This window comes from Agelaius tricolor, unplaced genomic scaffold, assembly GCF_023055355.1.
Source record: "Agelaius tricolor isolate 1412-34295 unplaced genomic scaffold, bAgeTri1.0.p SCAF_4, whole genome shotgun sequence".
NCBI lineage: Eukaryota > Metazoa > Chordata > Aves > Passeriformes > Icteridae > Agelaius > Agelaius tricolor.
In genome coordinates this window covers 2,768,662-2,889,598 of record NW_027269264.1, presented here as the reverse complement: position 1 = coordinate 2,889,598, position 120,937 = coordinate 2,768,662, and the positions used below count along the sequence as shown (strand labels likewise).

General features: G+C 39.1%; 1 protein-coding gene across 5 annotated transcripts; it reads left to right on the top strand.

Annotated features, from left to right (window-relative positions):
• The first annotated feature begins 28,249 nt into the window (after positions 1-28,249).
• SNCAIP (synuclein alpha interacting protein) lies at positions 28,250-116,513 on the top strand. 5 transcript variants are annotated; one of them, XM_071424380.1, is made up of 13 exons: positions 28,250-28,519; positions 29,727-29,843; positions 64,229-64,331; positions 74,112-74,184; positions 84,509-85,371; positions 87,035-87,214; positions 88,655-88,768; positions 94,165-94,290; positions 99,590-99,759; positions 106,258-106,350; positions 108,788-109,856; positions 111,672-111,739; positions 115,945-116,513. In XM_071424380.1, exons 3-13 carry the CDS (start codon positions 64,275-64,277, stop codon positions 116,027-116,029), a joined length of 2,898 nt encoding a protein of 965 aa, XP_071280481.1. In that variant the 5' UTR covers positions 28,250-28,519; positions 29,727-29,843; positions 64,229-64,274; the 3' UTR covers positions 116,030-116,513. The 5 variants fall into 5 exon arrangements, with proteins under 5 accessions (XP_071280481.1, XP_071280480.1, XP_071280484.1 ...); XM_071424381.1 differs by lacking the exon at positions 28,250-28,519 and adding an exon at positions 28,840-28,979; XM_071424379.1 differs by lacking the exon at positions 29,727-29,843.
• Positions 116,514-120,937: the final 4,424 nt, after the last annotated feature.

Below are 120,937 nucleotides of genomic sequence, written 5' to 3'. Positions count from 1 at the left end.
CTAGTATTTGGAAGCTGGAATGAGCTGTTGGCTTGTACAGAAGTTTGTCACATATTAGGAAGGATCTGAAGAAGGTCTGCGGGCTTGATGTTGAGTACAGGACAAGTACAATGTCAGGCAGCGTAGTATTTCTAAGACTGAAGAGAGCTTCTACCCAGTAGAGTTCCAGCAATTATATGTAGGTGCTATGAATGTATTGAGGGTTTTTTATTAGGACTAAGCAAAAAATTCTGTAGTCTAATTAGATCTATAGTTTGATTTTTTCCCTGAATGTGATCCTCTCAAATATTAGTAGTCTGCTATTCTAAGGGAAAACTTGTCTATGGAGAAGGGGAGTTGGTAACCAAGTCCCAAGGTCCTTATTCAGTGACTACAGACTAACTTCCTAGTCTAGGGGGCACACTAAATGTCAGTGTATTCTAGGCAAGCCCAGGAGTTTCACAGCACACCAGAAAGGAAAGATCAGGGAGGACAACTCTGACCCTTACAGTTCCAGCAATCCAGCCCAAAATAAATGGAAAGATAAACACAGTCATTTGAAGTCAAAGTTTAATAAAACACAGCCCTTTTTCTGGTTTTTTTCTGTTTCTTGAGAGTGTCCTTAATCCAGTTTATAGCCTCCATCTGTCTCTATTATCCACAGTTTCAGTCTGCATTTTTTTCATGCCAAAAACCTGTTTACAACACCTCTCTTTGTAGATGGTTGTTTTGCTTGCGACTTAATTGGTTCATTTATGACTTTTGTATTCTCTTTTCAAATTTATTTTCATCATGTGTTTTCATTCATTCATATAAAATCATGTAATAAAATTCTATACATTAAAATTACTCTGATATAGGTAATTAGTTTCAAACAGCCTCATGAAGTAGCTATTCTTTTGTCATCCAAAAGCTGCAGTATCATCCTAGTAAAATGAACCAGCCCTTGCAGAACCACGTAGAGATATTTTTTATGGATAAAATCAACATGAAGATATGTCAAAGTATCACTCCTCTCATAAGTGAAAACGGTTATGAAAACCCAGCATAGCTGGTATTGGGAGTGGCAGTTTCCAATGCAAGCAAGATGTTTGTCATGAATAAAGAGCAGGAAAAGGATACCAACTGTTGAGAGCAGAGTTACAGTACATACCCAGTGCTTTTCCACATTGTGGTAATACAGATGTTTCTGATCTGTTCTGCTTTGGTCAGTGAGGAGGTTTTTGTCTTTCTGAGAGGACAAGCTGCAACTGAAGCTGTCCAACCATGCTGCCATGCTACAGTCTGCAGCACTGCATTTAAACGTCCAGCTAAGTTCAACTCGCCAGGTTCTGATCTTGATGACATTCTATCCATGATGATCCAAATAGGCTAACACATTCTATTTGCAGACAGATTTTGCAGCATGTGTGATGTCTCTTGCTCTGAGCTGCACATGGCTGAACTGCCTAAGAAAAACCCCAGCTATTTCCACTCATGTTGTATTTCTCAGAGTGTCTCACTCAAAGTCTAAGAGAAATAGAGGGTTAGAATCCTTTGATGAATGCCAAACATACGTGTGAAGCATGTTTTTCAATTTCATGTTTTCCAAGAAAAACTTGATTAAACAGCCATAAATCCTCTGACCTGGAAGTGGAAAGAATAAAGCTAACATGCAGGTGAAAATCAAGCATTTTTAGGGTTGGGTATTTTGCTTGTTTTAGGGAGTTGTTTGTCCTTGTTCAATAGCATAGTGGTCAAGGGACCAAAATCTGTTTAGGAGTAAAAGTAAAGGGCCAAACCACAACCTTAAGTTTGATTTTGAATTTTTAAAAGTATTTTTTCCACCTCATTTTTGATTTAATCCGAAAAATTTTTAGATTCAAAAATCCCCCAAATATTTTGTGGTCTTAGATTCAATTTCCATTGTTTCCTAAGATTTGTTTTTGTGGAAGAAAGAATACGATTTTCACAGAATGTATGACACTTTAATTGCAAAGTCTCATATGCAGCAATTTTCTACTAGTTCCCATTCTCATGACTTTTCTAAATCTACAGAGAGAAAAGGTGTTCAGGAAGCACTGTGCTTGCTGCAAACCTGTCACCAGCTTGGGCTATCACTCACATCTACACCAAGGATGCTGCATCATCTTGTAGATGAACTGCATTGCATAAAACAGGACATAAAACAGGATGGCTGCACTGACACAGCTGACTACAGCTGGGAACTGATACAGTCTCACCGTAGCAGACACGGCCCTCTACAGTATCTGTACAACAACAGAAGTGACTAAAACAGTCAGCATAGAAGATATATAAATTATTCTATTTAAAAAGGTTCAAATACTTATTGTTGCCCTGTCTTTGTAGTAGATGCCACATTGTAGCAAAACAGCCCCCCTATTCAATATCTCAAATATATTTTTGTCCTGTCTTGTAAACAGGTACTTTCACATGTGGTAGGAGTGACCAAACATGGACCTTAAAAATGGATTTACTTGTATTTTAACAAAAACCAGCTTGTATAGTTAGTTTTCTGATAAGGGGTTTGGGGATTAGTGAGAAGTAGTCTGTTGGAACTGTAAGCACATTAACACTGATAGGTTTTTTAAATTTTTTTTTCTGTGACGCTCTTTGTTCATTCAATTTTTAAATTATTGGCAACCTCACATCTGCAAGAGACACTTGAGAAACAGTGTGCTTGCTTGTGTGCTTGTGAAGCAATGAAGCCCAGCAGGTGGCAATATAAGCACTTCTGCTAATTTGAAATCGTTGAACTCTTGTAATCCAATAGCATTATGATTTAGTCTTTCATAGGTCTGACTTGCATGGAAAACAAGCTTCAACACTGAAGGTGATTCTATTCACTGAAATAATGCAAATTCCACGTGTGAGCGTCTGGCATTCTTTCCATTTCTGGATCCTTCTTGCGTCTTTGGAATTTACCAAGTACTGTTCCATTCGTCTCAGATTCAACAGTGTCATGTAGCTGTGACCAGATTACATCTAGAAACACACCTCAGATATTTTATTTCTGTATGTTGAAAGAATGAGCTCTGACCAGAAATTTCTCCTAAAGTGCTGTTCTAAGCAGGTTTTACATATGAGTCAACATGAAGTACATATTCTCATATGGTTAAGGTTTCAAAAGGTTTGCTCTATCTGCAATTAATCAGCTTCCTTCAAAACCATGACCTCCTTCTGCAGTATGACTTCAAGATCATGTCTCCTGGTGGCTAACACTGATTTCCAACTCTTCTTGTACATAAATGTACTGTTTAAAGAGGAGTGAAATTACTTGAGATTGGACTAGAATGTTTTACTTCTAAAAAGACTCAAACACAGACTTTATGTGCAAAGGCATGTGAAGGGCACAAATGATATACTGAAAGATGTTTATAGCCATAAACTACTCTCTTGAAGTGTGCTGATTATCTGTGTAAGCATAGAGAAATATATTGAGAAAATGAGTTTTAGTGGACATCCAGTTCTCTTCCAGGCTTCTGGGGACTGATGTAACTGGAGAGTTCCCCAGGGTGAAGCTAAGAACCAAGAGTGCTGGAGAGCCACTAGGAACTCCACAGGGATTGCTAAGGCATCTGACAGCCTTTAAGAAAAGTAGTACTTTGCACTAGCACTGCACCTTCTCTTCAGGCCTCTCTAAGTGCCTTAAAACCAGCCATTAGTTCAGGCTTAGAGCCTTTGCCAGGCAAGGCTCATTACCACCACTCTACAGCTGATGAAACTGATTGCTGGAGTGCAACATTACAGCTCAGCCCTGTTTTCCTCTGCCCACTCTAACCTCCAAGAAATGGTTCACTCTTAACCTGACTCAATAGTTTACTAGGAACTTGAAGCTTGCTGGAAGCCTGATCTTCTGAACTGTAGCAGACAATGTAGAAGCTAAAATTAATATTTAATGTTGCAAACCAGTTCTAGAAGAAGTCAGATGCAGATAGACCAATATGACCATCTAAAATCTTTGGCATTTTCTGTAATGCTGATGAGAAACAAGTCTTTGCAAATGCATTCCCAAGCAGGGATTATGGAGAACAGAACTGGTTGCTTCTGCTCATAGCAGTACTGTTGCTTGAAAAATCTGTTGAGCAACCTGCTCAATCCCAGGTCTTTTATTCTTCATTAATATTGATCTAATAACTGCTACTCACACTTCTGTTACATGTCTGGAGTGAAAGATGCACACACTAGAGACCAGCAATGTGTGAAGGACAGTTCACTCCCAGCATTCCTCCTGACTCCCAGAGGCCCTGCTCGAGAAGGAATCCTTCAGTAACTTCTCAAAGCACCCTGTGCCAGGATCCTTATGCCCTATGAGAGCAATTCAGAGGATGCTATAAACACACTCATCTGGCATGCTGCACAGTATTTTCTTAATATTTAGGAACTTAGCTTTCTGGTATATTATTTGCACTTTGGGCTCTAATTATGTTTTTGGTTTTTTTGCTCTTTTGTTTTCAAAAAATAATAAAATAAGTAAATTTTTAAAAGGAAAAAATAAGGACATAAACCTTTCAAAATATGCTCTCTCAGGCCCTGTCACAGTCCTAGTCACACACACAAGGGGCTCAGGGGAGATCACTGTCTGCCTTCTAACCAGGCTGTACCTCAAGAGGACTCATGATTTTCAAGTTAAGATTTTTTCCCAGAGGCAACAACAGGAACATCAGCAGGTTGCTTCTGCTGGCTGTGACAGGAGCTGAAGCACTGTCAGTGAGAGAGATGAAGACCATTTCCTCTCCAAGTCAGACTGTCTGACAGACTCCCATAAGAAGGGACCACAGTCTGACAAGCAAGTCCCAGCGCTGTGTCACAGTGCTGCTTGTGGTCTGTGACTCCCTAGCCTTGGGGCACAGCCTTCAGACACAGACCCATGTGGAAAAAAAGCACCAGGACTGTGGCACACCATCACCATCTGGGCTTGATGAAAACAACTCAGAGGCAAGGCGACCTGTTAAGCATTGGGCACTGGCACCCCCTCTCCCCAGATATTGAACATTACATGGCGCCCCGTGCCTGGGAGGAGGCATCTTGCCTGACATGCTTCGACCTGGGGAAAGAGATGTGGGAGGTGGCTGGGAGAAGGAGCACATTTGGGAGTTGCTGGGTGGAACATGGGAACTGTCAGCAGCTTCCAGCCCTTTCCCACATCACTCCTCCCTGCTGTGTACCACCCACAGGCTGCATAGAGGAGCTCATTGGCTTAGTGGCAGCTTCCCATGCCCAGAATTGCCACCACGGTGTCACCCCCCTCACTGAGTAATGCACATGGTGACAGAAGTGATTCCATTGCCTGCTGGTCTCCCTGACAGCCCTGCCAGGTGTCCACAGTCTGCTGCAGACCTGGCACACGTGGGAGAGTCACAGTGACCTGTCACAAAGGACTGGATGAACATCTCTAAGAGATTTGGATTCCCAAGTTTTGAAATATATTGAAGGATTATAATGGTCCTTAGGTTACTTTTCCTACCAAGGGGAAGTACACATCATGCTCATCAGTGGAGTGTCAAGAGGGCTCAAGTCTCTTGCTGCCCAAGCTACATTCGTTTAAAAACCTGGGTGTCAAAAATAAAAGACATACTAGTCATGAAGGTGAAAGGCGAGCCTTTTGGATTCTAGCATTTTATTTTCTTGAAGCCCTTCTGTTTCATCTCTTTTTTTCCCCTCTCTCCTATTTAATTTATTGTCTATATATCTGAACATGTCTATATTATCCTGCTTTAAGTTTCAGCAGATATACTTTACATGTTGCCAAATCTGGTGGGTAGAATTTCATTGTGTATATCTGCATATGCCACAGACTCAAAATTTCTGTGGATCAGAAACTTGATGGAATATCATATTTTGGAGAGAAAAAAAAAAAAAAAAAAAGAAACTGAAGCCTGAACTTTGGTCTTGTTTATATCAGAGAATGTAGTGAAATTGTTTTTGATTTCTATGCATGTAATTGAGACCAGACTTTGGCTGAAGCCATGTATTTTGTCAAAGGCAGAAGACCACGGTCACCTTTGGGATATTGATTAATTATAACCACCAGGCTGTCTTTCCGGTGCAGGTGGTGCATTGTTATATCATGTGTTTTTTCTCCCTGAGTATCTAACTTACTAGATCTGCAGACTTTCCAGCCTTTATGAAGTGTTTTGTAACAAGGAAGAAATTAATGGTCAAAATCAGCAATGAGCCACAGAAGTCAAATCTAGACTGGATCATTGTAAGAGCTGTGGCTGGGCTGGAAGGTATGGTTATAAGGTTTCATCTAATCACTGTGGAGAAGTGATGGATTGGGGAAGGTGTTAGGCATCTGCCAATGCCTGCAGGTGCTCAGCACCCACCTAGGTAGGGTCCAGTGTGAGTGCACACAAGTGTAAAAAGAAATGGGACTATTCCCCACACGTGCATGTAGGATTACAGAGAACAGCAGGAATAGCGTTTACAGAATCCTCCTGACCTTGAATTCACCTCATCCTTTTTCAGTACATAAACTACTGTAAATATCAGATGTGACATACTGCAGCTTGATGCAAGCCAGTACAAAATTGCATTTAAAGAAGTACCTCCTCCTTTAGCAACTGGGTAGAATCAAAGATGACCCAATTTCAGCTGTTTCTTACATGCACCAGATATTTACTTCTACAAGGTCTCAGTTGCTACTAGAAACACAGCACATTTTCTGCAGCAATGACAAAGAGAAAAGGCTTGCATTGTACAGAAGAGTACAGATTTTTATCCTGGTAATATAATACACCTAAATACCTACAGAAAATCCCAAGCTGAGTATTATTTTAAAGAGTGGTAAAAGCTACATTTAAAAGACAGCCTTCCTAATTTCTGCCCCATTTCCTTACTGATGAGAGGAGTGGAAGATGGGGTTCCTGTTGTGTATTAGAACAGGGTAGGGCCAGTGAAGGTCCCCACAGATGCTGCTTCCAAGAATATAGACTCAGATTTCTTAAAATGCTGAGCATGTACAAAGAGAACCCCTGAACCTGGTTGTGGAGAGGACCATGCTAGATCCTGGATGATTATCTTCATTGAAGAAATAACTGCTAGCTGGTATGTTAGCAGTGATTCCCAACAATCCCTCTGTATTCCCTTCCTCTGCAGTATCTCAGGATGCCAGGAGGAGCAGCTGCAGCTCCTGGAGGTGGATGTGTTAACCAACTCTACTTCTGAGATCCAATCCAGTTTTCAACGGCAAGAATGGCCAGCCTCTGTCTCCGTGCCAGGGTCTCCCATAGGGAGATGATGTTTCCCTTGCTCACCAGGTGTCTGAAGAACTAACACCCTCCTTGATCTGCTGCATCAACCACTACCTCAGTTTCAGCTGGGTTTCTTTCCTCACCAGGCTCTGTCAGGAACAATCTCCAGCAGTGACTCTCCATGTGTTCTTGTGATGGCCCAGCCTGGGAATAGAGCTTTTAGGTCAGGCTGAGGGGTGGAGACAAAAGAAAGGGCTATAAAATCTGAAAGTGATTTCATAAGATGCATCCTTTTCCTCCAGAAGAATTAACTATATGTGACTTAATCAGTACAAAAAACATTTGAAAACAAAACCTATCATCTAATGTGGAGAGGAATACTTCTAACTCAACTCATCAGAAGCATTCCTGAAGAAAATCACAGCTAAAAATGTAAGGGGCAATGTCAGGGTTTTACAAGTGATAACCAGTTAAATATTTTACAAAGGATCAACTGAGAGGGAGACCGGATATTAAGAAGCTGAATGATGGGTTAGCTTTTGCCAAACACTTGTCTTTTATCTTTGTTTATATCACAAGCTCTGAATTCCAATCTCTGTATCTATAAATTGTTCTAGGAACAATAATAAAAAAGTGCAAGTACTGTGCATCACTAATGTAATTAATGCCTGACAGGTATATGGAAAAATTAACACTAAATACTTTGAAATTCATGCAAGTATTATTTTCTGTTCTCTATCGCAGGCCTGAAAAATATTTAAATTTTTTAGTTGTACAATTTTTTAAAAAATATTTATTTTTATTAGTTACTAAATATTTAAAGAGAAGAACAACCAACTTCCAGAATTTATAGTTATATCTCTACAAACAAGCCAATATACAATGGTAGTGTGCCTCTGTGTGTCTGTGGAAAAAAATTAGGCAAAGAACAGGAAGAACAAAAGACTACTTCAGAAGTGATCTAAGGAGATGAAATACATATGGAAGACTTTTTTGTTTCAGCATATCCAAGGCTGTTTGTTCTATAGCTAATTTACTGGATTTTCACAAAGTGTGAAATTAGTTCACAATTCTGGGTGCAATGCAAATATGTCATTGTTTAAAAGTTGATTTAGAGTACCAGGAAACACCACAGGGATGGATTTTATCAAAAAACGGGCTGGGCAAACCTGGCAAGTTGAAAGGCATCAGTAGCCAAAAGATTATCATTCCCTGGTGGTTTCATTTTTACCATACCAGCTCCATTTTATTTTTGCTCTGTTGGAACACGAGCCAAATCCTGTTGCTGGAAGAGGATACTCTGCTTTAAAAACGAGGACAAAATCTTGTGACGAGCAGCAAAAGACTATTTGCTGATGTCTGGAGCACTCCAGAGGGTCTGATCTCAGCTCTATCACTACTATGCCATGCACAGCCATGGAGTGCTTCAGTTTCCAAGTGGGATACTGCTACTTAGCTTTCCCAGGGATGTTGTTTCTCTGTCTCAGGCATGCACTTCAATGAGGGGATTGCAGAAGTTCAGTTTACAGTGCTGCTGTTGTTAGTCACAAAGCATAACAAACTAAAGACTAACTGCTTTCTTGTGCCACTGAAATGACCTTTTCCTTTCTTTAGGGCCTTGGATTTTATCTTTTTGTCTGCTGTGCCTTTGTGTAAATTTGGGTAAAGTCTTTGTAGCAAGAAGGTCCTAAAGCTAAAATCCTGACCCTGAAGCCAAAGCCAAAAAATTGCAATTGATTTTGGTGCAGACAAAAGATTCTGGGACATTTACCTGACATAGTTCTTTAAATGAGTTGAAGTATATTAATTGGTTATGCTCTGAATGGTAGAATTTTCTGTCTTTTTATCAGAGAAGTAGCCATTATTTTCTTCTGTGGCAGAGAGTTGCAAAACAGTTTTGGCTCATTGAACACACACACACAAAAAAAAAATTATGATGTGTTAGCAATAAATGTGTTGCTTAAGTGAAGCAACTCTAGATTTTCAAAACAATACCCATAATCTGGGTGGTTTTGAAAATTCTGCTTTTTCCTGTAGATCCAAATTTCTTACCATATCTTTTCAACCTTTTTAAAAATTGCTGTAGTTATCTGACCTCTAAAAGACAATTTATTTAGATTGATGGATGGCTTGCTGTAATTTTTTTTAATCTAAGTGGTTGATAATAATAAGTTAATAATTCATTCCTTTGAGCCATGATTTCAAATTTTAGCAGCATAAATTCACCTATACTTTTCACATCAAATCAAATCAAATCAAATTTCATGCTTTTTTCTTTATTAGAAAATGATGAGTTCCATTAATTATTCTCTGGCCTTTTATGCCAGAGGTTTTTCAGTGCCTTTGATCATTCTTCATTTCTTCTCTTTATTGCCTAATGTATTTAGTGTACATCAGTTTTCTCTCCTTCATGGCAAAGGAATAAAACTGGTGATGCTGCGCAGTTATAATCCCTTAAGTGCTTTGTAGGAAAACACAAAAAAAGGAGTCACTGATGTGTGAAGTAAATGTAAAGTACTGGTCTGTATAGAAATTGTTTTGTGGCACAATAAGATGCTTCAAAAAGAACATTCTTAAAAGGCAAAACAAGAAAAGAGGTGGTGAAAGATTATCTCACCATTCTCCTAATGCACAAGTGCTCCACATAACTCATGCCAGCCTTTAAAATGGAGCTCTGATTTTATCCTTTTTATTGGGTTTTTTTATATTCCTAATTTGCCAGTGCATATAGGAACTGCTTTCATTAAAGGTTAGGAAAAGAAAAGATGCTTTTTCTTTTCTTTTTGTGCTTATACAGTGTTTACACTGTCTTGGAATGTTTCTCCAAAGCATACTTGTTCCAAAGGATAATGGCATTAGGCCCTTCCCTCGGTGAAGTAGGCAAACTAATCAACATCATTTTTCTAGAAAGCAGCATCAACAAAAATAAAAATACAAACATCATGTGGAAAGTACCAGATTTCACTGTTCAGTCCTCTTGACCAAATCTTCCTTCTGATTTGAATTTATGCCCACTGAGACCTCAGTTCTGCAGTCCTCTCCATGTGTTCCCATACCAACCCACCAGCAAACATCTCCACAGCAGAAGTCACAACATCCTTTTTCTCTATATGTGGTATTGTTTACCTACACTAAAGTGTCACATTTTAAACAGCTAATTTACAGTGTATGAATAAAAGGTTTTGTAATTGCGACTAATGTCTGCATGTTGAAAACTTTCAATAAGAATGATATCAAAAATAATTCACAGAAATAAATTAAGGGTTTTTTCACCTCGACTTTGAAAGCAGTTCCAATACTGCTAGATGAGAATTTACATTATTGCTATGACCTTCATTAAGCTACAAAACATAGGCAGGTGCCTTTTTCCCAGCTACTGGCTTCTCCTTGAGAAGCAATGCCATTTTCTGTGAACAGAATCTGCTTACTGCATAAGACAGTAAAACCTGTCCTGCAGCTTCTGTGTATAAAAGTACTGACACAAAATACCTCTAAAGCTGCTATAGCTTATTAAAAAATTCTAGTCCAAAATATTAGTCAAGACTTGATCATCAGAGCCTGTATACGCCTAAAATAAATAAAACTAAAAAGAGGACAAATATATATTGAGTTTTCTTGCAGTAAAACAAGCAAACAAAAACACCTTCATACTGGGCATTTAATATTTCAGAGCCTGTTTCATGCTTAAAACCAAATCAGGGCACGCGAAAACTCACACTTGTCAGAAACAATGTACTTTCATTTTGGAGTACTTTTAAAAAATAATAAAACAGGAAAAGATATGACAGGCTGAGCAAGCTGACAGCAACCCTTTTTCATGGCAATTCAGTTATGAGAAAATATACAAGACTTGCCAATTCGAGATTCAGTCACATTGCCTTCCTTTGGGGACGTTAACAGTTCCTTTAGTGTATTCCAGTCACCATGCAATCCAATACCTGGGAAGTCTAGAAATGGGCTTGTGAACTGTTTTGTTTTAAAGTCTTCCACTTTGTATAATGAACAAAATAGTTCTTGGAAGACACAAGTTTTTCCTCCCAAGAGAATGTCAAAGGCATTCATCGATGCAAAGAGCATCTGCAACCTCCTCCACAAAAAATAAAAAGCACTTCATGCAACATGAATAATCTCTCTTAGAAGTAGAGGAACTTTCTTGTTTGTCTAAACCTTTCTGAAGTGACCTGAAATTCAAATCTATTTGCAGCCTGAATAGTGTCAAGCTGAGCATGTCAATAATTTCAGGATGAGCTCTATCATATTTGATGGAAAAGGATAGTACTGCTCACTTAATGCCACACCATTTAGATTGTGACACTGCAACCACTGATGAAATCTTCAAAATTTGGCCTACTAGTCATTAACATCAGCAGGATGCTGGATGTTCATCAGCAGGACAGCAAACCTTGGAAATGGGGAGTGAACAAAGGGTAGAAAAATACTTAGCTTTTTTTTGCCTTCTGATTTTGCATGAACTCAGACACAGTTGAAAATGTCTGTTTTTTCTTTTTAATTTTTATTATCAAATATACACTGACCAGATAAAGTGGATGTTTAAAATATTAAGGTCTGACTTGTCTTTCATTTCCTGAGGCCAGTGCTTCAGTAGGTCTGACATAAGAGCCAGAACATCAGCTTAGCGCTTCTTTCTCTCAACACAAAGGAAAATATTTAGGGTCTTGATTAAGGCCTGCCTGCCAGCCAGGCCCATCTGGGATGCTGAATCACACCACGATTAGTGGGACAGCTGAAAGCCTTGGTGACAGACACAGAGCACAGCACAGAGCTTCTGGACAAGGCAGGAGCCAGAGCATCAGAAAGAGCTGCGCTGTGGATCCTGAGCCCTGATTAAGCTGGTGGGCCCAAGGAGCAGCTCCCACCCTTCCCTCCCTGCCAGTAACAACAGCATCTGACAGAGCCAGAGAAGCCAGAACAAGTAATCCTTGTGGCCTCCTGTACCTCGTTTTGGGAAGTAAGGGTTCTCAGGGCAAAGGAATGTCTCGGTGTACTGGCAGGAATTTGTTGCTGTTGTTGCGTGCTTCCCATACATCTGATAAAAAGGGTAATTGATGTAGTTTTTCCTTAATTTTGAACACTGCACATACAGTAGAAAAAGACAACTCTTACTGTCCTTGTACACCTTCCAAAATCCAAAAAGATCAGTTAAATCCATAGGAAGCAAACCCTCTGCCATTGACACTTGCCTGCAGTTTCTTTGAACCTGATACATTTGGATCTGACACATCTGTGGAGCCATTAGCAGTGAGTGCCTTTTATGAGACACTGCCTCTGATATTTTTATCATACTCCCCAGACATTATATCATGAGAGCGCTCTCAGTGTGGGGCTCTGATACAGTATGACGTGAAGTTTTTCCATAATGTAGCTGAAACTGTCACAAGAAATAGCTTAGCATGGGTGGTACGTGAGGGCATGCAGCTTGTGTGCTGGGAGTTGTTTAAAGTAGTGAAAAACATAATTTTGTAGTAAGAACCAAGGAACTTAGTCTGCATTTCTTTTATTGTTGCCAATGGCTGCTTCTTTTATCCAAAGAGATTAAAATATGCTCTTAAGTGCCTGCAAAGCCCTGGAATGTGTGGTTTACAGCAGTATTAAGAACTGACCTATAATTACAAATAGACATGGCACTAGTAATTTATTTGGTAAGCTTCTGAAAAGCTGACTGTTTCATTCCTTCTTACACATTGAATTTAGGTTCTACAAAAGCAGGCAAAGCAGTAGGTCATGGTTTTCCCCCACGTTCCCTTTCTCCAGGAACTCAAACAAAGCATGTTATTTCTGGATGTAGTCTGGGTCTGAATGGTTTTTTTTCCTTCAGAATCCATGGCACCAAAGCATCCATGGCTTTGAGTAACCCAAGCTGAAGCTGGTCAGTTGTTTCTTATATGATACTCTTGGTGACAGGGGCTGTCTACTTTATAATGATGGTCTCTGCAGATAAAGCAAGAGGTCAAAAAGGAGACTTTCCAGTGATTGGGAATAGCTTATGGACACCACCTGGCTGTATAAACCCTATTGTAGAAAGCTTTGCCACCTTTGCAAGCATCAAAGTCCAGGCACTCATTGCTTTCTCTGTGCCAAGTGAAAAGACTTTGGCAGAGACTAGTCAGCAGAAAATGGAGGCCTTTGTCCTTACAGTTCACTTGATATACTTGTTGTGTCACTCATGTAAGACTGAAATGCACCAGTCACCTATGACCAGAGGAGTAGCCCTAAAAATATGGCTTAAAGAGTGAAACTGTGAATTCTGTCTTACATAGATGAACTAGCAATTGATTTTGTGGCTATTGTCCTAAGTCAGCTCTTCAATTTTTCAAAAGAAATCAGATTTTTGGTACTATACTGGACATTAGGAAATGACGTTATATTCATCTTGTGCGTTGACCTACTTACTTAAGCAATGACATAGTCTGAACTGGAATACCTGAAATTAAGTATTACAGAAATAGAAGAAAACTAAGCTAACAGTGCAGCCCTGTGTCAAGAAAGAATAATTTGAGAATTCCATGTTTAAGTGTTAAATAAGAATTCTTAACATCACTCCTAAATAATGAAATTATTTCAGGATCAACATTTTGGAAAGAGTCAGCAATAGCTGGATCAGTTGCTTGCTCTTAGGCTTTTCTGCCACTTCCTTCTTCATGGTCCTCATAATTAATGAAATTATATTAGCTGAAACTCTGACTCCTTTAAAATAATTTTGCTTTTAACATAAAAAAATATCTTTAATGAATATTATGACAGGAAACACAGTAGTCAAACTGCATGATATGTTTTAAATATTGTTCGCTGTAAAGTAAGTGTTGTGATGCTGTACACTAAAGAAGAATCTTCTAATGGTAGATGTCCCTAAAGCTTGCTGGAAGAGTGTCTTCCTTCACAGGTGCAAGTCCCACTGCCTGTTCCCACCTGGAAGTGACCTCAGTAGTGACAGTCAAATGCTGTAATTCAGTAGGACCTGCTGAGAGTTTTGCTGAAGGGCAAACGTGCTACACCAGGCCCACTGCAATGCCAAGGCATTGTAGCTTCAGCCAGCCAATAGCAGCCTCTCACACAGGCATGCTCTCAGAGTCACACTCAGAAACTGACCTCTTATTTTGCATTTCTTTCGATATATTTAGGAAATTCCGACTTATTCCACCACAGATTTTTTCCCATGTATGTTTTTTTAATAGGAAACTAACAGCAACAAAAAAGAGTTCAATTTGATGGTTATTTGTTATAAATAAATAATGGAGAGTATCCAGCAGCAGCAGAAGACAAACTTCATCATCTTTTCTTCATGGATATAAAGGAGGTAGCATGACAATCTTTACAGGAAAAAATCACATTAAATTTAGAGTTGTAAATGGGGAAGTAACACAAGAGATTTAATTTAAAAAGAAAGCTTGTTGTCAAAGACTCCTAGAAGACAAAATATTTTGGCTCTGATATATGGAAGAGCTTTACTCATTCCAGTTACAGGCATTAAGCAGAGCGGTGGCAGAAAAAGAGAATAAATCTCCATGCCTCAGTCAAGACTTATTCCCCATGCCAAACGGTAGCACAGAAAGAGCAATGTGGATATTTTTATCTCCATACTGTCCAACCTTGATTTGAGTTCTTCTATAATGCATTTCTAATTTGGTATCTTTTCCTTCATTTTGCTGCCCATTTTGCCTGTGGCCTGCTTACTTTGGCTAGTTACCCCTTCAGTCTTCTCCACCATCCTGTGCACAGAGTCCTTCTTCTCTAGTCTAAAATAATATACTTGTTACTGCTTTCTCCATGGATTTCTCACTTTGAATCAAATTTCACCAAGAATATAGTGAAAGATATGAGTGACTTTTTGGAAAATGTTGCTGGATATTTATAATTTCAGAAAAGATGAATGCAAAGGACAGGTGAACTTTCCATGGTATTTTCATGGTGGTTTTGTTTTCCTGAGGTAGACCAGTTTGCTGTGATTGTTACAGCTGACCAGAAAGTACGAAAATTCTGTGCTTGCAATCCCTTAATGCGCTGAGGTGTATCAATGTTTCAGGAGGGAAGCTGGAAGAGCAAGTAAGAATCTTCCTTTTGCTGTTTGTAGTCACCCCCAGTAACAACATGTGCAATGCACACCAACCATTAGGGCATTTAGGGTCTCCAAATTTTCAGCTCATCATAGAGTACAGGTGCTTGCATTTGCTCTTCTAATGTAAAAGCAAAAATCATTGCAGTAAAGAGAAGACTGGTCTCATGTATTGTCCTTTATTTACCACAAAGATTCCTTTTTAAAGCAAATGAATGTACTTGCATGTTCAAACATGAGCTGGTAGGTCTAACTCCTGCCCTACTTTTTAGACTGCTAATCTCCTTGACTGAAAATCTTACGTGATAAACTTTTCATGAATTAGACTTCAAGGATTATGACTGAGAAAAACACTGACTTATAAAGGTGTTCTTTCATGCATAAGGAGAAAGGTTTACCCAGCTTAATCCTCTCTTTGCACAGCTTATACTATTACCATGGCATGGGTCCCTAATACTTCTGTAGCTAAAAATCAGTCAGCATTTCTCCAACACTCACCTCATTGAACAGCACCCACCTATTCCTTTATGTCCTCTTAAATTTCATAAGGATATGTGTTTTAAATAATTTGCCTTGGCTAAACATGGCCCACCCATAGGTATTTATACCTTTAGTTTTCTGGGATGGTATGCTGCTTTATGTAGATTGAAAATATGCCCTAATGTCACAAACATGAAAAAAATAAAACCAAAACCAAACCAACCACAAAACCAAAACCAAAGCCACCACAAAAAACAAAAACAAAAACAAAAAAAACCCAGTGGTGATGAACTTATTTCTTGGTTTTTAATAATGACACATTGGTAGAATAAGTAAGTCTGCATTCCCATCAACTATCTGCATTTTTTTGTCATTAACTATCTGCATTTTTATGTCTTCCACATAATTTCCTCCATAAATTTAAAGGAAAATAAACAAGCCTAGGCTTATTCCACTCTGAAATAAAGCACTGTTTTTAAGACTATCTGGATAGCAGAATTGAGAGACCTGATACTACCAGAGTAACCTGAAATCTAACCCCATTACTACAAACCTGAATGTATCTTATTGTAAACAGTGGCAAAAGCTTAATTTCAGAACTATAGAACTTTATCAAATAAAACACTTTTTTTTTAGCAGGTTTTGCACACACTGAATCCCTCAAAAAAAACTTTATGGGTCTGTTTCACAGGATATGCAAAAAGCAAGCACAGATTAAGGGCCAAATGAGTTGACTTTTGCAATATGGAAACATGACATCTTTCAAAATCCTGACCCCAGGAAGCCAGTGGAAATTTTGTTGTTTTTTTTTTTTCTTTTTACTAGAGCCAGAATTACATACTGTGTTACATCCTTCAACACTTCAACAAATTACTTTGAATCCTGTATGTCTTCTTAAAATATATTATATGAGAGAGAGAAGCATGCTAAAAAGGATTATTTTAACTTAGTTAAGCCACTCCTCTTAATCATGGATTTACTGACAGTGTGCTGTTTACTCTGAAGAGCTATGTCAAAACAACAAAACAAAACAAGAACTAGCAACATAATATTACTAGTGAGAATTATTTGAGACATTGAATTGCTACTTTACATTGCAGAAGTTGGAGCTGTTACTGTATGTTTCACCCATCAAAAAAAAAAAAAAAAAAGAAATCATTATTCCATTATCTTAAAGCACAAAAAATATTCCAACAGGGCAAAGTAAAATTCTCCAACTGGCAGATGGCAGATGAAGAGAACTCAAAGAGGATATCTCTTATTTCTGTATAACATTTTTCCTTAAAAAATAGTGAGGTCTCTGTAGCCAATAACTTTGAGTACAAACCTTCATCCACTCAGCTAGCGGGAGAGTTTTTCAGTGTATCATGATGTTCACAATATATGTAATACCTTCTTATTTCTGACTCCTTATTTTGGAAATCTAGTTGGACTCTAACTCTGATATACAGTGCTTTCTAATGAATGTGAATATCTAAGCATATAATGAATTTGTCTTGGCTCTCATTGATGGAGTAGTTGATGGAATAATTGAAGTTGGTTAGAAGTTAAATTAATTCTTCTGCAGGATGCCCACCAAACACACTATGCTTCCCTAGCACATTTAGTCTCAGCCATTCTGCAATCAGAATGAAGTAGAAACTCAGCTCTAAGTGGCTTGTCTACGTTGTCATTTCTTGCCAGAGTGTTTGTGATTCTGACCGTGATGGGAAATGCAGGATAAATATGGAGTGAAAGTATGGAAAGGCAGGATTCCATAAATTATACATCAAAATGAAAGGAGCTAAAGTAGGAGAAGGAGATACAAGATGAGTGATAAATAGATCATGTCTATTAGGAAAATTATCAGGGAAATCAAGCGTGGCAAATAAATTTTTGTTTCATTTCAACAGCAACTATCTGCATGGTTATGTTGGGTCAGATGAGGTTATTCTGCTCATTATCTTTTTCCTGATAATAGTCTTATTGAGGTAGGGTTTTTTTAAGTTATTTATTCCATACAGGAGAATGACACAAACTAGAAAAAAAGAAGAAAATAATGCTAACAGAAGGGATATGTCAAGTCAAGAATACTAAATCTAAAATAGCAGCTGGCTGAGACAGTGTTTGGCAACGAGAAAATCAATGCCAGAGATAGGCATCTCACTGCTGGGTCAGGATTATTTCATACTCAACTGCATGAAATATTTTACCATTTCCTTTAAGTCAATAAGGCATTGAAAAATCATCCATCAATGCAGGAACATCTGCTATTTCTATGCAATGTCACAGCAGAAAATTGAGAAAAATCTGACACTGGCAACAGTTTTGGATTTTTGTGTAAAGAAGCATGTGGAAGAATTCTTCTGCTTGAGGTGAGGGGCAGCCTCACCTCGAGTGCTGGGGGCAGTTTTGGGTGCCACAACACAAAAAAGACATTGAGCTGTTAGAGAGGGTCCAAAGGAGGCCATGAGGATGGTGAAGGGCCTTGGGGTGAAGCCGTGTGAGGAGTGGCTGAGGTCCCTTGGTCTGTTCAGCCTGGAGGAGACTGAGGGGAGACCTCAATCCAGTTCTGCAGTTCCCCCATGAGCGGAAGCAGAGAGGCAGGCACTGATCTTCTTCTCTGTGGTGACAGTGACAGGATTCAGGAGAATGGCATGAAACTCTGTCAGGGGAGGTTTAGATTTGATATCAGGGAAAGGTTCTTCACCCAGAGGGTGGCTGGGCACTGGAACAGGCTCCTGAGGGAAGTGGTCATAGCACTAACCTGACAGAGTTTAAGAGGGTTTGGACAATGCTCTTAGGCACATGGTGTGGTTTTGGGGGTTATCCTGTGCAGGCCTAGCAGCTGGACTTGACTATCCTTATGGACTCCTTTCAACTCATGGTACTCTATAATTCTGTGAATACATTTTATAATTACTCCATATGGCCTGAAATTCCTTAAACGAATTTCTGTTGCAGTTAACACTGCTCTGACCTATTTTCTCTCTGAATCTGCTGACTGTGTTCCCAAACCCTCTTACATGCCGTAATCAAATTCTCACCCAGTCACACTGGACCGAGTAAAATCTTTTCTTAAATGTTTTGTATATTTCTAATTGTGCCTTCCTTTTCCTGCTTTCAGAAATCCTTCCATTTCTTGTTTTAACCTGTGTTTGGAAAAAAATGATGAAGTCAGCCTGTAATCTTGACAGGTGTTGAGAGTGCAAATTCTACAGCTTTTCTTAAATTGTGTGGCTTCAAATGTAGATGCGGGGTTTTGGCACACATCAGTGTCAGATCACAATTGCTTTCGTTTTGTTTATTTTATCCTTGAAGTTCACAAATCCTTTCTAGCTAAGTCACAGTTACCTCCATGATCTCCAGTGCTCAAACTTCCACTTACATTTTATTTTTGCTGATATCATCCTTAAGTGAAGAACTAACTTCACACCCTTAGGACCGGCTCTAAACTTTGCCTTTTCATGTTTCACTATTTAAAACAGACATCCAAAAGCAGCAGCTGGCAAAAAAAAAAACACCTTGGGATTTTTGCCTGGCCAGGAGACAGCCTGTTTTGGCTAATGGAGGATGACCCATGACCCTGTGACCCTTCAGGCTTCATTCATAACTGCAATGTACCATCCCTGGCCCGGGATAATCTCCCAAAGACTGAGGGATGTGATAGACTATTGCTGTACAAATTCTGATAGTGTGATAGACACTAGTGATAGTGATAGATAGAGCATCTGACTGAGTAGGATTCTGGGTTAAACTCTAATTTTTGGTGCAGATTGTCTGCAATTTGGTCTTGTCAATCACACAAAGCTGTGTGGGGGAAGGAGGGCTGAATAGTTTGGTCCTCATGTTGATCCAAGGCCAGCTCCCACACCATTCTAAGTGACCAAAAGGCATTTCTAAACTATGCCAGCTGATAGTAGCTCTGGAGGAAACATCTGCCAGGTTGGCATATCCCACTGCCAACCAAACATGCCAGCTTCCAGTTCTTGAACTGGGAGGACAAAATCTAAGGATCCACCTAGATGCTAATATAAGGCTTCCTTGGAAATTAGGAAATTCTGTTCTAGCAGATTATAAGTTTCAAACCCCTTGGTAATCCTCTCATATTGCTAAGAGTGTAGAAGAAAGAGATGATATGATTTCACATCTTCATTTTCCAAGCTCTCAAGAGGCTAAGTATTCTGGATTTTTTTCTCATTATGCAGGCACACCACAATAACAACCAGTATCTAGAACAATGGAGTTGTCACAAAGTGCAGAGGCTGGTACTTGCATGGTGGCCCATGAGCAGGGAACATGCTGCCAACAGAGATTTCAAATAAGCCTGTTTTCTTCTGGAGAAAAAAAAATTGGAACCTGTTTCTTTGCCATTGCAAATAACAATAATATATCAAGGAAAAAGACACAGAAGAAAGAGGAGGAGAAACAGAAACAGCTGGAGAAAGAGAAGAATAACACTAGTGTAGTACACAATACTAGTAGGACAAATACAAAGAGAATAGGAATACCATGCAAGATGTGTTATCATTGGCTACTACTATCCTCCTTATGACATATTGGAAGGAAGAAAAGAAAAGATCAGAGTTGGAATCTTCATGGGTGTAAATCAACATCATTCTTCTTTGCTTAGAAAAGTTATGACAATTTAGAACAGCTGTTATTTGGCCCATATTGTTTTTAGACTTTTTTTCTGGTCTTTTTTTTGTAAATCACAGCAGTGATCACGGGACAGAAGAGGGATTGACAATACGAACTGTGAATCCCATGGGGCATGACTGCTGTTTTGAGTTTTCAAAGTCTTTTGAATGCTTAATACAATGCTACTTGAATAACTAACAAAGTTTTCTTTGGCAAAAACCCTATTTGGTATAGAGCAACTAAATGATGCCTTCAAATGATAATTACCAAATTGTGGTATTGCTGATTCATAATTGCATGTGTGAGTGTTGGGAGAGGGAAAAGTTGATTCTGTGTTGAGAAGTTTTCTCCATGTGGGGAGAACTTGTATTCCAGGTTTAGAGAGTATCCTGAGTTTGGAGGGATTTAGTTTAGACTTCAGTTCTGCTTGTGCTTTGAAAATATGCCCTCTTCCTCATGAAGAACAATATGTTGTTTCTTTATTAGGTTTTGGTCTATTTTACCCACAGTCTTTATCTTCTTGTCAAGGGTATTTACAAAGAGTACCATAGTGCAATATGCTTTTATAATTGTGATTCTTTTATGAATTATTTATTGCAGAGAAATAATACTTACTAGCAACGGCAGAGTAGTACAGAAAAAAGAACATAAATAGTTTTCTCCTTAGTTCCCAATACTTGAAATAGGTATCTGTTAGATATCAAAGATGGCAAAGAGATAGGTAATTACAACAGTGGAAGAAAACAACAGTGGGACAGAACACAGAAGAGCCAAAGGAAAATTCTGTCTGAAATAAGCTTGTTTATAACTGCCTCTATACAAGGTAAGACAAGCAGGTTTTCCTGTGGTTCTGCCCTCTGCTCTGCTCTGGTGAGACTCCCTGGCATGCTGCATCCAGCTCTGGGGTCCCCAGCACATCAGCCTGTTGGAGTGAGTCCAGTGCAGGGGCCACCAAGTTGATCAGAGGGATGCAGCACCTCTCCCACATGGGAAGGCTGAGAGAATTGTGTTTGCTCAGCCTGAAGGGGAGAAGGCTTCAGGGTGACTGAATTGCAGAGCCTTCCCATACCTGAAGAGAGCCTAATGGAGAGGAATGTTTTCCAAGAACATGTATTGACAGGAGAAGGGATAATGGTTTCAGATTGAAAGAGAGCAGGTTTATTTTAGGTATGAAGAAAAAACTCTTTGCTGTGAGGGTGATGAGGCACTGGAACAGGTTGCTCAAAGCAGTTGTGGATGCCCTGTCCCTGGAAGTGCTCAAGACTGGGCTGGATGGTCCTGAGCAACATGGTCTAGTGGGAGGTGTCCCTGCCCATGGAAGAAACTAGAGGATCTTTGAGGTCCCTTCAAACCCAGTCCATTCTATGATTCTGTGATTGTACAGAAATCAGCCTGAAACCTGATTTCTAAACCTTAAAGCAGTCAGGTTAAGTCAGCTTGAAGATTAACAAGACACCTCCCCTTTTCCAGTAGGAATGTATAGTAATATATAAAAATCTTTAATTCTAAATGTTAATTATGGTAAAGGAAAGCAGAATTCTCCCATGTGTTTCTTTGTTCACAGAACTATTTCCAATCTTACAGATGGAAGCTCAGGCAGACAGGTGGTTTTAGTAAGCTCTAGTAAACACAGATTTGCCAAATAAGAAGTCGTGTGAATGGGAATTTTTATTCCTTATGTGAATATTAATGTTCTGAAGCATCTTGTCACCTGAGAAGGTGGAAACTCTCAACATCTGATCACAGCAATGATCAGATGCTACAGGTGACATGGTCTTCTTCCAGGACAAAGCAACACCTTTACTAAAGGTAGCTGTATCCTTGTATTGATGCTCGCACACAAAATCCCTGTACTCAACCATCTCTGTAAATGCCCACATTTTTTTGCTGTCATCTCTCTCCATATGTTGAAACTCTGTTACTATTTTTGCCCAAAATAGTGCCTTTGTTAATGAAAAACTTCTTCTGAGAGGTTAAGAAGGCGTCACAATGAGAGTGATCCATAATGGGAGTAGTGTGGCCACTGTTTGCACCTTTACTTTTTTAAGATCCAAAGCAGACCACTGTGTATTCTCATTTGTTGAGCTAACCCAGCAAAAGAACCCTCTCTTCTAAGTGAACTCAGAAGGATAAAGAACTGATATTTACTTTCCAAGGAATAATTTCAGGGCTAGTTTTAGCTGTCATTGTGTCAAGTTCTTTTCATGTAGGTAGACATGCAGATAGATGTGTGCGTCTGCGTGCAACTGCGTGTCTGCACGTGTTGCCTGAGATTCAGAAAGACAAGAGAACAGGAAGCAGCCACCTCTCCAACTGCTTAGAAACACTTTGTTTTCCTCTATGTCCCCGAGTTCCCTCCACAGAGAGTTATTGTAGAACTCTTCAACTCAGCAGAGAAGTAACAGGCCCCAATACACTGGTCAACCCCCAAAGTTGAAGCTTTTCTGCCCTAAGTTTATAATGGGAATTTGCCTTCCTTTTAGGCCTTTATTACAGTCAGCTGGTTTACAGATTGTTTTCTCTAGAGTGTTTTTTAATCATTATTTTAGCAATTACTTAAAGACTGTTTGAAATGTCTTGCTTTGATCTAATTCAGGAAATAGAATCTTCTGCCAAGGGATTGACAGTAAGCACAGATTTAAACTTTCTCAAAATAATGTTATTAATCGGGGCATCTTCAAAACAGTCAAATCAGTAGTGGTGTACTGGTTAAAGCTATAAAGTTTTTTATTAATTCACAGGGTTGCTGTGACCGGAATTCACTTCTGGCTCTTACAATAAGTTTATGGCGGTACAGATTTTGCTTGAGGCTCAAGTGAAACATAATATTTGGTCTTAATCCAAGTTAATGTGTTCCCCAGTCAGGATTTCCTCTAATGACTCATTCATACCCCTAATGAATTGAAAAGGATATGTGTAAATTGACATTGAACCTAAACTCCAAGGCTTTTGACTTTTTCTCTTATCTCTGGATTGGCACCATACAACATCTTTATATTCTAGTCACATTAAAAAAAAAAAAAACCAACTCTTTTTCCTTGTTTTTCTTGCCTAATGAGGTCACATCACAGAATGTGTGTCATATATAGAGGATGGGAGAAAACTGGAGTGTAATTCTGGACAGGCAACCCTATGTATTCCCAGTACAAAACAGTAGCCAAGTAATCCCACAAAGCTCTAATGCTGTAAGATAATGCAAAAACCGGTCGGGTTCAGCTGCTTTGTGGGATCTGCTTCTGTGCATGCTCTCATCCTCTGAAGACTGCAAATTCACCCACCCCTTAAACAGGAGCATTCCCCTAGCAAGTGATCTGACTTCAGCATGGGAGGGAGAAGGAGCTACACCAGGGCAGTTAAGGAGCAGACATGTAATCCCTTGCTACAAATTCTGTCTTGCCTTGTGGCAACTTGCTAATGTGACCATATTCAAAGGTGGTCTTGGTACATAAAGCAGAGGAATAATGAAAGAAAAAAAAAGAGAAAAATTTATTATTATCTGTAATTTGTTGTGAGGTTCACACTTAGAAGCTTTCCAATTTGCCAAAATTAATTTTCAAAATGAAAATCTGTGACGTCAAATATTCACAAATTCAAAGCTGTGGGCTTGTATTACTGTCAAAATATCAGGGAAGTTTTAAGAAATCCTTTATAATCTGTCCAAAAAATTTTTGGAAGGGGGCTTGAAAACATACTGTAAATACACAGATGTTGTGGTAAGAAAACCTATAAGAATGGACAGCTTCCTATTTATATTGGGCAAAGTCAGAATCTCAAAACTCAAACAAGCTGAATGAGAAGATGAACAAAATATACATAATTTAACAGTGAAGCTAATGATATATTACAACAACATTGTTAGGAGTAAAGTAATCAAGATTAGATCACTTTCTGAAAAACATTCTCTAGTTCAACCAGGAATTGTGGGGCTTTAGGCCAGAAATCATAGTAGCTGATTATGGTAATTGTCCCTGACCCTTTGATACAGTAATGCCATGTACTAGCTTTCCAACCATACAATGTTCAGTTCTTCTGCACAGCTGTGCCAAATGTGTGAGCAGGACCTTGGATGTCACATTGTGAAATTCTCTGTGTGATTTATCCAGCAGAATAGATCAAATAAATAAGCATTTAATAAAGTCCAGGCATGAGTCTCCTCTCCGCCCACGATGCTGCCAACTAAATGGCCTCTTAAGATTGCAGAAAATACTTTCTGCCCAATCCCAGAAATAAAGCTATATGCACTGAAAGACAGTTTTGAACTAATTATTTCTGGTTTTGTAAGCCTCTCTCTTCTTATGGATGAGGAACCAATCTGCATTCTTTTCAAGGCAAACTCTTGCTTTCTGAATTCTGCTGATGTGAGATTGGCCCACTGTGGGCTAACAGATCAGGTTCAGGCATTACAAGCACTGAAAACAATGCAAAAACACAACAGAAAAACAATTATTTTATTGCAGTCCTAGCCATGTAGTCTCAATTTTCCTTCAGATGTAGCAGTTCCATGAAGCTCAGATGGTCAACTTACTCATCAGCATATGTGTGTATGTGTTTGTCATAATCAAGGTGAAACAGTAAGTCATTACTTCTAGAAGTCTATGAAATATTGTCATCATTTTCTCTGCCTAAGAGAATTGTGCCTATACCATTATTTGCTATATTCCTATATGCTTCTAAGAATTAAAATGGGTTTTCCAAATTGAGCAAAATATTTTATGTATTTATGGCAGGGTAGACTGAAGGTGGGAAAAATTAAGAATGATGCTTTTAGAGAGTTAGATGCAAGGTTGACTTGATCCACGTCCTGTTTACATCCAATCAGAATCTGAAAGGTGAAACCAGGAGCAATTCACCTGGTTTGGACTCCTTTGAAATCAGTAGACAAATTTTGTCATGCTCCAAAAACGCTCTTACTGTTTCTCAAAGCTAAATGTGTTTTTAATATTTTTAATTTTTTTTTAGAGAACTTCTAAGTGCCCTGATGACTGCCTTGAATGACTGTGAGTCATCATGGTACATAATTTGACTGAACTAAAGCTTGTTCTTTGTTATTTCAGGAGATACTGAATTACTCTTACACTGTAATTGCTAGGTTTTGCTAATATGATACTGTTGGTGATGTTCCTTGGTGGAGATACTATACATCAGCAGTCCTAGGTCACCATGTGCCTGTATGTATTCATTACATAAAGTCCCTAAGGTTACCCACTGTTAAGAGTTACCTGTACTACACTGATTAGCCTTTTCCAGCCTTAATGCTCAGGAAAAAATGGCAATATACTGTATGTTCCTGGGCTCATCTCTTCTAGGCTTCTGCTGCCTCCTTTCTGTTCCTGCCTACCTTTTGCTTCACAAGACTGTTGCACATACTCAGGAGCAAATACAGAGACACTACCATTGGTCCTGCATAGGAATAGAAAAATCTCCTGCAGGAAATGTCTCCATGGGCTTTGTGCCTTAAGTATTATGTGGTTGTGTCTTCATGAGCAGTGTCAGCAAGAACCAACTTTTAAGTCTCAAACTCATTTATTAGAAGAATTTCAAAAGTAATGGAAGGTTTTGTCTTGTGTTTATTAAAGTCAATGTATGTGATCACTGATGGATGCTGTGATTGCTGCTAACTGCCATGGGCCCTTGATGTGGGTCACAGATCAGTCTGTTCTCTCGTGCATCCAGCCATACTCTGCAGCTGACACAAATACTGGCCCTGGCTTCACCGCGCCACTAAATGATCCTGCAGAGACATACTAGAAAAACAACAGGCAACATAGTTTTTAATCACTTTACTCCATTTGGAATAGGATTATCAATGACAAGCTTTTTACTGTTTCAGAAAATGTTTGTATCTGCACACACAGCAAGAAGAGAGCTAATATTCTGTGATTTTATTTTAGACAAAAAATAATGATGGGGTCATATAGCTGGCAGTAAAAATCCATCCTGAAGTTCTTACAAGAACTGAAGCTGTGTATCATAAGGATTTTTACAGTCATACAGTCTAATCAGCACTTCTTATTGAAACACTATTTTCAGCAATGATTTCAGAAGTACATACACAAACAGGGTTATCAGTACTAATTGAGACACTAATATATATATATACATATACTATATATGTATAATATATATACATATACAAAGACACTTGGCAAGCTTTTATCTTACAAATTGTATTTGCATATGAATGGTCTTTATAGATTCTAAATAAAAATAAGATTTTTTTTGGTTTTGTTTTTTCATCAACACTGTCAGGCGGGTCATACTCCTATATAACATTGTATTCTGGAGCTGACATGCATTCCTTTCAAACCATTTAATTATACACAGCTGACCAACATTCCTGGATAAAACCACCTAATCAAGTGCATTACAAATACCCCAAATGGTTACTAATCTCCATATATGTACAAGTGTGAAATGTGCAGTATCCAAATATCCTTTTCCTAAAAGTGAATTACATAAAAGCAGAAGACCTGTCCAAAGAACTCCCTTCTCCATGTTCAATATGCCCAGGTGGTTAAGATACTATTGCACCACGTAGTTGTCTTTGCACATAAGCACTAGAATCCATCACTGTAATTAATATTCAATTTGTTTTCTACACATCTTAAAAATGTAGTTTAAAAAGAAAGAAATATAACAGCTTTCCACTTCTGGGCAAGTATGTTAAATAAACTGAAAATGCGTAATGCTGCAGCTCAAGTAATGTATCATGGAGGGCTGTATTTCCTTTCATGTCCATGTTGCTGGGTTCAGATGACAAGCTTCTCAAGGTTGTTAGTCTAATGACTTTGTCTCAGGACTAAGCAGAACTAAAAGGAGGGGAGGAGGGGAGTTTAGGCACTTTCACTAGAAATCCCTACAGGAAGAGCAGAGACCTACTTAGCTGGAGACTAGAGCATTTTCCCCGTTTCCAGAGACAGTCGTCCAGAGCAGTGCTACGTGCTGACTGACGTGGGCATGCTTGTGGCAGTGCTGAGCGTGCTCCGCGGGCAGTAGTTTTCCACAATGCCAAACGAACATAAATTCACTTAAATTTCCTATATGCATCTCTCGGGCTTTTGCACTCCTCAGTCATTCGAGCAAATGAAATTTAAGATGCTCTGTGTTTGAAAGGTAAAAGCACACAAAAGCAGTGGAAGGTGGAAAGGTATATAAAGGGATACACTTTAAGACACAGGATGGAAAATGTGCCTATGAAAAGTAAGGGGGAAACAAACCAGGCTAAATTGCAAAGAGAAAAACCCAGCCAAAGGGTTCACTTTTCTGCTCTCCTCGCGCTGCCACCGGATGCCCGGGTGGCAGGGCGCTACCCGGGCTAACCTGCTTCGTGCACCCGCCACCCCTGCAGTGCCTGAGGGACAGCCGGCGGGTTTCTGCCCGGCTCATCAAGCACCTGCAGCAGCGGGGTGCAGAGGCACCTTTAGCAGCCCTGTCTGAGAAAACGCTGGTTTCTTGCCGAGGCAGGAGGGACCAGCTCGACGGGAAGGCGTGCAAGGATGCCACCGCCTCTGACCTCGTGAACCTGTGAACAAGAGTGAAGCAGCGAGGCTTTCCAGGTTTTATAGCAGATTAAAAAAAAAAAATCCACCCCAACCCCACGGAATTTTATTTTAAACAGATACGAGCGGATTGAACTCGGCATTTTCAGGCTCGAGCTCTGCATTTCCATTATTTTTAGCGCAGCGGCGTACCACGCGCTTCGCACTGGTCACGCCGGAGCAGCGTTTTCAGATGCCGCGGGACCCCCGGGGCGGCGGAGCGGCAGCTCCGGGGCAGCTCCGCGGCCGTGGGCCAGGCCCGCCGCTCCCGCCGCCTCAGCGCGGGGTCCCGCGCAGCCCCCGCCCCGCGCCGCCGGTCACGTGGCAGCGCCCCCCGCATTGTGACGCAGCAGGGCCGGGCGGAGCCGCCCCCTCCCCTCGCTGCCTCCGTCCCTCGCTCCCTCCTTCCCTCTCCCTCTCCTCCTCCTCCTCCTCTCGCTTCTCTGGCCGCTGCCCGGTGGCAGGGCAGGGGCGGAGGGCGGGGCGGCGGGAGCCGGGCCGCTGCCGGAGCGCTGCCTGCACCGGCGGGGAGTGGCGGGGGGCGGCAGCCGAGAGGCGGCACCTGGGTCCTTCCCCCGTCTCCATCACCCCGGCCGCCGTGGAACGGCCGCGGCCGAGCGGAGCGCAGGGGTGAGGTGAGCAGAGCGGAGCGGAGAGGAGCGGACGGGGGCTTTGTTGCCGCCGACGGCGCTGCCCCCGAGGCGGTGGGAGAGGGGGCGCGGAGCCGAGCCCGGGGTGCCCCGCGGGTGGCGCTGGAGGCGCTTCCCCCGCTGAGGCGTCCCCGGGGGCGCGGAGCGGGGCTGCCGGGCGGCGGGCGGGAGCGGGGGGCGAGCCCCGGCCCGGCCCCCGCCAGCCCGCCCCGGAGAAGTGCTTTCCGCATGAAATCAGGGCTGAACGCGGGGGGTTTCGCTGGGGCTGAGCACGTACGTGATGTCAGCCGCGCGAAGTGCCGCCGCGAAGCCCTGGTCGCGCAGTAACACTCGCCCCCGCCGCGGATCTGCCTCTGCTCTGCTCGGAGCCGGGCGTCCGGGCGGGCACCTCGCCGTCAGCACCCTCCTGTCCCGCCGGGCAAGCCGAAATCTGGAAGAAAATCAAGTAGGAGTTGCATGTTTGTAACTGTGGGGAAACAAATGCCAAGTTGTCTGGTAGAAACATGCTCCAAGGCTTATACTTGCTTGGGTCAGTCCAAAATCGTGTTTGTGCAGCAGCGGGGATCAAACCTTTTTCCTACCCGCATCAATGAGTGCTTTATGTGAGCAGATGTAGTTTATATAAAGAAGAGCTCGAGGATCAGGTTCCGATGGTACTGGATATATAAAGAAGATGGTTGGCTTAAAGCCACATCTCTTACAGAGATATTAATCAGTCACAACTGGTCCTCGGAAAGTCCCCTCACCCGAAAACCCAGCAAAAAACTGCTGGTGCCTGTGTTTTCCATGGAAAATCTTAGCATCTTAGCCTCCTTTTATACCTCAGCATTCCACCAGCAAAAGGAAGCTGAAAAAAATGTTAAAAAAATTCTGAAGCAAATCACTTGACTGTTGGACCCTTTTCTAGTATTTAATGGCTGAAGAAAGATATACAGTCATACCACTGGGAAATCAAAATAATTTTATATTTTGTGCAAGTAGCACTGATCCTGCAGCCAGAAATTACATTGAATGGTGTGCATGCATTTAGCCTTGTGTAACATGCTGTAGCAGACTTTTAATGGTGTCCTGCCCTTACTGAATTTAGGAGTTATGTGCACTGCATGTGCTTCCAGCAAGCCATAAAAAGCATGACCTGTTGCCTTACTACCACCCATAAACATGAGATTCTTCACCCTAAAATCCTCTGCAGCTCGCTCATGTGTGAGCTCATGGTTGGTGAACTTGGTAAACCACTTCAGTCTCCAGACTGCTAAGCCTGCAAATATGCCGTGTGGAATACTGGAGCCATATTTTGAAGATTTGGCAGGTAAGCTGAAAAACTGGTTCCGGGAGCAGGCTTGGGGGATTGCTCAAGAGGTAGTTCAGACACAATGAGAAGCACTTTTCATCTGAATGAAACAATTAGAATTTGACCTGTTCAGTAGTCAAAGAGACACTTGCCTCATCACTATAGGCAATTTGTGAAAAGGCCTGTAATGAAAAGGCTCCCTTTGTAAGGGGTATGTGGTATAAAGCTTGACTTGTGCAGACTGGCCATTTTGCTCAATACAGTCACACAGTCTTAAACTGGCAGTTCACTTACTTTTCAGGTGTTCGTGATTTCTGGTCTGTGTCATTGATTCAGTGGGCTGCAGAAATCACGTGTGTGACTTGCAGCTTGTAGAAAAAGTGAGTAAAAGAAAACTACACCAGAGTATTGGCCCAGTGTAGAGTTACCTCCAAATTCAAGGAGACTGGTTAAAAAAATCTCCTTCTTTTTTGAGCAAGCAGTCCAGTGCAGGCTACTCAAAATGCTTTTAAGTGTCATTTTGGAACAAGGAGCTGGATAGTCTTTTGGGTGAGGAAGTTCTGTAGAAGATAGTAGATTACATTAGCTCGAAGCTGCTTGTCTTAATATCTCATTCTGGAATGACAGCAACATGGAAAGTAAGTATGTCATGGGTTCTTTGGGGCCAGCTTCCAAGTTTACAAAGAGCTGCATGTAAAATTAGACTGCTTGGACAAGGTGACTGAAGGTACCCTTGAAGATTCAGTCCCTTTACGGAGTAGTGTGAATCAGTGATAAGTCACTTTTTTCATAATCACAAAACCATGATCCCAAATATTAGGTATTTTGTAACTGTTTCTTGACTGGGCATCAACAGAGCTTGAAAAACGATGAAGTGTTCCTCTGCTTCCCAATTGTCCATTTTTCCTGGCAGCTGAAATCTGTTCCCATGTGGACTCCATGGGTGTAAGAAGTGTTCATCCCACACACACCTGAGCTGGAATACCACCTGCATTGGCACAGCTCTCTTTCTCACAGTGTTCTTCCAGGATGTCTCAGACCTGTACCTAATTCCTCAGGCAGCTCTGTCCTTGGACACTTGTCTGATTAGAAGCAGGAAGGGGAAAGCATGACAGCCCCACTGCAGCTGCTGTAGCTTCTCTCCTCTGAGATGGAGACACACAAGTAGTGCTACCTCCACGTGCCGGATATGCCAGCAAGAAAGGGGGAGCAGCCAGCCACAGGCAGCCCCTTGGGGTGGCTCATCTGTCACAGACAGCAGCACAAAAGTCGTGTTGGCAGTGGTGCAGGGATGATGGTCCTGAAGTGGTGATGCTGCACACCTCATGAGCACAAAGACAGTAGTTCAGCAGCCTTTGTGGGATGCAGCAAGTTATCTCCCTCATCTGGTGTTTAAATGCTTCAGCTGACTAGATAAGGTGTGTAGCAGAGCTTTATCTGCACCCTTGTCTGTCTCTGATTGTGTTCGTGAAGTTCCAGAGGCAATCCATGAATCATGCCTAAGGAGGCAGGGAACAATTATTTTTTATTTCAATTTTAGAATAAACCTGCATTTCTTTTCAGGTAGATGTCACGAGGAGAATATTCTCATCCTTCCTTATGCAGCCATGATAATTAAAATTAATGCCAAGTAGAATAAAGAAAAGTTTATATTTTTGTGCTAGTCTGTAAGTAATCTATTTGCCAGTGCTTTACTCTGTGTTGCTTAGCAAATACAGTTTTTTTTTACAGTTGAAATCTATATGATCACTGTCAAAATGAAAAATATGTTAGAAAAAGTTGAGAAACATTGGATTGTGGAAGGGCAAATAGTAATTCTTTTCAGCTCTTGTCTGAATAGTACCATAACTAAACTAAACTGAAGGAAATGGTGCTTAGATAATTGGCAAGAGGACTTGGAATAGTGTTGTGTCTGAGCTCCCTATTTTTCTGGCAGATCTGTTGTTTCTCAAGGGAGGTAGAAAAGATAGGCTTACATGAAGCAGGTGCATAGTAAACACAAGGGAATTTCTCTTTAAATGCAAATGTGGTTCTACAATAGATTTATATGCACAGTGGAACCATTGGAAACAAGAAGATAGAACATATGCATCAGATACTTTATTGATTTAAGTCCCTAAGAGAGTTCTAAACGGAGGGGGAGAAATAATTAATTAATTTTTGTGGTAGAAATATTGTCTACTATTTACCTGTCTAAAGTGGAACTGTGATTTCATCTTCTACAATAAAGCAGCAAGTGATTCAGAGGTCTGAAGGTCTTAGAGTTATCAAAGAAAAGTACAGTTCAGCCGCCACAATTTGGCAATTGGGGAAATCCTTCATTAGGTGTGTTTTCTTGTGTGTTAAGGAGTGTTTACAAAAGCTTATTTTGAATACGAGTATGGCTGATTTGCACTTCATGAAGAATTACGAAGCAGCACTTGAAAGTGTATTTTTTCTGGTTAAAACATAGCATTGGTTTGTGAGATTTGCTGTAATCATTTCCTTTTTGGTTTAATTTCCTCCTCAGTTCTTGTTTGCAGTCAGACTGCTGGCATTATTTTTGTTTATACCAGATAAAAAAGCATTGTCTAACTTATCTTTTAAACTCAATACAGTGTACTACATGACCACTTTTATATATAAATCCTCCCCCCTCTTCCCCCTTCTGTTTTATTGTTACTGAATCAATCTGGAGCTTTCCTTTTAAAATGAAATTCTAATCAGGAACTTAGCACTTCCCTTCAACCCCCCCTATTTTAACCAACTTGTTTACATCTGTGACTAAAAATCAGGCTGTGCTGCATTAGCTTTCTTGGAGCAGGCTGCCCAGAGAGGTTGGGAAGTCTCCTTCCTGGACCAGCCTGGACATGATCCTGTGCAGCCTGCTGTGCGTGAGCCTGCTTTATCAGGGGATTGGATTCAATGATCTCCAGAGTTCTCTTCCAACCCCTGCCATTCTGTGAATCTGTGATGTGCATGACAGGGGCATGCATGAGATTGTGATTTGGAGCTGTGGATCTCTGTGGGTTATTCATCCATGTAGTTCTTTTGCAGGATCTTGCCATACTGACTAGCCTCTTTTTCTTATAGAATTAGGAAATACCTTTAACTGCTTATATGTGCATGTACATTCCTCATGTTCTCTTTAACTAAAATTCAGATGCAAATATTCTGCCTTTTGTATGCTATGCTGTCAGTTCCAGTTGAGTCACAGTAGTAAATTTATGAAGATCCCATGAGCTGCTTTTGTATGGGCTCAAGGTTTTGAATATTGAAGTTGTCAGCCTGTTGAGACACTTATTTGAATATATGTAAATGCTGTCTCCAAGATGCTTTTAAAAGCAAACAAAAAAAAAAAAAAAAAGGCCAAACAAAATGGAGCAAACTATATCTTGGAAATATACTGCACACAGAAGCAGAGGAGTGCTGGTAAGGTAAATGAGCTGTGTCATTTTCCCTGACCCACATTCTACTGTGCTAAGTATAAGTGTACTCATTTCTCCTCTTGTTACATGGAAAGAGTCTTCAGTTATGTGTCCAAATTATGTTAATGTCTAGGATATTACCATTTTGCAAACTCATATGCTGAGGTCTGGATAAAGCACAATATTTGTGGTTGTTGCTAGGACATGGCCAAAAATTTACCTTGAGTTACAGAATGGAATCACCAGGAAAGTGAGTTACACTTACATCATTAATTATTTGCTTCTCATTAACATTGAAACTCTGACAGGTTTGATGCTGTGACCACTTCCCTGGGTAAAGAACCTTCACCCTCTGTGTGAAGAACTTTTTCCTAATATCCAGTCTAAACTTCCCCTAACACAACTTCAAGCCATTTCCTTGGGCCCTGTCAGTGAGTAGAGATCAGTGCCTGCCCCTCCTCTTCCCCTCACAAGGAAGCTGTAACTGCAGTGGGGTCTCCCCTCAGTCTCCTCCAGGCTGAACAGACCAAGGGACCTCAGCCACTCCTCACACGGCTTCACCCCAAGGCCCTTCACCATCCTCGTGGCCCTCCTTTGGACACTCTCTAACAGCTCAATGTCTTTTTTGTGTTGTGGCACCCAAAACTGCCCCCAGCACTTGAGGTGAGGCTGTCCCAGAGCAGAGCAGAGAAGGACAATCCCCTCCCTTGCCTGGCTGGTGATGCTGTGCCTGATGCACCCCAGCATGTGGGCTGTTGCACTTTTGTTGACAAGAACTGGGAGCAGTTCTTAAAAATTCACATTTATAAGGCAGAGGAATTCTTCCATGTGCTTGATGCACCCCAGGATACGGTTGGGCCTTTTGAGTGCCAAAGCATACTGTTGACTCATAGTCAACTTGCTCTTGATCCAAACCACCAGATCCTCTTCCATGGGACCTTTAATTCTTTCTCCAGCCTCTCAGTCTGTCCTTACAGCCAGGAGTGCCCTGTCCCAGGTGCAGAACATGGCTCTTGCCCTTGTTATGCTTCATATGGATGGTGTTTGCCCAGCCTTATAATTTGTCAAGGTGTCTGCAGTGCATGTCTTCAATGGAGTCAGTAGATTCTCCCAGTTTAGTGGAATCTGCTGGAATGGCGCTGCCTGGTGACTGGAGGTTTTGCTGTCTTTGAGTGCTGAGATGCTCAGGTCTAGAAAACTAATTGCAGCACAACTGTGCATGTGCTCAGGGTTTCCACAAAGAGACAGGCAGCAGAATGTTTATCCCTGCACCCAAAACTTTATGTATTTTACTAGCTTGCTTCTTCCCATGGTAAATTGGCTTGTATGTAATCCCTGCTGCTGTGATCCAATTCCTCCCAGGTCTTTAATTGTCTGAGTCAATATTAGCTCTTGTGTGTCTGTATACTCTCCCAGTAAGGCAGCAAAATATGCAGAAAAACTGCATTCCTTCTTAACTTCTGGTTGTGATTTAGCAAAATGCACACGAAATCTCCTCAGAGTGAATCATTCACTCTGCAGTCAGTTTAAGAACATGCGTGGATCCCTTTGGTCACTTGCTGGACAAAAGATAGTAAGCCATCCTTGAGAGGATGTCATGATTTGTTTTTTGTATCCAGTGGAGGCTAGAGCCAGTGGAATAGTTGTAGTGTTGCTGCCATGCAGTTAACTGCTGTTGGAGGAGAGGAGTTCCTGAATTTGAAGGATCTTATTAGCTCTGGGTTTCTGCATCACAGTAAGTTCTGCCCTTGTTGGCAGCACTAATAGATAAAGGTATTAGTGTCTTGATGTTCTTCTGAAATTACTGTCCTTGAATCAGTAGGTAGCTAATGTGCCTGCTTGGGTTAAGGGTTCAGAACCCAGCGCTGGCACTGCTTTGGAATGGAGAGGAATGAGTGCTGTTTACATGTCACAAGGTTTCTGCCAGCTGCCTGTAGAGTGTGTGGTGTCTCTTCTGTAGACAGTAAAGCTGGGTGAATTGCTGTCCTTGAAGGTTCAGGTTAATCTGGCATGACTCTGTAAATCCCCACAGGAGAGGCCAACCAACACATGGTAAGGAGTATTAAGGGAAGTTCTCCACAATTCCAGCTAATGGAATTTAGCAAAATGGACACTCTCTCCAGCATATGTTCCTCATCAGGTCCCATATGCTTTACAGTATGCTTCCAGGCTTTTCTTTTTGCAAATGCAGTTTTTAGATGAATTTATCTACAGTAGCACTGTTTCTGGATGTGTCTACACTGCAATCGAGTAGTATGACTGCAGGACATGCAGACAGCTCTGTAATTGCTTTGATCAGTCTGTGATGTGAAGACATGCCAGCCTAGACTTAAGAGAGGGCTTTCCAAGCCTTCTGGACAGATTATTAAACCATGCTGAAGTCTGCTTTCATCTGTCTCCCCTGCTATTTTTAACTGTCCTCTCTAGATTTGCACTCTTGTGGATATGCCTACACGTGCTGACATAAACTCAGGACTGCCTGCCCACTTCATGCCTCCTGCAGCATCGCTGGAGGATGCTCTGCATCTGGGTGTGTATCCCTTATTCTTTGTACTGAGACAGTCTGGTTTTCTATGGAGTTTAACTGACTGTCTCACTATTTAATTCCCCTCTGTAAGGAATTATAGAAAGGGCAGAAGAGTGTCAGAGAGACTTCTGGCAAATTTCCACTCCAAAAGTTAATTTTATAGTCCCTATTCCAGATTTGATTGTTAAGTTCAGCCTTAAAGAACCATCATATCCAGGCCATACATTTTTGCAAGTGTTAAAATCCAGATGAGAGACCAGGTTAAAGGAGCTATGTTAGAAAGTGAGCATTTTAAAATGTTCTGTATCAAAACATTGAATCTAGAACACAATTATGGAGGGAAAAAAAAAGTGGAATTATATAAATGATAAGAAATATCAGCAATAACAGTAAGGTCACTATAATATATAAAACACAATCCAACTCTGTTAAAAGGATTTGGAATGTTTTTTAAAAAGAGAAGGACTGTCTATGTTTTTTCAACATTTCAAGGAAGATCCTTGCCCTGCTAGGAATTTCTTGTTTTGGTTTGTGAGGATTTTATTGTTGGCTGGGAATTTTTTTTTTAAAATTTATGTAGTGAGGGTTATTTTTGGTTTGTCAGATTAATTGTTAAGTTACTCCATCTGTTTGAAAATGAAATCAGAGAACCTTCTTATGAAGGTACTATATTGTATGAGTAAAGTTTGACAACAGGTATAGTCGTACATCAGATTTTAGTAATTTTTTAATGCAGAAATTGATTTTCTTTCTGCATTAAGAACCAATCAACCAATGAACCAAAAAAAACCCCAAAAACCTGATCTGTATCTAAGGATATAGTCTGAAAACATCTGTCAAGTGTCTAATTCTTGCACTGTGCACTTTCCGTGCTATTTAACAAAGATAAGGGAGAAAACATGGCTTAAAAATTAGATCATAAAAGAATTAGTTAGTGCAATTTTTTTTTCATGCCAAAAAAAATATTTCACATAAAATCAGTACTGTCAGACAAAGAGGAATACAAAATAGACTCTCGTTTGTTACTGTGACATGAGATATGCTGTAGAGGAGTAAGGTGAAACTGAGCTTTTCAGCCTGGTAGAATGCTACAGCTTACATGTCTGCCAAGAAAATATTTAGTTCCTAGATAAATGGTTAAACTGAAATAAATAAAATATTCTTTTATCTTTCATCAAACAATTCTTTAAAAGAAGTGTTTCTTACTCCTGTCCTTGACACCTTTCTAAGGGAAGAAGAACAGCCTTAGTTCACTGGATGCTGCACAAGAATGCAAGCTAAGCCTGGTTTCTGCCTCATGTGGTCTTGAATAAATTATCTGATTCTTTTCACTTATGAGAAGAAAATAATAGTAGAGAACTTCAAATTGACAGTAGCAACATCTTTTTGTAATATGGCAATCAAACAGTGCCTAATATTTTTGTTATGAAAAGAATAATTCTTTATGTTAAACAGCTCCAGCACCTTCAAGCTCTGAGGTTCAGAGTGTGGGACAGAGAATGGGACATGCACCCCTTCTCTGGACAACCCATTCCAATGCCTCCACCAGTCCCACAAATTAGGATTTGTTCCTAATACCCAAACTAAACTGGCTGTTTTTTAGTTTGAAACTATTGCCTCTGGTTTTATTTCCACAAATCATGGTATAAAATGCCTCTCCAACTTTGCTGTAGGCCTTCTTCAATGAGGTTTCCTCAGAGCCTTCTCCAAGCTGAACCATCCCAATTCTCTCAGGAGACATGTTCTATCCCTTTTATCATCTTCATGGCCCCTTCTGGGCTTGATACAGAAGGTCCATGTCCTTCCTGTGGTGGGACCCCAGAGCTGGACACTGCAATGGGGTCTCACCAGAGCAGAGCAGAGGGGCAGAATCCCCTCCCTCACCCTGCTGCCCACCCTGCTTTGGTTGCAGCCCAGGACACGTCTGGCTTTGTGGGCTGTGAGTGCCCATGGCTGGGTCATGTCCAGCCTCTCACCCACCAGCACCCCCAAGTCCTTCTCCTTGGGGCTGCTTTCAATCCCTTCATTCTCCAGCCTGGATTGATACTGGGAATTGCCCCAATCCAGGTGTAGCACCTTGTGCTTGATCTTGTTGGACCTCATCTCGAGCCCGTGTGCCCTCATCTTGAGCCTGTCCAGCTCCCTTTGGATGACACCCTACCCTTCAGAAGTGTCAGCTGTGCTGTCAGCTTGATGTCATCCTCAGCCTTGCTGAGGAAACAGTTTGTCACGGTGGCCAAGAGCTGGCACAGGTTTCTCAGAGGTGGTGGAGTCTCTCTCCATCCTTGGAGATACACGACAGCCACATGGATGCCGTCCTGGGCAGCAGGCTCTAGCTGAGGCATGGGCAAGGGTTTGGACTGGATGATCTCCAGAACTTTCCATCCTCATCTGTTTTGTGGTTCTGTGAAGCACTGTGAAAAGAAGAAACATTGTTATAATTAATACACAGGCTATTCCCTGTAGCCTTGTGTGTATCTGGTTCAGTGATGGTGGCTTTGCACGCAGCTAAGCACAACCCAAAATATGGCATGGCTGTAGCCAGGAAAGATGTGTGCTTTCTTATTTAGGTTCCATTTGTTGAGCCTTTTGGTGTCAGGTATATGGGGTAAGTGAACTGCAGTGAGAGCCACCTCCCACTTCTTGCAGGGATCAGTACAGTTTGGGGATGTGGACAGATACACAGGAACACCTGTGTGCTCCCATGCATCTTTCTGGCCTTTCTGCTGTGGTTTTTTGTGGCTTCCTGTAAGCCCCTTTGTTTCCAGCTCTGGATGGGGATAATAATGCTTTCTATCCTGTAATACTGGAAGACTGTGAATGAATTGAAGAGTGTTTGTGAAACACTTGGGCATTACTGATGAGTACCTATAAAAAAAGCTACAAGGATATCTTCTGCTTGCTATAGGGCTATGGCCATCTAAAATTTTAAATAAATTTAGACTAGTTAAATGCTGGATGGGGGAACACAGGAAATGAAAATGCACATCTGATATTTCTGAGTAGTTCGGGTGTGCTCTGTGTAAGGCAGATCACCTTTTGCAAAGCATTGAATTGGGATCCTTCAGTTAGTCCCTGCATCAAAATCAGTACAAGCAAGAAATGTGCTCATGCCTAAATTTTGTAACATTGTGGGTTTTGATGTAGTGAGTTAGTGAGGTTCATTTCTTTAACAAAGTTTCATTTTTTTTAAGTGAAGGGTTTTAGGAATCTCTGAAGATACTACAAAATTTCAGTTTAAAATAATAGTACTACTTCTAATTGGCATTTCTGCCCCCTCATCCCGCAGTTTATTACAGCACTAATAGCTGCACAGCTGAACACTAGTGCTGGTTGTATCTGCTGCCCATAACATTTTAAACAAATAATATTGGACAGCAGTATTCCACATAGAATAGCATTATATAGCTGCAGAGCTGCAGTTGCAGTCTATTTCTCAAATGAGAAAATAATGACAGTTTCAGAAGACAGCATTCTGGTTTCAGGGGCATAGATGTCTCTCAGGAATAATTTAGTTGTTTTTCATTGAATATTCCAATTTCCACCAAACTATAATGGAAATAAAATGTTCATTTTTGATGGTGCTTAAATTTACAGTAGTTTGCACTGTTTAATTTTTAAGAAGTTTTGCAAACAACATCATAGTCTATGTCTATGGAATAAAGTATGAAAAGCTCTACAGTTTCTCTATTGTCCTAATTTTAATTTTATCAAAATGAAAATATTTGTATAGATGTTAGTGGTCAAGTGTCATTTCTAAGTCAGAGGAAAGTTGATGTTCATAGTAGAAGTGATAATATTTTTTAAAATTATTTTCAATGCTTTTTTGCTTTAAAAGTAAATATAGTAAAAGTAAAACCTACAATACATGCATATAGTACTTGTCAAATTTATTTTATTCATCATGTAGTGTCAAATGAAAGTGGGCTGGTCTGAGTGACAAGGAGTGTGAGTTCTGAGTTTTTTCAGTTCAAAGTTTGTTTTTTTGAGTATGAGGTTTGGTTCTTTTGGTCCATGGGCACCATGTGCACAGATATATGCGCTGTGTGACATGCCCTGTGTAAGGCTGGCTCACATCCCAAATTGAAGTGTAATGCTGGTTACCCACTGTTGCCCCTCAGCCCTGACTGCTAATGGAATTCACCTTGTGTCAATGGAAAATTCAGCTTTGGAATTTGGAGTGTCAGAATTTGCTAGAGTGTAGCTCTTACATATTCTAGCCAGTTTCAGGGCATAAAGGATAGGATAGTGGAATTGACAGCCCAAAAATAAAAAAGAAGAAAATAAAAAAGGGTGTAGTTGGAAGACTGGAACCACAGGAAAGTGGTTGCAGAGAAAACAGGCCTCCCACAAGAGAGCAGGACAGTGCAGAGGCTTCACACAAATGGTGGATACACTTGGCATATTCTGACCCTTGAACAGAGAATCTACTTACGTAGGAGTTTTCTCTTGACTTTATAATTAAAGCTCACATGAAGCAAAAAATCATCATGGGACTGAATGCAGGATTTTAGCAGGGAAATGTAAATAAGGCAAGTTCTAAATTTCTAACTTCAAGCACAGCATTTGAATGTTGCAAACTTAAGAGCAGTGTTTGGCATTAATTCTTTTCCAGGATATTTCTAGAAATTATTTAGCAGGCCACTATGGGGCTACAAGGTGTTGAAATTCGACGGGACTATTATTGAATTTAGGCTGAGTAATTTAAATGGAACAAAGAAACATGCAAGGAAGTGCTTGAAAAATTCCTTTTACTCATCTGTGTAAAAATAATAATAATTAAAATTACTTCAAACCCTAACGTGACCTAACACATGCTTTCAACATTAAAAGTATATTAAACAAAGATATTTTCAATTGCTTGGTTTTATTGAAACAAAACTTATAAATTAAATGTGTTCTTCAGCAAAAAGAAAATGCAGCATAGGAAGATTTATGGGGATGATATACTGATTAAATTGGTTCCATATTTTTCTATGATCAGTACCTGAAGAAGATAAGGTGAATAAAGATGCAAAGTACTAAGGAGAGAAACTAAAGTCAGGATTTGTGTAGCAAAACTTAAGTATCAAAAAATATAATTTACTTTAAATTATTGTACTGAGCAAAAACTTCTGTAGGATTGCTGCCCCAGTGCTACTGCCCCCAGTGCTGCTGCCACTAATTCAGAGAAAGAAGAGAAACCTCAGTTTATGGTTTGAAACAAGAGTGCAGTGAGTCACATCTGCTTTATTAAAGATGTTGACACAGAATCCTCCACCTCCCCCTAAACCAAGGCATGATTTGGAAAGGCTGAGCTCTGCTATGCTTGATTTCATCCTAACATAAGTGCTGGAGCCTACATTAGCAGTGGTAGTTGCCATAAGCCCTATGTTGCTCTGTCTTACTTTGGGGCCAAGTATCTGGTTCCTTGTGGATGTGGTTACTAGGGTATATTATTTTTGGATTTTTACATAAGAACTAGGCTACCAAAAGAAGGCATATTTTTTATTTCTGTAGTTCATGAACTCACAACAGCCCTGCAGATGTTCAATATTCATTGCCTTTGCCAAAAGACTAGAAGTTGTGAGTGCTTTGACAGCACAGTACTTTTCAAATTGTACCTGGAGTAAAAAGTTGTTAAATCAAAATATCGTGGATGTTTTTATGTATCAGTTTCTTCTCAAGTTGATTTGGAACCATATTGAACCATTAATTTCTTGAATGTTCTGCTTAATTCTCCTCAAATGCACATCTCCAAAGTCTTGCTCAAGTAAGTATGAGGGCAGTGTACACACACATTTTCTTCTATGCTGTTTATTTACTTTAACATGTAAAAAGCAGTTACAGTATTGTAGTAAATGTCAGTAAAGTATTGTGCTGCTTTGAGTGGTTCTAGGTGACATATGTGCTTTACACTTTCAGCCACCATTTAGGATGGTTGAATTTTCATTTTTTCTGTGTATTTCCATGCAATACATGTTGTGATTGATGTCTTGAGAAGTTGCATACGGTATGTTACAAAGCCTGATAGGGATTGTAGAGATGCAGAGCAAGACATTATCAGTATTCACATAGTTAATTCCTTCTTATTTGATGATGTTACTGAAAGTTAGTTACAGGTCTGTGTTTTCTGTGTGTATGTTAGCAGTGTACTAGTTATGTAAAATAACTCAGGACACAGGTCAGCTGATTTCCCAGTCCTTTTTTAGCAGCTGCCTCCTGAATTTAAGAGCATAAGCACTGGCTTTATTGTGGAATGCAGTGTATTTGTCACTAATATTCTTTGAAATAATGAATAGAGCTGCAAATAATCTTGACATGAAGTAACACAGCATTTTATGTCTCTCAGTGTTCCAACTGACCATGACTTGATCCATGTAAGTCTTTGGTTCAGTCTCAAATCTAGGTTTAATGAAGGATTTACAGAAATGCTGAACAGCACTTGTACTTTCACATGATTGATGCAGTGTTCTATATGTATTTTACAGTTCTGCATTGTAAATTATTTGATGTTTAAGTATAAAAAACAGATGAAAACCTATAGCTTTAATATTATGTATGCAGAGAAGATGGATATATACACATGCTTACTCTCTGTACTTGTGATTGTTGAACCTCTGCATATTAAAATGTATTATTCATTTCTGCCAACAGTCATGAGTCAGTGGAAAATAATGGGCGCAATCATTTGAAAAATGCGCATTCACTATTTGCTTGTATTCATCTCAAAGTTCAGACTGCAGATGTGTAACCATTCATTTTACTGTTCTCAGTGATGCGTGTAAGCCTCCTGAGGATTCACATTTATGAACTTCCTGCATTGGCATTGGCAGAACAGAGAGGTAACATGAAATAAAATTTATTTCTGCCATAGAATTTAGTGATATAAGAGGCAGTTATTAAAAAGAATCAACACTCAACCTGATTTTGTTAGTTCAGCTGCTGAATTTCCACTAGTAAAGTAATAAATTCAATTTGCAGTGGACTTTTCCTAGTAATTGCAAACATTGTGTATACATTTTCTCCAGGGAGTCACACTTTGGAATAGTAGTGAGGTTTTTTTCCTGAAATTTTGCAGGAAGTAGAGAAAAAAGATGAATGTCTTTTAAGATTAGTGTGTAAAGAAAGCTTTTCTGGTCAGATTTCACTTCTAAAATGACTGAAGAACAGATTTGTTAAATTCCTGATGTTCTGCTCAATCATAATTTTCTATGGAAAATTATGTCATACATAATCTCCAGATCTGTATGTGAATGTATTATTTTAACCTGGGTTTGGTGTTAGCATTGAATTACCAGTACTCAAAACAAATGTATTTGAAGACTCTTTGGCTAGTTCTGCTTAAGAAAATATTTTTAAAGCTCAGAGGAAGTGCAATGAACTAGTTACTAGCTGCACAATTTATACTTGAGCCTTTGTACATTCAGTGCTACAAAATATATCAATGGCAGGTTTCCCAGTGTTGTGTATGTTCTGTTTTATTACTGGTTTCTCCAGATTCTGCTTTTGGTCTAATTTAACGTTATTCCTGGCTTGATAGGATATGTAATTTTTTCCCTTTGTTTCAGTTGCTTTTGTTTTGGTTTAGTCCACTCATTGATATGATATCCTTTATGGTTTTCACGATTCAAAAACAAAGGAAAAAGCCCTTTCATAGACCCTGACCGAACTGCTTTTTACATGTTGCTGCGATCTTGCAGTTTCAGAGGTTGTGTTGATTATGGGGTAGTACAGTGTGATAAATCATACATTCAGTCCTTTTTATGGAACCTCCATAAGAAAGTACTGCACTATCAATTCATTGCTGTAATATTGGCTCTTGAAACAGTTTTGAATTCAAATTTAGAAAGAAAAAAAAAAGCCTTTTTTTTCTTATTTTATTAATATTTTAAAACATGTTAAGGCTCATGGTTGTGATGGGGAAGAAAGCAAAACCAATATTTTAATTACGGGTATAGGATAATAAAATGTTCCCTAACTGAATTTTAGATCTCCAACTGCAACATGGAAAATACAAATTTCACCAGGACCAACAGAAATAAATATTCTTTTCCCATAAATGGAGTGGTTTAAACCAATCAGATCCTTGAAAAATTACAGCACTTGCAAAATATTTTAAAAATTTTAAAAATTACAATTTTCTAGACATGGGCTTGCAGAATGGCAAAGTAATATATAAATTGCTTTAAGAGAGATGGGTTTCATAAAATTGAGAATGTAAAAAAATCTCCAATGGTGGTGTTTACATCATTGTAATTCTGCAGAGCAAATGAAGTAATTCTCTTTCTTGCTTTGTAAACTAAATCTAGTGTACATTAAAAAAAGATTTAGTAATAATTGTTTTGCATCCCTCAAACCCTCTGGCATACTTTAAGGTTCCCTGTCCAGGTTGATGGAAGTGGTGATGGTTTGGAGTCAGCACAGCTGCTTATAGAACTTCTATATCATTCACTGGTGAAAGTGGAAGAGTAGTCAGTGCTTGCTCTTTTCTAGGCTCAAAGGGAGCTTTTCAAATATCTGAATTGGAAAGTACGTATATGTTACAAGTTCACTTAAGTTCATTTTTGGAGACTGGCTGATGTAGCAACTCTGGATTTCGGGTGGGTGATGAATCTTTTACATTAAGAGCAATTCCTGCTTTCTTCTTCAGTATAAATCTGAATTTTAGGTTCTGTGGTAGATTAGGTAGAGTGGGATATTCTGTAGAATTGCTTGTTATATTCAGTCCTGGTTTCTATATGTACAGAAGTATGCAGCAGTGTATTTTCTGTCCCAGTGAGACTCCCAGCTGATTCTGAAAGATCTTACTTATACCTGGCTTTCCTTAAGGAAAGAGCCACTCTCCTCAGCATTAAAGGATTAAGCATTTCTTGCTTAAAAGGTCCTGCTAGGGCTTTAAAGAATTTGTACAAGCATTAAATAACTCACAGGCAAAAGGAAAGTGCTGTGATCTTGCAGGGAAGAATGTAGCTTCCTAAGTATTTTGGTGATAGGCTCTTTGGATCTATCAGTTAAGGGAGAGATTAGTGTCTTTATCGCTTGCAGCTCTACAGATGTGCCTGATCTCTTGTGGAAACTCTTTCATAAGCTGCTTAGTAGTTTCTTTGTGTGACTCTCTAGCACTTTATGGCGCTGCATGCATTTCTGCAAATCCTCAAAGAACAGCACTGCTACAAACTCAGTTTTCCTGGTCTGCTTTTGTGAGAGTGCTGGATCTGTGAGTGTTTGAACAGCCAAAGAGGGTGAAATTCTTCATTAATGGTCAGAACTTTGAGAACTTGGCTCTGAGGGCTGGAAACAGTTGGTTTTGGGATTTCAGATGGATTGGACTCTGACAGCTGCAGACAATATACTCTTTTCTTTGCCCAGCATGGTTCTGCTGGAATTGTAAGGCATCATCTCTTATCTCCTAAGAGCATTTGTGAGAGTAACTACTGACTTTTGAATAGCAAGACTATACCTTTTCAAAGACAGATTTGCTAGATAATAAGCAGCATAAGATCATATTCTTCAGTAGCAGCTAACTGCTTAACTGACATAGCTATCCAAAGTTCCTTTTCAGACTGTATGGCTATGATAAATATCAGTGAATCATCTGTGTAATTGAAACACCATATGAACATCCTGGACCACAAAAGGTTCGTAATTTTGTCAGTATTCCAAAATTCAATTTCTGGTATTGGCAATGCTTTCTTCTGTGTAGTAGGATATACAAAGCAGGAAATCCTTGTTCCTCTTTCTCACCAGATGTAATGCCCCTTTACCTTGCAACAAGTGAATGAAAAGGATTGGAGCTTTTTAAAAGGAATAATCTCTTAAACAGTTGCAACTGGCGCTGATTTGCTCTAAGTAGTGCTAAAGCTGTTTTCCCTTCCCGAAACTGGGAGAGATCCTAACTGGTTGCTTGTTTCAGTGTATATGTGCATGAAAAAGAGGCAGTAAAAGTACTCCTCTGTTGGGAAAAAATGGAATAACAGTCTTACAACACTGCCTAGCCAACTGCATTTATTCCCAGTGAAGCGACTACACTTGTACCTTGGTCACATGCCAAGACTAATGATTTGTTTTAAAGATGCTGAAAGTTATATTAATAAAACTACAAATTATAGTGTAGTATAGTAATCCATGAGCACAAGCTTTCCTATGACAATATTGTTTACTGGAGAACTAAACATTCTAACATTGATTCTTAGTTGTTTGCATAGATTTTTGAACCAAGTCTAGCCAATCAGTGTTTCTGCTTACTTCTCAGTTGCAGACAACCAAATACTTACTTGTCATGCTAAGCTGACGTTTGACAAATATTGTCAATTTGGGATGGGGGGGGGTTCTTCTATTCCTAGTTTTTATTTTTTTACATCCTCCTAGAACTAGGAGTAGAAATGTTGGTTGGCATAATTTTTGAGTGAAAAAAATAAGAGACTGTGGTATTTGGCCATACATTCTTTCAAATCCCTGTCAAGAGATTGTGCTAAATGTAACAGCTGTTCTTGGTGGGCCCAAGAGTCATGACTAGAAAAGAGTTTGTGAGTGTAGTTCAGGCCATTACAGTGGAGGTGAAGGACTTGAGAGGGTCTGGAAATAAGGATGATACTTCAGTGGTGAAAGATCAGTTCTTCACTATGTATGATAAGCAGTTTAGGTGTGCAGCTTATCTATTTTAAATTGCAGACCTTCCCAGAGGTCATCCTAAGATGTATGTTTGTTTCACTTATGAAAGCCAGCAGCTAGAAACCGGAATGGGGTATTAGTTAAAATAAACAGAGATCAGAATCACCTGGTTTTGGTATGCTTTTCTTGTTGCTGTGAACAGAAATGTAGTTGATGTGGATCAAAAATGAGGCTACCACAGAGGAAAAAGCTTAATTTTAAATCAGTCAGTAAATAAGTGTGTCTCTGTTACTCCCTACCGGTTTACTGCAGGGGCCTATCTGATCATCTTTAGCCATTAAACATCCTAATTCACTCTTTATAGCTGAATACATGTTTTGGTAGGTTTGCAAATGACTACAGGTTTAGTGAAGTTTGAGTAGGACATATAGAAGAAAACAAAATATGTTTTAATTTGCATAGACTGTGTAAAAAGTAAATAAAATTTCTTCTAACAGTTGTGATAGGCTCATCCTTAAAATGTCTTGAGGGGTTTGGATACATTTGTAATTTTGAGGTCATTGCCCCATTTTTCCATTTATTGGCAGCTAAATTTTGTTCATTCAGCTTCATATGCTTTAAAATGAGGCTCTAATTAAACTGTTTCAGTAAGCTGCAAACATTTCCTGTTATCCAGCTCTGATTTTTCCTACCGTTGTCACCCGTGTCCATGTATTCTGAGGTTTTTCCAGACAACAAGGCTGCTTTTTGGCTCCTTCATTTCCTTTCCATGTGTCATTGATTAACAGTGACACCCACAGAAGTAGCTAGAGTACTCTAGGCAGACCACTTAAAACCTTGGGCTTTAAAGAGTAACATGGGGGAAGTAAAGAGGAACCAGGGGAAAGGAGAGGGAGAGGGAGAAGGAGAGGAGTCTGAATAGTTTCTGGAGATTAGAGTCCTGGATGGAAAGTAACAGAAGTGCAAATGAAAAGTTTTCCTGTTTATTTTAGTAATTTATAGTGTGGAGTCAAAACCAAGAGATAGATTTAAACTTTAGTGGTAGAACATTTGTGGTCTGGTTTCCAACTGTAGTAGCAAGTCATTGTGGCCAACTAACATCCAGAAAGTTAAAAATACTAGTGCAATATTTTTGCATGTGGTAAAGGAAAGCACAGTCATTTAAAAATTAATCTTACTGTCTGTGATATTTCAATGTGGAGGACATTGGTTGTAAGTTTCTGTATGTTCATTAAAGGTCTGACTTTTTTCTTTCCCTCCTGCATTTTCTGCAGCTATTTCTACAAATGCAGCCTAAGTGTGAGCATTATTCTGGTAAATCAGAATAGAGGGGTTGTAAATCCACTTTTTACAGATTTAGTAAATTACACAGATCAGAAGTGTACCACCCCCTTTCTTATCCATACTGTCTTTTGAACACAATTTCAAGTTGCACAAATTGTAAAGGTCAGTTTTGTTCCAGTGAGAAGAAGACAATGAAGCATGACTGTTCATCTGTCTGGTAAACAATTCCTGAAAAAACAGCTGTCGAAAAAGAAGATGAGACAGCACAGTAGTCCTGGCAGACTTCTCATTGCGACTGATTCTGGTTTTGATAAAAATAGATAATTACAGTAGGTGATACTGGATCACAGAGCTTTTCAGAAAGACTAATTGCTAGGTTTGTGATTTGAAATATCAAAGAAACTATATTTAAAATAAAAAGCCCCAAATACTTCTTGATTTTTTCTCTGGTTTCATTGAGAATTTTTCCATGTCTATAATGTGGTCTCATTTTCTCTAACTGAATTGTCTTGTTTGATGCAAGAGGGCAAACTTCAGTTAAGAAGTAGTGAAGAAAAAATAGTTGAAAAAACCATTCTGGTTTTTTTTTTTTAGATTGTGAAGAGTGATCTACATTTTTCAAATGGTGAAGTTTATTAAAATTTTCATCAATGTTAGTGTTCCTCATCCAGAAATTTGTGACTTTTATATGTCCCTAATGGCTTATAGGTATTTAGCTGAATGACAATTAGTAAGGGAGCTGTATTGGTCTCTTTGTGTTCTTTTTGACAAATCAGTCAATAGTAATAAAAAAAAAAAAGAAAAAAAGTGAGTTCAATTTCAAAACCTCTTAGCAACCATATAAAACATAACTACTGTATTGATTTTCAAAACTTCTTAGCAACCACATAAAAAATAGCAACTCTATTGATTTCTCTGATAATTGCCCTGGAAGAATGGGTGGAGCTTAGTGGTACAAACGTAATGAAATACATTTATCAATAGTTGGTATGTTGGATAGGCTGCATAAGAAGCCGACAGTAAGACACTGTCAATAGGAGGTCTAGTTGTAAACTTTCACAGCCTCTTTTACAGATTCATGGTAGTGCAGAAACTGTGAAAATAGGAGAGAAAATAAATATTACAGAATACCTGTTGCAAGAGGTAGACATTTGGAAGGAAAAGCAAGACAATGTCCTCTTCATTAATCTTGCAAGTTCCTTAAAAGGATGTGAAGCACAGTCAGCTCTACATATGTTGTAGATTTTATGTAAGAGACTTTGTGAGAAATATTTTCAGAGCCTGCTGGGATATAGTCAGGATTATGGCAATTTCCCATAAGAACATGTGTTTACCAGCTACAGCTTCCTTCTGAAACACTATTAAAGAATTGCTTTCATGAAGCGTTGCATTTTTTTCTGTTTGAACAGGCAGAACAAACAGGATAGCTTGGTCATAATGAGCAGCATAATGAAATTATAAGTACAGTCTAATTGCAGCTTGTTTATATCATGATTATGCAAACAATTATTTTGATAGGTATTTCTGTTTCTGCATATGCTAAAAAGCCTTTAAACAGCATTATCTCTTTTTTGTTCTTATCTCTGCTAAATACTTCAATATATAAAAAGGATATGAGAATGAAAAAGCATTGAAACCCTGCCAAGCTGAAAAAATGCAAAATTAGTCCTCATTTCTGCCTTGGATTTAGTTCTCAGTGTTGTGTATCTTACATTACTCGTGTTACGATATCCTGTGTTTGAAATATAAATTTTCTATTACTGAGTTTCACACACATTTACAAACTAGCAAAATAATAGGAAATAAATGCTTAAAGGAAGCATTTAGTCATTGTTAGTGTAAAAGGCACCAATACTGTTCCCTACATAACCTCAGAGACCTGCTTGAAAGAATCCCTTGGGTACAGCCCTGGAAAGAAGAGTTGGAAGGCACTTGTTGATCATAGAATCATAGAAAGGTCTGAGTTGGGAGGGACCTTAAGGAATATGGGCCGTGGTGGGATACACCCCAGAATAATGAGGGAACTGGGAAAAGAACTTGCCAAATCACTCTCAATCATTTAACAGCAGTCCTGTTTTAGTGGAGAAGTTCCAGCTGACTGGAAATTAGCAAATATAGTGCCCATTTGCAAGATAATCCAGAGAACTATAGCCCTGTCAGCCTGTCATGGGTGAGAGTGGGAGCTTCAGACGAAGTTTATTAGAGAAGCTGTCCCATTGGAACATGAGGTGCAGAAAGGACCTTCTAGGTTTCTAAACTCCTCATTAGAGGGGCCTGAGTGCAGCTGAATCCAATCTTAGCCCCAGTCTTTTGTCAACAGTTTAAATAATTTTGTCTCACAGAATAAAAGGTGGTGCATCAGATGTATATGTATAAAATGTATTATTTTGATGACAAATAATCAGACAAAATATCTTAGTCAGAATCACTTAGTACGCAGTATAAAATCTAAAACTACTAGTAGCATATAGTGTAAGATAGGATACTACACTATATCAAAGGAATTACATTAAAATTAGCAAAAAGAAACAATTATTAAGTAGAGATTGATGTTACTCACTATACCAATGCTTGTGGGCAGATCTCTTTCAGCCTCGAGGAGTATCTTTGAAGGGGCATTCCCACTTTAGAGGAGGAAACTTCATACATACTGCAAGAAGGAATATGTTGGAAGAACCTAACCACATGAGAGTGGACTGGACTTTTATAGTATCAAGTGATTGATTGCCAGTCACACGTCTCCAGTTGTCTCAGTAATCAGGATGTTAATTTGGGTTTAGTGAACCAGACTGGTTTTAGCATAATTCAACACCAAAAGCAGCACATGATTCCCCCTCTCAATCCACTACTGAGAGCCTTGCAAAAAGGATATTGTCCAGTGGCTGAACCACATTCCAGGGCAGAGCATCGTGCTACACATCCTAACTTTGGTCCTGGGTAAGGTCATGGAAGAGATCATCCTGAGTGCTCTTGCATGGCACATGCAGGACAAGCAGGGAATCAAGCCCAGCCAGCATGGAGTTAAGAAAGGAAGCTACTGCTTGGCCAACCTGATTCACCTTCTAAGACAAAGTTGAAGGGAAAGATGTGGATGTCGTCTATCTAGACTTCAGTAAAGCATTCTCCATCTCCCACCGTATCCTCCTAGAAAAGCTGGCTTGGATGGGTGTATTCTTCAATGACTAAAAAAGTCTGGCTGGGCCCAGAGAGCTGTGGTGAATGGAGCAAATCCAGTTGTCACTTTGTCCCTAGCAGTGTTCCCCAGGGCTCAGTTTTAGGGCCAGTCCTGTTTAACATCTTTATTGATGACCTGGATGTGGGGATTGAGGGTATTCTCAGTGAATTTGCAGATGGCACCAAGTTGTGTGGGTGTGTTGATCTGCTGGAGTCTTGGAAAGCTCTGCAGGGAGACCTGAACAGGCTCGGTCAGTGGGCTGAGGATACTGCAGGATGTTCAGCTGCAACCCCAATGCCAGATTCTGCATTGGGGTTGCAATAATCCCCTGTAGAACCACAGACTTGTGCAGAAGAGTCTTGAAAGCTGCTCAGCAGAAGGGGACCTTGGGTGCTGTTTGATCAGTCAGGCTCATCTCCTGTACTCAGTGGTGGTGAGGCCACACCTGGAGTTCATTTCTGGGCCCCTCACTTTAAAAAGGACATGGAGGTGCTGGAGCACATCCAGTGACAGGCAGTGAGGATCTTGGAAGGTGAAAAGAAAACATGTCTTATGAGGAACTCCTGAGGGAGATGGGTTTGTTCAGTCTTGAGGAGAGAGGGAAACCTCATGGGTCTCTACAACTCCCTGGAGGTTGTGGTGAGATGGGCCTGGTCCGTTCCCATGTGTCCAGTGACAGGACCAGAGGAAATGGTCTTAAACTGAGACAAAGGAGATTTAGCTTAGATATTAGAAATTTCTTTCCTTATTAGCAGGGTCAGGCATTGGGATAAGTTGCCCGGGGATGTGGTGCAGTCGTCATCCCTGGAGGTGTTTAGGAGGGATCTGGATTAGGCACTGGATCACGTGGTTTAGTGGTTTAGGAATTACTGTAGTGGTGCTGGGTTGATGGTTGTACTTGAAGATCTTAAAGGTCTCTTCCACCTTGATGGTTTTCTGCCCCCCAGTGATGGGGAGGGACAGCTTTCACTACCTGAGATTCTTCCCATACAACTAGGCCTTGAGCATTCCAGGGATGGGGCATCCACCACTTCTTTTCTCAACCCGTTCTAGTGCTTCACCACCCTCACATTAAAGAATTTCTTCCTAATATCTAATCTAAACCTACCCTCTTTCAGTTTGAAATCATTGCTCTTCTCCTGTCACTAACTTAATAATAGTTCCTCTCCATCATTCTTGTAGACTCCCTTCAGGAACTAGAAGGCCACAATAAGGTAATCCCTAAGCCTTCTCTCTTCCAGGATGAGATAGAGTGAAGAAGAGTGAGGCTCTTCTCCATGAAGACTTCTGCAGTGCACGCTGACAGATTAAGAGGCCATTGGCACCAAGTGAAGCACATGAAATTCCATCTAAACACAAGGAAATGCTTTTTCACTGTGAGGCTGGTCACACACTGGACCAGGTTGCCCAAGGAAATTTTGGAGTGTCCATTCTTAGAGATATTCAGAAACCAGATTGGTTGCAGTCCTGGATTTAAACCTGACCTTGTGTGAGCAGAGGGGGTTGAACTAAATGAACTCAGGCAAACCCTTTCAGCCTATTTCATGCTGCTGTTTTGGGTGATAATGTTAATCTATTGCTGGCTATTTTTGAGGATATATAAAGCTATTAAAAATGTCTTTGCTAATTTTAAAATTTTTTTCTTTGAGAAAATTAATTTTCTCTTTTATAAAAATTGATTTTTGTTGATGGAAAATAATTTTTAATTGAGTTTTTGCTGTTACAGTTTTTTCTTGTAAATGCAATGTGTCCTTTTTGATATTACAGGAACATTTCATTTGAGAACTAAATTATGTTTCATGGAGATGATGCTGGTCTTTTTTGTGGGAAGTGGCCATTTCATACATGAATGATAAAAATTTCACACTTTAAGTAGATTGCTTTATTTGCAACTATTTCTTATGCCTCTGGGTGACAGGTTTTTGAATTTACAAGTAGTTAATTTCAAATGGACATTATTATTTTTCTTGTAATAAAGATTTGAGAATTGTTATTTTCTGTGCTAAGCAGAAATACTTTGTTATTTTAGAGTCATGCTGTCACAAAAATGTTTAATGGGAAGACTGAACAAATCCAATTTGAGAACAAATAGTAACTGAAGATAGCATGACAATAAATACATATTCACAGGGCAGTGTAAAGGAAGAAGCAGAAGTTCATTACTATTTAAAGACCATTTTTAAACAAATGAAGAGAGCAGCCCTCAAGTCCAAGTAGGGTCAGTGGCTGGCAGGAAGTAGTACTCCACATCTTAGGTAAGTATCATGAAAGCAGCAGTAGAAATAAGTAGAACTACAGGCTATTTTCCATTATTGACTAGTTTAATGGCCGTTAACAAAAAAATGGCTAAGAATGAATAGTGCATTGTTTCATTTAATCTCTCCTCACAGGTAGAGCCTCTTTTTTAATATGGAAAATTACTAAAAAAGAAATTACATTAACAGTTAAAGTTACTCTGTGGTCCCTGTGTGCAAATATAACAGCATGTCACAGTGAAGAGGAGAGCGTGCTGCTGCAGCACACTCAGCAGAAGCTGTACCTCTCTGTGTGGCACCTGAATAAAGCAATGCTTTTCCTACTGGCATCAGCTGACAACTGGAAAGTGGCAAAGCCAGACCCGATTCCACTTCCAGTGCAAAAGTTAAGACATTAGAAATTGAAGTAAATCCCACCACCTGCTTTTCTTACAGTTTGGGACTACATCCGAGGCAGCAGCTGTGTTGCATTCCAAACACAGGGTGTCCAGTGTGGCCACTGTCCCACTGGAGATCATTACCAACAGTGGTACTGTAGAAACAAGTTATGATAATGGAGTAGCATTTATTCTTGCTCTGTCTTCTACTGAGGTTTTTGCCCTGTCTTTCCCTGCTTTTACACATATATGTACATACATTATTTACAAAGGGTTTGATCTGGATTTGATCTGCATGTCAGTAAATCCTAAAGCATATAGAAGGAGTTAGCTGGTCTGAAATAACTGAAACAGTTGCCATGTAAGCAAGATTGCAATGAGATAAGCATATTAATTTTGCATGACTGTATATTTCATATTAAGAACAAAGAACCATGTAGTACTTCAAAGGGAATAAAACCATAAATTAATCAACTACAGCCAATTAAATATTCTTGAACAGATCAGTTGACCTCTTATTTGTTTTGATCCTGTCATCAAAGTTAAGCTGACAATGTATTAGCTTTTTTACAGTGCTTGAATCATATGCTGTGGTAGTTTGGAAATAAAAGCTATTAATTTTCAACTCCTAAGGTTTCTCTTTCAAGGCTAAGTGAAATAAACAACTTTATTTTTCTAAGCCTCACTCCAAAATGCTGAAGTGCATATTTCTGGCTGAATGCTTAGAGTCCCCATTTCTTTATGCTTGAATATTGAAGGAATATAAAACTATTGAGTGGGAAGAATGGTTTTTTAATTAGACACCTGAGGTGGTTTGCAGTGAACAGATGCCTTTCTAGATGGGTTACAGTAAAAACAACTCTTCAGTTTGTCAGATCACTCAGTAGCCTGAATATGAGTTTCTTCTTGCTATGTTGCTGCATTATTTCGGAAATGAAGGAGTAGAATCACTCTCTTTTAATACTAATGTAATGGTTGTTGATGAGACAGCTAAATGGACCAGAATTAAAAAAGCCAGGAGATGCTTCCAGCAGACAGATAGACACTGCTTGTGCTAAGGTGGGTAGTGTCTTAGACACACAGATATCAATGGCAAAGCTTGCTTGTATGTTACTGCAGCTCAGATGTCATCCTTAGGGTAATACTTGCAGGAAGTTATCTGAAGTATTATTCAGTGTGCTAAAAAACACCCAAAAGCATGAGGAACTCTATCTTAATAAGCATGCTTTATCTTCACTCTGTGTATGCTGACACACACCTTGCAGATGTCAGTCTTTGTAGAAGTTAAATCTGTTTGATGTTAAAGTGCCTGGAGTTGTGATGAATTTTCCATTCATTTGGTGGAAGTAGAAGAGTAGGTGATCCATATATTATTACCTACTTCCATGACTTCTTCAAAATCATAGAATCATAGGGATTTTGAAAGGTCATCTAGTCTAAATCCCTTGCAATAAGCAGGGACATCTTCAACCAGATCTATATTTGCTACCAGATCTATATTTTCAACCAGATCTGTAGTTGCTGAGAGCCCAGTCCAACCTGACCTTGAATGTTGGCAGGAGTAGTTGGCAGATGACAAGTTGTCAACTTGCTCCAGTGTTTCACCACCCACATTGCAAAAAAATTATTCCCTATTCTAGTTTAACCAACTGTTACGTTTTGTTCAATATCTATAGTCCCTACTAAAAATCTGTACCCACCTTTCTTGTAAGCCCCCTCTGAAGTATTGAAAAGCTGCAGTAAGGTCTCCTTGGACCTTCTCTTCTTCAGACTGAACACCCCTGACTCTCTCAGCCTTTCCTTGTAAGAAAGTTTTCCCCTCCCTCTAGTTATTTTCGTGGCCCTCCTGTAGACCCTCTCCAATGGGTCCTTTCCTGTCCTGAGGATCCTAGAACTGGTCACACTATTTGAGCTGAAATCTCATGAGAGCAAAGTAGAGGGGCAGAATCTCCTCCCTTGACCTGGTGGTCACTCTGCTTTTGGTTTGGACATGTTTGGCTTTCTGGGCTGGCAGAAATTGTGCAAACTGTGCATCTCTCTTAAGGCTCCATGGGATTGAATAATAGAATCATAGAAGTGTAGAAAATCTCAAGTCAGTAGATAAGCATGAGAATCATCAAAATCCAGCTCCAGGCCTTGCACAGGACTGCTCCAAGAATTGCAGCCTGTAGCTGAGAGCACTGTCCTGTGACCATGTTCACAGGGGTCTTAGGATGAGGGAAGAGACGAGGATCTGACTCCATTTCAGAAGGCTTTATTTGTTATTTTATGATATATATTATATTAAAACTATACTAAAAGAAGAAAGGATTTCATCAGAAGGCTAGCTAAGAATAGAAAAAGAAAGAATGATAACGAAGGCTTGTGGCTCAGACTCTCTGTCTGAGCCATCTCACTGTGATTGGCCATTAATTAGAAACAACCACATGAGACCAATCACAGATCCACCTGTTGCATTCCACAGCAGCAGATAACCACTGTTTACATTTTGTTCCTGAGGCCTCTTAGGAACAAAATGTAAACAATTTTTCCTCCTTTTTCTCAGGAGGAAAAATCCTAAGGAAAGGATTTTTCATAAAAGATGTCTGTGACACTGTCCAAACAATTCTTGAGCTCTGTCAGGCTTGGTGCTGTGACCATTTCTCTGGGGAGCCTGTTCAGTGCCTAACCACCCTCTGGGTGAAAAACCTTTTCCTGATATTGAACCTAAACCTCCCCTGGAGGAGTTTCATGCCATTCTCTCGAGTCCTGTCACTGGTCACCTCAGAGTGATCAGTGCCTGCCCCTGCTTCCCCTCACAGGGAAACTGCAGAACTGGAATGAAGTCTTCCCTCAGTCTCCTCTTCTCCAGCCTGAACAAGACGAAGTGACCTCAGCTGCACCTCCTATGGCTTCCTCTCAAGGCCCTTGACCATCTTTATACCTCTCCTTTGAATGTTTTCTAATAGCTTTAGATCCTTCTTATATTGTGGTGCCCAAAAGTGCACACAGGCCTCAAGGTGAGGTTGCCCCAGTGCTGAGCAGGGTGGGACAGACCTGCCCTTTATATGCAACCAATATGGAAGAGCACGTGTTCTCAAGGTCTGGGTATATATGTCCAGGAGAAGTTCAGCTACATTTGGCCAGGAATAAATACATTTGTTCTTATCTCAAACCAGTCCTCTGTTGTAACAGTTCTGTTCCTAATGAAGCCTCTGCTGGCTTCATTAGGAACAGAACTGGGCTTAGTGTTTGGGACTGTTCAGGGCTGTAGGTGGATAGTTTCTGTATGTCTGGAATACAGAATTTTTCTGAAGTAAAATTTTGCAAACAGCATCTTTTGGTATTGGGAAATTTGCTGACTTCTCTCTTCCTGTTCTATCTGTGTAGCTTGTGTGCTGATAGTACTTGAATGGTGATTAAAAGCAGTGCTTTTATTTTTACTTGCCTTAGAGGTATCATACTATTATGAATTTCTGTTGTGAACTTTTAAACTCAGAACTATTCCTGAATAAATGTGATAAGGGATTAGGTAATCTTAGTTGCAGAATACATTCCTTCACTGAAATAAATCACATAATTTTTCAGCTTCGCTGTTACTTCTTTTTTTTTTTCCAATAAATTGTTATTTAAAATTCATCTTAACTCTTTAATATCTCCTACCACTCCTATTGAGCCTTCCTTAAACATATTTTTATGTTTAAGATCTGACTTGATAGGTAATTTCAATGACAAGTTGTAGAAAAAATGTTACCTTGTATAATCAGAAAAAATACTTTGGGAAATCTAGGGGGTAACAAAAATGGTTGCAAATGCAGTTCAGAGTACATTATATTATCACAAACCCTTATATGACTTTAAAATACCGACATAGTCTAACCATTTATCATGTTGCCATTTTATTTGAATGCATGAAGTTAAAGTAGTATGCTTGCAAAGGAAATCAATCTCCATTTGAGCTTTATTGTCACTCTTTATATTTCTAAAATCACTGCTTAAAAAATTATTGATTGTATCCATGTAATTTCCCCTTTAGAGATGATGGAGATAATAGAAATATGAGTTGGAAGCTGGGGTCTTCTAAGAGTGCATGTATGTATAGTGTTAAATTTAAACAATTACTCATACCTGAATGATCATGGTAGTTCCCTTCCAACTAAACTATTCTTTTCTATTCTAATGAAACTGTATGCATTCTGTGTGTTTGATGTTTTCATGTGTTTGACGACTTTTGCATTTATCACCTGCAAAGGCACCGTCTGTATTTAGTGAATAAAATATTGCATGTTGTCAACATAGCTTCAAATGTGCCCTCTTTCAGGGCCCACTCCAGTGTATTTGCATTATGTTTATATTTAGCTGGATTACTCTTGCACCACAAAGCTCTGTTAATGGACAAGGACACCAGCTATAGGAAAAGCCAGACAAATGTAGAGTGACCATGCGATCCCTGTCTCAAAGAACATGTAATCTTTAATAGGAGACAACACACAGCCAGGTACCAGGGAGCATAAGAAATGATGGGATGGCTAGAGAGGTGGTAGTGTAGCCCAGAGCAGCTAAGCTTTCTTGCCTTCATTCAGCAGTCCAGTTCTCACATCCCCCAGCTGTGGCAGTGCTCATGGACTTACTGTACTGCTTTCTGCACATTGTGTATTAAATAGAGGTGGAAGGCCAAATTAATTTTTTGGTAGAACTTGCATGTTACAGTAGAATATGAGGATGGAGGAACTGAATTCAGTTTTAGGCATTTCCTAGTGCTGACGTCCCTTCCTCAACAGTAGATTTTAATTGTGTGCTGGGCTTTTCATTGTATGCTGAATAGATGTAACATAATGTAATGTTACACTGTTGTGTTTGTTTGAAAGTGAAAAAATTTGGAGTTATGATCTTGGTATTTCTTAATGGTAGGGAACAAAAGTCAGACACTTACCATAGTTCAAGCATTAGTTGAAACGCATACTGTGTGCTTAAATTAAAGATGTAGTGTCTTTCATTTCAGCCCACAGATTTTGTTCATCTTGAGCTACTATAGCCCCTGATGCTTAGGAAATGACCATATGTTTATTTTGTTATCTTAGACCTATAATTGAAAAATGTAACCGTATCCCCTAATTAAAAAGCAACTGTCATGGCATTCTGGCATTTAAAGCCTAAATCTTTAATATTAACTGTGCTAAAGGAAACTTAAAAGTATTTTACATCTGATACACTTTGTATTTGCTTGAAAGTTTAAGTAAATCCCCAAATATTTTGTTAAAGTAGTTCTGACTTGTGGAAAATAAAATCCCATGTGGCATTTAGCAGGATTTCTTTGAGTTACAACTGAAATAAAGATTTAATTGACAGCAGATCTTTTATTGTTATGTGGTTTTGGTTTTTATGTATCCATAAATAATTAAAATTTTGTATTTTCAATTACATGTTTTATTTTGGCTCAGTAAACGACATTTTCCCTGTGCTCCCTCTTGGATTTAGCCTTTCACATGCTGCACTGAGACTTTTTGTCTGAAAGGATCAGTTTGCTCTCAAAGCTACTGGATTCACTATAGGCTTGTGGCAAAGGCGTCTCTACAAATCAGTTGTGCTGTTTTGTTCCACAGTTTTGCATTGAGCAGTCAGAACAAGAGCCTGAACCTGATGTTTGCACATATCCTGCCTCCTATGTCAGTCTCCTCATTCACTCAGTTAATTGCCTGACAGCAGATGCTCACCTGTAGGGCCTTGTTCTTGCCCACAAGCACTAGCATGGGTTATGTGATGGGGCTGATCTGACTCTTAAAGCATTCCTGCCATTCCTGCATTGAGCCTACTTCATCCTCAAAAGGCATACCAGGCCCTAGGGATTGCTGGTGGTGTGACTGTTTGTTTGAGACTGTGTGGAGAGAAAAATCCCAGGCTTGATCCACCTTAGAAACTATATCTGTGAACAACTGTAAACATTACATCTTGGCAATATGTACCATCAGCCCAGAGTGGGTTTTTAGTGTTTGTAGGAGTTGATGGATTCATTCGCTGCATCTAATACTTCATTGCTACTACTATTAGTAATATTAGTATTATTCTAGAATTGCCCCCTTTTGTCCCCTTTTTTCCTAATTCATCTGATTGTACTGAATGTTAGCAACAGGATTTGTGAGGTGTCTAGTTTTAGCTGGGAAGAAAAACAGCAGAGGAAATCTGTTTTATAAAAACAGTGTTTGAAAAGGAGAAGGATGAGTTTGGTTCCAAATACTAGTAATATCTGTTGCAATGCAACATATGCAATATGTTATTGTACTGATAATCCTAGTATTTCCCCATTTCTTTGTAGTAGTTTTTAGCTTGTTTTCTCCTGGTGAACTGGATCACAAAGTTGTAACAAGATGCTTTTTTCCCCAAGTACATATGGGTGATGTTTATGTGGTTTTCTTCTTTTAACTGTGAATTCTGTGAGCCAATCGAATTACATTAACCTGTATAAAACATACATGCGTGTGCATATAACACTCTGCAAGTCAAATTGCCAGAAAGGAAATGCCCTTTTTGGGGTTAAAATTTTGTGGAATATTAAATTACTAGCTTCCAAAATACAGCTAGGAACATTTATAGGTTAAATGTCAGACATTTCTGCTGACAAGCTAGAGACAGTCATCTGTATTGCTTTGATGTTGGTACTGGAAGCACATTATTCTTCTCATGTCAGCCACTGCTAGCAGCTGTAATTTTGGTTGCAATTATTTCTACCTTGAATTTGACCAGTTGTGCTTATGATCCTCCTGTGAATCTTATTCAGATTCTTTCTGCTTCTTGTGTTGTGCTGGATTCAGCCATCACAAAGCTCTCAGAATAGTCACAGTTCTGAGTACCATCCTTACCATATGGTTTGGATTATGCACAGTGGTGTTTTACTGTGTTAAATTGTATCCAAAAAGTCACCTTTTGCATAAAACTCCAAGTATAGCCATGAGAAATCTTATTTAGTCATAATAATTGAATTGACATGCTGTTCAATTTTACTTTGTTAGGAAAAAAATGAAAATCTTGTAGCAAAGTGAATTCATTAATCTCTTGCCCTTTCTTTTCATATAACTGAATACTATTTTCAGAAAGCATTCCATAGAGAAAATGTCTTTGTTTTGGTTATTAACTTCCTCTTCAGCCTTTGCGTGTTTCATAGTCTTTAAGTTTTGAAGACAGAAGATAACATTTTGGGGAAGTAATGATGCGGGATTGTGGACTGACTTCATGGGTTCTGTACATCACTAGGTGGAATGAAGTCCTTTTGTCAGCTGTGCATGGATACAGCGCATTTCTTTGCTTCAATGGTTTCTTCCAATTTGGAATGAAAAAATAAGTTTGAAAGGTTGGGACCTTTCTGCTCTAAATCTTGAGATATGTGGTAACCAGGAATAATAGTTATATTACTAAGGCTGTGGAGTTTTTTTTTACTGGAGTTTTTAATTAATCATTTTTAAAGTGACTACTTAATTTTACTTTTAAAAAACTATTTCAACATTTTATTTTAAAAAAATTGTAATTTAATTTTAACGTAATGACTTCAGTCTTAATAGAAAATAAAAACTCTGGATCACTTCTTGATTCTTCCTTACGTGACATGTTTAAAGTAGCTTTATTTATCTCTTCTGTTGACTTTTAAATATAGTGAGTGGGCAGATTTTAATCCATTTAATTCCAGTGAAAAACAGAAATTCATTCGAGCTTTGGTTTGATTTCAGACTACTTTGATGTTATATGGCCCATATATTTTTCAACCCTCAAACTTATATTTTAATGCTCATTCCTTCTTCATACATTTATCAACTTATGTAGTAACACAGTCCTTTCACTTGTCTAGGACAGTACGTACAGAATCATGCAAATATTCTGAGTTGGAAGGGGACCAAAAAAAGATCATAGAACCCAGATTTCTACACAGAAAGCCCCAAGAGTCACACCATGTGTCTGAGCACATTGTCCAAATAAACCTTGAACTCTGTCAGGCTTGGTGCTGTGACCACTTCCCTGGGAAGCCTGTTCCAGTGCCCAGCCACCCCCTGGTAGCTGGCATATAGAGCTAAAATTTGTCAAATGCATTTGGCATAGACAGTCAGCCTTTGTCTTGCTTCAAAAATTAATAATCATTTGGTTTGAGCTGGTGTCAGTAGTCACAGTGATAAAGACGCTGCTCCAGCATGGACTTTCTGTGGGATCACAGCCTCCTTTGGGCTTCCAACTGCTCTGACGTGGGGACTTCCACAGGCTCCTCCGTGGGCTGCAGGCACACAGCTGCCCTGCCATGGCTTTCGTCGCAGGCTACAGGGGAATTCCAGCTCTGGCACCCGGACCACCTTGTCCCACTCCTTCACTGACCTTAGTGTCTTCAGGGCCGTTGCTCTCATATTCTTACTCCCCTCTCCTGGCTGCTGTTGCACAGTGACTTTTTCCCTCTCCTAAAACTGTTATCCCAGAGGTGCCACCACAGAGGCTCAGGTCTGATCAGCAATGGAACTGTCTTGGAGTGCTCTGTCTGGAACCGGCTCCGTCAGACACAGCAGAAACTTCTAGCATCTCTCAGAAGCCAACCCTGTAACTCTCCCACTACCAAAACTTTGCTTTGCCAATCACTGCAATATATTACCAGTGCACAATTTAGCTGAAATGTCTATGAAATACATAAATCTTTAAAAAATATACCGACACTTTGTGTTTCGGTAAAAGAAAATCTGAAGTGCAGAAATTTGTAGACTTGAATGTGTCATGCCTTTTTACAATAGCTATTTCCTTTCATTGTCAGGCTTTTGCCTGATTTTAGTGGGTCCCTCTGAGCATAAACTTAGCATTTGCAAAATAAAAAGCTTCTGATCAGTTTCACAATAGAGATACTTCCGGTTTTACTTTCTGTAGCCTTTTCCCACTGCTTCACTCAAGTCTAACAGTCACCGTGAGAGAAAATTGTAGGTAGTTGAGGTTGTTCTTACATGCTGCTCTTCTCCACAGTGTCACCACACAGTTGCTTGGAGAGTAGAAGTGAGAAAAACCTTGAGTTGAGATCAAGACAGTTTGGTAGGGAAGGGCAAAAGGTGTGCATGCAAGCAGAGCAACAAAAGGAATTCATTCACCATTTTATGTGAGCAGGCCAGCCATCTCCAGGAGAGCAGGGCCCTATCATGCATATTGCTGACCTGGAAGACACAAAATCACTCCAAACACCCTCCTTTGTCTTTCCTCCAGCTTTCTATGCAGATCATGATGTCATCTGCTGTGGAATATCTCATTGAGTTGGTTGGGATCATCTGTCCTGGCTGTCCCAACTCCTTTAGCATCCGCAGCCTGCTCACAGGTGGGGAGGGATAAGGAGCAGAAGTGTCTTTAGCTCTATGTAAGCCCTGCTCAGCAGTAATGAAAGCATCCCGGAATTATCAACTCTGTTTCCAGCACAAGTCCCATTCCCAGCCCCATACTATCTGCTGTGAAGAAAATTAACTCCACCCCAGCCAAAACTGGAACGTACACTTAATGAGAAAATGATACTGATAGAGCTTCAGTGAGAAATAAAAATTTGCTTTTCTGTCTGTTTTAGGGTATTACTGGAGTTTTGCCTACTGGTTCTCTTTCTAATAGCTTCTCAAGAACAGGTGTATTAAGGTCAGCTTTGTGCTTGGATAGTGTGTTATTAGGGAGATAAATTACTGAGGTTTTGTCTGACATTTACAGTAAAGCTTTTTTTTTCAGACCCCATATCCTAGGAAATTTTTAAATGCATGTGGAAGTTTCACACAGTGATTTTATTTAGGCCTACAGAGCTGATTTCATTATTCATAATCATATTTCTTGGTAGTTGTCATAGGAATAAATTGGGTTTGTGTCTTTTTTTTTTCCTTAGGGTGTTTCCTTTGCTATGTACAAGTACTGGAGGATTTAATTTTCTCCTATAGTAATACTTAATCCTTATGTGGTGACTCACATTATTGAAAAATGCATTGTGCTTTTGTTTTTCTGCTTCCTTTAAAATACCTTCCTTTTCTACTTTTCTGTGGCACTTGTCTGTAGTGATAATACACACCTTCATTGTAGTTAGGATTGACAATGAGGGGTTTATTGTCTTTGGTCTTCTGACTGTTGACGCTTCAATTTATTCAGATCTAATACTGACTTTTCCAGACAAATTTCTTGCTTTGCAAGAGAATTTGCTCTTCTTTTCCTCTTGCTGTAAGAAAATGGTTAATGCCCCTGATAATTAGTGCACATGATATAATTCTGGTATTGAATTTGTTGATGTGCACTCAGAGCCTGAGGGGTGGTAAACCATTAATCTGTAAAGCACTGGCTGCATTGTGTGTTAGTCTGCTTGTAAGCAGAGATAAGGTGTGATAGGACTTTGCTGTCTGTGCACAGCAGGAATCTCAGTTTTTTTCTGCCATCTTGGGAAGAGGAAAACTACAGTAACAGGAGTTGCTGTGAGTAAATCTTATTCTCATGAGAAGGCACATCATTAACACAGCTATGGTTGCAAGGTCATGAGGGTGTTCAACAGCTTAGGTCTTTATACCTGTATTGAACTTCTGGAGGGACTGAGTGATGCTAAACCAAGTATTTTTTACTTCTACTTCAAGTAGCACTTAGCTGTTCTCCCAGAAAATTGGAATGTCTGCTTTACAATATGCAGAGTAGAGGCAAATTGTATTTATATTCTAAGATTAAGTTAGTACTTTATTAGTACTTTACTATTCAAGTTAAATGTTTCAGTATTGTAGCAACTATATGAAAACTCTTCTGTGTGATTTTGGCTCTCTAAAGACAACACATTTCTCTTTTCTTAATTAGGTACTTACTAATGTGCTGACTCACCCAAAATGTCCATAAGAGAATAATGGAAGCTCCTGAATACCTTGATTTGGATGAAATCGATTTTAGCGATGATATATCGGTAAGTACACGTCTTATTTTATTTGTTCAAGTTGAGACAACCTTAGATATCTCAGTCCTGATATAAAAGGCAATACTCTTGTCATAAGCCACACTTCTTTTTATTTCTTTTAAGGGAATGTTTAGATAGGTTGAATCTAGAATAAAAATCAGATGTTTTGTAAAGGAAATCTCTCTAAAAAGCTTGGAATGAAAACTTGATTCCTCTCCTTCAGGCAGTAAAAATTACTAGTAGACAAAATTAATAAATTAGTTTAATTTCTGGGTTACTTCTCTCCTGTTTTGTCCTGAATGAGCTATATATGCTGTAGTGCTAGCCTTAGACACCAACATTTTAAGTTTACTTTTTTTAATTAAATGTATTTCAGTTGTAGAAAACCTGTTTCTCTCACCTTTGCCTTTTTCATGAGGAGCCATTTCCCAGGACAGCTTGATTTTTATCCTTGATTTTATCCTTAGGTGTGATGTGGTAGTGTACAGTAACAGATAGAAAGACTTCTAGGGATTCATAGGCAGCAGTGATCCTTAGTGTCACAAATAAATCAGCCTAATTACAAGCAAAAATACTTTCTCATTTTTAGTGTTTTTATAGGAGGCACTGGTACTGTGTATTTCTCTATTACTCATAACACTACTCCTACTGCCAGTGTTTCTGCTTTTTGTGCAATGGAGTTGGTTCATATGTTCAATGTTTGATAAAAAATAGACTTGAATACATAAATTAAATCTCCTGTAAGAGAATTTATTAATTCAATTTTCAGATTAAAGTATGCCACCATCTCCTCCCATGTTTCATAGTTTTATAGTTTTTTTTCCACAAAGGTCCTGGTTTTCCCGTTAGCATTTGGGACTCCTGATTCATTTTAAAACATTCCAGATGCTTTATTCACTGACAAATTCCTTTTGAAGAGAATTTTTTTTTCTACCTATTGTACTGTTGAATTTTTATTAAAGCAGAATATGGCAAATGCCCAAAATATTACAAGACAATAAGCCAATCTTGAGTGAATACCTTATTATGGGCAACTTTCTTTATATTACTGTTATATGCCAGATTATGTCCTGGTATCTGTTTCTATACTCAGTTTAGTAAAACTGTAAAACATAATAGATGTAACCTTTCCATGTCCCTCCCATTGTGGCTGTTGCTGCATACTGGTGGGTTAGGTTACTCACTGCTGAACAGCTCAGGCTGCCTGCTTTCATAGGCTGTTCTTTCAGGGGATGCTGAACATTAAATAAAAAATCATCACAAGTAATTGAGGTAGCAGGTTTACTCCCTGCTTTAACAACTAAGAGGACAAAGGATTTGTTGCCAGAACCCAGATCAACAAGACAATTCATGGTTACTCTAGTGCTCTGCTCATATCTCATCATACACAGTTTAGAAATACCTGACCTTCGCCTTTTATCATTAGCCTGCTCCAGTAAGAGCGGCTGCACAGCATCTGTATTAGCAAATTATATTATTCATGTTAGCCCTCTGGTTCTAATCCAGTGCAGAAAAGTGACTAATAATAATGGCAGCAAGAAGGCTGTTAAAATGATGGACAAACAAATGTACCTCATTTAGAAAGCCACTGTTTGTAGTCCAGACCCTTCTCATCCATTTCAGCAAAATTGACCAAAATGTAATAATCAAAAAAAAGATAGACAGAAAGACAGGAATTTGATTTAAAAGGCAAATATATAAGGAAGTAAGGGAAAGGGGGTGGGGAAAGTGTGTTTGGGTTCTTACTTTATTTTTGTTTGTTTTGTTTGGTTTTGGTTGGTTGGTTTTTTGTTTGGTTTTTTGGGGGGTTTTTTGTTGGTTTGTTGGTTTGTTTTTATGTTACATTTGTACATGAGAAAAGGAAACCACATTTCTCCAATATCATGGAATCCTAGAAGGTTTTGCTTGGAAGAGAGATTGGAAGGTCATTGAGTTCCAGTCTCCCTGTCATAGGTAGGGATACCTTCCACTAGATCAGGTTGTTCCAAGGCTCATTGTGATGGGTTGACATTGATTGGTCATCAGGTACCCACCAAGCCACTCCCTACTCCATCAAGAAACTTGTGGTTTAGGGAGAGGGACACCACTCAGCAATTAGTGTAATTGCAAAAAAAGACTCTTCTTGGTGATATTAATTTATTGCCAATCAAAAAGCACAGGATGATGAGAAGCAAGGACAAATCTAAAAGCACCTTTTCCCCTCTCCTCCCTCTCCGCAGTCTCAACTTCACTCCTGAGTGCTTTGCTTTACCACCTGGATAAGCACAGGGGGATGGGGGATGATGGGGTTTGCATTCAGGTACTAGTTTGAAGGCAAACCAGTGGGACATCCCAAGTCAGAAGTACAATTTAATAGGAAAATTAAAGTAAATGCAATATTACAGAAACACTGACACTGACAGAGTCTGAATGTGACCTGACACCCTGTGCATCAGGGTGTTGGTAGTATCTGATTACATGGTAGCTGCAGTCCTCTTGAAGTGATAGATATAGTTCTGTGAAGCAGTGATCCTGTAGAAGGGCTTGATCTTCCTCCAAAGATCCAGTGGTGGTTGTGGAGCTCTTGTCCTCTGGGAATTCAGTGGATAAAGCTGCCTGTTATGTTCCAAACTTCTGATCATATCCAGGTAGGAATCCTTGGATCCTCCTGCTGGGTGGAGCATCTCACAATGGATGATGTAATTTTATCAGTCTTGCAGTGAGACTCAATGGCCCATTAGCAGAAGATATCTCCACGAGTTATCAGGGATGAGTCATGAAGTAGATAAGGAGCACTGCCCTACCTGGTTTTAACAGCTTATGAAGATGGTGATAGAATATATACTTCTGGGTGCATCTTACATTGTAACCTAAGACAGGTTATCACAGAATGTCTCTGCTGTTCCCTCCTCGTCCTCTTCATGCTTGCACCAGCGTGGGGTCCTACCCATGGAAGGCAGTCCTCTGTGAACTTCTCCAGTGTGAATTCTTCCCAAGGACCAGCATTCTTCATGGACTGCACCAGCATGCATCCTTTCCATGAGACAGAATCCTTCAGGAGCAGACTGCTCCAGCATGGGTCTCACAAAGGGTCACAGTTCCTGCTAGAAAACCTGCTACAATGTGGTCTCCTCTGCACAAGTATTAGTTCCTGCCAGGACCCTGTTCCAGCACTGTCTTTCTGCAAGCTGCAGGTTTCTTCAGGGCACTCCACACACTCCAGTGTGAGGTCCTCTGTGGGCTGAAGGCTGGATGTCTGTGATATGGGCTCCATTATGGTATTCTCCTGTGACTGCAGGGGAATGTCTGCCACAGCATCTGGAACTCTGCCTTCCTTCCCCTTCTTCTTCACTGACCTTGGTATCTCACATTTTATTGTTCCTCTTTCCCAGCTTTTATGCAGTAGTTCTTACCCTTTCTTAAGTCTGTTATCCCAGAGGTGCTATCAACATTTCTGATGGGCTCAGCCTTTGCCAGCAGCCCCTCCTACATGGAGGCAGCCTCCACTCTTAGTTTGCCACCTAAACCAAATACAATCATGTGTGGTGGGCATCCACAACTTCTCTGGGCAGCCTGTTGCAGTGTCTCACTACCCTCATTGTAAAAAATGTCCTTGTTGTATTCAATCTAAATTGATGTTTTCTCATTTGCCCCTTGTCCTGTCACTACAGGCCCTGGAAAACAATCTGCATTTTTCTTATAAGCCTCCTGTATGTATTGGAAGGCTGTAAGAAAGTCTCCCTGCAGCCACCTGTTCTCCAGGATGAAGAATCCAAACTCTCTCTCAGCCTTACTTCACAGAAGAGGGTGGCCCAGGCCCCTGGCTATTTTCATGATCTTTTTCTGGACACACTGCACAGGTCCATGTCATTTTTGTCCCAGTGGAGACAGTACTCCAGGTGGATTCTCCCAAGAACGAAGTCCGTGGAAGGACCGCCTCCCTTACTCTGCTGGCCAGACTTTTTGTGCAGCCCAGGATATGACTGATTTTCTGGTCTGCAAGTGAGCATTTCCAGTTTATGTCAAATTGTTTATCCTCCAGTATGCCAAGTCCTTCTCTGCAGGGCTGCTCTCAATATCTAAGTTTGTATGGATACTGGGCATAGCTCTGACACATAGGCACAGGATCTTGACGTTATTGAACTTTATGGTGTTCATGTGGGCCCACACCACAACCTGTCCCAAGGTCCCTCCGGATGGCATTCCATCTCTCCAGCAAATTAACCACTCAGCTTGGTGTCATGTGAAAACGTGCGCCTGATCCCATCATCTATGTCCTTGACAAAGATATTAAATGCTTCTGGTTGCAGTATGCATCCTTGAGGGACACCACTCATTGCTGAGTTTCACTTGGAGACTGAGCTGCTAATTATAACTCATTGGACATGGCCAATTCCTTGTCCATCTATCTGTCAAACCCATGTCTCTCCAAATTAGAGGCAAGGAAGTTGTACTTGGATACCGTGTGCCAAAGACATTACAGGAGCTGAGGCTCTCTCTGTAGCTCTCTCACTCCATTGTAGGAGACTACTATCTTAGTCAGGCACAATTTTCCCTTGGTGAAGCCATGCTGGCTGTCTCTAATCACCCCTCTGCCATCCATATGTTTCAGCATAAATTCCAAGAGGATCTGTTCCATGCTTTTACTGGGCACTGAGGCGTGGCTGACCTACTAGTAGTTCCTGGAGGCCTTCTTTTCATCCTTTTTAAAGGAGAATATGATACCACTTTTATCCAGTCATTGGAGACTGACTGCTATGACTGTTAAAATATTATTGAGCATGGCTTAGCAGCTACATCTACCAACTCCATCAGGGTCCTGGAATGTAAATGTGGTGCTCATTTTATAAACTAAGATGGTTCCATTCCTGATCTAAATGGTATAGTATATTTGACTGTAATTCAGACAGCAGAATAGGTTTCTGGGGCTCTTGTTTAGGTTAAACAAAAGTAATAATCTGTATGCAATAACATTAAGCAACCCAGCTGAATATTTTCATTTATTTCTCATTAATAACTGCTTACAGAAAGGAAAGGGGAAATAAAAGACCTTTAGGTTGCATTAAATGATAGATCCATTGTCAAATTTATGTTTTATGCTTTCACCTTTTTGCTATTTCTTGTGATTTTGAATATAAATTTATTCCTGCTCTGAAGTTTTATGCTTGGTATGCTTGGTATGGTTACCTGAAGGTTTCCTAACCCTTTGGTTGGAATGCAGGATTTATATTGCACTGGCAAATGGAGGAAATTGAAACAATTTTATTTTTTGGTTTACAGAAATAGTACAAGATAACCTCATCATAACCAGAGTTCCTCATGCTAAGATACTTGTAAACTGTTAGAGATTGAGTGTATAGATAATTGCTCTGATCATTTTCTTAGCTCTGTATGAATGAAAGCCAGGCTCAGTGGTGCTAGTGAGACTGCTCCTGATTTAAAGGTTTGTGAAATGAAAGTGCAGTAATTGAGTTCCAATCTAAGTAAACAGCTGTTGAATCATCAAGAATTTTGGGACAGCTTAAAAAACTTCTTGTGAATCCTTGCCTGGCAGGGAAGATGCAGATGTGCATTTTCCTATGTGTGGTCAGGAGTATGCCCAAGCTGCTAGCCTCCCATTTACTCGACAGAGGGCCCCTCCTGAGCCTGCTGCACCCTTCCTTGGCCACAGGAAGAGCTGGATCACCCCTCAGGCTCACACACAGCCAAACTTTGCCTACCCAGCCACCAACCCTGCTGGGCTCAGTGTGCAGGGTCCTAAATCACCGTGCAGGCACGATCATTAGCTGCAGCATTGATTCATTTACCATCCAGCTGAAGCTCTTTTCTTCCTGTCTCCCATTTCAGAATGAAGCAAAATGCAGATGTCCACTGGGTGGAAATGTTAGTTTCAGACAGACATTTTGTACCCCTAATTGTGTAAGTAGTGTCTATATAGGTCCCCTTTTAAGCTAAAGGGAAGAATAACATATCAAGTGTCTATATAAAATGCACAACACATAGCACAAATAACCTAACTAGTGCTCCAAAGATGTTCTTCACAGCTGTAAGAAAGACACTTAGTTTGAGGAGGTGATATTTCCCACATGCACCATACCAGTCTAATCTCTTTCCTTCTCTGTTTTTTGTTTGGAAGCTGCTTAAATTGACACTACTATTAAGAAAAATCTTCCTGCAACATCAGGCCAAATATTGTTCCTTTACTTTTTCTCAATATATCTTGCTATTCCCAAATAAATGTCTCAGAAATACAATGACATTGCACAGTTAAATGATTAAGAAGATGCATTGTAAAGTCACTAATTTAATAGGTTTTTAATATCAATGAAACTTTTTTTTTTTCACTACCACAAATAAACTGAAATGAGACTATTTACTTGGACACACTTGAGAAAAGCTGCTGTAATGGAGGACGGTGTCTCTTTTCAGTACCAAAATGAAAACAGAACTCTGCATTTAGGATCAGGACAGAGTCACTGGTGGCAGTAAATTATTTGAGTTCTGATACTGCAAACAGTTGGATGTGGTCCTTCATGCTTTGGGGGTGTCATGGTTGTGATAATGTGTCTGAGAGTCACACTATGCAGACAACTTTGCACTTTGACTCCATTTAGGATACAGCAGAATGTGGAAAAGTAACTTTTGATTCTTAATTTACTTGGGGTTTTTACTATTTTCTGTAATATTTCTCTGCTACTACCTATGATCAGTTGATACTTCTGGAACATAAGTGTGTGTGCAAGTGGTGGACAAGTGGCACAGAGCAGAACAGTCCTATTAAAGATATTTTTTTTCTTATGTGTTTTGTTTGAAATTCATTGCATTAAAATTTGAAAACCATGTGAAATTTGAAAGGTTAATCTTGGCATTAATTCAGATTCTGTAGTGCAGTGTTACATAATGAACAAATGTATTGTATTATAAGGGAAGTCCCATTTTTCCTTGAATTACCAGTGTCCGTTGGAAAAATATGTGGGACTATCTTGCATTTGCATGGAATGCTTGCTACTGCTTCTTGTCTCATTTGCTGTTGATACTGCTCTTCCATCTTACAAAGTCACACTATGCATACAACATAGTATTCTGCATACAACATAGTATTCTGCATACATACATTGCATTCTTTAGAGGCTTATTAGAATTCACTATTTCAGCAGGCCTTAAATGCTGAAAAGGAACTCAGACCTCAAACAGTGATCAAAAATTCCATTACATATGTTATCTTAGGAACAAGCTCTTAGTTTGTTACTGAATGTCACCATCAACCACAACAGACTTTAATTAAATACCAAAGATCACAGTAAGCATTGGCTGAGGAAGTAACAGGATGTGCTCAGCTCTTAAATTGTCAGTTCTGCCCTTGGGCATGGTCCTCAGCTCTGGCTGAAGTGGTTACTCCAGTGGTGAAACATGAGAAGTTGTGTTTAATTTTGCATGCAAAAAAAATTGAAATTATTAGATGAAGAGTTGAAAGTTATTAATTTTAAATGCAGTTGAATACGTATTAAGTCTTAAATTCTGTTCCAAGGAAGGATTGCAGTCTCAACTTCTTTTGATGTCCTGTTTAACCTTGAAATTTGCAGTTGAAGAAAAGCCAGAAGACATTACTGATTATTAGAACTGGAGCTTAGATATGTGCGAAATCGATTGTTTTTATGGTTGGGAAAGGTCCTCTTGAAAAAGTAATCTTATTTTTTTCATGAACCAAAAGCTGGTTCTTTACATTTTAACCACAAAATACAGAAGGCAAAAATGTAAATTTGCAGAAGTATCTTTGAGAACAGAGGTAAGTAGGAGGAAATCTGTTAATGAAATCAAACCAATATTATAAAAATGAATAACAAATTTATAAACATTCGATAGATTTTTGGTGGTGGGATTACTAACTGAATACATTTTAGAGCAATGCTGAAATAGAAAAAAAATCTGGTTTTCCAAGAAAGAGCAGGAAAAAGACAAAAAGAAAGACGGCTTTCTGTTTTTGAAGTTGTCTGACAAAATACATAGCAATAGAATACAAAAGGCCTCTTTCTAATTGAATTACAAACTGTGTAATAGTTTAAACTGCAACAGCTGGTCTTATGAAGCTACCATATTCCTTGGAGACATGCTCTTGGATTCTTTTGAGAGTCTTACTAGACCAGTTCAACATTGCATTCTAAGTCTTTGTGCTGAAATAGCAAGATGTATAGCTTAACAGCTCAGGCTTTATTAAACAATAACTAAAGTGAAGGACAGCACATGGTGTTTGTCCATGTATTAATTTGTCTTTAGTAGCATCCTTCTCACTGTCTCAGCTCTGTTCTTTTTTGCTTTAGGCTGTCATATCCTGAAACAGTCACAGCCTTATAGACAGCCCCTTGTTTAGTGGGGATTGGAATCACTGGGTAGTTCTGGAGTGCTGCTTCACATTTTAATTAATAAGTTCAGTGTTGATCCTGGGAATACTTACGAGAGTTTCTTCTTGTGGTTGAGGTTTCTCAATACATCCCTGAATTAGGTCGGCAAGGGAAGAAGTAGGGCCTGGGAGGTTTTCTAGGCTTAATGAAGTAACTACAGTTATTTGAGTAACAGTCTTAAACTTGCACCAGAAAAGTACATTACTCTGCAATTGGTCACATGAGCTTGAATTTAGATTATTTTGAATGAGATTGCCAGCTGTGCTTTAGAAACATGTCAAACACCGAATGACTAACTGTCAGCAAAACCCAAGACAATGTATCACTATTTCTTTTTTTTGTGTGGAAAGTTTATATGGTTTCATATGTAGTTGTTTTGCTTCACTGGTCAACAGCACACCAACTAAAATGTCTGTTTCTTTGAAAACATATGGTGTTTATGTATTCTTAGAAAAATTTCAGTTGTGCTAATCCTAAATGCTTTTTTTTCTATTTAAGTTTCCAAAATACTGTTTTATAGGGTCTTTTTTAGTATAAGCAAAGTAATTGATATTTCTTTCATTTCTTTCAAATGAAAATCTTAATGATTTTCATTTGTTTAAATGGAGATTCCTAAAACATTTAAGCATTTGATTAAGAAAGACTTGCTATAAAGCAACTATATCAGAATGTATGGTTTTATAACTCTGGATTCTATGTCTTTCTAAAGGTATTCCACAAGTATATAAACTAAAAAATTCTGTTTAGTTAAATACCTATGCACCTCTGGGTTTTTTATTTTCCATTTTTGAATGGTTAATGTGGAGAATAACATGCTGATTCATATTAGATATGTTTTATTTTGTAAATATTTTATTTACATCAAAATAATAGTACAAGTTTGCTTTAATAAAGCCCAGGTTAGAGAAATGAGCCTGTTGTCTGATATGTTTGGGTACACACCCTCCTCTCTGGAATAAAATCTCTGCAGTGCAGATATTCTGCATCCCTTTTACGTATCAGATTGTGACAGCTTGAATTGTAATTTTTGAGCATGGTAATTGTTGCACTGCAGCACCATAAAGGTGCACAGGTGGGCAAAGTGAGACCCTTGAAGTCTGCATGTGGTCTGATCTCCGATGTATCTCACATTGTGTTTGTGCCTTGAGTAGTGGTGACCTGCAGGAAGGAGAAATCTGAGGTGAGGAGATGATTTGCTCTGGCTTTGAAAGTCTGTTTTGGATGTCTCCGGGTGGGAAACAAAAGCAGGTGCCTTTTGCTTTTCTCATGCAACCTAAGACCATCAGACTGCCAGAAGCAGCCTTGGTTTGTAGATTTAGTTAGTGTCCATGGCATTTGAATCTCTTGGAAATCTTACTTTTTGTCTTTTTTTAATTATTACCTCTATACATTTTGTTTTCCTTTTTTACAGTATTCTGTAACTTCTCTCAAGACCATCCCAGAATTATGTAGAAGGTGTGATTCACAAAATGAAGACAGATCAGGTATGATGCCCATTTTTGTCCACCCATACTGTTCTAGGCTTTGTTTAAATCATGTACAGTTTGGCAACAATAACTTCTTGGCAGTGTCCTGTTGTTTTGTTTTTTCTCATTTACGTACAGTGTTCTGGAAACATGAGTTTCTTTTTTTTCAACAGATGTTAGTTCATTAGAAGGAAAGAAAGTTCCAAAAAAGGATTTGGCTGTATACAGATAAATGTAGGGCTTCATCTCAGCAGCTCCAAACCACAGTATGTGCAACAATTTACTTGAAAACCCGAGAAACCATTGGTGACAAGACGTAATAATGTAGGCGCCAATGAAAAAATGTTGGATACATTTACTACCCATATGGCCATGACCAGTCTGAGGGATGATGTTTTGCCAGAGTCTGAAACTGTATCAAGGATGCTACATGATAGAATCTACTCTAAGGCATACTGTAATAGTTAAGATTAAAGCAGAGTTTTTTAGTTTAATAGTGTAAACTAAATGAAGAATCATGGCATATAGATGAGAACCAGCTGGAGACCTTCCCCCTGCCCCCTGACAAAAAGTGCATTCAGCGTTGTTTTTCACTCTGTAAATCAGATTAATCTGCTTTTATTTTTCTCTTCCTGATGGAGGAGAAATGAATTGGTAAGAGAAGCATTTTTGTTGAGCTATGAAAAGTTTATTGTGCTTTTTTGATCTTTTAATTGAACTTTTGTTAATATTGTTTCATCAAGTACTTTTATAACAGAAGCAGGAGATCTGGAATTGATGGGATGATGGGATGATACAAGGACTTAAGAACCATGCTATATTTCAGCAACTTTTATTTCTATATTTTCTTTCAGATTTTTTAAAACTTCTACTGTGTTTAACTTAAATGAAAACTTTCTGATTGCTACTTCTTCTAACAGAGTTATTAGAGGCCAGGTCACCACATGCCACTGTCCTTGGCAATAAAGAGGAGCAAACCTCTCCTTACAATACTTACTTGAATATTACTTTCACAATACTTACTTGCCTGCACAGGGCACAGCAGTGGTTACACACACAGTATTACTTGTTGCAAGCAAGAGCAGGGCAGAAGTGTAATGGGTGAAGACTCTTGATGCACCCCTCTCAAATTACCCTATCTCTTTTTACCCCAGTTTCACCCCATTCTCCCCTCCATCCTCTCTTGCATATTCCCCTCTTTCTTCCCATCCTACTCCTTTACACCCTTCTATCCTTCCCCTATCCCTGTCTCATCCCTATCCCTTTTCTTCTGTCTTCTTCCTTCCTTCTTGATGGTACTTCCTTCTCCTTTCTTACCCATTCTTACTTCCACTCTCCCTGTTTTCCTATTGTCACACTGTTGCTCCACACTGTTCTTCTCCCACTCTTCTCTCATTCCTCCTGCCTCCTTCTCTCCCCCTTCCTTGTTTTCACCCACTTCTTCCCCCTTCTGCTCATCCTTCTTCCCTGCCATACTCTATAGCAATCCCTCATTGCTCCCCACATGCTCCCACCATTCTCTCCCATATTCCTCCTCCCATTCTTCTTTCTCCATTTAAAATTAAGGTAGTAGTCATAAAGTGAAATGTAATCCAATAGGAAGGATGAAATATTGGTTATGAGCTCTTCCTTTAGATTGTGGGATGCTGACAGCATCCCGTGTATCTCTCTTGTTCCGTGGTTGCCTCTGCAGATGGACATTTTTTGATTACGATTTTAATTAAATCAGTACTCATCTATTCCCTTAAAAAGGGGTTGACATAAGCAAATACAGGGTTTGCTGCAAGACAGTAGTAGCTCTGGGGAGTCCACCAGTAGAAGTTAGTTGCAGATTGGTTAAAAGTACAGAGTAAAAAAGAGGTCTTTTGCACTGATAGTAGTATTGGAAAAGTGGAAATAGTACTAAAAGCTGAGTTTTCTTGCTAGTCAACACTTATTTTGGTGAATTGGAGATAGTACTGAAATATTTTTATTTTTACTCTGTTTATTTACTGAGTAATAATATAGTGCTGAACAGGAGTGTATCACTTTACATGTCTGTACAGATTTGAATATCTCAAGTATCTTGAAATATCAACATAGCTGGATTAGTCAACATTATATAAGGCTCCATTTGATAACTTTTCATAGTTGCTTTTGACACAGTCTTTTGCCTTCCCTATACTGTAGATCATTGAAATAATGATGCCAAAGTATTGATGATGTGTGCTATTTTTAATGAAAATGGATTATATAATAAATCTTTCATACTATAGCATGAAGCATTCATACTAATTTATATCTGCATTCCACTGTTAACTCAAGTAGTTACAAATAGAAAAACTCAGAGGTTTTACAAAGTGCTGATCTAGCTTTTTACCTCTTACTGACTCCTGCTTACTTAGATGTTGCATTTCTCCTTTAAAACAGAGAGGACTATGAAAGTAGCTGTCCAATAATTCTTTTTTCAGAAGAACTAAAAGTTAAGCAAATGTTAACCATAGATAAGACATGTCATAATCTAAAAAAAAATTGTCTCTCATCTTTCTCTTAGGAAAATATTTAGTTCACTAATACAGTTAAGAAAAATTATGGAGAAAGTAAGATTCGAATTCAAATACTTGAAAAAATAATTATATATATGTATATATACATATATACATAGGCAACAATTTTCACCATCAGGATTGTTGGAACAGATATAAACCAGACCCATTTCTTATTATGGAATTACATTTCTTAACTATATGTCTAACAATATGGAAGTGTTACTATTCATTGTTTGCAGATAAGTTTGGTAAATTCCCTGTCATTCCGATTTTCTTTCCCCCTTTCATGTAAACACTGAATAATAAGTTAGTAACATATGAAAGTATTTGGTTACATTGTTTTCAAATTACTCCAAGCACTTTTAATCCTAGTCAAGTACTGTGTTTAGAAGTCAGTGTGTCTTCTCTAGTATTTCACATAATTCCTTCAGCAGACTTTTTGGTTTTTTTTAACTATTTCTGATGGCCTGTAACTTTTGCTCAGATTACTTGTTCCTTTGGAAAGGGAGATGTTAGAAAGTTTTCTCAATGTGTAGTTTTTCGTCCTTGAAATGCCACCATTGCCTCCCTTTATTGGAGAGCACTGGCAGGTGGAGTGTATTGTTGGGAAGGTCCTGTTCCTGCCTTGCTCTTTTGCAAGATGTGCATGACAGCCATGAAGCAGCAGAGTCTCCATCCTGTCTCAGAATCAAAGAATCACAAAATATTCTGACTTGGAGGGTGCCCACAAGGATCATCAAAGTCCAACTCCTGGCCCTGTATGGGACACCCCAAGAGTCACCCCATGTGCCTGAGAGCATTGCCCAAACAGTTCTTGAGCTCTGTCAGGTTAGTGCTATGACCACTTCCCTCAGGAGCCTGTTCCAGTGCCCAGCCACCCTCTGGGTGAAGAACCTTTCCCTGATATCAAATCTAAACCTCCCCTGACCGAGTTTCATGCCATTCTCCTGAATCCTGTCACTGTCACCACAGAGAAGAAGATCAGTGCCTGCCTCTCTGCTTCCGCTCATGGGGGAACTGCAGAACTGGATTGAGGTCTCCCCTCAGTCTCCTCCAGCCTGAACAGGCCAAGGGACCTCAGCCACTCCTCACACGGCTTCACCCCAAGGCCCTTCACCGTCCTTGTTACCCTCCTTTGGACCCTCTCTAACAGCTCAATGTCTTTTTTGTGTTGTGGCACCCAGAACTGCCCCTGGCACTCGAGGCGAGGCTGTCCCAGAGCAGAGCAGAGCAGGACAATCCCCTCCCTTGGGGACTGTCCCTTGCATCAGGCACAGCAGGCCATGCTGTGCCTGATGCCCCCCAGGACACGGGGCCCTTCTGGCTGCCAGGGCACTGCTGGCTCATGTTCAGCTTGCCATTGACCAGGACCCCCAGGTCCCTTTCCATGGCTCTGCTCTCCAGCCTCTCATTCCCCAGTCTGTCCATTCATCCAGGGTTTCCCCATCTGAGGAGCAGAATGCATCACTTTCCTTTCTTAAGCTTCATACAGTTGGTGATTGCCCAGGCCTCTGATCTGTCAAGGTGTCTCTGCAGGGCCTCTTGTCTTCAGAGGGAGTAACCAGCTACTCCTAATTTGGTATCATCTGCAAACTTCCTTAGTATTCCTTCAAGTCCTGCATCCAAGTCCCTTAAGACTTCTCAGAGTCCTTCTTGGATTTAGGGAATTCTGACTCAGGAAAGTTCCAAGGGATCCTTGGACCCAGTATATGTGTCAAGGAAAGAGATATAGTATTGGCAAAAAATTGCAGGGAAAATCATGGTTTTTTCACAATAAAGTGATTAAGGGTAATTGTTTTTTCTACAATTGTGCATCAAGATAATGATCTTTTAGGTAGCATAATAACCACTAAGGTGGACATTATCTCAGCTGTTTAGAGCATGGTGCTAATTAACTCCAAGACTGTGGGTTTAAACCCTGTACAGGCCATTCACTTAAGAACTGGACTCAATGATCCATGTGGATCCCTTCCAATTCAGAATATTCTGTGATTCTGTAATTTTTTTATCTTCAAAGATAAAAAATTAAAGAGTGTGGTTTAGAAATGGACCAAGCTAGCACATTTTTCCTGAAATGAAGTGTTAGCCTGAGTGCCTGTTGATTTCCAGCATTGTTTAATATAGACTGATGAACTGAAACAGAAATCAGTCCTTTATGCTTTTGTTACTAAGCATGAAATTCGTTGTATTCTTTCTGGGCAAATTTTCTAAGGACACTTGAACAATGGTTCAAGACAACAGTGTTAAACAAGCTTCACTGAACCATGTCATTGTTGAAGTATATTCTGTCATCTGTGATGACTTTCAGTTGTCATTAAATGGCTGTTTCAAATGAAGCCAATATACTACTCTAGATCTTTATTCACTGATTGGTAAAAACAAATTCACTTTTAATGTCCAGCAGTTATCTTTCTGCACTGCTTGATTCATTCCCAAAGAAACTGCCATTTGAAAAATTATTCAAAATACTAGTTTTCTAATTGACAAAGATAAATCAATGAGCAGAAAATTTCTGTCTCAATTTCTGTCTCATGCTCTTGGTAATTTTTAGTTGTATGAGAAAATAAAGTAAAATTTGATTTGGAAGCAGTGTTAAAACCATCAATTTCACAGACTTGTATTCTATATTCTATATTTGAGACTATACTCTCCAAATATCTCCCAGGTAAATACATCTGAAACAATAAAATACTGATTGGATCATTCCTTGGTAGAATACTGAAGAATTTTCTTAGTAAAAAACAATTGTGCTAGCTGCATATAAGTTATTTTCCTACCAAATTTTTGCATCCTCCCTCTTCTTTTTTCACACATTGTGTGCCAGAACGACCTCTTCTGATTTTTCATTAGAACTTTGTTTGCTGTCTTCCTTTTACGTCCATAGATCACTCTATACAAGAGTAAATCAAATTTATAAATTTCAAAATTTTCTTCGCTTTTTCTTTATTATCTATTCGAGAATGACAGCTTTTGTGTTATTCTTCCTCAAGCCAAGATAAGAAAAAATATTCATTCATTGAGACACAAATTGTTTGAATTACCTGGAAAAGATGCACTGTTATTTAAAAGCATTAATTATTATTTACCCTGTATACTCTTCCTTTTTTCTTTAGAGTGACTTGAAATTCCACTTAAATGGGAGCAAACACTCTCCATTTTTATCTGTGCAGGGTTGTTCTTTAATTGAGGTTCTCATGCTATAAGAGTTTATGTTAAAGAACTCCAGTATGTATTCCTGGTACAGGTTTATTGATATATTAAAACTGTAAAACAGTGCCACCTTCAGTCAAAATGAATTCAGTTAAATATGAATTTTGTGATATTAATAAAGGAGTAAATAGATCCTTGGTTCTGGCTCTGATTATCCACTGATTTGTAAGAGACACCCGTTCCTCTATCACTTGGAGCCCACATTGGTGATTACAAAAATGAGTTTTTGGAAAGTTTTCCTATTGTAGTCAACACCTCAGCACCTGTATACAAAGTCAGAATCACAATGCTTTATCTTACCTGAATTAATGTGGGTCTTATTTGATTCAAGTCTCTGCTGAAGGCATATCACAAGGAAGAAGCTCAGGCATTTCTTTCAGATGACAGTAAAACTCCAAATATGAAACTTTGTGTAGATTTGCTGCAGGTCCCCTCCTAATATTGTATGAGCATTGAGTTGAAATACTGCATTTTAAAAAGTATGAGCAGTTGACAATGCTATTCATAAGCTTTCTTAAAGTAAAATATGATACTGGTATTTTCATTAAACTCAGGACAATTTAGAGGCATTTTGGTGTTTGCCATTAGACTGTAAGTATCACAGAAACTGCCTGTCACAAGTGTAAAATTTTATCTGTGCAGGAGGTTATCTTGATGATTGGAGAAAACTCAATTACCCTGTAGTTCTACAGATGCTTGTATACCAGATATTCCACCTCTCACCATGCTCTAGATACAGAGGTGATTGAAAAATACTCTGAAGTCAACAGATGCTTCCTACTGGAAACATGTTATAAGGGTCAATTTTGATTCTTGAAAATAGAATCAGGTGGGGATTAAATTGAAATATAAGTTGCTTCCTAGTTGCCCCCTTTTCTGCTTATTTGCCCACAGTAGTTCTAGGACATCTGTAAGTAAATAAATATATAAGAAAACCTATAAATAAGCCTGCAGGCCTCTAGACTCATTTGCATTTTGTCTTCCTCAGAAAAAAAAATAGAACACAATGTATGGTGAGGAACTATATCTGCAAATTTGGCCCTTGGGCCCTTGCAGGTTTTTGCCAGATAAAGTTTTTTTTTGTGACAAAGAAATACTTTGACACCTCAGGTCTATCAGGCAGCTAACACTTCTTTACCAACGCAAAAGAAGTCTGCAGTTTCTGTATTGCTCGCTCTTTTTGCCTCAGTAATACAACAGTAGAATTATCCATGTCTCTTATATTAATGAGTAAAAGTTTGGGAAATAATTTTGACACATAGTTGGGGGAAAAAGATTTTCATCACTTTTTAGGAGTGTACCAGAATTATTTGTCAGATTCTGGAATCAAACTAGCTGCTCCACATTCTAGCCCCCTGCCTTAAACTCAGGCCATCTTTTACTGTTGTTTATAAAACAATCAAACAGTATTTATTTGACCCAGACTTTTAATGGCCCCTGTCTGAGTTCATAAGTATGGAGGGATGAGCAAGAGGCTTTTCCTCTGGAGCAGCTGTTTAAGACTACTCAGCATAACTCCTGCTGTGCTGATGCTTTGGGAGCTATAGGCAACATTTGCTTTTGCTTCTTCAGGGAACAAGCATCTGAAAGCAGAAAGAAAGAGATTCAAGCCATGTCCCAGTCCACTCCAGGCTATGGCTGCAGTGTCATGGAGAGGGAAATCATGCTCTAACAGCCTAAGGACTGATGCAGCTCCCAAGGAGTAAATGGCACAAAGAAATACTGTGTCTGCTAGTCTGACTTTCTTTCGTCCCTTCAGCTATATGATTAAATGCTATGTTCTAATCCTTTATTAAAAATAGTGGAAATTCATCATCTCAGTTAAGTGAAGAGGATGATTTTAAGTCAGTAAAAATATTGCTAACTGGTTTTGGTGTTCCAGTTTAGTTCTTTTTCCCTGGAAAAGCTGTGTTTGTAAGGAGATGTTGATAAAAAATACAATGAAAAATGGAAGTACCATACTCTGCTCTAACTTTAATGAAAGAAAGGAGAAGTACATGACTTCACAATTGTCTGAGGCAGATTTGTAACAAACATCATTGCTTCTTCTCAGTGCCTGATTTTACAGTTTGGTCACCAGTGGTTTATGTAAATGCATGTTATTAAAGTAAAAAGCAGAGAAAGTGAAGCAGCAAAATAAATGTAAACTTAAATAAAGTGACGACAAACAAAATGCTGATGCCTTTTCCTCTGTCTAGACCCCTGTGTTGAAAGCAGTGTTTTCATAAAACTCAGACAGAATTCATTTCCATACTGAGTGCTTAATAGTTCCTGTCAGAACAAAACAGCTGGGAAACATATGGTATCCATTTCCCAGTATCACTTGGAAAAAATTTCACATGTAAATAAAACCAACATAAAAGTGTAGGCCTTTGAACCTAGAATCTTATACAATACATAAATAAGTCAGTACAGTGCATTCTTTGTATTGGCCCACTAAGTTACATGCCTTTTGATTATTATTATTTTTATTTCTTCTTCAGAAATGTTTTCTTAAGCACTTCCAAAAGTATTACTGTAATTTTCAGACATCCATAACTACTAAGCCATACTAATCTTTTGCTTCAGATATTAATGTTGCACTGAAAGTGTATATATCTGTTTCCTTAGGAAGGTGTTCATGGCAAATTGTGTGTTTTGACCACAAATTAGATCCCACTGATATGCAGTTAGCACATGTTATAAATCTGCTTTGTTTAAACAGTGTTCTTGACTTTCAGACTGCATTAACTCTTAGTGTACATTGAAAGGGGCATAGAACCTGCCTAAATGCTTTTGTGGTTTTAGTGCTCTCCCTCAACTGAAAATACCAAGAGAAAGAAAACCATTTGCCAGAATTCCACTTACTATGAAGATCATCCATATTACCAGATGGGACTATTTCTGAAAGAGTACAAATTCAGTAGGATTGAGTTCAAGTTCAGTAGAATTAAGAGTTCAGTTGACTTGAGCTCCTTCCCTTCTCTCAAGTCAGATTCACTACTCAAACTATCCTGCAGTGCTCTGAAATAATTGCCTGGAAAGGTCCAGAGCTATAGATATGGATGTGGATGTGGGTGTGAGTGTACACAAGTTATAGATATAAGGGATGGAAAGTTTGACAGAGAAGCCAACATAGAGAGGAGAAGTTCAGAACGAACATCACATCTCAATAAGTAGGCTTGATTTTTAGATCAGAGAATCACAGAATTGTTTAGGTTGGCTAGAGCAGGTTAAGCCAGGTCTGTGTCCAGTTGAACTCTATCTCTAATGATGGAGCTTTCAAAAATCCCCGGACAACTATGCCAGTATTTGACCAGCCACACAATTTAAAAAGTGTTTTCTTGTGCTCAGATAGAATTTCTTATATTTCACTTGGTGCTGGCTGCCTCTTGTCCTGTCATGGAAAAGAGCCTTGTTACCTCTTCTTAATAATGAGATTCCTTCTGACCCTTTCCTTTCCCAAGCTGAACAGTCCTTGCTCTCAGTTGATGTTCATGAATTTCTAGTTCTTGTAAGAAAAATACATCTTCCAGAGGAAACAGGCCTTAAAAACTGAGTTGTTGTTATTGGTGCTAAAACAAATCCACTAAAAAGCTTTGGCTAACTCTTTTGTTGCCCTCTCAGAAAATCATCCTACTCTTATGATGCCTCTCAGTGCAGAGCAGAGAGGCAAACAACATAGTTGGACCTACAAAAACAAACTAACATAGTTGGACCAGACCCCTGTAAATGCCACTAGGTTGTTAGTCGCAGAATGGGTCAGGTTGGAAGGGACCACAGCAGGTTATGTGGTCCAATCTCCCTGCTCAAGTAGAGCCATCCCAGGGCATGTGGCACAGGATTGTGTCCAAGTAGTTCATGAATATCTACAGTGAAGGAGATTCCAGAACCTCTCTGGGTAACCAATTCCAGTACTCAGTCACCTGCACAGTAAAGGAGCTCTTCCTCGAGTTTGGGTGGCACAGCTTAAATGTCTGCCCATTGCCTCTCCTGCTATTGCTGGGGACCCCTGAGCAGAGCCTGGTCCCTCCTTGTGAATCCCTCCCTTCAGATACTCATAGACATTGATGAGGTCCTGCCCCAGTTGTCTCTTCTCAAGGCTGAGCAGGCACAGCTCCCTCAGCCTTTCCTGTGAAGAGAGGTGGTCCTTTGATAACAGGGACAGCCTGGACCCACTCCAGGAGCTCCATGTCTCTCTTGTACTGAGGAGCCCAGAACTGGACACAGCACTCCAGATGTGGCCTCATAAGGGCCAAGTAAAGGGTGAGGAACACTTCTAGATCATTGCTGGGAATACTTCTCCTGATGCACGCCAGAATGCTATTGGCCTTCTTGGGTACCAGCACACATCATTGGCTCACAGACAACTTATTTTCTTGGTTAGAACTTGATTAGAACTAACTATTTGTAATTATTACATTATATATCCTTGAGAAAAGTTTGTTTTAGGAATGTAAAATTCTTCAGATAGAGTTGCTATTAAATCTGTTTAGATATGAATCTGGCATGTTATCATATGATTCTTGTTTCTGGTATTTGGCCAGGTGTGTCTTTAAAAGCATGCTATCATGTCACATGTCAGGTAGCACTCACTGCTAAATCAAATTCCTTTATTTCTCTAGTTTCCAGCAGCAGCTGGAACTGTGGGGTCTCAACTCTTCTTGGAAATGCACAGAAACCAACAGGAATTGCAGATGTGTGCAATAAATTCAGACCAGTGAAGAGGGTTTCTCCATTAAAGCACCAGCCAGAAAGCTCTGAGAACAATGAAAGTGATGACCAGAAGAACCAGAAGGGAGACTACCAGAAAGGCAGTGATTCTCAGTCTGCACCTCCAAATGATGACCAGAGTCCAGGAGAAGGAGAGAGCCTTAAAAGCAAAGGCACTGAGCCTGCTGTTCTGCTTGGGGAGCTGGAGCACTATGACCTGGATATGGATGAAATTTTGGATGTGCCTTATATTAAATCAAGTCAGCAACCTGTTCCTTTTACAAAGGTAGCTCCTGAGAAAAAACTTTTAAGTGTGTGTTCAACTGTGAACGGTCTAAGTGTCAAGACCTGTCCTGCAGGGAGCACAGAGAGCTCGCCTGCTGGCGGGACGCAGTTCTGTGTGCTGTCTCCTGTAAAAGGCACTCAGCTGAGAAAAACACAGCCCATTGTCCTTGATCAGCACAAGCATTCAGCAGAAGAATTAGAGCTTTCTCAGCCTTTAGTTAAGTGTAGCTCAGCCCATGAATCTGAAGCCCAAGGCAAGGGCTTCTTCAGCAGGACAATTGCTGATCCTCTTGGTCACAAAGCTGAGAAGACCATGCCGAACTGCCACCGGAGGACTTTCCACCTGCAGACAGCAGTGGCAGAAAGCAAGCAGCTAGAGGAGCTGAGTATGAACTGGAGCAGTGCAGGGGGCCCAGAAGAGAGGAGTGAAGAGGTGAAAAAAATTAAGAGCATTTTAAACATTGTAAAGGAAGGCCAAATATCTTTACTGGTAAGTATCATCTTTTTCGTAACAAACATAGGATAAAAGTGATCTACGATGTGGTTTATTAGGCTAGCTAAGCTGATGTTCATATTTTGAATCACTGCCCTTTTTATCTTGTAGACTCCTTACTCCTTAGAAATTAAGCTTATGGGCTTCGAAATTGAAAGTATTAATATTTGAATAAAATATGTAGCAAAACCAAGATACTAGGTTTATGTATGCACGGCCAAGATTGCTGTTTTATGCAGTACACTGAAATTATAAAGAAGGCGGACATTTTAACTAATAGGATCATTTAAATATCAAATTTAAATCCTAACTGAGTTTTGCCTTTCACATTTGTGGGTCACTTTGCTCAGTTACTGCTGGTTTACCATTATTGTTATGTAGAAGTTGATGATGGGAACAGAGAGGCTTCTGTTGTATTCTGATTATTATTCAGGAGTGTTTATGCTGTCTTGTTGCAGCAGCATTCTCAGGGAGGAGCTTTCTGTAAAGCTTTGTTGGCCTCTGACCCATATGAAGGTTTTTTTAGTAAATTCTAGCACTGTGATTAGGCACTGTCAATGATGGTTTCCAAAGTAACTGGCTGCAACTTAGCGCAATGATGCAGAGCATGTGATCTCCACATGGAACAGCTGGTGAAGGCACAGTGTATGTATAAAAACTGTTTTTGTTAGATTTTTGTTTAGCTTCTCTGTTTAGCAGTCTAACTCAAGCACAAAGGCATGCCATTAACATAGAAACAAGGACAAAGGAAGATATTCAAAACTAGACAGAGGCAGAAGAGAATATTAGATTACTCATTAAGAAATAAAAGCAAGATAAATTTGTCCTGAAATAGAAACTGGGGGGAAAAAAGAGGACATCATAGGTAAGAAAATATGTATTTTTTCCAAAATGGTTGAAACCCCTTCATGAAGTACACTCATGGAACAACACTCTGGCAAGACTGCATAACTCTAGGAACTTTGTTATTGCTACTTCTTGACTCTGTCTTCAATCATCTGTTTTTCTTTTGGAGTTTCTCAATCCAATTATTTTGTCTTTAAATTAGAATTGGGCAGAAATAATGTATTACGTCATAGTGTTGTTGAACTTTGAGTAAATATCTCGACAGTTTTTTTCATGGAAAAAAGCTATCACACAAAAGTCTTATGTGCTTTAACTATGTTTTAAATGGTGCTTAGCATAAGCTGTCAGTTTTGTGATGAGCAAAATTAATCAGGAATTAATTCAGAAGACTTCGTCTTTCAGAAGTCATGAATATTTTCTCTTCAATTATATATCTATATAATGCCAAAAAAATTTAAAAGGAAAGAAAACTCAAAATAGACAGAAATTATTAATATATGGGTATTTTTGCAGTTACCTTATTGACTACACTAGTGCAAAGAATTGAAGGCACTTAAGATCTTGCACTGTTGCATGACATTTACATGAAAAAGAGAGAAACTTCACAATTAATCAAGCCACTGAACATCCCACTTCTGTCCTTATGCTAATAGTATCCAGGTTCTGTACAGTGAAATGAAAAGCTGTGGATTTTTACTTATGAAAGAGCATGCCTATTGGGAAACCTCCTTGTGTTTAGCTTGTTTCTGGGGCTGTGAGGATAAATGTATCTTTTTATCCTTAGTTATAACTAACATAGGGCTTTTTTTAACAGCCACATTTAGCAGCAGATAATCTGGATAAGATCCATGATGAATGTGACAACAATCTGTTGCATGTAGCAGCATCAAAGGGACATGCAGAATGCCTGCAGCATCTCACTTCTTTGATGGGTGAAGACTGTTTGAACGAACGAAACATTGAGCAGCTAACTCCAGCTGGGCTAGCAATAAAGGTAACAGGCCCTTTCTCTACTGTAAGTGACATAAAGGTCGTTTAGTTTCCTCCTGTGATGGCAGTAAGAAATGCATCCAGCAGGATGTTATTTTTCAGGCTTTTTAAGTGAGAGGAAAAAAACCCCTGTTGGCTGGTACTATATAAGCAAAGTAAAATGGATTACTACACAAGATGTAATATCCACTGTATAATAGTGACAGTTTTTACATTGTTATCAGTGCATATGCATTAATTTTTAAATCAGTCTACTGAATCTAGAGACTATTTGTTATATTTCAATCATCTTTCACTTAACTTGGATTCAGTTGCTTCTTTAGGGAGCATAACAGTTTCTTGTTTTTCACAAGTACTGGTATAATCTTGTAAGATAAGTGTGAGAGCAAGTTTACAAAGCATAAAAGCACCTTGAGGTGAAAATTTCCAGTTGTCCAAAGCAGTTGATGATTTAACCATAGTGGTTCGGGTTCTTTAGTGAGAGTGAATGGTTAAATGTCATTCCTTTTATCCTCTAAATACCTTAGGGACAAAGAAGGGAAGGAGTGAAACATAATACAAGAGTTTCTGTTTCTTTGAGGGGGTTTATTGTTACTTGCTTCCTGGGAAAGGTTTGGAAGCTGAGAAGACTGGTGGATTCCAACCTGTAGTTTTGCATATTTAAAGCATCATTTCAATGACCTAGGGCCCTAGTGCAGTTGTCAGGGTTGGGGTTTTTTATTTTTCTGGGCCAAGCTATATGATTAGAAAATTAAACTGATCCTAGTTGTACTAATGAAATGCTCTGAAATCTTGGCCTGTATCAAACTGTATATTTACGGACTGCCAGTTTAAAGTCTCAGAAAATTTTTGCAATTTTCTTTCTTGTTTATTCAAGGTAGGTATATAATGTGTTTGTAAGCCAGTAAATTCTGATACTTATCGCTTTTGTGGAAAAGAGGTGCACACCCCACATAGTACAAGATTATGGGAGTTACAGTGGTATGAAGGAAGAGCAAGAAAAATAAATATCATTGTACCAGTGTTGAAGACCACTCTGGAAGTAAGAATAAGGAGCCACAAGGTTTAGTTAAGCCAGATGACTTAAAGGCTCTTACAGAACTTTGCAATGACCCAGGACATGTCCAGTTATGTAAGTCATCATTAGAAATACTTGTGCTGGGGCACCCTCACTTGCAGGAAGAACTCCAACACATTCATACTGTTTTCTGTGAATGACAAAGAATGTTCAAGTATTATTGGAAGTAAAGGAACCAATTGTTAAATAAACCGGCCTTTCTGCAGAAAAAGACAAAAGGTGTTATTGGCTTATTCTTTAAATTCTTAAACAAACTGGAAAGTTCTAATAATTCTGATAAACTTTTTGCTCTCTAGCAAATGTGTTTAGAATGGAAACAGCTAGACTTTAGAATGGAATCTAGACTGGTTTTTTTTGCTTGTTTAGAATGGTCAGCTGGAGTGTGTTCGGTGGATGGTGAGCGAAACAGAAGCTATTGCAGAACTCAGCTGCTCGAAAGACCACCCAAGCCTTATTCATTATGCAGGTTGCTATGGCCAGGTATGACTTTCTTTTTCTTTTTCAAATAGATTATTTAGATGCTTGTACAAGAATTTGAATTATAGTCTGTATGTCATTTTGTGGCTTTTAATTAAGGTGTTCTGAAGTAGTTGAAGTATAGCAAAATCTTTCCTAACTTAACCTGCATAATTTTTTCAGCATTTTCCCCTGTAAAGTTGTTTGTTTGTTTGTTTGTTTTTTGGTTGTTTGGGTTTCATTTTTTGGTTCTTTGGGTTTTGTTTTATAAGGTTTGAATAATGGCAAGGAGAAGATTAGCTGGCATATTAGGTCAACCAGTAAATCCTAAGAATGTCTACAGAAATTAGCTGTTGTCTAGAGGACTCATAGGATACATCAGAAGAGCAACAAAATTCTGCAATTTAAGAATTCATTGTATTGGCAGTGAAGTATGGTAGAACTTGAACATCATCTGTCTAGCTTTAGCCGCTTTAGTTGAAAACTACATACAAAAGTAGGTAGTAGATTCTGTAGATTCACAGAATATCTGTAGATTCACAGAATATTCTGATTTGGAAGGGACCCACAAGGATCATCTAGTCGAGCTCTTAAATAAATGGCCCATACAGGGCTTGATCCCATAAGCTTGCTCTAGCCAGCTGAACTAATTGTAAATCAATCCTGTTTCACATCTAACTTGGCTATTAATATTACAGTGAGACAGCACAGAAGTATAGCATTCTAGTGCTTTGCTAATATCTGGAGGAACATATATGCCACTTACTTACACTACATTCTCTTCCCACAATGTCTGTTTTCTCCTAAGTAGATCTTGCAATAACCCATGTTCAAGGGACCTTCTCCAGGACCTACTGTGAAAGAAATTGTGATCAGTTATTCTTCTCTAACCTCTTTGGCAGATGGATCATTTTATCCCACAGTTTCTTTGACAGACATTTAAGATAAATAATGGAATCACAGAATCATAGTCTGGTTTGGGTTGGGACCTTAAAGATCATCCAGTTCCAACTCCCCAGACATTGGCACAGACACCAAACCTTAGTGATTTTGTGCTAATGCTTTTTACTCTTCTTAAGAGACAGCAAACAAAATATAACCACTAAGAAAATCAGTAGTCTTTGCTGTGTGTGGTTGTCTCATTAAATGCCATACAATTATTGTGGCATAATTCTGCTGCTAACTGCTTCTGTCCAAGCATGAATTTATTGTAAGGGTAGGGAAGGAGACGAGGCAGGTTTGGACAGCTATGGAGCTGGGAGTCTACTTTTTCTCCTGCTGTTTCCATAGGCACAGAGACGCCCTTGTTTTCATTCTGTGCAAAGATCTCCTTTTTTCTGCACTTTCCTACTATACAGATGTTACTGGTGTGAGACAGGACCCTGCTGGATATATAGATTGCTGGTGTTAGCAAGCTTGCTGTAAACCCAGCACTGAGGATAGAGAATATGTGAGCCAGATCAGAACTGGAACAGAGAAAAGAGTACTTTCTACTAGGAAGAAAAAGTTTGGAAGAGAAAGTTGCATGTGAACTTAAATTCATATCTTCACTTGATTAATCTGATTTTGTCCTCGTCTCTAAAGATATTTATATAAACTAAAGCCAATGAAGTTTTGGAGTTTTTTCTGTGAGCTATGCTATCTACTGCCAGAAACAGATCTGGCACACTTTATCTAGATTCTTTTCAAAGCAGAACGGAAGCTCTACCACTTAAGAAACACCAGCCACAGTCAGCCACCCATGAAATTTGAAAAGGTGATATATAAATTGCTGCCAAATTTTCTTAGCTGAATGCCAAGCAAAGTTCATATGTAATGCCGATTATCTTTTTTTTAATAATCCATAAACAACCTTCAAACGTGAGGGAATATTGAGGCTGAAGAGGTGCCAGACTATCTTACCTAATTGTGTTAAGAAAAAAAAAACCTTTGAGAAATTTAAATGCTTACTTGGCACTGTCCTGGAAGCTTTAATTTATTTTACCATTACTTACACAAGAGATAATCCATATAAACACTGGTCTTGGCAGAATTACAAGAGTAATATTTTTACAAGGAAGACCTATTATTGAATCCTTACTAAAAGAGTCAGTCCATCCATTGTTTCTCCAGGCATTAAACATGCATGCCATGTTTTTCTTCAAGAATTATAATTTAGAATGGGCAGCAGAAGGGAGTTCATAGCAAAGTTCCTATGTTAAAGGTCATCAAACTACAGTCATGATCTGCCTCCAAGGACATGTCAACAACATTTTATTTTTCCAGTGGGAGAGGGGACTGCATAAGGTAATCTGATTGAAGAGAACAAAAGCTCAAAGTCAACCTATAGCCTGGTCAGCATAGCTCCTAGCAAGGGTTTCTTTAAGCATGATATTATGCAAGAGAAACCATGCTGGCTGGCAGGCCTTTTCACACTGGGCATAAGTCATGAATACAGGGCTGCTAGCTGTGTCTAGTCACCAGTCACAGGAAGGTGGTGGTGCAGTCCTGGATGCACATTGTCCTAGTCCTGACTTAGAGCTTCATGGGGCTGGCATATCTTTCCGTCAGGGATGTTGTGGTAGTATGGACTGCACAGGTGGGTGCAGAGGGTGGGGAATGTCAAGGATTTGTGGTTTTTGAACTTTGGAGAATCTAGGGAGACTTTGGTCAACCAGCCTGAAGCATGCTGGTTATCTAGAGGGGATCCTGTGCACGCCTTGATGGTTGTACAGTTCTAGAGAGCACAGTGGGAAGGGTGTATGACATTCAGATATGCAGATAGCTAACAAAACACCTGTGTTTTACACCTCAGGATATTTGCCTTCCTGTCTAATGTCATTATTACAAAGGCAATGTGTTGTTTTCATGCACTCCTACTCCTCTACTGTGAAGGGATACTGGGAAGGCCAGCTTATTTAATTAATATCAAGTGATGGATCTAGGATTAGCTGTAGAGTCAGTACTCTTCAGCATGCTAACTCTTCCTTTTGTAGACCATGTAATCATTTAAGTGGTCCATGTTAGTTCTAGTTTCTTCCTCAAAAGTCATCTGATGGAACCAAAGTCAGCTGTCCCAAATTTTCCTGAAATCTCCTTGTAGAGAGATTTGAATTATTGTAGATCTAGAATATGCCAGGGAGGTGTTAATAACTGCTAGAGCATAAGCATTGTAGGTCTTAAGGTAACAGATATACTGAATAATTTATCAGCATTTATCAGTTCCTATTACTTCACAAAAAAAGTGATTATTTTTCATTGCCTTCATCTGATGAATTTTCTTGTTATCTTTCCTTTGGTTCTGAATAAATTGAAGACTATAAATCTATTCCTGAATACATTTTTCCTTTAAATATGTATTATGAGTGTTAATAAACAGAAATGTGGCTTATTTTGATATATGATGGTTTTGTTTTCCCTAGTTTTAAGTGAAAAAAAATACTTGTTTTCTTGGGTTTTTTGATCAAGGATAAATTTGTTGAAACACAAACTGTTTGAGTAGAACTATGATGTTGTGCCTGTGATCACTCAGTGCACAGGTAGTCCTAAGTACAGATGACTGAATAGGGCCACCCAGCCACTTGATTTCCTCGTTGATAAGATAAATTACTAGAAAGCATCATTTGCTCCATGCTGATTGTGATCATAAAATTACAGAACATGCTTAACATTCTGGTCCCTAATATGTTCCAAAGAAATATATGATTTCAAAGCTATAGTTGTCTTCCAATTCTGCAGATATGTTTTGCTAAAATATTTTTCTTTTAATTATCAAAACATAGGGGCAATTCATAGGAGTACTATAATCCTTCTTCCTTGCTGGCCAACACCACTGGCATATTGAGAAATGCTCAAAAGTATTTTTAAAGAGATATGTGATCTGTAGTCATCTCTCCATGCTGGCTGTCGGCTGTGTTGGGCATTCAGCCAAGGAGAAGTCAAAATACCTATGCCTTCACCCTGTAGTAAGAACAAAATTGCTGCTAAAGTGAAGATATGAAGAAGATAAGCATCATACAGAGTAGCCCTCTGAAGCAGTAAGCAGAGACCCAGACACATGAATAGGCAGAATCATCCTGGAGTAGCTCTAGAAGGGTCCTCTTCTTTTCATTGAGATTAAAATTTCTGTAGTACTTTTACACAAAAAATGCAAGTTTATATTCAACCTTTTTAGACTTTTCTTTCTTAGTTTTTATTCTTTCTCTTTTCTACTAATTACTGGTCACAGTCCTATATGTGCTCTTGGTACTTTTTTATTTAGGTCTACTTTAGTTTTCCACATTTCTAATTTTGGATGATTACGTATTTATGTGTCACTGAAGCTACGGAGGTGCTGCAGGTCAAGTCTGTGGATCAGCTTTTGCCTCAGCAATGCTAGAATCCACAAAGCCCCTTTGAACTGGAGCTCAGAGCCAGTATAACATGATAGGTATCAACACAAGGTATTAAAAAATACACATTTAAATAAAAAACTGTATGCTAGGAAGTAATTTAGTCTTTTCACCTTTTCAGGTAGAAAAACTGGGAAAGCAGCTGTAGTCAGCTTTCATGGAACCCACTTTTCTATACAATCTATAGATTTATTCTAGATTTTCAATATGTATCATATTCAGTATGACGAAATGAAATTTAATCTGGAGTGGCATTGGAAGTTCCTAGAGAGAAGAATTTTTTTTCCAAATAAACTCCTTGGGGAAAATAAGAAGTCAAAAAAGCTTAGTGCACATATGTAGCTCTCCATTGTTAGAAAAGAATACCCAAATAAGTGTACAATGCACCTACATACACACAAAAAAAGGTGATGTTGAAAAAAAAAGCTTCTGCTTCAGTTTTGGCTTCCAGACCTCCAGTGACAAGTTTTTGCAGTCCAAGTCTCCCCCTCCTTCCCAACATGCAGGGCATACAAATGGTCCATGAGTCAATGTATTGAGTTCTTAGGGTAGCTTTATTTTCTGCTTTTAGTTGTGTTGCTTTGTCTTTAGCACAACACACAGAGATGGGGAATGATTATAGATTTGAAGAATCTAACTGCTCAGCTCTGTCATCTGAGCATAATCCTATTTTGATTTTCCAGAGAGGCTTTTGTGAAGTCTGACCAAATTTCTCAACCTGATTTTCAGCTTTATATATGGGTTATTCTTCTTCAGGTTTCATCACCAACCCAGAGGCTCGCACAATCTTCATGTACAATTTCTCAGAATGTGTTACAGTACTCATATTTTTTATTTCTTTTTATAAAATAAAGTATTTCAGCTTTTTCCTTGGGGGGAAAAAAGAAACCCAAAACCCCCAAAAAGACAAACCTGTTCCATGGTATACTAAGCCTACAAAGTTAAGAAAGACTGAAAACAAGGAATTATTGGATAGTATTAGTAATGGATGACAGCACCAGTATTCCTTTTCATTATTTCTTATCTTTTGTGACATTTCTTTGCCCTTAGGAGAAAATCCTTCTGTGGCTTCTTCAGTTTATGCAAGAACAAGGGATTTCGCTGGATGAAGTTGACCAGGATGGAAATACTGCTGTTCACATAGCTGCTCAACATGGCTATCTGGGATGCATACAGGTAGAGTGATAGCAATAGCAGAAACCTCTAAACTTCAAGCTTGAATGACAAAAAAAATATTAGAAATCTAAGTGGGAAAAATTATTGATACATTAAAATATATCAGAAGGAAGAACTTTTTAAACCAGTAGGAGTCAGACTGAAATACTGAAAATCTCTGGGTTTTGATTCTATTCTCGAGTATGCTGTTGTAAGCCTAAACTAACTTGTATTGCAAGATGAAAGCATGATTATATTGTTTACATATAAGCAGCTAGTGAGTATGTTTTTGTGTTACAAAAGGGCAGCCAGTGCAGATATGCATACTTTTCTCATTACTCTGATATTTTCCTTCTGTTTCTTTTTCCATTGAAAAAGGATCTTTGTAGCTATCCAGCTCAGGGGAAGTATAAAATATAGGTTTGTTGAACAATTTACGCTTGAAAAAACAATCCTTCTGAGACTTATCATCCTGAAATGAATCTGTGCTATACAATGAAGAGTGATGCTGACTTCTAACTAAGTTTCAGTAAATCATCTTGGCCACTGAAAACAATATAGTTCTGTTTATAGAGGTGCTAAAAATGGTAATTTGTCCAGCTGCAAAGGCTTACACATCTACAGTACTTACAGGAGCCAGAATAAACCAGTTTGGATACCTCCATCCAATACCTGTGTTCAGTTAGATATACCAAAAAAGTCATGGAGTTGAACTGGATGGCTGGTCACAGAGTCATAGAACCATTGGACCATTAAGGCTGGAAATGACCACAAAGATCATCAAGTCTGATCAAACTAGCACTACCATCATGTTCACCATTAAAGCATATGTGTTCAAATGCCACATCCACACCGGTTTTTTTGTCCACTTCCAGGGACAATGACTCCACCACTTCAATGGTCAGTCTGTTCCAGTGCTTAACAACCCTTTCTGTGAAATTTTTTTTCCTAATAACTGTTCTAAACTTCTCCTGGCACAACTTGAGGCTATTTCCTCTCATCCTGTTAACTTTTACCTGTGAGAAGAGGCCAATTCCTACATGTCTACAATCTCTCATCAGGCAATTGTAGAGAGCAATGTCCCTCCTCAGTGTCCTTTTCTCCAGGCTAAACAACCCCAGCTCCTTCAGCCTCACAGGACTTTTGTCCCACACCCTTTCCCAGCTCTGCTGCCCTTCCCTGGATTTGCTCCAGCATCTCAATGTCTTTTTTGTTGTGAGGGGCCCAGGACTGGTCACAGGGCTTGAGGTGTGGCTTCACCAGTGCCCAGTACAGGGGTATGGTCACTGCCCTCGTCCTGCTGGCCACACTATGGACACAGGCCAGGATGCCCTGGGCCTTCAAGTGCAGTTGAATCTCATCCAGTTGGCCTCAGCCTTTCGATCCAGTCTGTGCAGATCCCTCTGCAGAGCTTTCCTGCCCTCCAGCAGATCAACTCTCCTGCCCAACTTGATATATCTGTGAATTTACTGATGATGCACTTGATCCCCTTGTCCATATTGTTGATTACATTAAACAGGACTGGCCCCAGCCCTGAGCCCTGGGGAACACCACCACTGACCAGCCACAATCTGGAGGTAAATACACTCACCACTGCTCTCAGAGCTCTGCCATCCAGCCAGTTTTTTTCTCAGTGAACACCATAGGCAACCAGAGTCTCCAGGAGAATACTGTGGGAAACCATATCATAGGCTTTGTTAAAATCCAGATAAACACATCCACAACCTTTTCCTCATCCATTAGGCAGATCACTTTGTCATAGAATGAGGTCAGGTTGGTCAAGCAGAACCTGCCTTTCATAAACCCATGGTATAGGTGAGATCCCCTGGTTGTCCTGTACTAGTTGCATGAGGATGGTCAAGGTAATCTGCTCTATGAACCTGCCTGGCACTGAGATCAGGCTGACAGGCCTGTTTTTCCCTAAATCCTTCCTTCTTCAAGCCCTTGTTATACATGGGTGCCAAGTATGGCAGCTTCCAGTCACTGGAACCTCCCTGGTTGATCAGCACTTCTGGTAAATTATTGAAGGTGAAGCAACTAACGTTGTGTTAATTGCAGATGTACCCTCTGTCCATCAAATTTGCTAGAACCGTTAGTCATAGGAGTACATTTCAGTGTTTGTGTTGTCGGCACTTTGAGCAAAAACTTTTTGGAGAAGAAAAAATAATAATAAAATTATTCCAGGAAACTGCAGAGAGATATTTGATAAATAAACAAGTCATTGCAGAAGAACAGATAAAAAAATAAATAATCTCTTGGCAGAAAGACAAGAAATAAAAATTAAAGTTATTAAGTCCAGTTAGGGTGGAAGGTCTAAGAAGGAGCAGTAATCCTCCGAGGACTCAGATATTTATCAGTAATCAGTAAACATGTTATTCCTGCAACCACACATGAACCAATCCACTCTTCAGGCCACTGCAAATACAGAACATTTGCATTACTCCAACCCTAAAAGAAATAGGAGAGTTAATTTTCATTAGCTAACCTCTCCAGAGAGCTAAGTATATTTGTGCACACTGTTATGTTGGATCTACAGCTGCAGAGCTGCTGCTGCTACTATTATTATTATTATTATTATTATTATTATTATTATTATTATTATTATTACAGTCTATTTATATATTTGGTCACCCAGAATACATACTTCTGTAAAAAAGCCAGTTTGAGAGTATCACATAAAAAAAAAACAAAAACAGGTTGACCTGAGAGAATAGACTTGAAAAGAAGACAGTCAAATAGATTTGGAGGACATGACCATCTCTGCATTTTCTTGCTGAGGGAACATGTCTTTTTTCTTAAAGACTTGAGGAATGGATCCTGTAAAAACTCATATGAGAATAAAATAAACAAACCATCACATCCATGCTGAATCTGGTGGGTTTACTATCGTATTGTAGCCAATTGCTATGATCAGTTGGAAAAAATGGATAGAAGAAATGTTTATGATTTGTTGGTGGGGGGCACTGTTGTGGTAGAGGGTGTGCTTAGGGTTCCTATGGAGTGTGTGTTTAGGGTTGCTATCTCAACAGTGCCTCATCAAGATGTGCAGTGCATTTGAAGGAGAAATGGGTATGGATTACTTTGAACAGAGTGGTGACATCTGCAGGCTGTTTTCATGGATAAAACTAAACAAAGAAGAAACTAGCCCTGCTTTCCCTGTTAAGAACAAACCTTAATAAATGGCTTAGAATTTTAGAGATTCTTTTATTTTAGGTAAATATGCAATTCAACAGGTGCTTTTTGTTGAAGTGAGGCCATGAGAAATAAGTTATGAAAATATCTAGTGGTGATAAAAATACGCAATGTCAGTAATGTCACTTCACTAACACCTCACAGTCTTACATGTAGTTGATATTTTGGGCTGTGAAACAAAATAAGCTCTGTCCCCAGTAAGTTGGAGTCTAATTTAAAATAATGTACTATGAATAATCTGGTAAGAAGAAAGAAGTGATAAAGAAAGCAGAGAAATTATAGGCAGCAGCATAAAAAATGAAGAATCACAGGCTGTCAGTGATTCCCTGGCCCGCTTACTCACTGTCTTTATGAGCATATGATGCTCCTATTATGTTTCAAACTATATGATTACTTTCTGCAAGGTTATAACTCTCCTTTGTTTTCTTTCTTGACAAATTAAGCCCAACCTGTTGATATGAGATGCAGTGCAAGAGTTTGTAACTTTCCTTTCTGTATGGTTTTAGCAGATCAGACAGACCACCCATTCCACTTCTCTCCCAGCAGATGCTGAGCTCTCTGTATGTGCTGTTTGTCGTCAGCCAAGTCACTCCAGCCCTCAGTGGTTTACCAGCTCTGCTTGCAATTCCTCTTCTGCATGTGTATGCATAAAGTTAATGATGCTGTAGTTTCTGGCTGTACAGGATCACAGGTTTTCCTAGGGGTTGGTATCAATGCGTGTCAAAGCATTGCTGAGAATATTTAGGTCCTATTTTACCTACTCCATCTATGCAAATAGCTCCTAACTCTGATTATCACAAACACATCGTAAAGAGGGAAGACTTGGTCTCAAATCTTGCTTCAGTTATTGGATGTCTTGAAGTCAGCCAGACAGAGCTTTTTTTGCACATAGAACACTCTTTACTCTAGTCTCAGAATAACTCAAATGTCATGCTTACAACATGGATAGTTCTCCAGCAGCAAGCTAGAACCATCTAGAACCAACTCTTAGAAACCATCAGCACTCTGCTGGTGCCGTGAGTAACACAGGGATATACATCAGAGTCTAAGATCTTATTTTTCTTGAAGATTAAAAGCTGACACATATTTCAGTATGTCTTCAAAAGAAAATAGTGACTAACCAAGCAAGTACAAAGCAATGAGATTCTCTCAGCATTAAAAAGCCACAGTGATCTAACCCCCCCACCAAAATTCCAACTAGATTGGTATGGTCATAGTACAGTTCTTTATGTGCAATAAGAAATTTGTGCCTATCTGACCTAAAGCATCTGCCATGTCTTTCATATCTAAGCATTACTTAGTTAAGGAGTCAGGACACTGAGACTTCTCTAAGGAGTGTTTTAAACATAGGGATTCTGCTGTGGTAGAAAATGGAGAATTAAACAACAAAAGGAGTCAGCAAATATTGTAGCAAAGACATTACTAAAATGAGATTCTAAGGGTGTGTTACAATACCTTGCACTGTGGAGATCCTAAGAAAAGACCTGGTAAGCTATTACAGCTCATCACTACCCACTATAAACTGGCTAGCAATGTGTTCATTCTGCTGCTGCTCTGGACCCAGATGCCATCAAGAACAGGTGTCCTGTGTCTTTTTTTCTAGGTCTGCCATGTGTAAAGTTATCACAATGTTCTGTAATGCATAGATAGGTGCATCTGCAAAAGTTTGTTACTGTGGTGCAGGAGAGAATCAATAGGTGGCCAAACAAAAGTCCTCTGTTCTCATTTGGTAGTCCCACTCACCTGTATGAATGCTACAAGTACATTCAGGATGAAATGAATGAACATGAAAATGAATGAACAGAAAAAAATTCATTTGGTAGAACTTGGAGGGGAGAGGAAGGAAGGACATATAAAACATAGTCTCTTTATAGCTCTTCGGAACTGCAGCTCTCACTCTTCTATGTTACTGTTGCTCCTGAGTGGTAGATTTTATTGGTATGTGGCTTGAATTCAAGCTGCAAACAGATTTGTCAGTGACTGAATTTTAAAAATTACTGGCTTAGACTAATGTTTTTCAAACATTTTATTCAGGAGTGCTTTTTGTCCAACCATTCTTGTGCTGATCAGAAGTCATAGCAGAGATTTACACTTACAGATGTCACTGTTCCCTTTTATGTTTTTACAGACATTGGTTGAATATGGAGCAAATGTCACCATGCAAAACCATGTGGGAGAGAAACCCTCTCAAAGTGCTGAGCGACATGGGCACACCATGTGTTCCCGCTACTTAGTTGTTGTGGAGACATGTATGTCACTGGCCTCTCAGGTTGTCAAGCTGACTAAGCAGCTGAAGGAGTAAGTGTTTCATTGTTAGCAAGAGGGGTTATCTCAAAACAATACTCTAATTCGCCTTCAGTTTATTAGCAGTGTCTATTTTCTTCTTCCTATATATGACATTTTAAAGTTGGATTTCTACCTTATTTCTCCACTCTTTTCTGCTCTCAAGTATTTGTCCCTTCACCTTTAGCACCTTAGTTTTTCAGCTGTTCTTTTTGTGGCAGTTTGCTGTGGACATACATTAAAAGAGTGGAAGCTAAAAAGGGTATGTATGAAGAAATCCAGTCCCTTTTCCCTTTGCATATCTGGCAATCACATCATTACAGATCATTGTTTCTGCTCATATAGCTTGCTTTTATCTACAGGTTACAGTGCTGGGTGTTGATGTTGGGAGGAATAGTAGAGACAATAAATGCAAGGATTTTTTTTTGGTCTTGAAAAGTCACCAAAACTTACAATAGCTACTCAGGAAATATCTTCTGTTCTATATTTCTTCATATGAACTGGTTTTAATATTTTGGTATGTTTTTTATTAAATATTCTGTAAAGAGCCTATTGTTTTGAAACACAAACAATTCTAGTTGCTTGATTTAATTGTGGGTACAGTTACTGTGGCTTAACATGTCAGTATCTTCATAAGACTCTTAGAAACCATCAGCACTGATGTGACATTGTTCCAGCACAGATATGTGATCAAGATGTCAGCTATCACAGTCCATGAAAATGACTTCTAATAACCCCATGTTTCAAGGAGACCATATAATTCTGTGGTGATACATGTGTAGCTAATTGCATTGGGTATGAATTACAGTACTCTGCTAGCAGGGGAGCTGCAGAGTGGCCTCAGTGAGAATGAGTGAGGGTTTTCCCTTTGGTAGACAGAACTCTCTGGAACAGACCCAATGCAGGACACAGCTAAGCCCCACCGGTCATAAACATACCTAAAAAAGAGCAGGAAATGCCAGAGAGATGAAGGAAACAGAAGAGTGACAATCAGAGGGAACAGCAAGGCCAGAGGAGCTGGAGTGGAGAAGGCATACCCCAAGTGGTCCCTGGAGTACCTGTGATAGAACAGGTAGAAAGGGCTGCAGCCCATGGACAAGCCTAGAGCCAGCAATATCCTGATTGGAATGCAACCTGTCAAAGACCTACACTAGAGAACAGGAAAGGGTGGGAGGAAGGGAGTAACAGAGAGAAAGTGCTGCACATGAACCCTGACCGGTGCTGCATGTTGGCTTACTGAAAAGACTGGGGGTAACCTCCAGCAATGACAAGAGGGGAAGAGAGGTGTCTGGAGTAAAGCCTGGGAATGGTGAAGAGGAGCTAGGTGTGCAGGTGAATCTGGGAGAGAAGTTGAGCTTGGAAAAGGGGAGGATAGATGTTTTAAATGTCTTCCTTCTTTGTTTCCTAGTACCTGAACCAGTAGTGAAATATTTATGCTAATAAACCATGAATTAAGTTAAATCCCCCATGTTGAATCTCTTTTGTCCATGACAGTAACAGGGAAGTGAACTCTGTCTTTATGTTTACATTTTCCCTTTGCAATATTTTCATGCTATTACATTTATACTGTCAAAAATACAAACACTGATCTGAGGATCATTATAATATTTACCATTTCCATCATTTTGTAGCCTGACAATGTCCCCTGGATATTTCAATGTACCTGGTTGCACTTGGTCCGTTTGCTGAAAAATACTATCATCTAACATAAAGGAAAAAAATAAACATAAGGCATTTCTCTAGAAGACAGAATTAGCAGCTGACTCCTGTCATGAGTAATATGATGGAATATATTTTCTCCATAATTCAGTAGGAAAAAAAAAACCACACAAACACACACATGCCAGGAAGTAGAGGTGGCAGCCACAGAATACCCATGTCTCTGTTCTCACCCCGTCCATGATAAAAGTTTTGCATCTCGTTTGGAAAGAAACGAGTTGTTATGTGAGTCCGCAGGCTGCTTACTCCCACAGAAATACTCTAGTTGTGACTTTCATGACAAAAGCATTAATACTTTACCAAGTATCCCTGTTGCCTCACAGACTGCATCCCTAGGAAATAATTGAAATTATTCTTATCTGGGTCCTGAGGAGTTTCTTTGCTTGTTTCAGCTGGAGTTAAATCTCCTTCCCTAAAGCAGCCTATTTTTCAGGCTTCAGATTAGTTTCAGTAAGTGCAGCAGCAGCCTTTTCTCCCTCTTCTACAGAGATATTTCTCTTGTGGAACCCTGTTGCAGTTTACTGAGGCAGTGAAATAATCTGTTTTCTGCTTGAAGGAGCAGCTTCTGCATGGCTATTTGGGCTGCAGGCCTAAGGCCACAGGAGGTTTTGATAAATGCAATGGACCATGTTCAGAGGCTCATGCTCAGGAGCCAGAAGGGATGATGGAAGAAGACACTTGCCCTGTTTTGCAGTTGTCATCCTTCTGAAAAATCCAAGGACAGTACAAAGTGTATCCATGGAGCACCTTGACAAGGGGGCCTTATTCATGGCAGGATAATTCGCTGTCTGCAACACCTCTGAAGATCCTGAAAGAAGTTAAGAATATCCTGAAGACATTAGATGTCAACAGATGGGAGTCAAGTTTGCTATCTCATTCTTTGAAATGTACGTAACATAGCTGTTACGTAGGAATAACTGCAACCTGAGCTGGCTTTCCTGGATTTTCACCAGTATTTCTCCCAGGGTTAATGAAAACACTGCTCTAGAGACAGAAGAGGTATGACTGTATCATGATGGAATACCTGAAGGGTCAAAACACTGAGGGCTCTTATGTGTTTCCCAGCCTTCCCTCAGCTTCCATAAGCATGAGCTGATCATGCAATCTTCTTTTTTTTGAGTGCTTTATTGATGAAATAAAGGAGCCTCGTCTGGTAATACTATTCCCCCAACCTAAGAAAGGTTCTTGATATTTTTCTTGATATATCTTCTTGATATTCTGCAAGAAGAAAAACAGTGCAGAAACTCTCTTAGACAAGTACTTATCAAGACCTAAATCTTCAAAGATTTTAACCCAAAGAAAGATGTGTCATCTTCCATTCTCTTGTTATGAGTTCTTCCAGTCATCAGACAACAAAGAGGAGTTCCAGGGAGAAGTTATTCCAAACCATCATACTGTTTGGAGCCATTTATTAACAGAAGACATAAAATCAAAATAATAACATCATTTTTTTTTCCAGTTTTCACATCTTGCAGCTCTTTGAACCAAAGCAGCTCAGATGACAAATTCAGAGGAGTAAAGAAAAATATTCTGAGCTGAGTCTAATTCTCCATTCAGGGGCAAAAGCCTTTATATTTTTGGAAGAAGGAAATAAGTGGAAATTACAAATGTCCCATCAAATTTTCACAAGAGGATTAGCTGAGGGTTTCCCCTAAAAGGGAAAAAATCAAGCAATTCTTTCCATAGGTAGAAAGGAAAGTGGCCCACAAAGACCTGGTGTTACTGGCTTCAAAATGCAAGTTTTGCTTTAAATCTCTTGCTAATTACAGATTTTTTTTCAATCCAGTATGACTTTCTGAGCTAAACACAATACTTAGGACAGTCACAAAAGTTTCCTGTAGAGGCTCTACAAAGTAATTTGCTTTCATTTTACTTCCTGAGGTCTTCACAGGTCTTACAATATTAGTTATTCTCTCACTGACTTCACCTGCCCAAAAAAATCTGTAGTTGCAATGTAAAAAATTCCTACTTGCAGTATAACTTGTATTATTTGGGCTTTCCTGGTCTGAAGACCATGTCAGAATTAATGACATAAAGTGAGTGCTTCTATAGACTTCTTTTGCAATGCTGCCTGAAGATGGACCTGCATTTCCAGATGGTACTGTCCTACATTTATGGACCTGCATGGGCAAGTCAATTAATGAGTGAGACACCTACGGATTCTTCTAATATGCTGTCAAGCAAAAGATCAAAACAAACCATGAGTCAAAAGATGAAGTTGAGAGGATAATTTAATATTCTCTTTTGTAGGCACTTTTCTGTGTTGTATGAAAGAAATCCATTATTTTCTGGAACATCTTAGAAGCAGCTGTAAAAATAACTGAATAAAAAATTTCCATAGTGGTATGGTAAAGTGTGTGCAGGTTGGTGTGGTTTTTCATTGTGTGGGTTTTTTTCTGGGGTAGATCATGGTATCTAGACATATAGTAAGAAATTGAATATAAACTTTGAAATGTTCATCTTTTTCACTTAGTTAAGCCATTTTGTGTTCTGCTTTGTAGCATAGTCATTCTTGTGTTATTTGAAAAAAAAAAAACCCGTAAAAACTGAGAAATAAAAAGAAATTAAAAAAAACATGCTATGAGAGATACTCTTACAGAGCCCAGTGCCTCAGCCTATTCCCTCTGCAGTTACTGAGCTCTCTGATTCCCTAAGGACCTATCTGGGGTCCCCAGATGTCTAACTTGACACTGAAGAGTCCTTACATATTACTCACTGGGAGCATTGGCTAAGCTAAGATCCCCAGAATTTGGCCATCAATTTTAATAAAATGAGTATATCCTCTTACCTCTGAAGCTACAGTGGTCTTGTCTCCTAAATCAGTCTGGCTTTAATACTTTGCACTATTGCTATTCCAAAAAGTTGGGATCTCGTTTCCATTGTTACCTTGGAATATATATGTGCATGTTATTTATCTTTAGGGATACTGCTGGCAAGAAGTGTGGGTGTCTGTGACTTATGTACTAACTAGTTAAACTGTGAAAATGGAGTAAACTTCAACTCTTTTAGCACAATATTTTGTTAAAGGGGAATGAGCATTACCTCAAGAGGTAGACATGTCATAGATCTCCACTGAAACTAAAAACTTAAAAAACTGTTAGCTGCATTATTTAGAAAAAGAAATTGAAGGAATAATAAAAGGAAAAGAAAACAGATTAATTGCATCACAACCTAAAAAGAATTTCACTGGCTCTTGTAGGAGAGTATCTGGCGATCTGCAATATAAGCTAATGTTGACAGATGGTAGAAGTAATTTTAAAATAGTCTAAGGAAGTGTGTAGGCCAGAGGAAGAAAGATGGAAAATTAAAGGAAGAAAGGATCTACATAAAGCATGGCTGTGTTGTAAAATGCAAGGCAGTATGTCAAGATCACACCGTTATTTCTATTTCACTTTTCAAATTCTTTGACATTGATATATTAAAAGTAAAACATATATTTTTTTCTGCCAGCCCTGTAAGTACAACCTCTAACAAGTGATCTGGATTCTTTCTGGCCTTGACATGGCCAGTTATAAGGACTGCATTTGGAACACAGCTAAATCTTTTGCTGATGGCATGTGAGCTAGGAAAGGGTCTAGCTCATTGGTAGAGAACTGCCTTAGTTCTGCAAATCCAATAAGAATAAAAGTACTAAAAACATAGACAGGAACAGAAGCAGAGCCTGGGGGAACATGATAAAAAGTGATTTTCCCATGGTTATTTGGTCAGGACCATGGAATAAAAACCTCCAAATCTCTAATTTTCTATAAGTTTTCAAATAATTCTCTCTGTGCAGTGTTTAGATGCATTGTAAATTAGAGACCACTAAACAGATGTTATCTGTGGTGGTCAACAAAAAGGGGTATTCTGATGTAAGAGTGGAATGTCTGAATTGTATGGAAGCAGGAAAAAGATTATCTTTTTGTGCAAATTAATCTGCCATTCTTGTACTTGAGGGTTTGCAGGTTATAATGCTCAACTGAGACCATCCAAGAAAAATAGGTATGTTGCAGGACAAACAGATGTCATTAACAGGTAACAAATGGAAAATGGAGTTTGTACTGTGGATATCACTCTCATTAACAATTTTTAGGTACTATTGCAATTTTTAAGTGCTGGTCTCTAAAGTTATCTGGAAAACAGTGTAGATCAGAACACCACACTGAAAGCGATACACTTGGGTAGGTATAGTACAGGGAATAAGGTGGATGCAGAGCTCAGGTAGGACCTTTGAAATGTTTGCACAACAAGCTGATGTGGTACAAACATCAAACAGCCAACTCCATCCTACAGCTGTAGTTTGGACCAATCCTTTCCAGTGGTCAGAAACTTTTCTCTGAGCTCATTTGCAAATAGGAAGGGAGAGAGCAGTTTCCTGAGCTGTTGCTCAGATGATGAAGGCCATCCACCAAACATATGAAGTGACTGCTTAATCTGTGTGCTTTCTGTTCTTTTCCATAAACAAGTAAGAAACAAATGCCCTAAGTTTACCATATTTTTGTGTCTGTGAGTCAGTTTAAATTCACTGGTGCTTATAATCATACACTTGTCCTTATATGAAGTATAATAATTGGATCTGACAAATAAGTTTTTTCAGTTGTTCTTTTACAGTGATCCCAAAATGTCAGCAGAAATTCAGACAGAAGCACAAACTCTCTATGTTCTTATTTATAAGTTCTCTATTTATTATATAAAGTACAGGTGAAGGGGACTTCTTTCTTTAATTCAAAGGGTAGTATCAGTTTTCCTGTAACTTACTTATGTAAGTTAGTCAGTTTTACAATTTGAGGTAAACAGTCTTACATTTTCTTGCAGGCAGACTGTGGAACGTGTGACGTTACAGAACCAGCTCCAGCAGCTTTTAGAAGCCCAGCGGTCAGAGGGCAAGTCACTGCCCACATCCCCAAGGTAAGGTGACTGGAACTGTACTGCAGCCTGGATTTGCATATTTTCATAATATACCAGTTATCAGGAGAAGCTGTGATCTGGCTAAATAGTAGATGTGTTCTGTAAAGAAAATGTGGGGCCACCTCGTGGACTTGAAGCTGAGCTTCTAGAGTTTGACAGTAAGTAATACTGGTAAATATTGGAAATTTCTGAGTATAAACTAAATAGTCCCTGCTTTCCAATAGAGAGAAAGCCAATTTTACAGTGGAATGTAGTATGTTTTAAATTAGATGAACAGCAGAAGGGCCTAGAAACTCTAGGAAAGATGTAAAGGTTGATGTTTTCTTGGTCTATCATACATTACTTTTATCAGGAAGTTATAAAAAGTCACCAAAAAACCCTGCTTTCTTATTAATACAGTTCCTTATACTCATTAAATCTTCTACCTGCTCTAGATTGTGTAAAAAGTCAAATCTCTGGAAGCTATTGTTTATGTATCCTGTCAGAAGTCACAGAAAGAAACACAAGTTTCAGACATTAAAGAGGGAGACAGAGAACTGTCTCTCTGACAGTGAGAGGTCTGCATGGAAGCACATGAAGCAAGCATGACTTCACTCTCACAGCAATCTGAAGATGATTTTGAAAGAAATAAAATAACTCACATGCAAATAGAGCTTGGTTTATCCTTATTTTTTAATGTGTTTTCCTCTCTGGAAGCCATATATAGTGCTTTCCCTATTTCAGAGTTGTTAGGGGGCGACATGTATGTGAAAATGTAAAGCTGGCATAAAAGCTTCTGCAGCCACTGACATTCAGAGCTGTGGCCATCAAGTATGAACTTGTAGAGTCAGTGACTGCTTTTTTTCAATTCTCATAGAATCCTGAGCATTTTCCTGTACCAATGCTCCATGGTCCTGAATTTCATGTGTCACTATTTCAGACAATGTGCAAACAATTGCAGTTGTAGATAACAAAGACATTAGGTTTGGAGATGCACTTGTGTAAAGGAACTTCAGCTAGGAAAGGGTTGTAAGCTCCGAACTCCTGCTGAAGTAGAAAAATACACTAGAAAAAGGGGGGTTTGCCTTTTTTTTAGGAATCTTTGTCTTCCCTGTCTGCCAGCTCAACAGGGACAATGGGACCAAAAGCCATTTTCCGGCTCATTTGGTTTCTGTGATTTTTGCTGCCTGATCTTTCCAAGTGGTCTCTCATCTGAGTTCTAGTGCGCACCAGGACTGTTTTACTTTCAGCACCAGATAAGATCAGGTGAAAGCAAATCCCTCATCATTCGTTATTCCTGTAAAAGGGTAGGCTTCAACTTCATTTTGGTTAAGTCACCAAGTCTGAAAATTACACTCTATTTATTTTATTTCATAGTTGGCTACTACTTTTCCTTCTAGTTGGAACTCACTTGTAGATATTTTCATCATCCAAGGAGGAAGTAGCAGATCTAAGAGAACATATCCCTTTTATTAGGAATGTGCACTGTAGATAAATGCATGTTCTTCAGAGTGTGTAGGTTTGCCTCAAGAAAAAAAAAAGGCATAAAATTAATTGAAAATTAGGTGTTTAGTATAGGCATGTGAATTTTTTACATTGTGAGAACTACAGACTCATCAAAGCAGGATGTGCTTACCAACCTCACAAGACCTAAATTTTGTCACCTTATCCTTGCTTAGAGGAAAAGTGGTTTAAAGTCAGAATGTGAAGTGTTATGAGCTCTAGCATATGTCACAGGAAAAGAAAAGGTCTCTGCAATTTACATTCTTCACAAATCAGACATTGTTGAAATTGCTGTTTCTTTCTGTAAAAGAGTTGGAGTTCTAAATTTAATTTATTATTCTATTAGTATGAAATACATTCATGTCACCTTTCTCTTGCTTTTCAATATTTCATATCTGAAAAGGTTTTCAGTGAAAATTGCCCTGATTTTTTATGAGCTCTTGAATGGTTATTATTATTAATACCAGATGCAGTTTAGATTTATGAAATCAATGCTATGCAGAGAGGTGGTACTTAAATAGGACCTTAAATAAGCTAGTTTTGTATTATGATGTGACTTGAATAGCAGGCATTTGGCCTTGTGGAGATTTTTTGCCTGTCAGCTCTCACAAATAGGTGTAATTTCTCTAGAGTTTTCCTCAAAGTCATATTTGATGTCTGATTAGCCATTCTAAGTTTTGATTTTAAGGAGGTTTTGTTTTTGTTGGTTTGTTTTTTTTTTTTTTTTTGGTAAGAGAAAATGAAGGCACTCAAACTCTACATAGGAGTAAAAACAGTATTACATCCTTCTCTATGGAATCTTTGCTGTGGCATCACAGTAATGAATTCCATATGAGTAGCAATGAAAAGGATAAGTAACAATAAACTGAGACAGACACATATATTGGAAATGCCACTTTCACATTTTAGATATGCCTTAATTTTGCTGTGACATTTCCTCTTTTTTTTCTTTAAGCTTGCCGTCATCTCCTGCTTCTGGCAAACCCCAGTGGAAACCATCTGAAGCAGATGAATTGTCTCCCCCAAAAAGTAAATTGAACACCCAAGATGGGATTCAGATTCTTGGCAGCTTGGGAACGAGTACATCTTGTCGTGCTCGAGCTAAGATAAAAGATGAGGACTCCGATAAAATCTTGCGCCAGTTGCTGGGGAAGGAAATCTCTGAAAATGTCTGTATGCAGGAAAAGCTGACTTTGGAATTTCAGGATGCTCATGCATCCTCCAAGAATGTGAAGAAGATTTTGCCAGAGAAAAGGGAGTTGAAGTTAGCCCGACTGAGGCAGCTGATGCAGCGGTCTCTCAGCGAGTCTGATACAGATTCAGCTAATTCTGAGGACCACAAGAACACCCCTGTGAAAAGAACTGACAAACCAAGGCCTCAGCCTATAGTGGAGAGTGTTGAGAGTGCAGAGAGTTTGAACATGATGCTTAAGAAGCACACTTCCACAGCAGGACGGCGTTTTCCTTTTGGCATCAGGGTCTCTAAGTCTGTGGACGGCCACAGTCCTTCTCCTACTTCGGAGAGCAGCGATGCGGATAATGAAGCCCCATATCAGTCTGGTACCGTCCCTCAGAACCAGTTCTGTGCAGACAGCTCTCCATCTAGCACTGACAGTGCTGCTGCCCAGAAGGTTGCCACCAGCCCAAAGAGTGCTCTCAAGTCTCCATCCTCAAAGCGCAGAACCTCTCAAAATTTGAAACTTCGAGTAACTTTCGAGGAGCCTGTGGTGCAGGTGGAGCTAGCAGAATCAGAACTGAATGAGGAAAAGGATAAAGACCGGAGCAAAGGAGTCGTGCGGGCTCCAGCCAGCTCTGGGGAGCATGCAGGGGAGCAGCTGAAAAGGCCTTTTGGAGCCTTTCGGTCCATAATGGAGACACTGAGCGGCAACCAAAATAACAACAACAACTGTCAAACAGCAAACCTCATCAAAACCTCCTCAACGCTACCTTTTACCTCACTAGGAAGGAAGACAACAGAAAGCAAGGGAAATCCAGCAGTTGTCTCAAAAGGAAGAAACAAGCCAGTGAGTACACTGAAAGAAGGAGGGGCCTTTTTTTTTCTTGTCTCATTAAGTAATGCATAAGTGTCTCATTTTCCTGTCTCATTAAGTAATGCTTCTTCCTTCTGCCTTTCTATTGCAAAACAATACACACAAATACTTTTTTGTATTTGACCTACAGAAAGCCCATCCACTTTTCAGTTTTGGAAGAATTTTCCAAGGAGTGGCAGGTATTGCTTATATAGAGTCTATGCTCTTAGGGCACATGATTCCCATGTTCTGTGTTGAAAGCTTTCCACAGAGATGTGATTCACATGGAAATGATGTTTGATGCTTCAGTGAGTGACAAAACATACAATGAGAATGCCAGTCTTGAAACCATGCATTTTCTTAGGAGTAAATAATGAAGGACTAGCCCTGTCCTGTCCTGTAAAGACTGATGAGGCCAACCAAATAAGAAAATAACAGGAAATATTGCAGAAATGGTCCTTCATGCTTCTGGGAGCTACAGCCAACCCTAGGTGTTGAAGCTGTCAGCAGCAAGTCTTCCTTGGCCACCTTCTACTCATAGCACAGAGTCTTCTTGTGTCAGAGCATATGGTTGGCCTGTCAGAAAACATACTGGTTCAGATCTTTCCCTCTCTACAGCGAACAGAGTGCCTTTTCTGGGAACCTAAGGGAAAGAGGGATGTGTGCACTTTAAAGACTGGTCCTCTTGTTTAAAAGATAAGGAGAAAATACTTGGAGCAAATGCATCTTTCAAGGTTTTAGGTCGTAGGTTGAACTCGATGATCTCAAAGATCTTTTCCAGCCTAGTTACTTCTGTGATTCTGTGATTTTGTACTGAATAGAAGAGACAGATGTAGGAAATACTGTGGGTGCAGTATGTTTTTGGAGTGCAGGGCGAGCATCTGGAGATACAATAGAGATGAGCGAGAGGGAATTGTAGATGACTTAATCCACTGTGGAAGACAAGCAGGGAGGGAGGCAGTAGATAGAAAGACATCAGGCGAAACAATAATTTCAAAATAAAAAAATACATAAAGCAGGCTAATAGGAGGAGGGGCAGTAGTGAATTATGTACTGTAAAAAGTATGACAAGTTGATGGGAGAAAAATACAGGGAAATCTTAGGCAAAGAGGAGGCAAAAGAAAGAATGGAAAGAGAGAACTGGGAAATAGTGAATAGTCCATATTAGTGGGTGCTATTAGACCATTCATAGCTATTGCTATTGCAAACTGAAATCAAATTAAATGAAACTGAATGGAAAAATTCAAAGGAGACCTAAAGGGCTTAATAAAAGTGGGACTGCATTTCTTAGTCTACTTAGAATCACAGTATGAACTACTGGTTTGAGTCTTTAAAGACATCCACCATCTCATTGAACAGCCAGTTTAACAAAGTAGTTTTACAACACAATGCCTTTTTTTTAATGGGTGATTCAGATTTCATAGTGACAGGAGAAAAGACAGTCTGTTTTCAAAGATGTTCTGATAGGTTGCAGGTCCATGAGCATTTTTTGTAGTTCCCTAAGAAATTTGAAGGATTGTATGAGGTAATTGTAACAGTATTGATGCTTGCAATATAAAATGCTTGTTCTGTGAAGAGAGCATGTTTGCATGTTACTGCTGCCAGCATCAGAACTGTGGAAAGAAAAAATTTTTATACCAACCCAAAGAGCCACAGCACATATCTCAAAGAGGTAACAGATTCAGGTGCAAAAAAAAAAATCTGTTAAATTGTTACTGTGGCTGACTGCATGTTTTAGTTGATTTCCATGTTATGCATGTGGGAAGCTCTGTGCATGCTCTTAATTGTTATGATGTTATACTTCTTTAGGATCCTTACTTCAGCTACACCAGTCTTTCTTCTAGCACGTTGAATGAAGAGCTGGGTAATTATGCTTGGTATGTGCTTTTGCGTGGTAATGTTTAGCATCTCTGTTGCCTTCTTTTCTCAAATTGTATGTGTTTTTTAACATTGGAACTGAAGCACTCAACTGATTGATTCACAAGAGAGGAAGTAGACGAACATATAAATTCCTAGAAAAGCAAAAATTTATGATGGATTTCTGCTGATGTCACCATTGAACTGGCTACAGGATTTCAGTTCCAAGCAAGTACAGAAAGTATTCATGCTCATAAATCCAGCAGGGTATATAGCAGACTTTGGCTGAGTATTCTACCTCTGTTGAATAAAAGTCAAGGACCAGATGAGAATGGAAATTAAATTTCCCCTCATGAGAAGAGCAAAAAGACCACAGTTCATCTCTAAAGAGAATACAGAGAACATGAAGCAGAATGCTTTACTGTAAGAATAAGTGCTCTTCTATTTTCACACATTTTCCTTACTTTCCTTTAGACTTTGAAGTTAAATCTGTTTTTTAACTCTTTTTAATATCAGATTAACTCTGACTGTATTCAAACTCCTTAATTTAGTTCCATTCCCTCAAGATTATTCGGGCAGATAGAAACCAGTCCCTCAATTACATAAAGATATGTTGGAAGAAACAACACTTGATAAAATGTTTATTTTATAAGCAAATGCTCTCTAAAAATGACCTGTCATTTTCACTTAACTCTTAACACTCACAAATTCCTTTTTGCTTTTTCTGTTAAACTGAGATGTAAAGTTAGTTTGATATTAGTTATTCTGCAGTTCAAGACCCTAAGTTTCCTAACTTTCAAGTTAGTGTTTTCTAAATATCTAATACATGGAGGAAGGGGGGTCCATTCACTAGTTTTTTATTGCCAGGACCTTCCCATACATAAAAACTCAGTTTCTGTAATGGAAATGTGAGTCTTGTTCAGAAGCCACTGGCACAGTGTATGTGAAACCAGAAACTGTAAGATTTCCAAGAGGTTTCATTCTCTCCTGAAAACAAAGAGGGAAACTTTTGTGCAGAAAACTGGATAGCAGCAGTCTGAGGGAGCATCAATGTGAAACTTCCAGTCAAAACATCCAGCTGCTTGTAGAGGAATACAAAATGATTAATTTATTCTTATGTTAGAGCCATCTCCTAGGTGTAGGCAGTTGTTGTAATTTGTCACTTTCCTTGTGTACTGCTCTTGTGAGAATGGCAATTTCCCAGAAATGAGAGACAGGGAATGTCTGGCTGCCACTGCAGGGCTGTGGAGTCACTTGCTGGGAGGGTGATGGTTGGGCACGAACTCCTGGCTATTGCTCCAGGCACTGCTGGTCCAGGCAGCATGTCCTAAAGCCCCCGTTACCACAGACACTTGGACAACCAGGGAGTGGGAAGCAAGGAGCAGAATGCACGACTGGCACAGCCTGAGGAGGTGTTACAGTGCCCAGAAATCAGGAGGTGGGCAAACTGTGTGCCCAAGTCTGTGGCATGAGATTTCCAAACATCACAAAAGAATGGGAGTTGTATTTTGCTTTTCAGAAATCGGAACACAGACTGAAGGTTCTCAGAACTTCTAAGTTAGCCTTTGTGATGACTTATAGCATATGTTGTGATTTTTGAATAGCAAAATGGGTGCCTGTCATTTGTCAGCTACATGATGCCCAGTAGTTGTGACATTTAAATCTTAAAAAAAATCACCATTTTATGCATTACAACCTCCTGGACACTATTTGAATTTTCCCTAGATAGTCTGGGCACACTACATAATTAGCATTTCAGAACTATTTTGAAAAAAATAAAGAACTTTTTTGGAAAACAGGACAGTCTTTAGTGGTTAAAAACTTCACAGAATTTTACATTGGGAAGTTATATTTCTAAACACTGTCCCAAGCCCATTGTGACACTGCACCCTTATAATAGGGGATTTCATTAGCATTTTCTGAAATCTGAAGTTATTAGACAAAATCTGCTTTCAGTGAGATTGCATTCCTGCCAGCTAGTTTCCAGCACTTTTTCTTCAGCTTCTGTTCTTTTGATTTGTTTTTTTTATTTTTGTTTTCATTCAAAATACCCCAAAGTACATTAAGGGCTTGTAGTTTACTTTTTCAAGTTGGTCACAGCTTAATAGTAGAAGACTGTGCTAAATTTTTAGTGGCCTATTTAAATTTGGCACACCCTATTTTTCTTAAAGTCTTGGAGGAAATTTTGGATGTGCAAGATGGTTTGGAATATTTTTTCCTCTTTTGGAAGGATTATTTTTGCGTATTACAACTCCAAGCAGATATTTGTAGTCTTTTTCCATCTTACCTGTATGCCAATGAACAGTTCCTTCCCACACTTTGAGTCAACTGAGATCTGCATTACTTAAAATAAACAGTAACTCACCATATCAATATAAAACCCTGTACATAGGTACAGCTATGAACAGCAAAAATTGCTTCCTACATGGGGGCACTCAGCAGAATCCATCATCATGTCTGTCAGATAGTAAAATGGGCATGCTTCTAAAACAGCAAGTGGGTCTAACCTAATACATATCCCACTGCTAGGCCTAATATGGATAAATTACAACTTCAAATATATTCTCCAGGAAAAGAATGCTTATCTCTGTGTCCAACAAAATAGTAACCATTAACTAATTACTAACCAGTAGCTAGTAACTATACTAGAAGAGTGTAACATGAATGTGAAAGTAACTTTGTCACAGAAGATTTACATTTGTTCTCTGGCGATCTGTTGTGATCATGTGTTCTTGTTGCATGCTTGTTGCATGAGAGGATGTATTAGTGGTGATACGGGCACTAGAATCTGTTAGAAATTTAATTAGAAATTTGGTTACTAATTAGCAATATTAGTGATACATTTTTTCCAGTTGTAAAAAGCATATCTGTTCAGTATTGTTGCCTAGAGACATCTGCATTAGCCAAAAATTTTCTTTGAGGTCACACTGCAACTGTAGAGCTGCCAAAGGGCTCTTTGGTGTGCCTAGTGAGCCTCTACATGGGGAACTCACCCACAGAGTCTTTCAACCCTGCAAGCCTGGGCCAATGCAGCAGGTTAGTCTTAGCCTTATAAAGCATCCTTTAGTAAAGGTACACAGGTAATGCTATGATAACAGCAATGCACCTGAAATGCCAACATGTAGGTATGGCAAAGAGTTAAGCTCCTCTTTTATCTCCTCAGACTCAGTTCTGCAAAATCTGTCTGGTCTGGCTCAATTCTGTGCCTTTTGATCTTGCCTTGGGTATGTGACAGCTGTAATTTAGATGAATAAAGAGGGGTTTAAAATAGAATGATCCCTCATGCATTTCTTATTAGGACCCAAAACCATGAGCTCAGCTTCTTAAACCCTGAAGTGACCGCCAGGTTAACTAACCATCCTAAGTGTAAGTTTATTGGGAGTATTGATTCTTTGTGATGGTTGTAGATTGAAATAAAGCTATTCTAGCTTACAAGAGTCAGGCTTATGAGTTAAATGCAAACTCCTTCATGCACACTCTTGGTCTCACTCTAGTGTCTGTCCTTTGCAGCAGCAAACCAGCTAGTCATGGTTGTATTGTAGGAGTTTTGCTCTTCAGTACTAATAACTAAAAGTGAGGGTCTTAACAGGTTTGAAAATTGCTGTGGATTAGATGCTTAGTGAACAATCAGTTAGAAGGATTAATTGAAGAGAAGGTGAACATACTGGGAATTCAGAGCAAGGGCATATGAAAGGAAGTGAAGAAAATGAGTGCTACAGATATGTTGTGCTTAATTTTTCTACTCTTATTGGCAAGCTTCATTCAAATCTCCTACACAATAGATAGAGAGGTTCATTTCTCTCTGATGATTATTAACAGTGATAAGATAGTCCTATTTCAGGCAGAGTCAGAAACCAATAGGATATGTCTAATGTTGATTGTGGTGGATCCTTCTGTCACTGTGATACCATCCTCTAAAGTACAAAGAATTTTTTTTATATTCTTTGCATTATTACCATAACATGACAACAGCACACTAGTTAGTGCTGTGACTTAAAAAGCTTCTCATCATCCCATTGGTTTTCAGGTTTGATTTCAGAATGAAGTTACAACTCACAAAAAATCCACAATGTTTAGCATGTGTCTAGAAAATGAGCACAGACAGAAAGATTAATTCAGATTTGAATACATACAAGTGGAACAAAACAGGGTAAATAAACACATTGCCAACCCCTTTATATTTTTAATGTTACCACTGAGTAATTCTCTCCATTTTTTTCTCCAGGCATGATGACATCAACTGGAAAATCCAGAAATCTGACAGTCAAAAGAGTATTGAAGAGCCAGAGCTGCAGGAATTCTTCCTCTAAAACATGTCATGATGTCTCACTTTGTTTGAAATACCTGAAATATAGCCTTTTGAAACACTTTTATGAGACATACCCCTCACCAGCAAAACAGCAGCTGTTAGGATGCCTTAATTTGTATCAGTTATACCATATACAAATCTTTTTTATTATATATGTGTATATGTAACTTGTTTGTAAGCTGTGCTGTGTAAAGGCATGGGTGAGCAGAAGTAACAATTTGAAAATTGTTATGACACTTGCAACCTCCAAAATGTTTGTTAGGCCACGGAACACGTTTTGTACTTTGTGTCTTGCATAGATATATTGTCATATATCTTTATTTCCCTTTGTCAACAGCATATACTGTCAAAGTTTCATCCAGGACTCTGCCTGAGCAGCTCCTCAGTGAGATCAAGGCAAAAGCATTGATTTTTCTTTTTAGTATGTTTTGTCTGTTGCTATTTCTATTTTTTGTAAAAAGGAAATAAAGACGGTGTTAATAGGATACACTGAGTGCAGATATTCCTGTAATTCATTTCGTCTTTTGAGTGGTAAGGTTTTTTTGTTCTTTTTGATGTTCATTTGATAATTAGACAACATCCAGTTTCTGGATTTCAGTCAATTAGTTGTGTCAAAAGTTGCTTTAATATTTAGTAGTCCTTTATCAGCTTTAAAACATGTAGAAATAAAAAAAAAAAGTGTAAATGCAGTTTTAAGTTACCAATTACTGCTACTTGCCAAGCACTGGCAATGTGCTCAGCTTTGCTGAAGTTACTGCATAATCTGCTGAAACTCTAATCCACATTCTCTCAAAGCTGTCATGATCCCTTTATTGAATGTTCTTTTAACTTTTCAGAGAAAATGAATTAATTCACTTTGTTTCTGGTAAACTATGAGTACATTCTTCAAATGCATCCTACAGCACAACATCCAAAAGCTGACTGCTAGGCAATCTTTCCTTGTCACATTTATTTATAGCAAATATGTGTGTATACATTTGCTTTATTTTGTTTTGATTATGTTGATTTATTTCCATTTGAAGACTGCTACAATTTTCTGAGAAAGATTCAAAGTCATGAGGGTTTGTTTTGCTGACTGTTCTAATATAACACAGGGAAGTCAAAAAAAGTTTGCCAAGGAAATTTTTTCTTTGTCACAAAGACAGTCATAGAATCATGAAGTGGTTTGGGCTGGACAGGACTTTTATAGATCATTGAGCTCCAATCTCCCAGTAGTGGGCAGGGACATAAAAATTATGATCTTGTGATAATTAAATTCCTGCAAATGCAGAACTAGTAACTAAAAAAAAATGTGGGCATGTGAGGATTTTGATTAAGTACAATGCAGTTGATTTCTGTGCAGTTTCTCTTGCCTTTTTTTGGTGTTTTTCTTGACTTGGGCTTCATTTATGGTCAGTGAGGAGAGAAAAACTTCCTGATTAGGATTCATTCTGCCTATTAGATATGTCGTATTTGCCCAGAGAATTAGCTAATCCCTTCCTACTTACTACAGGGGAGCTGCGATAGTAAAGCTATAGGAATAGTTACTTACTATTTGGATGCCTTTAATTAGGTGTGATAAATGTCTTTTTTTGTGTCAGTCTTCAGGGCGATGTCACATTTGGCCACACAGCTTGCATGGGCCAGGATGCCTGAATGCCTCAGGCACCTTGGGTAAGCACAGAATGCTACTGGATAAATACAGGAAATACAGGGCCTGAGACATCAGGAAAACAAACAAACAAACCCCAAACAACCCCCCCCAAACATAACCAAAACAAACAAAACCACACTACACACAAAAAACCCACCCCAAAGCCAATATTAAAAAATAAAAGCCTGTACTTGCAGAAATGAAACTCAGAAATTCTTTCCACAGTTCTTATCTGCCACTTGGCAGCACTCTGATTTTTTAGCTAAAGTGATAAACCTCGCACGCTAGCTGACCTGTTTAAAGAAACAACCAAACCTCCAAAAATATCTGTGAGTCAGGAACAGCAATACCTCTAACTGGGCCTCCTGTCATCTGTGTGCATATGAAAAATCTGAAAGCAGAATAAGAAGAGACATATGTGCTACAATTGCCAGAGAGGTGAAAGAGAGTTAAAAAAGAGAAATTCTGTGTCTGGTGGAGGGGCTTAAAACCAACTGGCAATGTGCATTTTTGAGAATGTGAAGAGAGTTGACTGTGTTCATGTGAATGGCAGAAGCAGCAGTCCTGCTGAATGATCTTGACTGACTGGAGATGTGTGAAGTCTGCCACAGTCTGTTGTTCCTAGCTGAAACAGGGGATAAAACTGAATTTCAGTGAAAGGATTTGAAGCAGATCAAGATGCAAATATTGTCAAATCCTGGAAATAAGAAACTGCTTACTCTAGAGTCTTGAGGATTTAAAAGTTATCCGCTCTCTGCAATGTAGCAATTTACAAAGTGTATTCTTATACACCATGTGGAGAATCTGCTGTATAATGCAAGTATGCTAGGGCAATGCAGATTACTGCAAGAGACAATATGATGCCAGGAGCTGTTTGGGATGTGTGGTTAAAGATATCCGTGGCTCCTGAGCACATTGCAACAGAAAGATATTTTGGGGCAAGCTGGTGCAGAAGAGAGGCCAGCTTGATGTAAGCATGAAAAGTAGTGTCTGGAAGGCTTAAGGTGAACTTGTGTTGTATAAACTGCTGATTTTATTGTTCCTTATTTCTAGTCTCTTTCCTACCCAGGGCCCCAAAGCCTGCACATGGTACATCTGATGTCATGCCTTATAGAGAAATGCTTATTCTGTGGTCTTCAACTGGCTGATGCCTGTGTGCTTTGTGTATTTGTATCCTGAGTAGCTATAAAATCCAGGTGCTTTTACTTCTCCTGTTTAGTTTATAATCCTCTAAGCATATCCCTTCTGGCATGAGTCTAAGTCAGGCTTCTGTCAGCAAAGCATAAGCATTTCCTAGAGGCAGAAGAGACGATCAGGGAATTTCCATCAAACATCTTCAGAAAATATCACCTACCAAAGCTTTTAGCAGGAACATAAACCCCTTATGATTACAACTCTTACATAAAAGATCCTCCTCCACCCACTCAGAAGTTTTTGAACCAAGAAGTCAGTGATTTGCTAATGAACCAATGTGTGTCCTAGTAAAACTGTACCTGTGGACACCACAGATACAAAGAATAACTTCACCCAGAAGATGTCAAAATAAACCTCCTGGTGTTTATCCTGCAGTTCTGTACCAAAGGTGATAAACAGAGTGCCAGAGAGCTGTAGTGAATTCCCAATTTCAGGTAATCTCTGACTCCTTTTTGGAAAAATGAAAATAATTTGCTAAGAGCCTTGTGATTTTTTCATGGTTGACTGATTTCTTTGGTTCTGGTACTTGAGACAAGCAGCATATGGACACACATGCAGCATCAAAACTGCAGGAATGGTGCTTTAATTTCATCAACAGAATGGTAGGCTGTGCTTTGTTCTGCATTAGCAATGGAGCATTTTCATAATACTCCATTTGTCTGCCTTTCAGTGTCCAATTGAGAGGTCAAATATATTGGTTTAGTAAGGTATTAATAAATAAACTATAGTCAGCATAGTTGTATGAAGTGGATGGAAGGGATTAGTTAGACAGTTCAGATTTAATGTTTGCTTCACTGTAACTGTCACTCAGAAACCTTTTTGTAACATCAAGCTGGCAAAAGATCAATGGCATAACAAAATATGACTGACAGCATAACAGTAAAAAAAACACTCCAACATCCATTTATTATAACAAGATGGTAACTGTCTCAGAAATATGCTGAGAGCTGATTTGTTGCATGTTTCATCACCTACCATCACAAGAAACATCAGAATATGATCATGCAACACAATCAAAACTAAAGTAAAAATGTCAGCACATCATATGCCAGGTATGAATTAATGGATTAGAGAAGGGATCTCAAAGGTGAGACAACTTTGGATGTAGACTAAAATTCACCTCCTCATAGGCTTGAAATATTTCTTAGCCTTTTAAAAACCTACTTAATAAAAAATCAACAGAAAGATTTGTTTTAAAAGTAGTCCCTGCATTTGTAGCATCAAACTACAAGGCTTAATTGTCTGTCGTGAAATGGTTTTTCAATGACATAGTAGGAATAATTTCTCAAAATATATTTCATTTCCTATTCTATGTTCTGAAATGTCTTTCCCGCTGTACAGCTGTGCTCAAGTATGGGCTGTTACTTAGTTAGCTTTTGTATAACTTTTTTTTCTCTGCATTTTGAGGTTGCAAGTAAGCAAACAGTTGTGCAGGAAAAGTACAGCACATGCTCTGTAACCAAAATATCTTTCAGACATAGAACTATGGTGAGCACTCCACGCCCAAGTGTAAAAGCCCATGCAGGGGATTACCCTCAGTCCATCCTCTGCCTCTGGAGAATATCACTGCCCTATCACCTTTTTGCATACACCAGACTTACTATTCACTCTTTGTACCCATCTTTTCTTCATTATAATGGCTATTCAATATGAAACTTTGATCCAAGTATCAGAGACTTTAGACAGGAGAAAGCAGGTAGGTTCTTAATATGCCACAGAACCTCTTCCAAGTAAAGAAGGGTGGTGCTGCATACACAGCAGCAACCACCCATCCTCTTTGCACGACATTTAGTAATGCATCACCACTTTTCCAGATACTCCAGATTTTGTAGTGTGGACAGCTTTTTTCTAACATATATGGTCAGCTGTAAATAATAGCTCTAGCCATCTGTTTCCTGGAGAACATTTTTTGACAGCTGCAGAGTCACTTCCTTTCCCACTCTAACAGTTAGGTGTTTTGCCAGTGTGCTTACTGGCAAGCAGTGTACAGGAAGAAGGAAAATAATTATTCAGGGTATATTTGGGAAACTGATAAGAAATCCTGATGCTGTTAGAGCACAGAGCTTGCTTTTTATCTCTGTT

Bases quoted from the DNA above. Each gene is read 5' to 3' on its own strand.
- SNCAIP (XM_071424379.1), top strand. From the start codon at position 64,275: ATGGAAGCTCCTGAATACCTTGATTTGGATGAAATCGATTTTAGCGAT. The intron at 94,291-99,589 runs GTAGAGTGATAG...ATGTTTTTACAG, and splicing joins GCTATCTGGGATGCATACAG to ACATTGGTTGAATATGGAGC. The intron at 109,857-111,671 runs GTGAGTACACTG...ATACTTCTTTAG, and splicing joins CAAAAGGAAGAAACAAGCCA to GATCCTTACTTCAGCTACAC.